Source organism: Dermacentor andersoni, chromosome 3, assembly GCF_023375885.2.
Source record: "Dermacentor andersoni chromosome 3, qqDerAnde1_hic_scaffold, whole genome shotgun sequence".
Classification (NCBI taxonomy): domain Eukaryota; kingdom Metazoa; phylum Arthropoda; class Arachnida; order Ixodida; family Ixodidae; genus Dermacentor; species Dermacentor andersoni.
In genome coordinates, this window is record NC_092816.1 from 58,178,734 (window position 1) to 58,300,629 (window position 121,896).

Below are 121,896 nucleotides of genomic sequence, written 5' to 3' on the forward strand. Positions count from 1 at the left end.
CTCTGTTTCCAAATCGCCGTGCCAGAGCATCTATGAGTTCGTTTGCAAGCTTTGCAATAGACGCAGGAGCGTCTCTATTAGTCTCAATATAATGTTTTACTTTTCTCGTCATTATCCTGGACAAAACAGTCGCGTTAGACAATGACACATTTGCTTCAGCAGAAATTTCTGCTGTTACATCATTAAATACTGACAAGACCTGAATAGCGTGGGCCAGTTCTGTTCATTCTCGTTCTTCTAACTGCTGTTTGTAACCAAGTAATGCCAGAGTTCAAACGAGTGGCTCTTTTGTTTCTGAGTAACCTCTCTAACATGTCAAAGGTGGAATTCCACCGAGTGGGAACACCTTGCTTTAATTTAACTTTATCTTTGTTCAGTGAAGCTTGCATCTCGCGAAGTTTCGCGAGTGCCGAGCTGGTTTGCTTGAAGTGGACTTGGATTTTTCAAGCTTTGCCCCAATGGATGCCGAAATGTCATGTGACCACCAAATTTAAAGCATGCACAAAACAACCCGGGTGTCGCAGATTTAATTCTGTGACGGCTGCTTTCATGTTAGCGGCATTGTCAGTGACAACTGCACAAATTTTATATCTGATAGCAAACCTTTCTAGAGCTTCGTTTATCCAGGCTGCTATATTGAGACTTGTGTGTCTGTCGGAAAATTCCGAGCATTCAATGAGAGACGATCGTAAGCAAGTAGCCTGATCAATGTCATGAGCAGTGATGGCATATAACCTAGTATTACTAATATTAGTCCATCCATCACACGTCTAGCAAACAGCTGGGGCATCGAGCAGAGCCGATTAAATTTTTTTCTAGGAGTTTGCTACGAACCGCGAGCAACAAACTATTTGTCAGTGTCTTGCGGCTCGGTAAGCTGTAATTTGGATATAAAATAATAATGAATTCTCGAAATTCCTTATCTTCAACCAGTAAAAACGGATGGTACTCATTGCAAATCATTTTCAGTAATTGAACATTACTCAACCCTTTTTTTTCTACGCTGACGCTGGTCTAACTGCATCGACATATCAACGACGACATATCATCGACAGTCAACGATGACTGCGAGAACTGGCCTGATCTAGGCCCAGGCATGCAGAACGGGGTTGACGAAGCCGTCGAAGTCGAAGCTGGTGACAGCAGACCACTTTCTGGTGCATCCGAATTGTCCGATAATTCGCTGTGGCTCCTTGAACTTGAAGAGCTTGGCAACGGCGCCGAGGAACGAGCAGCAGGGTCGTCAACGCTCTCGCCACTTGAGGAAGGCGATCGGGAGCGGCGGGGATCAACTCGGCCAAAGGGCACTGTGATGTGCTTCTTCGTCAAATGCCGTCGAAGATTTCCAGTCGAGCCAGATGACACAGAGAGAGCAGCTTGACAGTACCTGCATATCGCCTTGCCGTCCGGCAATCTTGCGAAGTGGTACCAAATTTCGCTGGTTATGCGATTTGATGGCATCATTAATCTAGGAATGAAATAGAAAGGGAGAACGCCGCATTAAAATTATGCATGAGTTGAAAAGGCGCATTGAAAAATATAACTGGGGGACGCTTAAGCTTAGCCTGTCTCACATCTCGACTCTACTTTCGGTATATCTACCTCATCGAGTGCGATGCTGGGGTCAAATCGCCCTCGATGAGCTACTGCAGGAGCGCGCTGCAAGCCGCACGCTCTGAGATAACTTTCGGTTCGATCGACGGCTTCTTGTAGTGCGTCTTGTTGCTTGCCAGTCGCACACGTTCTCGACTAGAGGGCGATATCATCCGCGTATATAGCGTGTTCTAAGTCATTTATTATCGCGTAGCTCTCTCGGTAGCCTATTGAATATTGAAAAATATTGAATATTGAAAAATATTAATATTGAAAACCAGGGGCGAGATGACAGAGCTTTGGGGAAAAGGGAGGGTGACCCTTTGTTCGATATCTCAAATTTCTCTGTGCGGTAACTGCCCACTTCTATGGTTGCTGTTCTGTTTGTCAGAACATTCTGAACATAACGAAATGCTCTTTTATCCCAGTCAGTGCATTGCAGAATTTGAAGGATGGCTTCATGCGACACATTGACAAAGGCCCCTTTCACATCAAGCGCTAGGATAGAATACTTGCTGTGTTTGTCAAGATGGTCTATTAGATCCTCCTTCAGTTGAAGGAGGACGTCTTGGGTGGATAGACGTTGTCGAAAGCCGAGAAAGATGTCTGGGATATATGCGTTGTCGTCTAGGTACGAAGTGAGGGCAAATTGCCCGAGCAATTCGCCCACGCGTGAGGTGAGAGAGATGGGACGGATATTCTCGATCCCTGCAGCGGCTGGTTTGGTTTGGCGATCATCATTTCCGCTTGTTTCCACGCCGCTGGGATCTCGCTTTTGTCCCATAAATCGTTCATGAAAGCGAGTAAATTTTCCATCGCTCCATTGTCAACAGCATTGTCAACATATGACAGCTGGAACGATCGCAGGAAGGGAGCGGGTATCACGAATGACGTCACGACGCATCCCCGTAAATGCTAGTATTGATGCGATCTCGACCGGGTGAGGTCTGTCTTCACCGCAAGAATCGGGAAACGACGACGAAGCCGGGCATTGTGATGATGAAAAAAAAAAAAACATAGAAAAGAATGCATTCACTTGATTGGTACATGGTTGTGACTCTTATCCGAGTCTCGAGCTGTTCTGATTTAGCACGGGGACCAGGATGGCCTTAAACAACTCCTCTTTCCATCGTTGAGGGAATCCACTGGCCAATCACAAACGCTGAATCGTTCATCAACACTGGTTGTCAGCGTGCTGCTCCTGGTGCTCATGTCTTCAACGAGCTACGTACGTAGTAGTACGTACGTACACTACGTACCTACGTACGTAGTGTACGTAGTGCACCTGTCTCGAACGTGTCCCAACAGGAGGCAACCACCGGCCTTCGATGCTTTCCCCCGGGAGTTCTCGACGAGGACCCTTTCATCGATAAGCGGTGACTTCGTGACGGTCAGGAGGGCGACGTTGCTGTCTTGAAGCGAAGCGAATGATGAGGCGTGAACGTCAACCGTGACAGCTGCGTGTTGCTGGTGGGGCATCTCCACGTCTCCGGATGTGGTAGTCGATGGCTTCTTGGAAAACTTAGGTCGATCGTAACAGTATACTGCTCGCCTCCGGGACGCACGCTCGCGTCTCGCGACCAAAAACTACACGCCAAGAGCGTCAAAGTTTCAGACCTTTCAAAGCCCCGAAACTTGTGTCCAGCGGCGAACGCGGAACGAGCGTGTCCGCGCGCGTAGAGCACCTATGCGCGGGTTCGTACCCCCTTACGCCGAAATCTTCTCCCTTCCCTCTCTACTGCACGCTGCGTGTGGGAGAGTGAGTGAAGTTCTGCGCTGGAAGGCAGCAGCGCGGCGGCAGTCCCTAGGAGTTCAGACACGACGACCTCCGACGTATTCCCTGCTGGTGTGTTCCCGGGGAGGGGGCAAAATAAAGGAGCCTCCGCCTTCCCTTCCCGAGCGACTCAAGCATACATTTGAAATCAACGAATCCCACAACGAAGACAAAAGAACAACGCGTGCCACGCACTCTCGCGAGCAGCGACTCGTTTTCCTTTCTCAAGGCGCGGGAAAGCGAATTTTTGTGCTAGCTCGTATATTGGACAGGGTCAACACTACATCCCTGGCATTGAGGAACACTCACGTAACAGTACCGAAACACATTCGTAGAAGCAGGCAACATAGTAAATTTCATATAACGCTATCACAATCGCCCACATACATATGCTCGTTCTAAAAAAAGGCCGAGTTGCAAGATATGCCAGTGTCTGTCATGCCGTTTGCGACGTCAGCGTAGCTATAACCACCACTGCTCTTGGTGTGCGCTTGGAAGAGAGACCGCCGAGTTGTCAATGGCTTACCTCTGTCGCGCAATAATTCAAGTGCGCGCATGGAGCGAGACAGCTATGGTGTCTGCGGAAGGAGATAGCCAGCCGAACATTGTAACGAAAAACACATTTCTTCTACGACTCTTGTCCGTTTTGGTGCTCTGCGTTTACAAGCATTCTGACAAAGGTTCATGTACTCGCTTTGTACGGTTCCACAACAATTTTTTTTTCGCGTTCCCCACTATATCATATCATGGTTTCGGCACGTAAAACCAAAGAATCTAAATCTTGATTCCGTTCTTTATTTTTATTCTGTATTTAGTGCATTACTTTTGGTGGTAGTTGTTTCACTCTTTCTATTTATTTCTCAGTACACCAGTATTCAGGCCTCGGTTTGTTCTTGGACATATATAATAAAAATGGAGTGATTGATTGCTCGATTATTATTATTATTATTGTTATTATTATTATTATTATTATTATTATTATTATTATTAAATAATTACACTCAAGTTCAATAGCTATTAGTAACAAATAACTTCACTGTGTGAGCAAACAAACGTTGTGGCCCTAGTAGTGCCCAAATTTGTTTTTAAATATAGCCGGCCGAAAGGTACCAGCGACTATTGCTTTCTCGAACCAAAGAACCCAAAGCGAGCTTTGGGTTCTTTGCGAACCGATGTTCCTTCGCGAATCGGAACGTAACAGCACTCAATTTCGTCAGTTATTTCTACAACTTCCAAATAGCCGCTCGAATCGCAAATACGGACAACGCAAAAATCACCGCGAACCGCGGGAAAGAGCGCAGGGCTGTGGGTGGGAGGGGTTGGGTGATGCGTTCGTCACAAGGGGAAGCATATCGGTGACTGCAACGAAATCCGTGCCGGCGAAAACCATCGTCGGCACACATAGAAGGACGAGTGCCAGCGAGTTCAAAAATGATACTCGCGGTCACTGCTCGCGCATAACTGCAAGATCGCGGCTGTCAGTACAGCGCATGCTCAGCGTGCAGAGAAAGAGAGCCACGATTCGACTGGCGACGTCGCGGCAAGCAGCGACCGACGGCTAACGTTCTTTAGGCGGCGCCCCGCTAAAATTAACCCTGGCCCACCCTAGATCCAAGACAGGCGACTACGTAACAGCGCGCGAAAAAAAATAATAATAAAACATAAAACAAGGGGAGGAGCTCAGCGGGGGGAGCTCGGCTTCGCGCGTTCAAGTTACCGCGGCGGTGTTGGGAATTACTACGACACCGCCCTGTCGGCAGTTCACTGCAGCGCCGTGAACGCTGCAGCCATGGCTCGTCCAATCGGGAACGAGGACTAGTTTAGACGATGTGTGTTCCTCCGCCGCCTTTCGTTAGCATTTTTCCCCCATTTCTCGCGCAATCGTCACGTTACAAATGCTCCAAAAATTCACAGCCAACTCGCGTGCGACCAAGAGGCTATCATCCTTTTAAATCGCATGCGTTACGGTGCGCAAACAAGGTACTACTTCTCCTCGCGCAGCAATAAGCGCGCTCGCATTGGGCTCGCGGTGAACGGAACTCGCGCGGAGCTGAGCCGGCGCTCCCCTACGCCCGAGGTCCCGCGCCCCTGGTCGGACACCGGCGCTGACGTCACAGGAGGTCCCAGTCACGTGACGGATCCTCCGGCGCGCGCGGTGGCTGCCGCTGTTTGTGATGCTGCGCGCGAGCATCCAAAAATGGAGCCCCGGGCCGAGCGATCGCTTTGCGCCGACACGCCCGCTCGCCAGTCGGGACTACCACGCGACGGGAGAGCGGTTCTCTCGGTGAACAAACCTCGGCCAGTCCGTCCGAAGCAGCGGTACAGGGATTTGCCGTCGTAGCCCCTCGTGAATCAACATGGTAAAGCTCCGATCTACTCTTTTCTATCCAATCGTCGTCCGTTCTTTTAGCTAACTTAGCGTTTAACGGAACCTTGTGTCTCCCTAAAGCCCAGCGAGTGCTCGCTTGCGTACGATAGGCCACCACAGCGTGCAATGTGTCTTGCAAAGAAAAAAAGAACGTACATTAAGAACTATAGGAAAGCTCGAGATGCTAAAGGAAGAGAAGCGAAAATAACCGCTGGAACTAAAATTTATCCTGCAGTATATCAGGGTTCAACTTATATAACGACGTTCTTAAGAATGTAGACGTTCTTCTATAATGAAGGAGATCTGCTCGGTTCCAGATCATAAGTAGGTTTTGCGGATGAACTAAACTTCTGTGCTGTTCCAAAGAGGGTGCGACGCAGCGAACTGTGATTCGTCAGGCTAACCGCAATCGCAGAACGAGTCATTTCAAAGGCGCGCGAAAGTCATATTAGCACCGCGTCTGTCTAGCTCTTCTATTTTTATAACGTCAACTTCAAACGTTTTCTTCCCGGCTCTTTCACCTTTCCGAACGCCGATCTTGCCGTCTCACGATGCTACTACAGCCGCATGCACGAAAAAGCAGTCGGTGTAATTCCACACCGTCGCACGCCTACGTAAGATTTAGTGCGTTCCTGAGCGTCATTGCAGTCTCACTTTTGAAATCTGAACGTCAGGACCAAACTATTTCGTGCAATCATATGTTCTGTGAGCGCGGTTGGGAGAATGCGTAAAGAACCGTAAGACCTTGCACGACCCCCAACTAGAGGCTGTTGTGCTTGCTAGTTTACTACCACTAGAACGAGAGCCGTTTAGCTTAAAAATGAAAGACCAGGTGCACAAAGCTGTTTAACCTACGTCAAATTAAGAGACATCGAAAAACAATAATATTCAAGAACTGTCGATTCACTGATGATGATGATAGCACTACCGGAACGCTGCGAGACTTCTTCTTGCTTTACCCTTTTCAAAGGAATACTTATATGAGAGCGAGTGATCAACGTCGCTACACAGACGTACTGTTTTGTAACTCATATACGACTTTCACATCGGAATTCCAGACGTGCATAATATGAGCTCGCAAGAGCAAAACGATCGCCCCTTACCGTCGACTGCCACTTACTTGGAGTGGTTGGCTTGCCCTGTAATCTTAGTGTTAGCTTGACACTTTAGATAATCCACTGAACAGTGAGTGCGTACTAAATTTTGTTCAATGTTGTCTACTTGGTTACAGGACGACCTGACGAAAGAGCAAGTGCAGAGTAAGTTTGAATTTTTTTCCTCCACCCGAACATACCTGCGTTTCCTCCTCTCACAGGGATGCTAGACAGCAACATAAAAGAAAGGCTACGCTAGTATGTCATTACTCTGGAAGCTCTCTCTTAATTTAATTGGCCGAAAACGTCGTTTGCGGAATTTTCCTCCTAAACTGCACCGCCTACGATGCCGACGACGTACGCCACAAATTCCGCGCTACTTCTTCAACTTGCGCATTTATTTATTTATTTATTGAAGAAGCTTCCTGGTTGAGTTGTTGTTTACTTTAGAATGAACTGAAGCCCCCTTTTCGCAAGATAAGCAATCGAACGAAGGTTGCCAAGTACCTACAACGTCACGACGACCTAATGCGGCAATTTCAACCGGACATCGCTATCATGCCTTCCATATTTTACGGCGTTTTGTGTCCTATAGCGAGTCTCCGCTTTTGGCGAGAGACACACATTGTTTCTTTCCGGAGGCGCAGTACACCGATCGTTTACACGGACAGTGCCTTTTTTTTTTCCTAAGTGACCCTTTAATGAACCTCTGTCTCGATAGATTTTTTCTCACGTGATACTTCACGAAGACTGCGTGTTACTTTAAAACAGACGCCTGCACTTGTAATGAGTGCTTTAGTGATACCAAAACTGATGACATGCTGAAACAACAGAGGCTGATGATAGCTGCAAAGTTTGCAGCACACAAACAATGATGACACCGTCAGGCTTGAATAACAGATAATTTTTTATGCTTGAATAGCAGATAATTTGTCTGTGTGTGTATCTGCAAACGATAAAAGCGCGCAGTCGCCAGAGTTACCGGGAAAATGAAGTTAATGAGAAATTTAAAAAAAAGTACAGAGACGAAAAAATAAGGATAAGTATCTACAAAATTGGCGTGAAGAAGTTTAATATTCGGTGTTAAATTAAGATACACGAACAAAGGGAACTATTGTTCTCGATGTTGAGTTACGATGTATGCAAATGCGATACCGTGCTAGAAGTAGCGCTTTCCCTAGACTGACCTTCGAGGAAACTGCGCAACGTCGAGTGAGAAACAAACTGACAACCTTAGACGAAAGCATCCAGGTTGCGCAGAAGTATGCACTGGTGGCGCACTTTGATTGCATGCGAAAACGGCTCCGTTGATAGGCGACCGAAATAAACACGCAGCCTTGAATTTGGCATCTCGCCAGGGCAAACAGTTCTTGTCCGCTGAACCAGATTTCTGTTTTTCTTTATTCTCTTTAAACTTAAACTCTGCTTGCTTACATTTCTCTTCGGGGCATTTTTACACGATAAAGAACGTTCAATGTACGCTTTTATGGAATAAGGAAATCAGATTTGTGCGATTGTGAGGTTGTTCTTTCTTTAGTTAGGCGCATTGTCTGGAAAGCGAGTTGCAAAGAGCTGCATTTTATAGGGCGTGCGTCAGATATGACCTTGACATGTGGTACCTCCGAGAGCGCGTTTGAAGTGCAGTTGTTGGAGATAATGAGAGCGACATATCCGAACCGGGCGTCGCGAAAAACACGCCAAACTAACAACCAAGCAGTCGCTGCGTTAGGAAATTTTCCTTTCAGTGTAGTGAGTTTTGATCACCTAATACGGCCGCATGCGTTGCCAGTACTTCCACAAGCACAGTAAATAAATCGCGGCACAACGTGTATTAGTCCACCAGCAACTGCCGCACACATACTGCACAGACGTCTGCAAAATCATCGGTCACTGGTGGCGCCACTAGCGGTAGCTTTGCATGGCGTGCGTAACTATGAAGGTGATTTCATGACCGAAAAAAGAAAAAAAAGGAAGGAAAAAGAAAAGAACAAAGTAATCATAAACCACTGAAATAGCCTGGATAAAAGTACGCAGTAGTCCAGTACGCAAGTACTTGTGTCCGTGTCTTCACGTTTATCCTTTCAGTAGAGTGAATGCTAACCAACTTGCACAACTTTAAGTTGTGCTAAGCAGTACTCTAGCTTGCGCTAGTAGCACATTCTGCCCAGTTCGCGCACCCAGCTTGTCCGCTTTTCTTTCTTTCTTTCTTTCTTTCTTTCTTTCTTTCTTTCTTTCTTTCTTTCTTTCTTTCTTCTTCGCGTTTCTACATAGTCATGCCAGCTGGGAGCGCGCCCGAAGGTGTGGCGTCCAGCTGGAAGTAGCCGCGGTAACTAAAGAAAAATAACAGCGAACAAAGTCCTTGCAGAGGCGCACCTACCGTGCCAATACATGCCGCATTGCTTCAGGGAATGTATACGCGCGTTCAACGTCCTCTTATTCAAACGCTTGCTCGCATTACACCCGCCATTGATATCGTTTGCGTAGGATAACCTTACGGAAGCAAACGCTCTAGCGCACCTTTCTTTTTTTTTTTATTATTATTAATTTTCTTTCTCGTCTCACGAATGCTCATAGGCTTAGATGCGCTCATAATGATTTAGTCACCATTAAGCAAGCATTTCGCCAACGTTCCATGTATTTTCATTTGTTGCCGCTCTGGAGGAACCTTGTCATACCGGCGCTCCAACTCACGCTCACAGGCACACTAGAACGCTTCACTGCAGTGCTAGATTGCTTGAGGCAAAGCACGCTCTTCAGAACATGCGAGCGAGGGAGCGAGCGAGGGACCGAACGAGTGAGTGAGTGAGTGAGTGAGTGAGTGAGTGAGTGAGTGAGTGAGTGAGTGAGTGAGTGAGTGAGTGAGTGAGTGAGTGAGTGAGTGAGTGAGTGAGTGAGTGAGTGACGGCCAAATACTGCGGCCAAAGTAGCTGTCAGAGCATGAGGCGACCATCAGAGTGAAAGAAGATAAGGTATCTCGTAAATGTAGTCGTTATGCTCACTTCCAGCCGGCGCATTTCGCACAAGGTGTCGCTGTAGAGGTCACCAGCACACTCCAAAGCATGCGGCTTGCACGTTATACGCACAAGTGTCTTGACTCCGTACGCAGTTATAGATAGTACGAACGTGTGCAGAACGGGACGAAGTTCGAGAACTCCTACATCATCCCAACGAATCGTCCCACTTCCTTAGATCAGTGACGCTAGAACGCCGGTTAGTTTTTAAAAAATGTGTCTTTTCTTTCGCGTATGGGTGCGAACTACTGATGGGAACATCAGGAAGCAGGTTTCGGGTCATAACAAGGACACATGGCGGCCAAGTCTGGTGGAATGGTGCTCTGAAGAGTATAATTTTTGCCGGCGTACAGGAATCGTGAGCTTACATTCGAATTGTTTCTTCAGCAGTTGTGGCTATGTCCTCGAGGATGACGAACGTGACATTGTGGGTCCTCTTTCAAATAATTCTCGCATTTCATTACCCGCACGACACGAGAAGTCGGTGATGTGCATATACGTACGTCTGTTGCTGCTACACTGGACTCTACTACAAAATGCCAGCTAGTACTAGGTGAAGCACGCTTTTCATGGGAAACATTGTCCCAACGCGCATCACGTAGAGAGAGAGATGTCGCTAAGAGATTGTTTGTTTGCTTCTACAAGCAGTACAGCCAGGTACCTCCTTTACGATTTGCTACAATTGCTAGTAGGGTTAGTTTAGGTGGAGTTGCAAGGATAGCTTGAATATCTCGGGATTGGGTAGAACGAGGCAGTAACACCACCGTCAGACTCCAGATGTATTTGGGATACACGGCTGGGATACTGACCGAATTTATCAGCTGGCATAGCGGTGACTGACAGATACGAACAATTCCTTTACAGCTCTCTTCTGTTAGTGCAATAGACATTAAACAATACACCCCCACCTCCAACACTAAAGGATAACATAAAATAACGAATAACAATTAAACCGATTCACATAGGCTTTTCTATTTCACGCCAACAACAGTATGGTACGACAAGTGAACAGAAGGCTTAGCTTGTGTCTCAAGGCTTGAAAGCATCGTACGTTTCATAAAAACGGTGCAGAAAACTGCTGTTGATTTATTTCGAAAAAAAAAAAAGAAGCGCTTCAGTATCGATGTCGTTGCGAAGCCGACGAGCCACACAAATCGAAATCCTGAGGTCACCTCTCGCGAAACGTCTCTCACTTCCTTTGAAGGGGCGGCTGCACGGCGAGAACACCGTGCCGAGTCGCTTGTTCAGAGAAAAGAAAAAAGAAAGACAGGAAAAGAAAAAGAGGGGGTCGAGAGCTCGCACTCTCGGCCCTTGCGTTTACGCCCGTACCGGCCGTCCCGAGTCCTCCAAGAATAACCGCCCGCAGGCATACCGCTCTTCTCGGTGGCCTGCGGATCCTCTTGCGGCGTTTGCGCGTCTCGCTCGCTCGCGCGGGATTCTTCGCCGCTCTGTCGACATCCGCCGGCCGCCCACGTGAGCTAGGCCTAGCGGGACGAAAAAAAGAAAGACACCGTCCGCGCTTCGCCCGAAATGTTCCCAGAGGCAGAGTATCCCTGTATATATATGTAGAGAGAGAGAGAGAGAGAGGGGGGGAGGGAGAGAGATACGAGGGCGCCATGCCTCCTGTCTATTTCGCTCCCTCTGGTCTTGCTCGTTTTCCCACCTGCCTAACGTGACTAATCAAGCAGCGCCGCTCGTATGGCCATTGGAATACGCTTAGCGAAAGATGCGTCAGCGTGCCTCGCCTCTTTCGGAGCGCAATGCGCGTAGCTGCGGCAGTGCAGGCGCCATGATGCTCCGGTAATGCTCGCCGGTTTCCCTGACTGACCTTGGGTGTCAGCCGTAGGCTACAGGCAGCAATGGTGCAGTCATGAGAAACTTCCGTTCCGTTCATATTTCTGACGATAGCAAGTAAATAACACGTATATAATGTGGGGGCCACAAGAAAGACTGGTTTCTCACATTCAGCGTGAAATGTCGCTGGCTTATAATGAGTTTCGGGGCGTTGCAGAGGTGTAAGTTACAGCCTGCGAAGCGAATCGCTGAGCAGTTGCGGTTGATCGAACACTAAGAGACAGTGCGTAAACATTGGTTAGAGGCAGTAAACGACGCCGTAGCAATAGGAGAAGGGCGCTCGCAGAGAAAGGGAGAGAAAGGAAGGAAGGAACCGCCAGCAAGCCGCACACTATATGCTTGCCCTATTCGACTGCTTGACCATATACGACGGTGATCAGGCAAGTGCTACCGAACCTTACGGCGCAGTTTTAACTCTCTCGCGGAGCAGCTCCAATACAAACCAATATCATATCCCATTCAATCCCTGAGATACCAATATACCGCCGTGCTACTTCATACGAGAGGCGTGTCGCGTCCCATTAAGAAAATAACATCACCGTGACCCCACACTTTTTTACCCAGGTGCACATATGCCCAACGTGTGATCGCATCTTAAGACAGACGTCTCACCTCAATTAATCAATCGAACAAAGGAAGACCACTTTTGTACTTTGGGAAGAAGGCGAAACACAAGCGCATTCATTATGTACACTTGGTATACAGAAAGGCAGGCATACAAAAAAAGAAAAGCGGACACAGGAAAGGAACTAAAAGCGCAACGCACTCATCGACTACACACCTTAATGTCGCATATTGTCGCGAAAAAAAAAACCAAGAAACTTAACATTTCTGCGCATACCTGTTTCGTGCGTACCTTGATTCATGTACAAGTTTCGACGAAAGGGTAAATGAAGTCGAAGGCACTTTCATTTCCCATCAATCAAAGAGCCTTCTTCTACGTGTCTGTTTCGTGCCTGGGCTGCACCGCACCCGGCGTTTTACCTGTCCGGAGACTTTTACTTGTCCAGATGGCCTGAATCTGCGTTACACTCACGCCTCGCCCTTTTTCTCTCTGTCGGTGCAGTGTTGCGCAAGGCGTTCGACATGTTCGACCGCGACAAGAAGGGCTACGTGCACACCAACATGGTGTCGGCGATCCTGCGTACGCTGGGTCAGACCTTCGAGGAGAAGGACCTGAAGGACCTCATCTCCGAGATTGACCAGGACGGTGAGCCTGCCTATATATGTGTATTCGTCGCTATATGTGCATACTCCTTCTGTCGGGTTCCACGCGATCTAACTGCCAAAGAAAGCTCCACGCTTTGGCCTCGCGAATTTCATTGGAAGGGCTTGCCTAGTGTGAACGAAAGATCTGGATAATGCGTGTATAGACAGTGGAAAATGCTTCATTGAATTTCTGTCAATAGCTTGAGGTGTATACAGACACAGGGTGTCCCCAACTATCATGCACCAAGATTTAAATATATGCAAATGCCACCTAGCTGGACAGAACCGAGGTAATTTTGTTTGCCGTTGCTTTGGCCATACTCAGATTATCTTTTGTTGCATTCTGCCTAATTTTACAATTACTCTTAATTAATTAATAGACCTATCGGATATTAAATTAGGTGAAAAGTGTCAGTGAGATCATTGTAGAGCAAGACGAAAAGCTCCCGATACAGCTTTGTGTTGCTCAATACGTACCACATAGAAGTGTTTTTCCGAGCGTGAAAAAAGCCCGCGAATACGCGCAAAGTGCCTCGAGCGGCCAGTAGCGCGGCAATAATAATGCGTTTTTCTAGCCATATTAGGAAATCGTTATTTTCAAATGACATTGACAGCCCTGTCACTGGTAGGGTAGTTCTGTTTGCTTAGAAGCTCATCAATAATTTTAAAGAACCAATAAGCGAAGTACCGAAGCAGAAACGGGCAGCTACTTTATGTGACGTCACGATGAGTCGACGAAGTCCGATCCCACACTAGCGTAATGTAAACACGCAGTACACGTGGTGCCAACGCCAGAACAGCGAAGCTGACTATGTCTTCTGACGACACGGGAAGCTCCTCCAGCTCTTTCGAATTATAGGGAGCAGCAATTCCAGCGACGATATGAGCGCCGAAGGATCGCCGTTTACTTTTGACGTGCCGTGCCAAACAGAAATGTTTCGCTAAAAAAAAAAACCGAGCGGTTGCCGGTTGTACAGAATGCGTTCAACGAGACGGGTCTCTCGTCCCCCTTCCCCTCCTCCGCGGCGCAGGCTCCGGCGAGCTGGAGTTCGAGGAGTTCGTGGCGCTGGCCGCGCGTTTCCTGGTGGAGGAGGACACGGAGGCCATGCAGGAGGAGCTGCGCGAGGCCTTCCGGCTGTACGACAAGGAGGGCAACGGCTACATCAACGTGTCCGACCTGCGCGAGATCCTGCGCGCCCTGGACGACGCGCTCACCGAGGACGAGCTGGACGAGATGATTGCCGAGATCGACACCGACGGCAGCGGCACCGTGGACTTCGACGGTACGCGCGAGCGTCGGGCCTCGCCCCGCTGCGACGCGGCCGTCGAACCGATTCGGAGACGTCGCGTGGGCGGGAAGGGCGCTTGAGCATTAGGGTGCGTAGCAGAACCCGTGGCTTGGAATCCGCCGTTTGGATTACCAGGGAAACTTGCCACAAGGACGCGCGGCCGCTGTAGGTTACCGCTATGGATGGCAAAATAGGCAAGGTGAGAAGGATTCATTCTAAAGCAGCACAGCCTAAAACAAGGACATGATAGAGAGAGAGAGAGAGAACAATATTTTTTTTAATGGACGGCAAAGGTGCATGGAAAGGTTAGAAAGAAGAAAGCCATGGTAACTGGGGTCTGACACGCTAGTAAACAATTCAACCGCGGACGGCGACATAACCCGCGTGTGGAGAGGAGTTGTAGAAGGACTCTGTTTCGAAGTAGTTGGCGTACTGCGCAAAAAAAAGAAGAAAAGGAAAGCAAGAAGAGAGAGAGAGAGAGTGAGCGTGGGGGGGAATGGACGAGAGACGAATGAACTCCTCGAGTGAGTATGTGACATGTACAAACCTCTGATGCCCGTCTTTCAATACGTCTCTTCACGGTGCTCAAGTGTTTCTCAGAAAGCACAAAGAAGCCAGTCGCATATCCGATTATTCTGGTTCCTCGATCCGCGATATTCGAGCGGGTCTTCTCTCTCGGTTTTGCTTTATCGAACGCATACAGCCAGAAAAAGCGTGCGTGGGACTACTGCCCTTATATGGAGGGTTATTATTGTCGTTCTCAAGTTCTGCCACATGTTGTCGATTTGTGCCACGTTGGCCTTTAGAGCCGACCAGTAGAGGGCGTAGCCGCCCTGTTTGAGCCAGCGGTCGAGCAATAACCAGATCCTAGACAACAAGGCGAATCGGCGAATTTGACAGTGCCCAGAGCAAGCGCCCGGAGTCAGCGCGCCTTTAGAGTATAACGTATGCCAGCTGAACGCACGATTCATTGTGGTGCTACTGCAGCCATCACAAATGCAGAGGACTGTGCCTCTTGCACTATGTACTATAAAGTAAAAACAGCTGCGAAAAGCGGGGCGACGCGCCATGCGTGTCTCTCTCTGTCTCTCTAGCTCGTGTCGAGTGACAGGGACTCGCTATAGGCCGGAAGAGCCTGCGAGCCACATGATACCGCCAAGGCCAACATCGGTCTCCCCGAAAGACAAAAGAAAAGCCCCACGCTTCGCGTTACACGAAGGAGCCAGAAGAGAGGCGTGGGCCGACATCCACTGACGACTGGCGCCTTCGGTGAGAGAGGGAGAGAGAGAGATTTGTATTCCGGAGTAACCGGAATCGCGTGCCTATCGCGCGCGCCCGCACGCCGCACCATACCTCGACGTTCTCGTGCACGCGAGCGTTCTTGCGAGTGTGGTCGTTCTTTCGCGCGTTCTTTCGTCCGCGTGTGAGAAAGCACTCCTCCTCTCGTATAACAGGCCGGTCGACCCCGACCCCGTTTCGTACGGTGGCGTCAACGTCGCGATGCGACGACGTCTTCGCCCGCCGCCCCCTTTCGGCGGCGCAACGTAAGCGGCGACCAGCAGGGTTTCTTTCTATCTTTTTTTTTCTTATTTTTTGTCGTCGGCGACCGGCGTGTTGGTAATGAGGTGGCCGCTTGTACAGCGCGTCGGTTTTAACGTGTCTTGCTATTCCGCCTCGAGAGGAATGAGAGGAAACGTTTGTCGCTCCATCTACCGGCGGGTGTGCGCCCGCTTCGTAGAAGCGCCTGTATACGGCTTCGCCTTTTGGGAAGAAGCGTTTTAGCTCGGTGCACACCACCGCTTTCGCTAGTTCGAGTGTACACGTGGAAGCCTTCGTTACAGGACGAGTTCGTATGGGACGAGTTGAACGAAATTGACTGCGTCAGAGAGAGATAAAGAGAAAATGTTAAATACCACCGACTGTTGAAAGCAAATAATCTTAATCGAAAAAAAAAATTGTGTCCTAATTTGTCAAGAAATGTCGGTCCGTGGTTCCGACGTGTACGCCATTTCTTGAGTATGCGAAGCCGCTGGAGTTCCGCTTAAGCTCTCGAATGTTTGACGCGTTCATGTACCAAGACGATGCAAAACGCTGAAACGAGCTAGCTTGTTGTTTTTGCTGAAAGTGAAAAAAATCGAAAAGTACGGGAGGTGGGTGTGGTAACCGGCTCACATTTCGCTGGACATCTGAGTTGTCCCGCGGCCAAGGGAAGGAGAAAGAGAAGGGCGAGCGCTGCGAACCTAATCCCAACAAAACAGCCACAAAGACTAAAATAATAGGATAAGAATATAAAAATGATAAAGAAACGGGGACGAGAAAATGAAACGCTATAGTTTTTCGATCCCACGAGTTGTATTTGTGTGTTTCTTTGTGTGTGCGTAGGGGGGGGGGGGGGGATCGCCCTGTCATCCGGATGTTGCGATTTAAAGCGTCATTCCTTTATTTTCCCCGTAATTTTTTCTTTTTTTTTTTTGACCGGACGTAGTACTTCTAATCTCTGACTTCCTTGACATTATGCATTTTTCGACCTCAACACTTTCGCTGAAATTTTGCAGAGTTCATGGAGATGATGACCGGCGACTAGACCAACAGTCCTGCTCCTGGAAGCGCCACATCAACGGAGACGACGTTCCGACGACGTCTCCGAATAAAAGAGAATGGGAACTTCACCACCTCCTTCGACCAGAAGCGCGGAAGCAACGAAATAAAGAGAGAGAAAAAAAACATGACAACACATAGCGTGAGCGAATGAAAGAGAGACAAATGTTCTTCGAAAAAAAAAAAGAAAAAGGTATTTAAAAAAGCTGTCCGTGAAAAACGGAAGCGAAACCGTGAATGTACAAGCCTTAGCGCTGACTTCACGATGACTTTGTTTTCAACTTTGTTTTCTCTGTTTGCTTTACTCTGTTAACTTTAGCCTTGGCTTCGCCAGTTAAGTTTGTGTTCGTTTCTTTGTAATTACTTTTAACTTTAAAGATATTGCGTCCCCGTGTCCCGTGACATGCGCTCATTGCTAGCCTCACGGTTAAAGGAACGAGTGGTCACGAAAAGAAAAAAAATAGAAATTTCGAATGGTGACACAGGGGCCGTAAGTGTACGTGTTGTGACATAGCTGGCCCTGTCGTCAAAGAATTAATTTGTGACCTGAGCTACAAACTAAGTATGGGCTCAGAGGCTGAGGAACGAACAATGATGTTCGGAAACGAACGACATGGAGGAATTATTCACTGGCTATGTCGAATAAAATATTCGTTTGTTTCTGTTCTTGGTCCCTGCTTGCTGTTCGTTCGTTTAACATTTTTTTGATTAACCGTTTCATGTTTGATCGACTCGCGACAGTGACTTTCTGTTCTTTTTTTTTTCTGCGTAGTTATGAAGTTGTCAGAATGCACTTGCATTGTTCTCACAAGGTGCAATTTCACGTTTATATATACACACTATATATTTATTGGCATCTTCATGTTTGATGAGCGAATGACAGTATTCTTTTTTCTCCTAATTATTTAATTTATCAAAATGATTTCACATTGCTTTAATAAGGTACACTTTCATGGCATTGATGGACACTAAAGAGAAACCAGGCCAGGCTTGTTGCAGCACTGGTAACAGTGGAGACCATCGTTGTTTTCCAGCCAGACCTTCTACTGAGTGGTATGGCCACGGCTACGTACGGGAGATGACGGGCACTATTTTACAAGTTTCCTATCACTCAATCGCGCTTTCGGCATTGTGGGCATGTTATATTATTCCAGATTTAAAAATACAAGAACGAAGCTTTGCGCTAGAACATCGATAGTGTCATATGATGCAAGTTTCACTCACTTTCGGTGACCTGCTGTCCTACTTGTTTGTAGAGATGTATGGAAGTAATTTGCCATCATGTTATTGTAGTCATCACGCGACGCATGTTGTCATTTGTTCACACACGGGAAGTGATGAGGTAGCCAGTCCAAAGCAGGGTTGCTTCCTGTTTAGAAGCCTTTGAGAAACTTACGGCATCCGTAGTTCGCAGTAAAATAAGGGCCAGATGCTCCGAGAGATTTTGAAAGCGTCGTGTCTCCTGACACCCGTCTATTCTGAATATTGCCGAGACGTTTAGTTTGGATTGGCTCTCTGCAGCAAACAGCACATATGTTACGACGGGGTATACGTGAGCCACAGCCAGGCATCTGGCCACGGCCCTCTAGTGTTGAGCGATAGGGCAGTGACGAGACTCTCCCTATGTCCATAATTATCCGCTAACTTCGTTCTTAATGCCTTTTGTGTGCATGCCCCCCTCCTCGTATGCACCATTCCACTCTACTTCTTGACATTCTTTTCCGTTAGTCACTGTCACACTCTTCAACATTCACTGGTTTATTGAATGGCGCGGCGGCCGCTAACATTCCCATATTGCTGTTTCTGCATGGACTTCGAGACCATTCTCATACCTGCCTTCCCACCTGTTTGCTGTGGCGGTCTCTTAGCTTCCCTGACTCAGCCCCCCCGTCCTTGATATATTTTGCCGTGCGCAAATCAGCTAGCATTCTTCTAAAGCGAAGCTAGATTTTTTTCTCGAAAGTTAGCCCGCCTCTAGGGTGGTCCAGAACATGTATATACATGGAAGGAGCGTTGCAGAGAGGAAAGAAGAAGCGAGAAACTCGTTGGGACCTTCGGACCCCGTCGAATATGCACAACGCCCTCTGGAGCTCCCTGGGCGTCGATCGCCACATAAACCTATTAACAGCTGTAATCATCCATGACCCCTCGCAAAACCACTGCAGAAATTGCAGCACTTAGCTTTCTACTATACTCAAGTCCAGACAGAAGCTAGATAGTATGGTAGAGAGGAGGGGGAGAGAGGAGGCAGAGAGTGGGTAGAACCGACACAGCTTTGCCACTCTTCGCTCGCAGTTCCCATACAAGGAGGGGGGGGATGGATAGGGAAAAAGCAACGGTATAAGCCGAAGGAACGCTACTACTATATAGACAGGACAGCGGTTGCCGGGGAAACTGGATAGATTTAAGTTCTGGGTACGGTGACATGAGAGAGAAAAAAGGTGGTTCAGTGTGAAGAGGAAAGGTTGGCGCTATCTTTTGCAGCCCTTGAATGCTTCAAACAAACACGTACCCCACGCAGAACAGACTACATCACTACATGACTGACCTATACAAAACATCATATTGCGAAAATTGCCATAGCACACTAGACGTACATCACTTGCTCTGGCCGTGTGGTCGGACCCACGCAAACAAGGATCAAGACTCCACCAGGCTACAAGAAGCATTACGCAGCACGGACCTGGCGGAGCAGCTCTGGGCCGTCCAGCGAGCCCACGATGCGGCCAGGGAGTTACAACTCCCGGTCCCAACGTGGGAGTAGCCCGCTCTATGGGACCTTGCGTCCAGTAGCTCGCAGGACCTTTCATTAAAGTTATTCAATCCAATTGAGGGAGCACGGCTAAGCGTCACATAACAACTCCTTTCTCCCCGTTCGGACTTCCCTTTCATCCATGTCGCTCTTTTGGAGCCCACGTCCTGAAACTTTCTGTTCCGTGGGAAAGGGGGGTGGGGACGGGTTACGTCAGAAAATTTCGGAGGGGGGGGGGGGTCGACCCCTCTCCTGGCTACGCCAATGGCTTGGGGCCATTTTTGTGCCCACAGCTGTGCCATATTTACCGCTAGTGTTCGCCTTCAAATTCAAAACCGTTCAGTTCTACAACTAGTTTTGTATATCTGTTACGATTTGGTTAGGAAAGGCAGCACACCAGCAATGCTCCAAGCATGGCCCAATCCTGGCAGAAATTTGTACCCATCTTCAACCAATGCTGGCATATTGGCAAAGTGCAACCCAATCCAATGCTGGCCCTGAGTTAAAGCCAAGATTGGACCAATGTTATGCCAATGCAGCAGCCATTGTGCTGCCAATGCAGGACCAGTGTTGAGCCATATCACTGCCATTATTAATGCCAGCTTTGACCCAATGCCCTTTGCATGACGAATATTGTAGATACGCTGGCTCTAGAGTACGCATCCATTCTTACCGCGAACCTTTTGCTAGCGGCATTTATTTGATAGCAATTGTCCCCATCCCGTCTTCCCCAATAATAGCTGAGCTAGCTCATTCACTTTTGTGACAGTTTATTTACGAATAAATTTGCACAAATAGGCATTTTCCGTGGACCTAGGTGGGTGACGCTCGGTTATGTTCAAACAGTTTATTTACAGGCAGGTCCCTCAGGATAGGAATTGGGCAAGGTGCCGAGGACGGTGGGCTGGCAAGGGATTTCAGGGCAGCGAGCTGATGTCGGTAGGCAGGTTGGTCAGTGATTGGATGAGGGCGGGCTGGTCAGGCCCCCGAGGACCATGATAACGCGGTGGTTTCGTTGAATTTTCTACCACTTCCCATAGCGACTTCACCATTACTTGGAGGAGATGCTTGCATTGTAAAATAAAAAGAAATATTGTCAGAGTCGTTGGTATGACAAATGTATGTGGCAATGTCTTCATGTTGAAAAATCGCCACACCGCAAGAATAGAAGTTTGAGCAGAAAGTTCGAAGGGGTGAATCAAGATATTTGTCAGGTAACACACTTTAATATTTCAACATATACGGCATATTTCGTAGAAGGTGTAAGAGAGAATATTTAGAACACGAACATAAAATTCGCAGGATCCGTCCGCCTTGTTTACACCCCCACTGAGCATTTTTCACGATAGGAGTGCGCTGACAAGAACGGACAAGACTGCAAGCACTCAGGTGGTGTTGCACCCGGTCGGTGTGCTAGCTGTGCATAGAAGGAAAGGGTGAATGAAGAAAACGGTGTAAACGCCCCACGTTCCCCCGCTGGACCTAGCCCGACCGCGTTCTTTGGGCGGCAGCGACGGAGGGATACAAGGACAACAGTGGCCACGCCGCATTCCCCCGTGCCTGCCTGAGCAGCCAATTCGACACAGCAGGAGGCGCTTGATCTTTAGCACTGACCAGGCTCACGTGGTGCGTGGGGGAGAGGGAGGTGGGGGTTGAAGGATCGAAAGCTAGGCCGAAAGAAAATCGGGGATGCGCCGTGCCAAAGATGGGCAGACCCGAGAGGGTGTTGACACGCACAAACTTTCAACTAATTTCGCTTTCTGTCAGGGGCATACGTACAAGGAGCTTACTTCACACGCACGAACAAACAAATCTATTGGAATGGGAGCATGACGATTATGCCCCCGCAACATGCCATGCATGCTAAACAAACAAAAAAAGAAGTTTCGCTAATACATATGCGCTCCATCTCGATGCAATATAAAATGGTTCCATCAGCTCTGTGGCACTGTAATTCTCGATTCTCCTCAGAATCCTGATCCTCCAAAGCCGCGGAGCGCACATGCAAAATATACAATGCGCAGGCAAATAAATGCGAAATACCGTTGCTTCTTATGGAAAGCTCATGTTCCCATGCACGATCAATAAAGCAGCGGCTAGTTTGCCCGTTACGCGGCTTCCCCTGCTTGCTACGTTGTACATTGGCTTTTCTCTTTAGGTGAAGACGAAGCGCAAGAACGGCCGCGTATACCATGCATGGAGTTGACATGGAAGAACCACAGGTTATTAGTACAAATCCTACGTCCCCCCCCACCACCACCCCACGACGCTCCTCATAATCACATTGTGGTTTAGGGACGTAAAACTCCATATTTTAAGCCAGCTTAGTAACCCATGTTGACAAATCCACACGAATCTCGGTCCAATATTTCCCGCCTTTTTTAATGGCAGTGCTAATAGGGCCAGCCTTGGATCTCTGTCACAGTGGTACAGACAATATTCGATTAACGCTGTTTATCTTAGGCCATCATTACGCGAGCAATCAGAATGGCACAGCCAATATTGGAACCACGCTGTTGACCTTAGGCCATCACTGGGCAAGGAACTGTCAATACGTATCGAACGTTGTCGCGAGCTGATGTGCCGCCTGGGGCATGTCTTTTGCTGCAACGTTCTGCAAGGGTCAAAGGGCCGCCATTCCGTCATCATGTGGCATGTTTGTGCAGCGCGAACTACCATCGTAAGCACGTTGCTCTTCCTTTATTTTGCGATCTCAATAAAACCTGACTGATCATGTGTTTTGGCTCCGCCCACAGCTAAAACTGTATAAGTAGAAACCCCATATGTTACCTAATGTACACACTATATATTTTATATTACACGAAGCCAACAGATAATGACAAATACAGTTTGGGGGAGAGAGGTCAGTGTGCTTGCGGCATGCCCCCTCCTCAACTCGAGAACTAGTTGGTATGTTGACTTGTATACTAGCTGATAAGCAGGCAGAACTAGAGCTCTGTCAGACACTAAGCTACAGTAGCGTTCCATTGCTGCTAAGAAAATATTAAGAAACATAAGCAAACCCGCGGGTCATCCAAACTATACTCCCCATTATCCACGCACCGCTTCAGAAACAATCATATAGGACACCCGCCACGCGTCCAGTTCCGGATATTCTAACAAGGACGTCCTAACGATATTGCATCAGGACCTTTTTTTCGGACCTCGCGCGTATGCGCCCCCCCCCCCCCCCCTCTCCGATGGCTCGGCCTTTCAATTTCATCGAATCGTTCGAATTTCACTTCGGAGCCATCATGTGTGCAGTTAATGTGCGCATCACATGCGCCCTCAGCTCAGAATGTGGGTACGTAGGGTGATGAAAAGCCGCAACCTTGGAAATCCCGCAATGAAATCCAGCGAGCTTTGGTTCAATCTATGTTCTGGGTGAAAAAATAAGTACAAATATAGCAAGGGCATGGATATGACTATTGGCAATTAGTTTAACCGTGCCAAGGGTGAACGCAATTTGGGAAGGGCGTGGAGTAGGTGGGGCGGGAAACAATTGTGGCAGCCATTGTCAAGCTACCAGAAAAGACGACCAAGACTACAACGCAGAGTTCAGCGGGTGAGAGTGTTTTTTGGCGCAGCAACAACAAAGTCCGATTTTCTTTTGAGATTGAGGAGAGCGCCACGGCGCTTGCCAGGGCGTTGCGCAGCGAACGGTTATTTAAAGATTAGTCGTGGGCGGCTAGAGAACCCGAAAACAAATTCAAATAGAAGACTGAATGAAACTACAGAAACACAGAGGAGGATAGTAGAAAGGGCTGCGCAGGTTCCCAGGACGAAGCGCTTGGTCACGCTAAAAATGCGCACGTTTGAATCAGAAGCGAAAGTCAGCTTTCACTGCTTTCGGTCACTGCTTTCACTTTTCGCCGCTAGGCAGTGGTGCCGTAGCGGTGCGCAGACGCTTGCGCAGTCGGCGCGTCTCGTGGTCGGTATCATGGCGGCCTCAAACCGTGAGATTTGGAGGTTCCGCTAAAAGTAAATTAAAGTTTGGGATAGTCGCACACTTTTTTTTTTTTAATTTGTGCATATCGCGGGTGCTCGTCAAACTTATACCAATGTTGAAGCAGTTGCAAATGGGACTTCGCGCCTTCCTCCTACTGGCTTCGAAAATATGGAGTTTTATATGTTATGTTGTTAGAAAACAGGTTCGAGCGGTGAGTACTGTTGGAGAGCTTGCCCAACGAATTTATTCATTCAAACGTCGCCAGCTGGTATTGCTGGCTTCCGTGCTTACTGTGTCACAGCTTGCGCTAGGAAGCGATTTGAGCGTTAATCGACCTGTTGACGCAAGGTCGTAAAGCAACCTTTGTGTCGCGGCGATACTGCTTGGGAGAGACAGTGGATTTCTGTGCATTGCCTTTCCGACTTTTCTATCCGCTGCTGCGACAAGAAAAAAGGACCCACGTTTTTTCGTGCATAAGTATTATTACGGCCTGGTAGAGTGCTGTTCATTTAGATTTGCTTTGTCTCAAGTCTCGAAAAACGTCCAAGCACCGCGCCGGAAAAAACGAACAAAGAAAGAAAGAAACCCTGCGCTTTTTTCTTTTCCCTTGATTTGCCGCGGTGTCCTTGCCATTGATTTCTCGTCTGAAAAGTGCCACCGATCGACTGTGACGCTCTCAGTATTGACTGGGTCGCACATTTCTTGCCTCCAACTGGTAGTAGTCTAGTATTTCGTATCTTACCCGGCATCGTTCGTCGCCTCTTGTAGTCGCTTGCATGGAAAGAGCTCTTCACTGCATGGAACTTCGGAAATTCTACGTTCGAAGTAATGGCAACCTACTGATATGGATGCTATATTGCAGCGCCCCGAGCACTGCTGGATTGATGTATCTGTGGTGACATAGAGAAACCGATGAAATCCGTATTTCAATGTTTGGCATTGCGTCCGATTTAGAGAGGCTTGGCCAGCTATGAACACGCTAGCTTCATGTTCGTGCGTCAGTGTGGCGGTTCAAAGTACTTGCCGCAAAGCACGGAATCATGAACACAGTGGAATCGTTTTTATGTTTTTTTTTAACGAATCCTTTCATCGCTTCTTTCGTGGATCGCTATCTGCCGGTAACAAAACTGATAGATTCAACTGAGGAGCATGAAGGAGTATGTCCCCACCGCTTCCCTCGTGAACCTCGTGTAATAATTTTGCGACTCTAATCGTTCTGACTTCGCTGCAGGTTGCGTTTCCAATTCCAAACGCATGAAATGCTTCTACGGGAGCTTAATAACAGAGAGGCAAGGTTTAAGTGAATGGTTTGTTTAAATGTACAGCTGGGCGCCATCGTTTTGAACTGATATGAGTAAAATAACGAAATTGTGGCAGTAAGTCTCTTTACCTTCCCTTACTTCTTCCCTGTTCCATAATAGCCTCAAATGGCCGTGCTCGCTCCGTCAAAAGTAATTTTTTTTAATTTGCACATGGTTTTGTCATATAGATAACTGTAAAATTGGCTATTCAGGTGCATTTATATCTAGCCTACACCGAAGCACTAATAACTTGCATAGTGCCATACAGCATTCGGGCACAATACCTTGTTATCTTGCCATTAGTGTTGTATACCAAAGAGTAAAGAACTTCCGGACTTGTTCAACATTGCTGTTGTCTGTTGTGCTTGGTAACGCTTTGTAGCTGTTGTGCCCGTGCTTACCGAAATTGAGACTCTCTTTGTCAGTCTGTAGAGATAGATATCTACATAGGTGATTCTAGTAAGGTTTTTGTTGAATTGGTTTGTGTGTAGCTTTGAATCGGAGTATGGAGAGAAGACAGTTCAACGAAAAGTGCTGTGTACAATGCGAGAAATTCTGTGTGACATACAGTTGCGAGTTGGCACTTTCCCTAATTTTGCGGCTTGTTCGCAGGGAGCATGCACTCTCTCCTCCGGAACACCCTGCTTCAGCACTACGTGCACCGAAACACGATCAGGGAAATGCATCATATGTAGCTAAATAGCTTTCAAAAAACTTCGTTCTGGTGCCTAACCATAGTGTCTTTGTTCTCTATTTCATCCAACTCTTGGACTGCGCTACTCAGGGGGCTAATGCGAAACCAAAGCAGTCCATCGTGCCGTCTCCGCGGGCTGTTTACGTCCCAACATTGAACAGCTGTCACAAGCAGCCTGTGCTCTCACAGCTGTGCAGCAGCCGTTCAGATGCACCCCTGAAATGTATGGAGCGTTTTGTTTTTTGTACTGCAATACTGACGCCCCGTACGTGCAGGATATAAAGCGAAAGATGAATTCCCAGAGCATGGTTTTCATGCAATACACCGGACTTTCATTGATTTCTTTTTTTTTTACATTTCTTTGTCACAATATATGGCTTAGTTGAATGCACTAGTGAATTTCTCATTTACATTCATTTAAGTTTTAACTGCTAGTTTGAAGTGGCAAGTGTTTGTGAAACACACAGTGATGCTATGACACTCATTACCTGTTTTATTTTTTGTTGCTTGCTACACTCTTTTGTGTTTCAACGCAGACTCTATTTCATTTTTCCGAGGTAGATTTTCGTTAGATGTCATTGAGTGGCATGTTTCTTTGTCTCATGAGTTTTGTGGGAGGAATTAAAGACATGAAAACGAACAATGATATTTGGACTTCAGGTGCATGCTAGAATTTCTCGGTGCAGGCTCCAAATGTGTGTGTGCATATTGCTATGCTACATCAAAGCTTTTTCAAGAATTCGATGACCAGTTGTATTCAGGTGAACAAACGAGTAGCCTAACCAAAACAAACCTTTGTAAACAGCGAGACTTATCTAAAGATAGCAAGAAAAAAGTGGAATACCTCAAGCAAATGACCTGCTTAAACATACCACTCGTCTAGATTAAAGTCATTAAATTTCTGTGCTTGTTATGAGAGACAGCTGAAGTTCTTAAGGAATGTGAAAGGCAGGCTTTCAGAGCTGTTAGTACTATTTATTACATTGTCATGATGAACAATGATGCAGTAATAACATTTTGGGAGCTCTTCCCATCTCTGATTGAAGGCTTCTGTCCAGGCTCGTTGGAAATTTAACTATGTGGAAAGACTTTTCAAAAAGAAAATATGATGCATGGCATGTGGATTTTTCCTGACTTCACTCGCACAACCATAAATCATCTATGTAGTAATCAGCAGACAAGAAAAGCAGTTGAACCATTTCATGTTTTGAGGAACATGTCTTGTTAATGCAAGAGCAAGTGTCATGCAAGTTCGATTAATTTTATAATGTTAATTTTGCTGACCTTTAGCTATGCTTTCTTCCTTCCACCTGCATGTAGCTACATTGTTTGGAACGCATAACCTCTTTGACCAGTTCGGGGATTTGTAATGCTTTGTTTTCGATAAAACACTTTCTGATTGTGTGCCAGCACTTGTATTTTCCTTTATGTTCCTGTTGTGCTTGTTCTAGAGTTGCACCATTTTGGTGCAACTTGTGAAAGGTTTCACAAGTGAGGTGGCCAAAGCAAAAGAACCCCTACATGCTTTGACAATCTAGAAAACCATGCTCTTTTGCAAACAGAACTCTTTGACGCTGGCCCGAGTTGAAATCATGCTGAGCAATCTCAAAAACATTGCTGTGTCATTAAATAGTTAGGATTTTCTCACAAAAGTGGAACTCTTCAACTGGCTTTAGACTTTGATATTGGGGAGTTTTAAAGATAGAGACCCAAAGTTACAGGATGCTATTTGCCACACCTACCAAGTAATGCAAAATAATATGAGAGTTCGGATTTTTGGGTATGCAAAACTGCTTAGGAACACTAGTATATCTAAAGCTCCTCATTGGAACAACGAACAATGGAATGAAAAAAAGACAGCCATGAGCCATGATGTCGAGGGACATGGAGGTGGCAGTGTGGGAAAGAGAGGAAATGCAGGTAGCTGTCATTCTATTGTAGTTGAGATAAGCAAGAAAAGAGTGATATTGGGCAGGCAACGTAACGCACGGAGCAGATAAGATAATGGATGGGTCTGCAAGAGTAACGCACTTGATGCCGAGGCAAGGAAAGTGCAGTTGTGTGTGGTGGAGGACTTGGGTGCTGCGGTGAGATCAGAAAATTTGTGGGCATTAGATAGAATTGGGTGGCACAGAATGGAGCTAACTGTAGATCGCCGGAGCAGGCCACCTTTGCTCTTCAGTGGAGTTAAACAGAATGACGGTGATGATGGTTAGGACTGTTATGCTTCCTGCTGACCAATTGTAGGTGCCCTTGCATTTCCACTGAACACGCTAGTGCTTGTGGACATGTACAGGGAGGCTGCTGAAAACACAACACGAACACTTGGCAATCTAGGCTAGGCAGGGTGCTCGCTTCATACGTCCTTGAGGATAAGCGATAAACCTTCGCAATTGCACGTCGGCACGTGCGCAGTGTCCTGCTTTGCGATAGCCCTTATTTGACGTTATTGCATTACTGATGAATATGTGGTTTGCTGATAAGATACTAACTTATCTGTGCTGCTGATGAGTGTGTACTGTGTATTGACAGTGCGCATTGTATTTGGGGCCTTGTATCACGCAAAACTAACATATTGTCTTCCTTGCCGTGTTATGGTCTTTAGAAATGAAGTACATGATCACCACAGCTGTTTCCATGCAAGAGGTGTGGATAATCAGGTGCTCTGAAGCAGTGTAACAACATTATTGCAGGCACTCCAGGACCGTTGAATTATGTTTGGTTCATGATCACGTGGGGCAGTAATTTCTAATAAAATAAATCTTGGCACAGTTAAGTAAGAAGTAGTGACTACAGCGAGATGAATATGCTTAAATGTTCACAGTAAGTATACTAAAAAGCTAGACTAAAGTATAGAACAAGTAAATGAAGCTATAGATTGTGATATCATAAACGATTTGGCCATGCAGGAGCTGAAACACCTTTTAGCTGGTCCCAGTTTTGATCTTTGTTTTTAGCCTCTTATTTATTTTTTTTAGATGATTGGTGGTGTGTGTCATGATTATCCTCAGTTTGAAATAAGCTTTATCGAAAATAAATAAATAAAAAGAATGACTCAGACTCAGCTGCTCCCAAGTCAATGACTCCGCTAAGCAGCTCCTTTGCAATGTACCCCTTCACACGACCTAGCAATCCCAGTCATACAACCGAGTGAATGTTTACATTAGCCATGCTCAAGATTGGTTTTCACTGTAACGCCACTGGGCACTGTTGTCACTTTGAGCCAACGGCGAGTGGCCAAATTCATCCTAAGCAAGCTTTATTTTCATTTCCAAGCGTTTCGGCACGAGGTTACAGGGATATTTTAATACCTGTAACTAGTAACTGCTTAGTTCAGTAAAGAACTAAGGCGATGACAGTGAAAAGCTTGTGTGATGAAAGGATAACGCAAATGTTCCTTGTGGTGGGACACTTTGGGGTAGCAGCATGCCTAATTGAATGTCCGTCCTTACTCCTTTCAGGTCATACAACACCAGACAATCAAGTATGACGTTCTACCCCTCTCTCCGCTTTCCAAGCATAGGCTAAGTGAGTAGTACCTCTACTTTTCAGCGGTCTCCGCCTGGAAACTGATATGGAGTGCTGTTTTGCTGCTGTACATCATTACTTGAGGTATATTAATGGCTAGCTAACTTATTCTGTGCTGCAGTAATTGAAAACCTAGGAGTGCAGCGAACACATCTCTGACAGAATGCGTAAGCGTGCATAAGCAGATTGTATCTGCTAACCTTTTCTTTCCATTTTCTTGCAATGCATATCTCTGCATCAATGCATAACTCGTGACTGTGAGAAATGTTTCTATATGGTGTGAGGGGTATAAGTTGGAAAGGTTACACAACAAAAAGGAAAGGTTACCCGGCGACACAATGACGACTTGCTGTAACAGAAGGGATGAATGTTTGAAGGCAGCAAACCCATTTTTGAGCTTTTAGCTGCCCTTTCAGCAAAATGAGACATGGAGGGATGAACTCGACTTTTGGTGATGCATCTGGGCAGCAATGTGCAACTACCACTATTGGCATTCAGCACGAGTGGCATTCTTAAAAAAAGATTTAAATTTTGCTGTGTAACAATTGCACTTCAAAGCCTACGTTACTCTAGAGTTTGCTAATCAGTGAAGCACTTCAGAACAAGATTTTTTTAATTTGCATCAGGTGGAAACTATGTGCAACAGTTTGGTTTAGCTTGCTACTTTGTTGTTGTTTTTTTTGCGTATTTTGTGTGCTAGTGATCTGTGCATCTGCTATATCTTTCATCAGTGATCTCCTAACTTTTCAAATCTAAAACCTGAGTCACTTGCCTTGATTAGCATCTAACACTATCTCCCGCCCTGTGTTCGCAGGCTTGGTGAAACGGAAGATCCTAGTCCTAGACTTGGACGAGACACTGATTCACTCGCATCATGATGGCGTCATCAGGCAAATGGTCAAGCCGGGGACGCCACCTGACTTTGTCCTAAAGGTTACTACATTTTTTTTTTTTCATATTCTCTTTTTCTAAGAGACGCAGCTCATGGCATCTGCTAATAGTTAAACCTCTCATGGCATTCACCAAATTGTTCATCTTGGCAATGTGTAATAGAAGGTGACCAAGGTAAATAGACATGCCTATACTTGCTATTTTCATGCACAACACTTGCCACTGATGTACCTGATTAGCATGCTCGCACGATTTCTTCTTTGTTGGAGATGGCACCTTCCTTTGCTGTACCATGACGTCTGTATTTGAGTTAACAAAATTTGAAAATTCTTTTGCCCTTACTGTCGCTTCCTTACTTGTCAAAATGCCCATGGGGATCACATCTTGAGGTCTGTTTCGTGCACTAGTGCAGGGAGCGGGCCTGACTCCATCGCCATTGCACTCAGATGGCCAAGCTTGACTCTTTCTCAACTGCTAGGTTCACGCTGGGCACTAGTTTCTTGTTTTGGCTGAACACTGAGGCGAGTTCTGAAGCTGAACGTGCTTATGAAACAGGCTGCAGAATGCTGTGTCTGTGCCTGATTTGAGTGCTAACAAGCCAGCAGCAAGAGCAAAAGAATTTTTGTATGCGGCTGAATGGCATCATGTTCTTAATACTGTTCTATTTCTTGTCTTTGATTGAAATGCTTCGCGTCGTTCTGGCCCCCCTTCCCCCCCCTTCTGAAAAATGCAGTACAGTCCTCACTGCGCCGCATAGTGGTGCCTGGGGCATTTGTAAACCTGCAGCGAGATGAAAGAATTTAAGCAGCTACGAGGTTGCTGAAAGTTGCGCAGATGTCCCTCCGAGTTCTTCAGTGGACAGATATTCACTGATCTGCACCTGGCTATAACTGTTGTGTTAAAGGGACCAACAGAAAAACAATGTGCAGACATACTATGGTGAAGGTAAACAAGAGTGTACCGTTTAATCTCGCACATTCTCTACAGGCTTTCTCCTTTTCTTTCTGCTTTTTCCTTTCAGTCTCCCTTGACGATTGATCTTTTCGCCTACTTCGTCGTGACTGATGGTGCAGACAAGCAGCAAATCGAAACGAGAACCAATAACACACAGTACACGCCCCGTAATGGTTAATGTTTGTGTTTGAGTCATTCACAGTGCGCATCTACAGTACTGTACCACTAATTGCATCTGTGCATGGAGTAAAGAAAAGACTTGGAAGGAATGAATGAAAAACTTTATTTTCACAAAGGAGGTAAGGAAACATGATGTTGGGGCTGTCAGCCTTCACAAAGCAACCATCTCTGATGCCGTTCTCTTCCTGCTTTCACTTGTCCAATGTGCACAGGGCATAGTGAATCTCACGAAAAGATTGCTGTACAGTGTTTTCAGACATATCACATTGTTTGGTCCGTGGTAGGTTTGAGTGCCTGCCGCCGCCGTGGTTGCTGCCTCTTTCCCCACCCTGTTCGAACTGCTTGCTACATTTGAGGCCTTTAGTTATTGGCCTCGACACCTGGAAACATTGTCGTCGTTGCAATGGCAGCACTTGCTCTACAGCTTCCCCATGAGTAACTGCGCATTGCAACTTTCGAGTGGCACAGCAGACAAGCAGGCAATGAACCCACCGCAGTCGCCTTGAGTGGCTAGAAATGACTGACCACTTGCCATCTCAGGAGCAATGATGTTCTTGGGTGCTTTTTCCATGAGCCCTTCATATTATTTAAAAAAATTTTTATAATTAAACTTTAAGATCATCACGTGATGCTCCCTCTGAAGTTTTTTCTTTTCTCCATGCCTGTGTGTCATTCTAGTCACAATGTTTAAATCACATTTCCCAGGATGCATTCTGTTTCTTTGGTTTACTTATCCTTACTGTGTATATAAGCATAATATGTGGCTAAAATGCTCACAATCATTACTTTGTGTGTTCCTCTGTGTCTTCATTTCATTATTGTGGCCTTGTTTAACTGTATTGCACAGGACCTGCCAAAATGTGCACACGACGTAAGCGTTTGAATTTTTGTTCGTATCTAGCCCTTTCCCAAGTTTTTACTAATCATTTAGTTTCATGCTTGCTTTGGTTTTAATGCTGAGCTAGGCACACTCGGTAGACTCAGAAATATTTGAATATAAGACTGTTGGACGTTGCTAACTAGGAAGTTTGAAAAGCGCAATTTTTAGGTGACTCTCAAAACAGGCTTGTGCGAGCATCTATGCAAATACTGTAAACTTCTATTAAAGGGCCCCTCACCAGGCCCCGTAGCAAATTTTGGTTATACACTGAAAGTTGTTACGTGTCCTCTAGGGAGCGTTCTGCAGCAAAAATTCTTCAAATTGGCTCATTAATAGCCGAGATAGAAATATTTCAGTGCCGCAAACTTATGATTTCAGGAGGCGAGCTCCATTGCAGAGCGAGACACTTTCTCCACTTGCCCCGTCCAGCCTCCGCAAGCGAAATTCCTTCCCTGCGTTCTCCCATACCGGACCTCGAGAAATGCGTGTCGCATACGTCACAGGCCTTCATGTGTTTTTTAATCACTTTTTTTTTTTTTTCGTCGCTGTGCACGAGCTGTTGTGATTGCTTGCTTTTGCTCAGCTCACAGTTTTGCGCACTGTCCACAAGGACACATGACTACGGGTATAATTCAGTGCCGCACGAATATTGAGGCAGAACAAGCGGATCGCAGAGCATGATCACGCGCTGGAACACGATAGAAAATGGCATAGTTTTAGTACTTGCGCACGTGACTGCACGACCGCGCGAACAAGCAGACAAAGTGGAAGTACATCGGAAGTAAAACAAAAAACACGCAGACATTCCATTTGTGTGCTTTATGGTTTCTCTAAACTTCAATTCGTCAATTCGAGCAACAGATCGCACAGATAACAGATGGAGCCTTGAATAATTCTCGGAAGTCACGTGTCACCATGAGCGGCGTCACACTGCAGACCCGAGTACCTAGACGCAGGGACGGGAGTACGCCAGCGGCCGCGAGGAGAAGGGATAATGGTGTTCGGATTGAAATGTCAGACCTTTCCGGGGTGCGTAGCGATGTAATTCTTTGCAAACTCGATCGTTGGTGCGCATTGTCTGCTCTGCGCTTGTCAGCTCAAAATGGCCAGACCTGGTGAGGGGCCCTCTAAGTCAAGCCTGACGGGACTGATGAAATTGTTCCAATTATCAGGCGGGCCGAATTAAAAAGAGGGGGCATAAAAAACTCAGAAACGCGCTGCTGATTCATTTGGCAGTATTTGCCTTGATCCTAACACGAACCCCAAATCAAACAAGCAACCACTTTTTAAGGGTTCAAAGCTCCTAAACAAAGTAGAAATCGGACATGCAGCTGATTTTTTACCAAGGCAAACATAGCATCCCTCTTGGGCATTCTAATATTCCTTAAATGGTATACGTTCATGCTATAACTGTCTGACGTCATTACTCAGAACTGGATGGGGCTGCATGAATTTTCAAGTGTTTCAAGAGCGCAAATAAGAGGGGAAAATTCATGTGCTGTGTCGTTCATACAGCTGCATTGTGGTTTGTGGGTGCCCAACATGCTAATGGTACTTTCACATTGCCAATGAGGCCACAATGCATTCTATTCATTTCCCCTGGCCGTTAAAACTTGACTTTTCCAAGCAACACCAGGAACAATATTCTGAGAAAATGCATGGTTTTGCAGCTATAATATAAGAATAAATAAATGAAGGAAAGCGTCATTCTTATACAAGCCCAAGACATGCACACTTTTTGCACATTACAGAAGGCGAACAAAATTTTCCTAAAGTGCTTGTATATCAACGCATATAAATTGCTTCTCGTGTCCTGGCTGCGCAAGCCAATGATGGCTTGGCTTATTTATGTGCAGTGAATTCCTTTTACACTTGGCACGCTCATTATTATTTTTTGTGTTTGTTTCCATTTTATTTTTTTTCTCTTTTCAGGTCACAATAGATCGTCATCCAGTTCGTTTCTTCGTTCACAAGCGCCCACATGTTGACTACTTCCTCGATGTTGTAAGTGTGAGCTGGGCTGATGGAACCTTGTTTTTTGCCTGGAGGTGCACTTACAAAAAAAATAAAGATTGAGAAGTTCATAGATGACTATTATATTAGGTTTAGAGACAAAACACAAAGGAGAAATAAAAAGGAAGCATGCTGGCAGCTGCCATGGGCAGGGGCATAGAGTTAGAGTGGCGAATGAATACTGCAGAAGTCTGCAAGGTGATGAAAAGGCTCCTGAAAGGCAAACATCTTCATCCACCGATCAGCAGCACAAAGCTACTGAAGAAAATTGTTACTAGTTTCTCAAATAGAAAGCTTTGCAGTTGAAGAAATGTCTGTCTTGGTCAGGCATAGAGCCTGAGACTAATGCCTTTGGTGGCATTGGGGCACCTTGCTCTATCACTTAAGCTAACCAGGAGGCTGGCAGATTACAAAATGAAGTCAAATAAAGTAGAACCTCGTTCATGCACTTTGAAAAACAACACAAACGAACAAAAATGTGAGAAGAAGCATACTAGCTGGGAAATGTAAGATATGAATTCACTCAAAATTTTGGCAGACTCAAATGTAATAGACATCTCCGCACCTCAAAAGTGTTGCAAGACACTGATGCGAAACAAGCTGGTAAGCCCCCGAGCGTCCCAAGATGGCACATTGTTGTTTTTGCAGCTTCAGCAAGCTTAGTTTGCGTTCCTTGAATACTATCGTACTTTGGTGATGTATGTACTGAACATTGTTGTCAAAACAGTTTTTTCTAACGAATCTATGAACAGGTAAAAAATAAACATAGCTGTGTCCGGTCACTTTTTGTGTTCTCAATCATGCGTATGCTGGCGCCAGGAAATCGTACATAACGAGATTGTAGCAATGAGGTCCTACTGTAATTTGACAACTCCAGGCATCGGGCTGGCTTTGCACTAAATACTGCTGCAGTTCAAATTACTCCAGGTTTAGCGTGCTTGCCCTCATTAAGATCCATTCAGGAAGCAAGAACTGAACTGTGGGAGCCAACCCCCTAGGGTGATGGATCAGTGGTTATGGCGTTCCGCAGCTGAGGATGAGGTAGTGGGTTTGATTTTCGACTGCGGTGCCTGCATTCCGAATAAGGCGTGATGCATAAAACAACTGTGTACTCTAGATTAAAGGGACGCTAAAGAGAAAAACGATTTGTGTTAATAACTTACCCTTCCACAATACCAAGAAAAGCGCTCTTACTGTGAAAAGACGCTTGGTAACAAAAAAGAAAAAGGCGCAAAACTGAGAAACTGGTGGCAACGCTGCCTTGAAATATCCTGCACCAGTTTGCCGTAACATGGATTTTGCTGCCATCCATTCGGACCTAGTTAAATTTCTGATGGTAAAAAAAAAATGGACCGCATCGTATTCTAAAAGTGCCAAGGACTGAACTGAAGCTTTCAAGGAATTTCAAGTAACCACAATGGCTAAAATGCAAAAATAAAATATACCTTGCAAACCATAACATCAAAATGACGTATCGCCCTGAGGCCTTGGAGCCAAATTCAAGAATGAAGCTTTCACCGTTACTGTCTCTTCTAATAATCAACCTAATACCGTGAAGTAAACTGAAAAGGAATTGTTTGAGAATACTTTATGAATCTAAACTGATTCAGTGTTTCGCTTCAGTGTCCCTTGAACACACGTGTCAGAAGTAACCCAAAGCTCCCCCCACCACTAAGGTATCTCTGTAGTCCCTGTGTTGCCTTGGGGCAATCAATGAATCAATCAATCAATGAGTGGGGGTCAGCCAAGGCATGGCTATAGATTCATGTACACGACCTAAAAAGAAATTAAAACTGAATATTTTTATTGGTAAACTTCAAAGTGAAACCAAACCACACTGTTTGAAAAGACAGTTGCCTTTAATATTACGTCAGCGACACCTTGCTTGAGTGGATGTATGTCAGGTGAAACTCTCATAAACACAGTGATAAGTCCAGCTGCAGTGAGGGGTGTTCACATGACTACTCGTCCCTTTGGCATGACATGCAGCGCATGTGGGCAGCATTTGCTGCAACTTCCGAGAGACACATACGCAGCCGCTGCCTTATTTAGAATGTTGTAGCTCAATCTTAGGTTTCTTTCCTTGGGGCTGAGCAAGCACAGAGATGCCAGTGCTTGAAGAATTGCTCATGTGATCTCAAGTAATTAATTACAACATTAAAAATGAGCTGTTATTAAAGCATTAATCAATTATTAAAGAAATAATGGATCAATCTCTATCCTGAGTATGTACAAAAGCCAAGGAGAGCATGAAGAACAAGAAGTATATACTTTCTTTCTCTTTTTTGTTTTGTATCAATGAAAGTGGTTGGGGTGTTGGGGATGAGGCGGCTTGACACATTTGAGGTCGGCCATGAAGTGGGTAGTTCTGGCAGTTGAAGTTTGATTGCAGGCCTCATTTTAGGGTCAGCAAAGCGTCCGTAAAGGCTGCTGCCTTGAATTTATGATAACTTTGAATTTATAGGAGCTCCAGCACATGCTTCTGGCATGTAAAAATGGTGAGACTCGGCGAGTGTGATGTTTGAAAGCCACTTCTAAAGTATCTTACTTTGATACTAAATGTTTGTCTCAAATTGCTTACCTGTCGTCATTGGCATTGTTGCAACATCACGACTTAAGTAAAATTTGCTGACTTCCCTCATAATGAAAAAAACTGAGAAGAGTGCTGAGCATGTGTCAGCTGCCTGGTATGCTGGCTCTCCCTAGAACAGAGCAAGCCAACATATCATAATGTCATAACACGTCCATCTCCTAAGTACCAAAACTGGTTTTGTGGAAACACTTATTACAGTTAAAAACCTAAGGTGCTCTGACAGCTGCCAGTATTGTTGCTGCGATTTAGAAGGCTTTTTAGAATCATTTGAGGTAATCATTTAGGTAATCATCAGGTAATCATTTAGAATCACTTGAGGTAAAATGATTGACCAAGTCGAAACTGCCATATTTTTTTATTGATTTATTCGATGAATTGTAAACGTTGACAGCTTTTCTAAAACTTGTCATGTCAATTCTCCTTTAAGCAACACATGAAATCTGCACTGGTGTTTAATTACATTAAGCCCCAGAGTGGGATCTTAAGCTGCACTGTGCTGTAACTGATGGTTGTAGCGTCTTCGATGCTCTAGGAATGTTTCCACATTGAATAGAGCTCCGAGGCTGTTGGGGCTACTGTGTTATGTTTTGTTATTTATTCTGTTAAGAGCACACAATCGCATAGTAAAAGGACCTTTAGGCCAATGTTTTAGTAGAGGTCTAGCTGGCTTTGCTTACTGTTGCTGGGTTCAGACTAATCCGGGGGGGTCATTGCATGCAATGCAGGTAAGCCAGTGGTACGAGCTGGTTGTGTTCACAGCCAGCATGGAGATCTACGGTGCTGCCGTGGCCGACAAGCTCGACAACAACCGGGGAATTCTCAGGAAGCGCTACTATCGACAAGTTAGTGCTTTGTCCATTCCTCTCTCTCTCTCTCCCTTTCTTTTCTTTCTTTTCTGCTATTGCTTATTGCCTACATGATGTGTAAAAATTGCAAGAAGGCCATGTAATGCAATTTTCACAGTCTAAATGGCAACATGCTTGCAAAGTTGTAAAAGTTTTTTTTTTTTGTAACTGTGTGCAAATTTTTAATCACTTTTGTTGCTGGTGTTTCTGCTGTTTCACTGGCCAGCTGCTGCATGCGATTTTTGTTGAAATATGAACGAATATCTGGTGGTCTTACAAAAAAGCGCAAAATCCACCACGGTGGTCAGTGGCTATGGCATTCTGCTGCCGAGTATAAAGTCGGTATGTTTGATTCTTGGATACCGCAGCCACATTCTGACAGGGCAGAATGTGAAAATGTTTATGTGCTTTGATTAGGTGCTCACCAAAGAGCCCCAGCTGACGAAAATTAATCAGTAGCTCTCCACTACAGCATCTCTCATAGCCCCAGTGTTGCTTTCTGACTTTGGATTTTCGACTAATCAATCAGTCAACTAGAAGCCCAGCATAACAGAAGTGTGCCGAGTCTATGAAAAAATAAATAAAGGTGGTTAAAGCTATCCAGCTTGTCTGAGGATTCATCTTAAGAGAGTGGGGCAGCACAGTTTAAGAAAGGCATGTGACCTGTGTGGTATCAAAGGGCATTGCCTCGCAAACCTTTTGAGGGAAAGAAATGCGGTGCGGTGCAGCATTGTGCACCTCACGGGGCCTCGGTGCAGGTCTCCATTCTGGTCCAGGAGGTGTGAATATTCTTATTAACAGTATAGAGAATGTGGTAAATGGGTAAAATGCTGTTTTGGTAGGCCACCGTGCAGCAGGCGCACGACATGGCGATGCAGGTGTCACCACTGTTGGTGGCCAGTGAATGCAGCAGCCAACACAACCACAAATGATACGAAAACCACCTTGGGTGAATACTGAAACAAGTGAAGCTTCTCATTATTCGGCTGTTTCCAAGCCGTCGAGCTGTCTCTCGGCTAAAGCAACTTCACATGCTGCTTCACTCTTCTCCGACCAATGGGCCATCTTATTTGGAGTGCTCTCTCTGGGGTTACACACGTCAGCCAACCCAGAGCACCAGTGGGGTGCATTTCTTCTGCTGCAACGGAGCGTAGGTGTGCATTAGCCACACAGGGGCTGAAATCAACGACACTACCAATTAATTAGCACCCTACTCAGCACTTAGTACCCTCTTTCTCATCCCTCCCACAGCTGCCTCTCCACAATCCACCGCGCTCCTTCCACATTGCCTGCTCCTCTCCACTTCCAATTACTGCAACACCAAACCATCCTACTCTGCAAAGAAACCTTCACTTTAAAAATGAAAACCACTCAGAACTGTAGAGCTAAAGTAATTAATTAAAGATTACATTCTGGAACTTCATTTGCCAAAATCACAATATGATATTGAGGCACTTGATGGTGGGGGATTCAGGATTAATTTTAGCCACCTGGGGTTCTATGTCATGCACCCCATGCGCAGTACACGGTTGTTTTTGCATTTCAACCCCATCGAAATGCAGCTGCCGGTGGCCAGGATTTGATCCCGTACCCTTGGGCTTAGCAATGCAACGCCAAAGCCACCGCACACGCCAAAAATAACCAAAAGCAACTTAGGCTCTCTTAACAGTGTGCTCCCTGCAATTGTTTTTATTGTATAAATGTGCTGTGCTGTTACGTGCACAATATTCATGCAGCTTTTAATTTCCTCTCTGGGAGCCATGCGGGGCTGAAAGGTAAACTTTTGAACCAACATGCCGGTTTTAGCTAAATTTGGCTTGAGGCTTTGTCTTCTTGTCGTTAGAACATGTAATGAATTTGATTGCCCTAGCACAAATAGGAAAAAAAGTTATGCATGTCACATTAAGCAAATGAGTGTATCCCCTTAGGAAAACTCATTTTAAATATTCTAATGCTAAATCAGTTTTTCTAAATACAGTCAAACCCGACTATATCGAACCCGTTTACATCGAATTATTCTATATATCGAACAGTTTCTGGGCACAGTATAGTTACATTGAGTATATATAGCAAAAATTACGCTTACATCAAACAAAAATAGCACCGATTCCCGATATATAGAACGTGAAGCGGCGGAAAGTGCTACCAGAAGTTAGCTTTCCCTTGTGGTGGTGGGAAAACCCGGCGGCGCGGCTCAATCTAATTACTCTAGACCCGGTGCCTGTGGCGCCCAACGCGTACACACAGCCGTGTACAAGTGGTTCATCTGAAGTTGCGTCCGCTGTGCCGACTTCCGCGTACTCAGTGATGAGTAAATTCTGATGAATGCGACGAAGCCGTTGCCGGTGTTGCCGAAGTTTGGAGTGAGCTGTCAGAATTTCCGGAAGCTGTTGATGAATCAATGGTGGACGAGTTTGTGAGCGCAAATGATAGTGTTGTGACCATGGGAAAGCCCGAAAACGAAGGCTACATTGCCGACATTGTACCGAGCACAAGTGAAAGTTGGCACAATGAGGAAAGCAACGACGGTCCTTGGCCCACATCCTCCGAAGTGATTGGTGCACTCGCACTAGCCCGGAGCTTCTGCGCGAATGTGAAATGTTGCAGCCTCAGCTGCTCCGACTCCTTAGACAATGTGGAAGAGTGTGTGCGTCGCAGGCAGCAAAATTGCTCAAGCAGAAAAAAATGGAGGAGTATTTCATGCGAAACTGAGCTAGTTTCATCCCTAAAGTGATTTTATAAATGGTATGTGCTTTTATGACATCCAATTATTTAGTAGGCTTATATCGAATTATGCTTTATATCGAACTGTTAGGCGTTTTTTTGCGAGTTCGATATAGCCGGGTTCGATTGTAAATATCGCCTGGATGCCCCATATCGCAGGATAGGAGCAGCTGCTTGCAATTTTACGCCTTCTTCTGTAGAAACCCATCACCTAAAAGCATTTTCCTTCCTTTCTTTCTTTTATTTTGATTCAGAAATTTGCACTTTTGTCTTGATAGGTGCAATTTAAAAATTCAGGATGTGCATTGTCTTGTTCCCCACAAATTTTAGCCTAGAAACAATCTATAGTTATCGCTTTGAGACTGCAAAGGCGAAAGCCTTTGCAGTCTCAGAGCGATAGTTTTCCTAAATGGGCAAATAGGCCAAAGAGTGCACTGAGTAAAATTGATCTGAAGATCTCAAAACATGCCAGAACACATACAACTGCAGGGGAAAGAATGCTAATTTCCTTTTCTTCTATCACTCGGGTAATAACCAAACTTGGCAAGGAGCTTCTCTATGTACCTAGAAATCCAAAACAAACAAAATTAGAAAGTGCGTATTTCTGGGAAAAATTGTGATTTTAGCCCTGCATGCCTCTGTAAGTGAACATGACAGATTAAAGGAGTACTGACATGCAATTTTTATGTCATGCTTCTTTAAAGACAGCTGTCGACTCGACAATTCCAGTACAAAGCCTCAATTCCTCATGAATGGCACAAATAATTAATTGCAGCATCTTTTATACAACCCGTTAAAAGTGCTTGTCTAGTGCAGTGCGGCTTTAGATGTGAAAGAGGAGACTCATCACGCAGGGGGCGGGACAGGGACTCCTGCGCTATTTTTTATACTGATGCCACATTGCGCCAGAAGTGGAAAAAAATTGCCGAAATTGCATCACACTGGGCTATAACAGCTTTGGTGGCAGCTGTCTCGAAAATGCCGTTGGGTATCATGGCCACCTTGTGATCACCAGCACAGCGCGGTGCTAGGCATTTTGTTTATAGTCATGGAAGTCGCATGAAATCACGGCCTCCATGGTAGCGTGCGCGGTCCTTTCTTTATGAGGCTGTTCAACTTGTAAGGAGAGTGTATACGAAGGAGTTCCTTCTCCCTCAGCTCGTTGCGCTCGCCACCGCTGGATTACCAGTGCAAAGTGTATGTGCTGGAAACACGAATCCAACAACCATCCAGTCCGTCTAACTGCTATCTACTCCACGAGCACATCTTAGAGCTAGGCAGAAAACAGCGGCTTGTGGTGCTTCTTCCATCATTACGACAAAATTATCTTAGGATAAATGTCTAATTCGGGGTATTAATTATGCTGAACCTTGTTAACTCTGCATGCAGATGAAATTTAACGTTGACTCGCAAGCATGCGCGCCTTCATCTGAGTAGTAGTGCTTTCCACAACCACACGCACGTCCCGATTATTTTGTCGCCGGCAAGCTGGCCGGCAGCTGATCGTCCATCATGACATATCTGGTAGGTTTGTTGCTAGTATGTGGCCTACTGTAGAATTGCTTTTCATCCTCGGCGGCTTTCCCACGATGCTTTATACTTTGCACGCCTCTCACAAAATGTTTTTCGTTTTAAAACGAAAGCACTGCTTGTCACAAACATTGCTCGTCGTAAACACTGCAAGTGAATCTGATCACGCAGGTCTGCTTATTCACATATGAGTCCTCTTGATGACTACGGTGATGTGGACTTCACCGCTCTATTTTGGATCGATGCCAGTGCTGCTTTTGCTCTTTCATGTTGCACATTTGTGGCGCTCGGCATACTTCGTGAGGCGTCGGAATGGATGAACTGTTGCGGGATCAAATATTTCTAAATTAGTGAGAGTTTGGTGCCATTGCTGGGATGAGAAGACATGTCTGGTTTATCCAGACATTAACATTTTGCTTATTATGCTGCCTGTAATCAGTTGTGTTCTGTCATGTATCTATGAATGTGCTGTGCTGTATTTAAATCTTTAAGATATAACAATCATGATGACTCTTTGTGCTGCAACGATAATAATCATGCACCATTAACTACCTTTATCTGCTACCGATCAGAATGTTGAACTGAAACGTTAAAAAAAAAAATTATTTCTTTTCTGTTCAATGAAAACTTCATTTCCTGTTCAACTCCAGAGTGAAAAAATAACTATTTGAACCAGCTTGAACTTGTTTCCCACCACTGGAGAGTTATCTTATGCTCACCAAATTCAAATGCTTGCAAATGTATTAAAATGCCTGCCTCTCAATGAGCCACATTGAAAACCGCAATAAAGGTGCTGCTACTTCTGGAGTGACAGCAAGCCCATGTGCATTTACAAATGAGGCAGCACAGTTCATCCGCAGGTGCAGGCAATGTATGGATGAAAAGCTCCAGAGGAAATGGCCAGCCTAATCTGAATTTTTTTTTTTTTCATTTCACAGTGAAAAAAGAAGAAAAGTAACTTTTCGGTTCACGCAAAATAAAGGTTTTTTTTTCATTCAGTTCTGGTTTGTGACACCCTGCTCTAAACTACTCCAAAATCAGAATTTGTCTGCCCCTAGGTACTTGCTCTAAAATTAAATTTTACCTGCTCCAGAAACTGCTGCAAACTGACTTAAGGCTCTTCCACCCCCTGATCACTTCAGTGAAAGTGGATTACCTGGTATCACAAACACCAGTCAGCCCAGGGCCATGATTGAAGGCCATACAATGATCGTGTCACCGAAAGCTGCCAAATTGTTCCTTCCATTTGGTCACTTCTCTAAAAAACGTGGAGAGACATGCTCTTCCCTCTTCCATTGAGTGCTGAACGGACTCGGATTTTGGCAGCACTGCAGTAGTGTGTGTCTGGATGTGTTTGTTGTGTCTGGTAGTACGAGACCACCACAACTCATTTTGATGATGTGATCAGTCTCCTTTTTCACGTACGAAGCCAGGCTGCACTTTGAGCACATATTTAACTGGTTGGATTAAAGGGTAGGGAAGTTAATTGTTTGTTGCGCTCTCAGGAAATTGAGGACCCATGGCCTAATTACAGCTTTAACAGTTCAGATACACAGTAAGCAATAGAAATGAGCCAAAAATTGTACTTCTTTAAAGTTACTTCTGAATCAAGTAGAACACTCTTAAATGTAAATGTCTTTATATTAATGTATACAAGATGCGACATAGTCACAACTGGAATGTTCTTTCAGTAAGCATAGTTGTCAGGAGTAGTTCCATACTCTGTAGTCTGGTGAAAAAATGGGGTGTCAGGGGTGTATCCCTTTTTGAACAGAGTAAGTCATTCGAGCCGTATGCTTTGTGATATTTTTGGAACAATGTGGGTCATTTTTTCCCCCCCCTTTGCTCTCTTCAGCACTGTACACTTGATTATGGGAGCTACACCAAAGATCTCTCCGCCATCACACAAGATCTGTCAAGCATTTTCATCTTGGACAACTCGCCTGGTGCCTATCGGTCCTATCCAGGTGGGCACCCCGTCGCCATTACTCCAGCGGGCTCTCTCTTATCCCTCAAAAGGCTGGGAAACGTACAAGCTTTGTCCACGCTGATGTTTCTCATGTGGAAGAAAATAGGCTTCATTCTAATATGCTTAATAGAAAAACCTGTACAAGACAGTAGTCTGTATTATACCATAACCTTGCACATAGCAACCTTTACAAAATATGTTGCATGTGTGCAACGTATTTTGTGAAGGTTGCTATTATTCACTGTTGTGCTACTGTGCATGATTACACGAAATGAATGAGACTTATAGGATTGTAACTGCAATCCTTAAAGAATGAACCAACTACTCCACCATTTTGAAGGAGACTTGCTGTGAAAAGGCACCTTCCTCTCAACACACGAGCAAGTTTAATTATCAAAAGACATGATGATGAAACAAGTATAAGCCGCACATTGCTAAGTATGAGTGGCTTAATTCAACTGCACACAGTGAAATGAACTTAGGAGTGCAGTTTGTTTGCATCAAGCAGTGCAAAAGAAAGTGCAGCCAACAGGATTCATCTTTGCCATTATTGGCAGAGCGTTTTGGGACGAGTACAGTTTTGGCTTGGTTATTGGAGGCTCGATATAGTTACGGTATCAGCTGTAGGAGCTCTTCCAGTTGGAATGGTGATGTCTTAATCATTAGACCATACTGCCAAAATTACTCATGTCAAAGGTGCTGGGTGCCCTCTCACGTAATGATCCTTTAATTTTTTTTTTTTAACGTATCATTGGCTGGCATAAATCACCAGTATAGGGGCCACTCGCTGTGATGGGTGATGAGAAGTGAATGGAATCGAAGGAAAATAATCCTTAAAGGATATGCTGCCATGTGTCGACAACTCTTAAATATCGTTTCAACGAAAAGCGACTGTTTGCATGGAAAAATACCTGTTTGTATTTTCATCCTGCCTTGTAGAAACATTCAACAGAAAACTTTCAAGAAGAACAGGAAACAACACTGGCAGGAAGCATGATTTGAGCAGTGTTTCTTGCAACAATGTTGAACTGCAAAAAGAAAGGCTAAGAATTACAAGCACTCATTTTGTGAAGTTGCACCAGCTACCATCGTTGGGCTTTGCCCACGACAGCCAAGTGAGAGAGAGGAAAGGTGCAACAGTGGGAAATGTGTCTACACTGCAGAATGCTGTTCAGATTTGAGAGAGAGAGAGAAACAAGCTTTAAATGTACACTAAAGGCAAATAATAATTCGACGGGGACTGTTTAAATACCGTTCCAGAAACCTCGCAACGCTTGTTTCGTGACAAGAAAAGACATAGTTTATGAGAAAATTGCACCTAAAGGATCTGAATACCTTATTGAAATTCAAATCTCCCGCCACGCAACCGGGGGAGTGGTGACATTGCTATCACCACCCTTTGTTACCGTTGGTGAGTAAAACGGCGCGTGCTGTGCACGAGGACATCTGACTAGGGGTGTAAGTCAATGCTACGTGAACGCTGAGGGAGAACAAGCGGATCACAAAGCATGATCATGTGCTGGACATGGTAGAAAATGGCATAGTTTCGGTGTCTGCGCGCGTGCCTGCACGACAAGAGAACATGCAGATGAAACGGAAGTACACATCTCTTGCTGCGGTGCGAAGTAAAACAAAAACCCACAGACATTCGGTTTGTGCGTTTTATTATTTCTCTAAACTTTATTTCATATATTCTAGCAATAGATTATACAAATAACAGGTGTTGCCTTGGAAAATTCTCGAAGTCACGTGTCACCACGAGCGACGTCACAGTGCGAACACGTGTACATAGGCGCACTGGCATGTGTACCTCATCCTCCGGCTAGGAGCATGGTGGCCACGAGAAGGGAAAACAGCGTTCGGTTTGAAATTTCATATCTGAAACATATTCAGTCTGTGCGAGTTTTGCAAGCCAGCAAAACCAGCGCAGCACTACGCGATAACGAAACTGCGAAACGCGAAAGCATGGGCTGCGCAGAGTCGAACAAAAATGAAACATTTCGACCGCCCACGTCGTTGTCGGGGGTAATTTTAATGCGTTCTTTCTTCTAAAAATGTGAAATAGAGCTGGATAAGTAGCATTTTATTTCGTCTTTTAATACAATTATATTTTTTGCAATGAGTGGTTGAGTACTCGTGACAGAATTTAAGTGAGGAGTGCTTTCGTCATCGGACAAGTGCTTGAATGTCCTGGGGGAGTCTCTAATCATGTCCTGCATTTACCACAGTTTCTCTATTATTAAGGCCCTGTTTGCGATAATACAATCGAACCTACTTATAACAATATTCAAGTGCCGCGAAAATTCCGTTGTTATAACCGGGTTGCATTAAAAAATTAAAATAGGGGGATGGCAGAGATGATACGAGAAAGCTATATAAGCAGGGAGGCCAGTGCCCCTCGCCACCACCTTCCTCCACCCGGCTGCTGATTGTGTTCACTCGTTTAACTGCTTCCTGGGCGCTCCGATCGCGTGTAACAAGCCGTGGCTGTCAGTGTTAAAGAATGGCACTGCTATAACAACTGCAAAGGAGTGTCACAGGTGACAAGTGATATGAAAGAAGGTTGCTGTGGCAGCCTGTCAGCTTGAGAAATCCAGAAGAAACGCTGAGGAGAGATCGCCACAAGCATCTCAGCACGTACTTCTCACTGGCTTGCACTAGAAAAGCGTATGTCAGTCAGGCATGCATGCTTTACGCGAAGCTTACCGACACCCAAGGCATCCAAGCGCTCCACGTAGTGCAGCGGAAGGTTCGTCGCGAAAAGGAAGCCCCAGAGAGACTGAATCATGCTGGGCCTCCTGTGAAGACACCGTTCAGGCAGCCTGCCCTACCGCGTCACTAGTGCCGTTGCCGCCGTCACTATCCGATGCAAGCACATTCGCTACGATCGTCTCATCGGTTAGAAGCACTTAGTTGTCAAATCTATAGCTGTGCGCTTTCCTTTCACTGGCAACGGCGTGCATTGCCGATGATAGTGGGCGGAGCAGCCATCTTCGGTTTCGGCGGCGAGTCAAGTGAGGTTGAGAAACCGCGTGGCCGGGAACGACTTGGACTCACCCAACAAAAACTAATGCGAGCGATTAAGCTGCTCGCAGAACTGCACTGAATGAGGAGCCAGCGAACATGATGATGATGATGATAGTGATCTAAAGAAATTAAAGACGCTTGATTCTGTAATCAGTGAGGGAGAACAACATGTGAGCGAAGTGGTTCTTGCAGAGGGGGGGGGGGGGGGGCAGAAAAGGCTGGCACTATAGTGTACTAGAATAATGTACATTAATCTAGTACACTTTAGCTGGCGCACTATCTTCTGCAACCTCTGTGGGAGCACACGAAACGTTCATTTGAGGGATCGCCAGCCGTTTCTGCGCAGGCTCGAGAGAGAAAATCTGGGGGATTTCGCTCTTCGAATATATGATTCTGCCTAGGTACTACGGAGGAGGATTCTTTAGCATGTGTTGTAGGCGTCTGTCCCTAGGCATGCCGGCATTGGATAGTGGGGTTGAGTTTGTTTACTCTCCAACGCTGGCTGCCGGTGCAGAAAATAGGTGAAGCAGCGGGCATTGACGCCTGATTTGGCGACTGCTGTGTCGGACAGACTGTCTCACACCTGCAGCACTCGTTCTAAGTTGTGGCGGACCATAGCTTGCGACCGTAGTAGAGCTCGAGCCACATATATTGAAAATCTATAAGGCCTTAGCAAGTCTGTCTGACTTACCTTCAGGGGCAAAATTTTGACTGGTGTTGCAGAAGTCGTGGGACGCCGTAGTGCTGAACTTAGCGTCTTAAGTTGGCGGCTGGGTGTAAATATATTTATTCAATCGTGTTTTTTTACTAACTGTAACAATATGTCATTATTTTGCATTATTGGTGGCACTTCCAGGACACCAAAGCTAAAACCCGGGTTGGTCCGCAGGTTGGGGCTCGGTGAGGCCGAAGCATGCCAGGGGTGTATAAGATCGGCTGTCCGCGATTGCAGACCGAAAATTTTTTTTTTAGTCGAAATGAGCACCACAAAATCGACTCGTCGTGAGATTATTATTATCAGCCTATCTTTATGTCCACTCCAGGACGAAGGCCTCTCCTTGAAATCTCCAATTACCCAAGGGACGCCCTCTATATGTATATTGCAGGTCTTAAATGCTATGCCTTTGCTGGCTAAAGGCACCAGATGCAAAGGCCGAAGCAGAATGCCTTTTTTTTTTTTTTTGCAAGCTTTCCCTGGCACACTTCAGCCTCTGCGGCTCCAACCCACGGGCCCCGCTGCTTCCAGCTTTGATCCCCCCCGCTACCCCTTGGACGCCCTGGAGATCCTGCGCCGCCTGCTTTATTATAACCTCAGGTGCTCTCCTGAGGCCTCCGTTTGCCGGTTACATGTGCCCTCCTAGAGCAGTGCTTGTAACGTATCCAATGTATCGTCATGACGAAAAAAGCGACCCGCTACTTATACAATACCAGTCAGAACCTTGCCCCTTCAGACGCAGCGATTACCAAATGAGGCGCCCGTGCCTACTGCCTCACCACGCGGGTAAGCAGCGGCGGGTAGCCAGCGGAGGGGCGTAAACAAACTCGACCGCACTCCACAATGCCGGCATGTCTAGGGGACAAACGCATACAACACGCGCTAAGAAACCTCTTGCGTAGTGCCTAGGCAGACTCATATATTCAAGGAGCGAAAGCCCCGAGATTTTCTGTCTCACGCCTGCGCATGCCACATGATGCGGGAGCATGGCCCAGTGCAATCTGCTTGTGGCGCAGTTGGCGCGGTCCATTTTTGTTTGGGAGGGTAGGGTGGCATAGAGCTATGGGCACAGCCCAATCGTGTTTGGAGGGATGGATGGGCGACGGGAGAGAGCCGCGCGGAGATGGCTGGAAAATTGGCATGCTGCGGCTGTTGGAGCAGCGGCCCATCGTGCAGCAGCTTGAATTTCTCGTTTTCTTTTTTGCTTTTCAAGGATATCGCATTTCACTACCTTTCGGCTCGGACACCCAGCAGCCAGACTTCATCATTATGACCGATAATGCGGCGTCAGGGTATTGTAGTAAGCTGGTTATTTCACTATTGAAAACATACAAAAGTCAACAGTGCAGCAGCTTCTCATTGTTATAACCGATATATTGTTAAAACCGGTGTCGTTATAATTGGGTTCAACTGTATTGACGCTTTAGAGATTCTCGAGCACTAATCTATCACTTTAGCTTGACTTAATATTTGCCTTTAGTGTCCCTTTAATGAGATGCTAGAGATGATTCAGATTTGATGCCGCTGCTTGTTTCCAGTGTTGATCCTTAGCTACCCATTGCGGTCATGGTTTTGATTCCTGGCCAAAGGAGGCTGCATTATGATGCGAGCAGCTTGCTAAACCTTTTTTGCACATGTACTTTGGGGCACGTAAGAGACCCCAGTTGATCAAAATTGGTTTGGAGCATCTTTCAAAGCCAAACTGCGATTATGAATCATAAAACCCTTTAAAATCAGTTTGGTTGGTTCGAGCTCCATTTCGGAAGTGTACTGTTAGGTCAGTTTACCTGTAGGTAACCAGTAGTTCTGGCCTGTGTATCATTATTTAAAGGGCCCCTCACCAGGTCTGGCCATTTTGAGCTGACAAGCACATTGCATACAATGCGTGATAAGGATCGTGTCTGCAAAGTATTACATCACTACACACCAAGAAAGATATGAAATTTCAAACCGAATGGCGTTTTCCCTTCTCGTGGCCGCCATGCTCCTAGCCGGAGGATGACGTACACATGCCAGTGTGCCTATGTACTCGTGTTTGCACTGTGACGTCACTCCTGGTGACACGTGACTTCGAGAATTTTTCAAGGCATCAACTGTTATTTGTATATATTGCTAGAATAGATGAAATAAAGTTTAGAGAAATAATAAAATGCACAAACCAAATGTCTGTGTGTTTTTGTTTTACTTCGCATCGCAGCAAGAGATATGTACTTCCGTTTCCTATGCTTGTTCCCACATCGTGCAGTCGTGCGCAAACACCGAAATTATGCCATTTTCTACCTTGTCCAGCGCATGATCATGCTTAGTGATCCACTTGTTCTGCCTCAGTGTTTACGTAGCACTGTCTTACACCGCCAGTCAGATGTCCTCGGGCACAGCACACAAAATCGTGTGCTGTGAGAAACAAGACAGTCGCAACAGCTTGTGCGCAATGCCGTCAGCGGAAGTGTGCCGTGCCGCAAGAAAGCGAAGAAGAGAAAAAAAATGTGAAGGCGGGGCCCGTGATGTATGCGACACGCATTTCTTGAGCTCTGGTATGGGAGAGTGCAGGGAAGGAATTTTGCTTGCAGAGGCTTAGATGGGCCAAGTGGAAAGAGTGTCTCGCTAGGCAGTAAAGCTCACCTCCCGAAATCATGGGTTTGCGGCATTGCAATATTTCTATCTCGGCTATTAATGAACAAATTTGAAAAATTTTTGTGGCAGAACGCTCCCTAGAAGGCACGTAATGACTTTCAGCGTATAACCTGAGTTAGCTGTGTGGCCTGGTGAGGGACCCTCTAAGGCCACAGCTGGTCAGTGGAGCAGCATGCCATCATCCTTGCGTGGTAGTTGGATCGTTGTCTGACCAAGCATCCCACTGATTGTCATCTTTAAGCAATCGGCACAAGCATCGCTAGTGACACTGTTATGTGAGCTCCCCCACTGGTACCTAGTGTCATACAGCCACAGCCGAGACGTGTGCCAGAAATCCCAGAAGTCATTGTGAGACCATCTGGTTTTGGCCTGCTCTCTGTGTATTCCCGTCTTACAGTGACAGTATGCTTTATTATTTTGTTCTCCCCATTTCTTGGTTGACCTGCAGACAATGCCATCCCCATCAAGTCATGGTTTTCGGACCCAAGGGACATGGCACTGCTCAACCTACTGCCCGTGTTGGACGCACTGCGCTTCACCAGTGATGTGCGCTCGGTGCTGAGCCGCAATCTGCACCTTCACAACATGTGGTAGCGTTTGCTGTGGACGCCTTGTCATTTCCTCCTCTTTCGGCCGCACCGCCCCTGCATCGCCGCCGTCGCCACCTGCGAGGCGGCGCCCGGTGCTCCCTCCTACCCTTCTCCACATCCAAGCCTCGGAGCCGAAACTTGACATTCGTCCAAGTCAGGTGGTGGCAGATGACGTGCAGACGTCCCTTCCTGTTGCCAAAACCTTTATCAAGCCAACAGCAAGCTTGACCCCAACCAATCCACCATGGGAGTCGCCGGCATCTTGATGGGACCTGCGCTTACGTCACCTCCTGCACGGTGGTGGCCTTGTTGCTGACTAATGTCGCTGGTAGACCTCGGCCCTTCGAGTCGAGTGGAGGAAAGGAGCTGCTTGACGCCTGTGCTCCTTGCTTCCTCCATAGCGACGAGCCACATTATGTTCCTGGTGGTCTCTGTTTCCACGAAAAAAAAAGCAAAAAGAAAAGAAAGAAAGGCCTTTAGACGAGCCCCACCACCACTGGACACGTTCAAGGTGTCTGCAGCAGCGTAACCGTTTTGACAGATGAAACTTTAAAGGGCCGCCTTGGCACCCTTCTCTGCAGCTCTCGTCGTCCGGCTTCCACCATGAGAGAATGTGGATGAAATGTGTGTGGCTGTGTTGTGTGTAAGCCACACTTGTGGAACATGGTGACACGATGATGTCCCGAAGTTTATTTGAGTGATGTGACTTAGCTTCGAAAATGACTTTTTGTTAAGCAAATGAATTCTTTCAAGATCGAGAAGAGCGGGCACCAGTGTTTTAGCTTAGGTATCGGGGGCCTGTTGCCGCACTTCAAATTTGCTAGATGCGACTCTAGACGACAGCACAATGTGCCATCATGCACGACTGGGCCTTGGTACAGCACTCGTTCTGCTGTTGTAGTTGATTCACTGACCTTAGCCCTAGGACAGTATATTTTTTCTCTTACCCTCAAAGGCAATAGAGGGATGGATAAAGTGTTGGTGTCGTTGACGTATGTTGTAATGGCAAAGGATGAGTGCTAGACAGCCTTGAGACTTGGAACTAGTACGCTGTTTTACATGTTGTGGGTCGAGCATTACACAGAACTGACCCACTAGCCCGAAGGCATCAAGCCTTTATCTGGACTCGCCTGGTTTGCATTGTACTTTCCTGGCATCATGCTCTATAAGGTGGTTCATTGTTTAAAATGAAAAACGGATGTGTTGCTGTAGTCCTGTTCTGTAAGCAGGGCGCAGGCACATTTTTTTCGTATGCTGCTGTGGTACAAATGCGTTCTCTTGCAGTGAAAATTTTGCAGTCACTGCTTGAAGTTCTTTCTTTCTTTTAATGTAAGCCTAATTGTAGGTGCAGCATTTCACATTATTTTCCTTCTTTCACACAACTTTTGCTTTTTACCCTATTGTCACCAGAAACTGTACTCTTGGTCGATCACATTTGAGGATACTTCTACTTTTGTGTAACATGGTATCTGGTGCGACGTCTAGCTAAAGAGATGGGCGATCTGCCCGCTGATTTAGTCACTCTGTGTTTGCTGAAAGTTATATCCCCAAAAGTGTTTGACCAGGAATAACACTCCAGGACTTGTCAACAAAATTCGGTTCTAAGTAAGTCATTTCATGCATAGTGCGTTTCAAGTGTATATGTGTCTGCCACACTGTTGTGTCAATTGTTTTCTTGATCCTTTCTATTGTGTTTAATGGAAACTGGTATCTCCTTCTTCTCTGCTTTTCTGAATGTTCTGAAAGCGGTGATTGTGGCTGAAGCCAAAGTCTGTGTGAAGCAACCTTCCTGCACTCCACTTAGGGCACGAGGTTGTCAGAGCGCAAAGACTTTGTGCTGCTGTGACTTGTCAAGTAGCGATTTTGCTTATATCAGCCGTTTAGACCAATTCATTTGTTCACTAGCTGGCCTAAACAGAATAACTTGGATGTGGCTTCTATGGCTCATTTCCCAGCTCACATTATTCTCATTGTCATGTTGGTCAACGCTAGAGGTCTTTATTGACAGAATTGATTTTACGTTCTATGTCATGCAAGGTTCTAATCACATCATTTCATTAGCAACCAGAGGTTGCCTGCTATGCGCCTCATTATTTTTAATTTACTGATATGCAAGTTGAGCAGATGGCAATGTTCTGTGTAGCAGCACGTTCTGTCTATTCTTTTTTTGACCTGGTGTTGCTGCCACATGACCTAAGTCACACTTAAGTTATTCTTAAAATGTATGCTAAAGGAAAGACATCCTTTTCTTGTTTCTTTTTTTTTGTCGAGGGGTTGGGTGCGATGGTATGTAGGTACAACCACCTCATCACTTGTTGAGTTTGTTTCTTTTTCCTGCTTTGTTGAAAGTGTTTCCTTCGCGTTATGCGCTGCTGTGATTGACTCCTCGAAAGCAATGTTACGTGTATGATTTTATTTGATGCGCCCCCCTCGGCATTACAATTGCGCATGCGGGGTCACGAGAATACTCGCGACCCGACTGTATATTCTGTACATAATGTACACTCATCACACACACACCACGTTAGATATATTCCGAAGGAGTTAAGTACAGCTCAAGCTTTTTCTTTGTTTTTGTACAAACGTCCTGTGATTGTACAAAAAAAAGAACGGAACGCAGAAAAGGACATCTGTGAATAAACTGAGCTAAGCTTTGATTGTTTCAAAGGCATTGTGCGAATTTCGTTTGCTGCGCACCAGCGTATTGATTCGGGCAGCGAGCGTGTTGGTTGTAAACAAGCTGCCGCTGCAGCGCAGAGAGATGCGCTCATGGATGCTCTTGAAGTTGCAGCGTGTCGGTGCCAATACGACTGCTGCAGCGGTGGCAAGTTGCTAGTGCGGTGCAGTGCCGCAGCTTTAACCACTTCACTACATATATGTATATTTTTTCCTCTCTATTCTTTTGCTGACCCGAACTGGGAGGAACATCGAAAGCACCACGTAGAACGAAAATGTACTGCTCTATCGGGCGTCGGTCTCGCATCTGATAAAAATAAAGGAAGAAAAAGAAAAAAAAAGAACTGCAATTCGGGCACGCGATTGGCTGGCAGCGTCCACATGGAAGCGCAAGGAACCAATCGCAGCGGCCGCTTCCTGCTGCACACGTTCTCGCAGCTCGCGAGAGAGGCGAGCCGAGCACAGGCACAGCCGCCGACGAAGTCTGCGACCCGTAGATTTTGTCTTCTTGGCCCGGGTACGTATTTTGCTCGCCCACGGCGATCGCTTGCGAGCTTCAGCACTCGCTGGCGGCTGAATATTTGCCCGGAGAACGTTCCCGTGCCGCACGCGAGCGTAATTTTGTCTTCCTTTTCTGCTCGCGGTCTTATTTTCGCAGCCAATTGGACAAGACAGGCTGGAGCGGCTAGCGTAACAGTTTCTTCACAGGACGGCCCTTCACGGATACAGTACGGTAAGGAAAGACACGTTCTCACTGCGCATTACTCGCGAGACATCGGTCTCGAGTGCCGTTTTTCGCGAGCGCCGCCGATCCACGACCTTTTATCAGCGCAAGCCCTTCGCTCGCGTGGTGTCATGTTGTCGTTTTCCCGGAGGGGTCCCCCCCACCCGCTCCGGCGAGTCGATGACACGTCGACGGATATTGGCGAATAGGCTTAGAACGGGTTGCTTCGCGTTAATTCGCTCGAGCACGGCCGCCCTGGCGCCTGTGACCCGTGTCACTGCGAAGGCAACGCCGTGCCGAGTGCGATTGTTCTGCCAGTCCTTGGGCTGCAGTGCCGTGGCCACGTTGGCACCAGCGGCGCTGCGTTGTCGCCCGCTGCCCCTCTCTATGGCTCGGAGGCATGTTGCAGATCCGGTCAACGGGAGATTTCGGCGAGTGTCTCCCCTACATTTGGAATTCCTCACAGGATTTCCACTGCTCGTTTTCTTTATGGTGTTCTTTTTGATGAGGGTTAGAGGAAAGAAGAAAGTTGAAGTGCACGGCCTGTCGCGAGAGCGCGTGTTATTGGTGCACTACGTGCGCCCGCGAGCATCGCCTCGCGCTGCACGCAGTAGTGGCGTGCTTGGCCGTGCCAGCGCGAGGCAGGCCGGTTGACCGACCCGACCGCCCCGTGTGGGGCGAGGGAAGAAAGCATGCCGCCAGCATCTCGTGGCTGGGACGGTCCTCGCTTCTCTCGAACGCGTATACTGCTGGAGTGTTCCGCTGTCGCGATTAGCTCGCGCTATCTTTTGCGATCGTTGATTGGAATCTCCGGATAATTTTTTTCACAAGTTCTTGAGCTTACGCACATGCCCGCCTCTCGTGTGGTGGGAATAGCTGTGATCTTTTTTTTTTTTTTTTTCGCTAATGAGGGCACGCCGTCTTACCACAGATGATCTGTGCTGTTAGGAAGAGGCGCAGTTGCGTTATCTGTGCAGCGGGCAAGAGTCCACGTTGTCACATATGTTGCGTGTGTCGCTTTTCCGCGAGTATGCCTCATGGCGTACAAATCTCGCTACGTTCGTGGCGTCTAGTGATGTTTGCACAGAGCGCTTGAAACACAGAAGTTCGGTTTCCGATGGTGATTGCCCCCCCCTCCCCCCTTTACCAACAACGTTGTACGCGTAGGGTGAAGGCAGCCTTTCAACTGACAAGACGCTGCTCGCTTGTGCCGCGCCGCGTGGCGACCAGGCGTAATGTCTCGTAAAGCCTCGCATGGTGCCTTTCGAGTGGTCAGGGTTCTTGGTTTCGCATAATTTTAATTGTAATGTCAAATGATACAGGAATTAATGTACGACCAGTATTTGAGGCTATTGAGGGCTAGGAAGTTGCCACACCGATGTTACTTATGCTTAAAATGTGCCTGTTGTCCTCCTTGTGAGGCTCAGTAGCATCTGTTCATACAGTGCACATTGCTACATTTGTCAGTGTCGTCACTGTTGAAACCGAAAAACACTACAGTAATATCAAATGGTGTCCCTTAATTGAACATTCTCATGTGACTGCATTGGTTCCAGGCTCGTGCTGTTTGCAAGGATCTGTTCATCAGTTAATGTAATCAAGGTTGCGTTTTGTTTGGACCAAGGTGTAGGACATTCTGTGTGCTTATGTTCCTGTAGCTCGATTGTCTGTAAATGTAATTGTAGCCTCATATATATATAGTGTACAGCATTGTTTTGCAAACTGTCTCAAGCAACCTCCGGTATTATAAATAGGTGCCTACTGTTCCAAGTCTGCATGCATTAGAATAGCACTTACATTGGCATGTGCTTACATCTGATAAAAGGTTTTGCGCAAACTAGGTTGTCTGAATGATACTCCTGGCAATAAGTGCCTATTCATGCACACAGAACCTGCTGTTAGAGTAAAGCCCATTATCCTTTACACATAATAGTTCTGCGGAAACCCTCAAGGTGGAGAGAAGTCATTAATAAAGGGAAAATCACTCTCCTGTTTGTAGCAATTGCTACAAGAAAAACCCATACGGATTCCTCGAGAAAGAAAAGGACCAGAACGAATTTTTCTTCAACTGCGAGGCTTTTCTTTCGAGGAACCTGTATGGGTTTCCTTTGTAGCAATTTGTATGAACCGGTGGGTGTCTATTATTCCCCTTATTATCCTTTACACAATGCTTCATGTTACGTGCCTCACCAATTTGCGAGTACATTCTTGCTGGTAACATATCTACTCTAGGGGCTCTGAATGTTACGGGTGCCATGTATGAGGTATACATGCACTGCTCCGAAAACATGCACTTCTGCTACCTTGTGCAAAATTGCTTTAGCTGAACATTAAAAGAATGTTTTATTAAAATAAAACATTATTCGTACCTCTACAAGCATGCCTGCAAATAATAGTCATTGCAGTTTGCACCAAGACAAGGTAGATAGTTTTGCTTGGTTCCTTCCCCTGTAGCTTGCATTTTTTTTGCGATGGCTATTTCACACCTGTTTAACACGTACAATTTGTATGTTTTGGCTCACACTACCATTTCTTTATTATACACCCTATGTGGTGGTGCACGACTGATGGTTTGCCCTGTAATATTAACAGTGGTGTTCATTGCATTACTTATCAGTTAACACAAGGCTGCGTGGTTGGCACTTCGTTGGAGAAACGTGTAGGAAATTCCAATTGACCAGACGGGTCTGCAAAGTATCGTAAAGCCTTGCATTGTGCCCTTTTGAGCGATCAGCATATTGTTTGTCCAGAATTTTCATTGTGGTGTCAAAACAATGAAGCCATGGGACTGGGGGCAGGTGTGTCAAAGTGGTTGCAGCTGGTATATGCACGTGCAAGAAAGTGTACTGAGTGGGGACATGTGGCAAAATCTGGAGTCTTGTATAGTATGAACTCGCAGACAAATTTCTGTGGCTAAGAAGGGAAAGCTACGGGGGTGGAGCTTCTGCACGTGTTACCGTGCCAAGTAGTCCGCCAGTGTGACACTGCTTTTGGTTGTTTGGAGCAGACGCTGAATCAACACAGTTTCCATGTGCGATGGTTACACGTTTGCGGAAGGAAAAAAAACGTAAAATAAGTAAACTTTTACATTCGCTGGTGTGTTTTGTCTTATTTAACTGTTGCTGATAAGATGTTTACGTTTTCTCTTCCCCAGCTTAAACTAACATTGATGAAAACGTGGACTCTTTTCAGAAGCACTCTCACTTGTGCATGCTTTGCCTTTGTAGCTTTCCCTTCATAGCCACAGAAAGTTGTTTGTGAGTATAGTACTGCTGAAGTCCAAAATGTGCCTGTTGGCATTGCTGGCAGTAGCAGGTTGTGGTGATTGGTGGAAGCATTGCTTTTGACATGGTGGCCATTACCCACAGGTTTCCGTGCCTTCACTGAAGGGCCCCGCTACTGCAGGATCAAGTGCTATTTCCTAGAGAACAGCTGCTACTCAAATTTTGGACATCGTAAGAAGCTTAGTCTTAGCGTAGACATCAAGCAGCTTCCACACGAAATTTAACATTTGAAATAAGAGTAGATTTGGCACGAAAAGCTATCAAAAATAGATGTTTTGGATATTGAAAATGAAGAAAGTGAGATGTGTCGTCACCGTGCACCGGAAATGACGCAGTACTGAAAACGTTGAGAACCGGCGTAGATCCTTGGCATGACATTAGTCTAGATTAGACGGCACCCCCAGCACGCTGAAAAATCTCAAGGGCTGTGGTCCGAGATTTGCGCATTATCCATTAAACACCAGGTAGACATGCTATCTGCTTTACTGCTATTTAAAGGCTGTTATTAAAATATTCGGACAATTACTGGTCCTGCAGGATTGTTATGATTGCCTCAGTAGTGTATGCGCTGCTCGCATATTACCAATTTAGCCAGTGCAAAAGTTTTGTTGCGTTTGGCTTGCCAGTACTGCAAAATTTTATGAAGTGCCAAGTGACACCAGAAAACAGTACACTTAGCGAAGACAATGAGCTCCAGGGATCCTCTTTTATCTGTGCTGTTTTATGTTGCCACTTGGGCTTTAAGGAATGCAGAATATAATTGAAAGCAGACTAGTCGCAGAGCTGGTAGAGACGCGGTATAGCCGATTTGTGTGTAAAGTGCATCTTTGAAGTAGTGTGTACTTGGAGGTAAGGTGTGCACATGTAGTTTCATGCATCCATCTCCTTTGGGTAGATGAGCTGTGCCATCACCTGTTTTCCTGCTAAAGCATCGCTCTTGAATGTTATTTATTGTGTTGACTTTAAAGCATGGGCATAATGTCAATCTATCACGTGCATTCATTTCACATGGTCAAGTTAATACTAGTACTATCACGTTCATGCAGCACTAAATTTTGTTATCAAGAATTTGTACTAGGATGCAGTATTTCATGTGACATTGTATTAATACTGTTTAGAAGCCAATGTCAGATGGTCAAGCAAAACCTTGACAAATCGGGGAATGTAAGAATGCTAGTCAACCTTTTTTCTTGGTGCATGGAGTGCTTATGTAGAGTTATTTGCATGTGTGCAAAATAGTTTTTTTATATGAAACCTGGCTAGGTTTGCCTGATAGTTTGCCTAGCAAGCTAATTCATATATTGTGACAAAGAAATGAAACGACGCGCACAGGAAAGTTCTCGGTTGATGTTTGAGGTCATTGTATGGCAGGAACGTTGAAAGCTTCTTATAAGTGGGACACACTGGGGCTACCGAGTCATGTTATGCATCACAGCTCAAAGTGCAATTTTGCTGCTGTCCAGCACTCCGCTAGCTGTCAGCACGATGTACTGACAGTAAAGATAGAAATTTTGTGCCTGAAAAAGGAAGTCACGTCATTCTTTTGCAACCATATCTGGTGAGCCACAATTTTAGTTTCCATGGAACAACACTGACTATGGTTGTTTAGGTTGTGTTCAGTGAAGTTTTCTTTGTGGCATCGATTGTGGTGCGTTTGCCTGCAAGCATCTGTAGGGTCAATCGCAGTGGCGGAGTAGGGTTTTAGGGCACGTTTGTTGCTCATATATGCTGCACGAGGAAGAAATATCACTCTGCATCGCTTCTTGTGTTGGCACAGTTTCCTCTTGTTGGTTCACGAAAGCTTTGCCTAAACAGGTTCCCACGGTGCATGATATCTGCATGAATTTTTTTTTTTTTTCAGCCAGTCAACGCAGTTTTCTGTGGTTAGATGACAATCTGTTCTGAAATTGTGACCAAGGTGGCAGCGGCCTTTGCCTACCTGGGCAAAGAAAACTGTGCTTTGGAATCTTGTCTCCTGCTGTTCTGTTCTAATGCACTGTTTCTTCGCTTATGTGCCAACTGGCTCAAATTAGCCTGCTGTTTATATTTTCCTCCCCTGCCAACATCGCCCCATGCTATATTTGTCTGCACTTTAAGACATTGGTTCTTTGCAACTCCCACATTCTTGTTCTATCGTAGTTCTGATATGTTAAAACCTCGGGTACATTGCTTGAAGTATTAACTTTTACCATGTTGCTTGACATATGTGAGCAAACAATATAAAAGTTATTGTGAAATATTTCTTAAGGGAGTGATTGCACATATTTTCGAACTTGTAGAAATTCCACCACGCTTTGCACTTAAACGGTCGACACTTGAAAAGTGTGAAGCTTGGGAAACACTTGTGTGCTATCCTAATTTGATACCAATGTTGGTTAAAAGAGGTTGGACCTGGCATTGACATTACTGGGACATGGCACAAAGCAATAATTGACGAAATTGTGTAGCTGACATTGTGGGAAACATGCTTATGGGGCGAAGGTATGACAACGCAGTAGTGCAAACAATCATAAGGGCTTTTTTGCACCTTCTGTACACCAATCTAGCCAGCTGAATTACTGCGAATAGAACATGCCGGTGGGCATTGGCGTACTGGGGAAGTCGGACTTACCGCGGCAGGGTATCTAGTGAATATTTTTGCCCCAGCACCTAATTGTTTGGGTGTACCGAAATGCAATTGGTGACACATTCTAAGGATCATGGTTGTCCATCCCGGTTCCCCGCTAAAGCCTTTCTTTATTTAAGGATCACTACCATCATGCATAGCCATATTGCTACACAGATTTTTCTCTGTCATGTTTTCTCAATAATGTCAATGACACCAGGTCTGGCATATTGAGGCCAAATTTAGTATCAAATTAAGGTAAAATGTTTCCCAACGTTTGTGCTTGCTAAGTGGGATAACCTTAATACCCGAGAAGCATGTGGTGGTAATGTTTCTGGCATTTGATCGACAATGGGTCAGTACTCCTATAAAGAACACTATGTAGCCAAAATTATTAATACCCCTCTATTCAAGGGGATATGACATATTTTCAAGCTTGCATTGTGTGTTGCACGGTAAACCATATTTGATCATTCGATAGAGTAAAAAAATTTTATAAGAATTATTTTGTATTGCAGTTAAACCGTACAATAGTCTGGTCATGCTGGCAGGCGACGAAATGTAGTGCATTCTCTGTGATCGGTGTGTGCAGTATACGTGTGGTTTCATTTTCCGCACTTGTATTTTGGTGGTCACCGCTAGAATCATTCTGTGGGCATTCTCTGCTATATGGTCTTTTTCTTGGGCGAGTGAGATAATTGTGGGCGCAGTGCAATGGCAATGTCCTTGCTGCGCCATATGGTGCCACAGACTGCGGAGCAAGGAGTGTTTCGCACTGCGCGCACATCGTGTCGGAGCAGAAGACTTGGCGGTGGCTGTGCACTTCTTGACATGGCACAAGCCATGCCAAAGTGGCAGTCACTGTCTGTGTAAGTGGCCTAGAGGCAGCAATTTCAAGTTAAAATTTCTGGTTAAAATGTGCCCCAAGAGCCAAGTTTTGTATGCATAACCATAATTTAGGGCGTCCCTCATCTCAGTATTGCTTTGGGAGAATAAACCCCATGAATCGATAGCAGCTCAGCTAACATACTCTGTCCTACTTGCAGCTGTACTGTCTGACTTTGGACAAGTCCCTGCCATAGGATGAACGCGGACTTGCAGCAGCAGCCTGCCGAAGGGGCGGCGGGACCATCCTCGTCGACGGCGCCGGCCGCATCTGGCGGCTTCAGCTATGATGAGGTGTTCCCCGCCCTCCCCGAGAAGGAGGCGCCTGTGGAGGCAGGCAGCGCGGGCGGCGCCGGGAGCGGGGGTGGTGGCGCCCTGGGCCAGTGGAACCAAAAGATGCACGTCAAGTCTTCCGTCATCACCCAGATCTTCCACGTGCCGAGCGAGGAGCGCCGTTTCCGGGAGACTAGCTCGCAGCGGTTTGGGGAGCTGGGGGAGCAGGCCAAGATCTGTGCGGACATCATGCGTGACACCCAGACCACCATTGAAGTGAGCTCGTCCCGCGACCACTCGCTGACTGTGCTGGTGACGGGACGGGAGCGCAACGTGGCCCTTGCCCGGGCACAGGTGCTCCGTGCCCTTCAGACACAGGTGAGGAGGGTGTGGCTGCTCGGCCTGGGACGACAGTGGGGACCCGACGGGTGTTGACTGGTTGCTAAGCATCGATTTTAAACTTTTACCCAAATTTACCCAAAATTGTAGTTGTTTAATTAGCTAATTAATTAGATTGGTGGGTTTACATATCCGAGCTAAATACCGATATTGTTTTTGTGCATTAACTTAAAGAAGTTCATCAGCCTGTTACACTCCTGTGCACGACATAACGAGCCGCAGTGTGAAGTACACGTGTTGCACTTTAGGTCGACCGCCTCAACGACACTTGCGAGCACTTAATGCACTATCTCAAGGTGCAGCATGATCGTCGCCAGTAAGTGTTAAAATTGTGTAACACAAGCCGAACACAATTACGCTGCATCCTCTCGGCAGGGGAAAGCAGCACTCGTGGTCGAACGCCTTGCTCCTGCCGCTTTGCATCTTGTTTCTCGCTTGGCGAGCATCCCCGGCCGTAGCATGCTTTCAAGGCCTACTGCTCAATCCGCCAGGCCCCAAGTGAGCATCCTCCACCACCGCCTCTCTCGCTTTGCAGTCAATTGTCGCCACAACCGCCGCGTGACGTCAGCGACTCGGCATGTCTTTCTTTCTCCGCATGCTGTTCGTTCCCCTCCACCCATTGTGCACTCGGGGAAGGTCACATGGTTTTTCGTACCGCTCGACTAGACGCCGCATTTTTTTTCGAGGTGATCGTGCAACGAGCCACTGAAGGCTTTCACCTTAACATTGTTATTTGAATGGGCAATTGCTTTTAAAATCATGCCAGCGACACCTTACTTGAGTGGCCATAAATCAAGCCTAGTAAAACACAGATGCAATCCCAGTGAGGTTATTCACTTGACCACTTGTCTTGCTGCCTTGAGATGCAGTGTGCATGGGCGGCATTTGCTCCGACACCCAAGAGTCATGTGCAGGTGCCGCTTTAGTTGTGACATTTTTGCTCAAACTGTGGTTCTCTTCCTTGCTATTGAGTAATCGAAGAAAGGATACTGTTGCCGATGCTCATCTGTTTGCTCATGTGACCTCAACCACTAGTGATAATGAATTATGACTAAACCATTAATCGAATAATCAGAAGGACATTAATCGAAAGGTTATTAAGAAACAATTGGAAAGTTAGGTCAGCCCTAGTGCTGATTTAATTGGGATTAACTTTCTGAACATGGGTGTAATTATAGCTCAGAACTTGGAAAGCAGTTATCTTTTTCTTTCATGGCATGTTTTATGCTATAAATGCGCTTTCTGCAATAAAGTTCGATAAAAGGTGCACTAGGAGTAGGATAGAGAGACGGGGGACCTGCTGCTGTAGGTAGGTGCTTCGATTTCGTTTTCACTTTGACCTCCGTGTTGTTACATCATCTCATACCAGCAAACAGTTAAGTGCAGTACTTGCTGAAAGGGTGTGCAAATGGTTTGTTGCTTCAGAAAAATTAGCTGGTTGTGCGTAATATGTCCGCTCACCACATTGTTAGTGTGTACATTGGTCTCTTCATTTTAGGACATTTGCCACATTCTGTAGGTAAACGTGTCGAATATTGTTGCCGGGGGATGCAGGCTCAGGGTACCATCCAGATCCCCAAGGAACACCATCGCTTCATCCTTGGCAAAAATGGCAAGAAGTTGGCTGAATTGGAACAGAACACCGCCACGAAGATCACGGTACCAAGGACAGATGACAACTCCGACGTCATCACGATCAGTGGCACCAAGGAGGCCATCGACCGGGCACGCGATCAGATACAGAAGATCTCAGAGGAAAAGGTAAGAGCTTGCTGCACGCCGCAAAATTTTTCGGCACTGTAAGTTGCTGACAAACAGTGCTTGCAACGAGACTTAAAGCAGGTGATTAACAAAAGTGCTTCGTTTGTCATCTGCTTTATGTCCTCTTGCGAGCGCTGTTTGTACATCCAAGCATACACCAACTGCCTTAAATTAGCACCTTATTGTAGCATTTGATTTTTGCACAGTGCACGTTGCCCAGTGATTAGATAGCAAAGGAGAGAGGATTTGCAGTACAACTGTTTGTGTTAAGTGTACCAGTCCAGCTTTTCCAGCAGCAATTAGCTATCATTTGGTTTACTGCAATGATTTCCACACAAAAGGCAACAGAAGGAAAGACAAGGACGAAACAGCATGGTAGAATGAGTAATGTCTGTCAAACTGGGACCCATTAGAAGCCTTAGTGATTGACTGCTAATTTGTCAGCTAGATTTGATACCTAAAGCTTCTTTATAATGAAGTCGTATCTAACATAAAAATGCCTTTGTTATATCATGTTTATTATAAGCACATACACTGATATCGGTGAAGAAAAGTGAACAAGCTTTGGATTAATTTTTTTATACCCACATCATCTAGCCAGTAGTCTTGTCTTGTATTGAATCAATGAAATTACTTGGAACCTTGCGTAATCTTGAAAGCCTTCGAGCTGTGAACGGTGGGGCACTTTCGTCAACAGTGGGTTAACGTTAACGCAGTAAACAACGTGTTTGGTGAAAAAGAATAGCAAGAAACGACTTACCTTTTAAAAGATTTCTCTTGCAGCAACAATTGCCAGTTGCATGTGAAATACAAGGCTCTCTAGCCCATGAGAAGTGCCTGACACTGCTATTACTTTGACTTTAAGAATTACACACATTGAAAAAGGGTCCTGTGAAGTGTAGATCCTTTAAGGTGGGTGTGCTGTGTGTGTTAATGGTCAGCACATAGTGCTGCCGGAAGTGTTAATGATGGTCCGTCTGGTACTTGAACCCTTACGCAGTCAAAACACGGTGTGGAGGAGCTGAAGATCCCCCGCATGTACCACCCATTCATTGCTGGTCCGTATGGCAACAGTGTGAAAGCTCTGGAGCAGGAGACGGGCACTCGCATCCGCCTCGACCGGGAAGAGGATAAGGTGACCATCACTGGCGACAAAGAGAATGTGGCCAAGGCCAAGGACTCGCTCATGGCCACCTACGAGGACCGTAAGGTCCACTGCCAGAGTGTTGGTGTTGAGGTACGCTGTCATTCGAATCTTTCTGGTTTTGGGGCTCTCGAGAAATAGATTTTTCTTCTCTTTTTCGGGTAACATTTTGTTATTGGTTACGAGGACCTACGACGGTAGCTTAGCTGCTGTGGCATTCTGCTGAGCATAGTCCAGCAGTACATGTTGATGGGCTAGCTGGTTCATATTGCTCAGTAGACCATAGCTATTTATGATCGCTTAGCACAAACAAGGAAGGGAACAAGGGAAGCGCCGACTTTTGACTTGTTTTGAAGTGCTGAGCACGAGTTTGTGCATTTGACTCCTGGCTGCCGTGGTCACCTTCAGATAGGGGAAGAATACGAGAATGGGCTTGCCAAAATCTCAGGTGGTTGGAATTAATACTGATCACTTCACTACAGTGTTCGTCGAGTAACCTGTGTGCCACTTTGCTGTGCTAAACCCCATAATTTGAATTTGATTTCTTTTTTCAAACAGCCCTGTGCAAAGTGCTCAATTGTGGTTGAACAAGAGATGTTGCTGAAGCCAACCTCTCGACAAGAGCACTTGTCTTCATCGGGGCCGACAAGTCTCCTGTCGCAACGTTTGCTCCAACAACTTTTGTTCTACCACTGTTGATTGCTTCCCGACTCGCCATCTTCTTATTAGCCTCGGTCTTATGTGGATTGCTATGCAAAAAACTAAGTATATTCCAGCACAAGCTTCTTTTGTTGTGCAGGTTAAGAAGTCGCAGCACAAGTACGTGCATGGCTACCGGGGCCAGACCCTGCAGGACCTGTTCGAGCAGACGGGCGTCTGGGTGGAGGTGCCGCCCATGGAGAGCGACGTGGAGACTATCGTCCTGCGGGGCAACCCCCAGGACTTGGGCCACGCCCTCTCGCTCGTCTACGAGAAGGCCAACAGCTATCAGATAGTCGAAGTCCCAGCCAAGAGCTGGATGCACAAGTACATAATTGGCAAGAAGGGTGAGAACATTAAGCGCATCACGGCCGACTACCACAAGACGCACGTGGACTTCTGCGAGGACGAGAATGTGATCCGCATCGAGGGCCCCAAGGAGGAGCTCGAGGCAGTCAAGACGGCGCTGGAGGAGAAGGTGCACGAGATCCAGTCCACCATGGATTCTGTTGAGATCAAGGTTGACCCCCTGTACCACAGACACATCATCGGAAAGGCTGGTTCCAACGGTAAAGTTTCAGTTGCCATGTTTTTCTTCTTTTATTCTCTCAGTACCCCTTGGCCCCCGTGTGAGCATAATAGAAGAATCCTCTATATGGGTCTAAAATTGGTGCATACTTAATAAAGGATATTTCCCTATCATGCAGCCAAAAATACATAGAGCAATTGAGCAAGTGCCTCCTAAAGCATAAACAAAAAATGCATAAAGAAGGGGAGGGTGGGGGGGGGCGCTTTTTAGTGTTACATTGTTCTGAATATGAATGTTGTCTCCATTTTGAATATGCCAGTGGTGGGAAGACGTTAATAATCAAACCAGCATTGTAATGGTGGCCGCGGCGAGTGCAAAGCAGGGGACCGTTAGTAAGCCTTATTTGGCTCTTTCACATGTGGTGCGCCTACTCGGGTTGTAACTAAGGTTTGCAGGTGACTTCAGTCTTGCTGGCAAAGTCACTTCAGCTTGAAGAAAGTAACGGATTTCTGTCAAAAGTAACTGGAAGGTCGAAACTGATGTGCCACAAATACGGTATGCACTCATGTAAGGGCCGCGCTTCTTTTCAATTTTGACAGGGTGTGGTCCTTAGACGGGACCGAACCTTTTGGTCAAAATGGTGCCGGTGCAGCGGGCGACTTGTGCACAACCCAGATCCTTGGGTGTACCATTGCATCTGAGGCCAATGGCAGCTCTTGCTATCTAGTAGTGGCATGCTGAAGTAAGCAGCATGTGAAAATTCGCTGATGCGCGCATGCTGCCTCGGGGCACTGAACGTGATTGCTTCTCTGTTGCAAATTTATTTCCAAACTTTGGGCTGCCAAGATGGAAGTGTGGCCCTCATACAGGTGTGTCTCTTGCAGGAGACTATACAGTGAAAATGATTTCAGTGTGTGCACTGTTCTCGCAGCAAGTTCTGTGTATAGGCAGCCAATCGGTTTTTCAGGTTTTTTGAGACGTAACATTGTTGTACGACTCTGGGTGTTACCCAGAGTCGTATGTTGGAGAAGCCATGAAAGCTTCGCCTACACTGACAACCACAGTGCGTCTGACACATTTTTTCTTCTGGCTTTTATTGTAACGCAAGGCACCTGTAAAAAATTATTTGATAGGTATGGCATCAAACGGTAAAAGTGGTTGCTGACTCATTACTTTTTCGTTATTGAAATCAGTTTCTTTTGACTGCCTGATAACTTGAGCATATTTTCTGGCCCATTCTGTTCAAAAACTAACAATTGCTTTAGCGGCTGCACTTTAAGTTTAATTTCAATAATACTGCAACAAAGTGAAGTGCTGATTTACCAACTTCATTATATTAAGGTTGTGGTCTCCTCACGGCGCGCACGTTCAGATTCCACGCGCGCCGGACTACCACCGCGGGTTCGAGCACTCCGAGCCGCCATGCGTGCAGGGCACCGCGTCCGCGCCTGCTCTGGTCCGCTCCGTGGTCCGACGCGCAGCTGCGCGCGTACGCGCCCCGCCGGCCCCAGCTTAGGGGAAGGCGAGACCGCGCGCGCAGCAAGGGAGACCCTAGGCAAAGCTCTCGAGAACCCACAAATAATATTTATTAAGGTTGGACGCAATGCAGACACACGTTTTAACATCACGTCCGAATCTGAAGCTAATTAATACACAAAACATGGCCAAATGGTCGCCGGTGGCCGCTAACGGCGCACCGCGACAGAGAGAGAACAAAGAACCCCAGCAGTAAGAGGCTGCCTATCCTTCGGTCAGCGCCTGCCATCGCGCGCCCCCACAGCAGAGAAAATGGAAATGGAAAGAAACGACAGACGAACAGCCGGGGGCACGATCGGAAGGCGCTGCCTCAGGACATCGAGACGACTGAAGAGTGCGCGCGCTCGCCGAGGCCGGGACCCCGACGAGCCGAAGTAACCATCGGCCGGCGGCGGTCAAAGGGGGCCGCCGGCAGAGAGGAACACGTACGCACCTTCAGACGCCCCGATGTGGTCTCCCCGGGCCCCGTCATGCACGTGCTTACCCGGAGTGCACGCAAGCAGGACCCGAATCCCGCCAAAATGTCAGCCAATGGGGAAAGCCTGTTGACCTTCCCGTGGGCAGTATGACAGCAAAGCGACAGTGTTTTATGACCCGCTGCCACCCCGTCCAGGCAAGGAGGAGAGGGACACGGAGACCCCCCCCTTCCCGGCAACACAACTCAGTGGCTCCACACAACCACCGCGAGAGCCCGAAACCCCACAAGGTTTAAGTGTATTAGATAGAAGCAAACATAAAACATGTCTGCTCCCAATTGGCCAGCAGTGAAGTCTATTTGTTTAAAACGTTTGAAAAGTTTCAAATACATAGTTTTAATATCAAATACGAATACTAAGAATATGATCTTTAATGGTGTTTAAAATTTAAATATTTCCATGCTCCTAACGAAATAAAAAGCTGCATGTAAGATGGTTGGTCACTGCAGTAATATTGCTGTGTCCACTCTGTGCCGCAAAGTGGCACCACCAGCCCAGCGGCTTGTCTGTCTCTAGTAACTTGGCACTCCGTGATGGGTACGCAGCCAGGCTAAAGCTGTCTGTCGTAGTGTAGAATGGCATCAAAACTTGCAGTCACTTGCTTTTGCACAAGGGTGTGGGGCTCTACAGTGGACCCTCTTTAAACGGAACCTCAAGGGACCAGAGAAATTGGCTCCGTTTGTCAGGAGTTCCATTTACTGAGAGACAAAGCTGAATACAACTGCATGAGTAGAAAACCAGCCAACCATGAGGATGGTGTTCTGTTTAAGCGAGTTCCCTTTATAGAGATTCCGCTGTATTTGCAAGATTGTGCAGCATTTCCTCTTCTTGTAATCATCGTCATGCAAATCATCATATTACCCTATCAAGCCTAATGCACATCCGAGTTTCATGTTTGGAGAAACATTCTGACGTGTTGCTATTTTTCTCACAGTGAACAGGTTGAAGCAGGAGCTTGGTGTGACGGTGCACGTGCCAGCAGACGAGGAGAGGTCACCGGTGGTGAGGTTGGAGGGCCCACCCGAGGGGGTGGCCCAGGCAAAGGCGGAGCTGCTCGAGATGGCCCACAAACTTCAAAACGAGGTGACCCGCGAGCTGTGCGTGGAGCAGCGCTTCCACCGGACACTCATTGGAGCCAAGGGAGAGGCAATCCAGGATGTCCGCAGGCGCTTCAACCAGGTGGGCACGGATGAGGGCGTGGTTTGTGCTCGGAATTCAATTTTATGGGCAGTGCGAAATTTAGACCTAAGGAACAAACTGCACTAGTGCTTGTGTTGCTTGTTCCATGGAATTTCATAAGCGATGTGCGCCACTTGTATGGGCACTTCAGGTAGCATGGTAATGATGGTTAGTATGTAACCACGCATTTGTACTAACTGTTTAACTAGCCCTATTGCCAGGTTTTGTACACAAAAGCACATTATAGTAGCTCAGAATATGTTATAACATTGCGTTATAACTATTGAGTTTAATGATGTTTGTGCGAAAATGCCACTGGCAAAATGTGCGCTATGAAAAGTGACAAGTGGCCTCGTTTCCTTGCGGCTTGTCAGCTCGGTTCCTGATCTATTTTTCACTGCTTGCTCTGTGGCGCCAACAGAGGAGATCAATGAAAAGTGATCCTTCCAGTCTACATTAGGTGCAGCTTAGGCGTTGTGTATAATTATCGCCCTCTCGCAACCTTGCCAGGAATACTTACTGAGAATAGCAAAGCAAGTTGCTCAAGTATCTTTGAAGATATTGCGTGATTGGAACAGCGGGAGAAACAGACTAGTGTGGCCATGCTGGCATCGGTGCGTCCTGATACAAGGGGTTTCTTTCATATGTTTTTTGTTTGTATGTCTACAATTGTGCTTCCTATGGTGAGAAATTGCAGCTTAGTGAACTGCCAAATAAAAAAAAAGCTTGCTTGCCAAAACTTGCCAAAAATCTACATCCCCTCTTACATTAAGATCTAAGTACCCCCCTTTGCCGACGTGCCAAATGTTTCTGTGGCCACTTCTGTAATAAATGTTTTTGTTTATTAGCTAGCTGCAGCCTGTATTGAATATGTCTATGAATCTGTGCCTGCAGGTGAATGTTACGTTTCCGGAGCCTGGATCACGCAATGACAAGGTCCTAATCCGGGGTCCTAAGGAGGATGTGGAGGCATGCCACCGGCATTTGAGCCAGATATGCCAGGAGCTGCAGGCCTCAAGCCATCGTGTGGACCTTGTGCTCTTCAAGCAGTTCCTCAAGCATCTTCAGGTATGCAAGGACGGAACTACCCGTCATTACTTGCATAATAATCACACTTGCGTAATGATCGCACTCCTGAATTTCGTCGTCAAAATTCATTTTTTTTCTTGTGTAATGATCGCGCCCCAAACTTGCAGCAGCGATATGTCGTGTACCAAGTCTAGCTAATGATTGTCGTGCTTACCATCTGTAGAATGCTGTTAAATGCTATGTGAACGACTTTTCAAGACATACCAAGAGGTCTACACACACCAAACATTCTTAAGCAGCACTACCGTTTAGTACATACTCTTTCCGAGCTCCCGCCAACTACGGTTTAAGGGGGGACATGGGGATCAAAGCAAACTTTTTTATTTACCAGCCGATTTTGATGAAATTTTGCACAGGTGTTAATAATATCACATAAACAAAACTGTGAAAATATGGCTGCAATATCCGAAGTACTTTTTTGTTTACAAAATTTTTCTGCTTTTATTTTTGCAATATGCCTGCACACCTGTATATTGATGGTAGGAGTTCAAGCAAACATTGATAGCACTCCTATATGTATCCTCCACACAGTGACATTCCTGTAATTTTTTTAGCCTACCAGATTTTTTTTTTTATTTTCATTCCTAGTTAGCTACTTCAGTTGCATGAAAATCTCGACTGTGAAAACAAAAGATAACAAATTATTGAAGCAACTATTTTGAAAACAAAACATGTCACTGTGTGCAGTGGTGCACAATGAGTGTAACAAAACAAACGGTGTAAAAATATTCATAACAGTGGCTGAGATATTGGCTTTGCAAGTTGACCTTGGTGGCAGAAAAAAGTTTTGAGAAAAAGGTGTTCGAAGTTTTGAGCCATGTTTATTCGAGTAGAAACCACCGGCCTTGTAGGTGCAGGTATCAGGTTCATCTCTTGGCTTCTTGGATCTTTTATGCTTGCTTTCATGTGCTTTTTGTGCCCTCTTATTGCTCAAGGCATCTTTCTCAGCCGCTCGACTCGCTTGAGTCCGTCACCACCGAGCATGCTCCTCCCGCCGTAAACCCTATCTTCCGTTCGGTTGCCGGCACAGAACCAAGTGACGCGCGGACAGTGGCGGCGGTCATATTCAACACCTCCGACAAGATGAATTGTGACTCGAGATGCGAATGTATGGTGCGACCGTTGCTGATGCACGGTTCGTTTTCACGGCCGGCAGACGCACGCGCTTGGACCGCACTTTCGTCGTTCATCTCGGTGACGGCGGTGGCACAATCGGGGTACGTTGCGGAGTATTTACGGGACGTCGCAGGCCCGGAAGCATCGAAAACGGCCGTTATTAGTTGGGTATCATCACCATTGGAGCTCAAGGCTGCAACAGCCTGCGAACTGCCCGGCAATGCGTCGACAGTCTCTCTTGCAAGCTAGCGCGCGGACACATCTCTGCTAGGACTACTTATCGTTCGGATGTTCGGCGGCTTGCGCTTGCGGCTGCCGAAGCGGTGCTTGGTCGCGTATTTCGTCGTCCACGTCCGCCCAGTCATGCTCGAAACCACAAAATGAAATAGAAAACTCAAATCGGAATAAAGCGATGAAGCGGCGGTGTACCTCGAATATCTAACACGTAAACAAAGGCGCAGCAGCCAACGCGCGACGAAACGGGAGAAGCAGACGCCGCAGCAGCTCGCTTCCAGACCCGGCCAATGGGGGGCGGCTCATAGAACGCACGTGACGGAGCAAGCCAATCGGCGGCCGTAACAAGCAGCTCCGCGACCTTCAGACTTTTTATGTTTTTATGCTTGCTCTTCTCTCTATCAGGAAATGAAAGAGGGGCGTCAAAAGGCGAAGAGGCGCGCTTTTCAACGGTACCAGCATGGCCGCGCCGCGTACTGCCGTTCCGGAGCTAGGGGCGCTCGAAAACCGCGACTTTTCGACCGATTTTCACGAAATTTTCGCTGTATTGCCTGGTGTATATATTTATTTATGGTACTTAGCAGTCGTTTTCAGCGGAAGTACTTGGAAAACTTATAGAAAAGGGGTCAAAGATTCGGAATCTGCAACTTTCTAAAAAGCGATTTTTGGGTCGTTTTTCCATAGTTGATCCCCGCGTCCCCCCTTAAGGGGGTTTTGAGGTTTCACTGTATTTCAGACATCTTGCGGTGCACTGCTGGATATTAGGGCTCCACCTGCACTACCACGTGCCAGTGTCGCCACGGAAATGAGAAAAAATTGCCTTGTTTTGGTTTTTAATAAGTCGTTGGCCATGCTGCCGGGTCCTCCTAGCAAAACTAGCGAAGCCTAGTTTGATCCAGTAGTCGCCAAATGTCCCCAAACTGCAGGACAAGCCAAGTGGAGCTGCCAAGTATTGAAAGGCTCCATTTGTTGTTTGTCGATTGAGTATGGTGTGTCCAGAGTTTTTCATTTTCATGTTAAATGGCGAAACGATCCCGGCGACTTGTTCAAGCAGTTTCAAGCGGCGCCAACTCCACGCTTGATGTCTGCACCAATTAGGGCGGTGGTTACGTAAGGGAAGTGCAGGACCACGACTGTTGCAAGAAACCTGTGATCGCTCGGCTATCGCAACTCTGTCAACTTCAGTTATGTTGCCATGGGATGAAGATTCGGTGCATGCATTGACTATACTTTCGTCTATAACAAAAGCATGACAGTCATCAAAACACGGACTGACCATGTCGTAAGCAAGCGTATGTGCGTGCAGCAATGCGTTGAAATTTGCGCGCCATATTCTTGAATGGTCACTTGTAAAGGTATTATCAGTTTTCTTTAGAATGGGTGCAAGAATGCATCTCGGCACACCACTTCCAGATTCCATGTTATTTTGTCCCTGCCTGTACATTCCACACTTGGGCATGTTGGTCCAGAAGCTAAGTGTTCAGACTTTCTTTCTTTCTTTTTTTTGCTGCATCCATTGCCTTTGCAGGGCAAGGGCCGGCCGCTGGTGCGGCGAATCCAGCAGGAGACGGAGGCACGGATCGACCTGCCCCTCGAGTCGAGCAACTCAGACGTGGTCATGATCACGGGCAAGAAGGAGAGCGTTGCTGCCGCCAAGGATAAGCTGCTGGAGGCCCAGCGGGAGCAGGCCGATGTCATAGAGGTGCACCTGATGATCCCCTGCAACCTGCACAATGCCATCATCGGAGCCAAGGGCCGCCTCATTCACTCCATCATGGAGGACTGCGGCCGCGTCCAGATCACGTTCCCCCAGCAGGACTCCAAGAGCGACCGTGTCACCCTCAGCGGACCCAAGGATGACGTCGACAAGGCCAAGAAGCAGCTGCTCAACCTGTCCAACGAAAAGGTGTGTGTCTGTTCCCTCAACTCATTGTGTGCAAGTTATCATTGCTGTCTACTTGGCTGATAATAAAAATAGTATTGAAGGAATAGAGCTGTTACAAAATAAAGCCCCTGTGTTTGCGTTGCAGCTAAACCTAAAGTAATTTTATGCCGCCTGCGCATCGGACACACACACCTAACATATAACTTTCTACTGACAAAACAAAACAAACCCTTATGTGAGAAATGTGGAGATGCACTCACTGTAAATCACATTTTATTCTCGTGCACACAACTCGAACGGCTAAGGAAGAAATATTTTACTGTATTTTACAATGAACGCATTCCCTTTCATCCCAGTCTGCTTTTAGGAGATAACCCACTAGTAGAAACTTCATCTGTTTTTAGTTTTTTGAAAGACGCAGCGATCCTAAACGAAATATAATATATCACAGAACTACTGATTCTAAAAATTATTACCCAGTTTTTTCAAGCATCTTATGATGCACCTCACCCATTTTCTCAGTCCTGAGAAGAAGGCTGAGGTCTTCATTTGGTTTGTTGGGCTCCTCAGAGTCCTTGTCCGGACAAGGACCTTCGCTGAGGATACCCAATTTTGAAATAAATTATACCATGTGTTTGGCGCATGATAGCCTGAGTTGCTTATGCGCCATAAAACCCAATACAATACAATACAATAAATGCGATCAAGTATAAATCTAAATAGTTCTGCGACAACATCATGGTTGATAGTTCAGGTCAATGTTGTGCCAGTTGAGACAGAGTGATGTAGGTCGCTCTGGCAACGTAGATGCGATCGGTGCAAAGGCAGCTTGAGACTTTTGGGACAAAGACAAGACTTGGGGCAGAGGCTTTCGAAAAATTCGTATCAGGCGTGATCATATCACCAAAATTATGCTATAATGAAACAGAATGTGTGCAGGGGCGTACAGCACAATGGCGGGTGTGACAAAGGGGCTCCCATTTTTTTGGTTCATAATTATTTCTTTTCTTCAGGGATTTTGTATTCTTTTTTCTTTCGGAGCACACATACTGTAGCCGGATGTAGTTGTTATAACCGATAATGTGGTATGGGAGCATTGTAGCAAGTGGTTTTACCATAGAACACATGCAAAAGTTGACGGTGCATCAGCTGCTTTTTGTTACATCTGATATATTGGTAAAACCAGTATCCTTATAAGTGGGTTGGGCTGTATATGCTTACAGCAAATATTGGATATAATAAAAGTATTTTCGTGTTGATTATGACATACAGGATCCTGCATATTTCGCTTCGCCTGTTCAAAAAAAGGTTTTGCTCTCACCGCTACACTGTTCTTGCTCAAATTTTGCTGAATGATTGCATTTTGGAGTCTACGTCATTTAGTATAACTTTTTCTAACAGGCGCAGCAAGATATGCAAGACCCTGTATAATTGATGTTTGGCTGTACATACCGTATAATGCGGAATACAGGTCGAGGCGGAATATAGGTCGACCCCCTTACATTGAAGCAAAGAAGTCAACATAAAAATTGTAAGGGACAAAACTTTGTTTTATTTAGTGGTGCCGCCAGACTCATCACCTGCTCATTCGTCTGAGCTGTCTGAACTCTCGCCCGAAGATGACTGCTTTTCGCTGGCTGCGTCCCACAACATGTCATCCTCGGTGCCGTCCAAGGAGTTGTTAATGCAACACTTCTTGAATGCCCGCACCACCATATCGTCGGGCAGCGAGCGCCAAGCCTGCGACACCCATGTGGCCACAGTGGCGAGAGGCGGCCTGCACAGCCGGCCGGTTGGGGTCGCCGGGTTGTCGCCGGCTATCCACTGATTATATTGTTAACGGACACAGTCTTTAAAAGGCTTGTTGAGCACGACGTCCAGTGGTTGAAGTGTTGAGGTCATGCCTCCCGGAATGACGGCGAGTTCCGTCCTCCCGTCGCGGAGTGCCTGCGTCACACCTGCGGTCAAGTGCCTGCGAAAGGCATCCAAGACGAGCATGCTCGGACACCGCAGGAGTGCGCCGGGTCGCCGATTCCAGATGGTCTTAATCCAATTGAGCATGAGGACCTCGTCCATATAGCCCCTTTCATTCACGCGAACAACATCGCGCGGGAAAGCCTCTTTCGGCAGCATCATCCTCTTGAAGATTATGTATGGGGGCAGCTTTCTGCCGTTTGCAGTACACGTGAGCATCACCGTGAAGCGCGAATGCTCGTTCCCCGTAGAAAGAAGCTTGACTTTTGCGCCGCGTTCGCACACTGTGGTGGGCGACGGCATGTCGAACCACACCGGCGTTTCATCAGCGTTGCCGATCTGTCCCAACATGTAGCCATGCTGCTGCCGGAGACGGATAACATAGCGCTGGAATTCAACCAGCTTGTCCTCGTATGCCTCTGGCAGCTTCTGGCAGATTGATGTGTGCCGTCGAACTACGAATCCCTTGCGTCGCATGAAGCAACGAACCCAATAAATGGAGTCCTTGAATTGTTCCTTGGGCAGTCCGGATTCTCGGGCGATCTCAATAGCTTTGATGCGGATGAGTTCCGCTGTCACTGGCAAAGATCTGGCACGATGCTCGCGGATGAAATCCGCCACCTTGTCTTCGAGCTCCGGGTGCACCGCGCGGCGCCCGCGAAAGAACGTCGTCCGCGCGCTGCAGGCAGACAGCTTGACTTTCTGCCTTCGCCAGTACCGGACGCTTTTTTCCGAGACGCCAAATTGCCGCTGTGCAGACATGTTCCCATGCATTTCAGCATATTCGATGACTTTCTTTTTAAACGCTGCGGTGAACTGACGTCGAGTACTCGTACTCATATTGCGGGTTATCGGGAAATTAGCAATGCCAGGAACGATCGCTGCACAAGAAGGGAAGATGGCGTCCGTCCAACTGCGTAGGCCGCGTTAACGTTGGGCCGCGTCGGTCACCAAGGAGGCGATAACGATGCGGATGCCGAAAGGTCTGCGCTCCTACACGTTGCCAGACGACTATTCATGTTGTGCCAAGGGCCCGTATATAAGTCCAGGGGTGACCTTTTAGTAATATTTTTTGGAAAAAACCTCGACCTATATTCCACACTATACGATAGATACAAGAAATTTTAGATCGCATTTGCATTTGTATTTTACCCTGGCTTGCATTTGAGTGTGCATCGTGAGGGTGTAAATGCTAATCTTCGTGTGCAAGTCTGATTTTGTTATGAAGGTTAAATAAAATGAATATACAGTGAAATCTTGGTATAACAAACTTCAATGTAACAAAATTCTCGATATAACAAAGTATTTAATTTTTAATACGTCTTGTCCATAGAGCACTATGTATTAGAACTTCAATATAACGAAGTGTGTTTATATGTAACATCAATATAACGAAATTTCACTGCCATTGCAAAGGAATACCAAGACAATAAATGGAAACTTCCGAAGACATTTCAGACAAACTTCCCAAGCATGGGCTGTGTATGCAGCCCATGCCCTGTTTTAGAGGTAATCTGATGGCTGTGCAAAGAGCGGGCCTGTTGAGAGGGGATGGCATCGTGTGCTGTCTTCCTGCACTGTTGGTACTGCATTTTGTGCAATACTGAGGTTTGGATACGCGTTGAAGCGAGAGGCAGATGTAACATATGCTCCCTGCTGCAGGGCGCTTTTCATGGTAATGTCGTTTCACTGCTAGCGTCACTAAGCTGCGGGGGCGGAGCTGATGCGAAAGCGTGACTTCGCCTCGTACCGCTGATCTGAAGGTATCATAAACACGGCACAAGACCATTTCTTTTGTTCCCGACTCTCCGTCAACAAAATGAATTTTTTTGTCCCTCAAATTTGCTTATTCCGATTGCCCGACAACTCTGAAAACATTACGGAACCTTCAGTGCAAGAAAAGTCCATTTGCGACTTTCTTATTCGCATAAAAGGGAGAATTTTCATATAACGAAGCAAATTGCCGATTTTACCAACTTCGTTATATCGAGGTTTAACTGTAGTTCTTTCAACTTTTGCGTTGCCATAACGTGACAAGAAGTGAACAGTGGGTGAACAGGGATAGCTTCAGGCTGGAACCAATTCTTTTTCACCCTTTATCACTCTTTTGTCTGGTTTGGATCATGTGAAGGCAAGGTTCCTCCACGGTGGGCGGCAATGGAAATGCTGCCTGCAGCTCCAGTTTCCTTGGGTGCTTATCACGCGGGGAAATATTAGAAAGGATAGTAATGTGGAAGTTCAGAAAATCTTGCTTTTTTAGTGCGCTGTTGACACAATTTGGGTAGCAAATTGGGCGTCGGGAGGTGCTGTCGCACTGCGGGACGTGCGCCAAGCACACCTTTTCATTGATGGCAAGGCTGCCATTCTGGAACCATCAGAAAGAGGAGAGATCCAAGTTTGAGATAGCCACAACACCATGTTTCGCCATGCAGAAATAAAAGCCGAAGCAGCAAACGAAAAAGTTCGTTTAATCTGGAAGGTGAAGCATTGATTGCGATAGAAATTTATTAGACGGCTATATGGAGTAAAGTTAGTAGTTCTATCGACTATGTGAAGCATGAAGCACTGCAAACATTCGCCTACTAAATTAACTAGCGTGGTGTCGCGTTCGAAAACATCTCAATGGCCGCATATACTCGCTGTCGGAACGCTAGTGTGATGAACAGCAGTGGCAATGGCTAGAGAATTCCCCTTCATGCTGCCTCTCGCTTCAACGTGAACTAGGCGCTGGAGAACACAGCGCACACGACGCCATCAGCTATATCAGGTCGCCTCGTCTTTGAACCCACCGCAGATTGCCTCCAAGATAGGACGCATGTGCCCGCGGCATGGGTACCCAGCCACGGGCACATGCACGTCGCCCTGCTTTCCCCTTGCATGCGTGAGAAGTCACCGCTGCACCAGGCCACCATCCTTCTCGGTTCACCCTCGCATGCTTTCTCTCGCACCTACAGCATACGGCGCGCGGCAGCAATATTATCACACTTGAACGTTATACTTAACCTCGTGGCGATGCCGACAGTGGAAATTTGCCTGGAGTGTCCATATAATTGCTACTGCAACGAAATTTTTTTAGAAAACTAGTGGCATGGTTAATTTGCGTGGCCATGCCGGCACAGGAAGCACTCCTATTGGCCGATACGGATTTGAATCACGCCTGTGTGTTTTGCTCTCATTTTGACAGTGTTGAGCTGGCCATCCCTTTGTCACGGCAAAGATTGGCAATCACGGCAGGATGCTTTGCTGGCTCGCGTTACTTTTGAATATGTCCAAAAAGCAAAATTGGCAAAATTACAATTCAAAATTGTGGAATCTCGTATCGAGAAAAGAGAGAGAGAGAGGCTTAAATGTATCTGTAACACACAGCCCTCCCTCGATAACAGGACGTCTACCTTTCAAACATTACTTGGGAGAACCCTTTGTGCAGGCATTCTAGCACTCCTAATAACTTTCTATGCTTTCCTAGTCATCAGCATCTAAGGTGTAAGCCAGATGTAGCAGACATGTAAAGACTGAGGAAGCGCTAACATATTTTTTTCTTTCATTTCAGCAATTGTCCAGCTACACAGAGGAAGTTCGGGCGCAACCAAAACACCACCGTTTCTTGATTGGCAAAAATGGTTCCAACATTCGCAAGGTAGGTCCTCCTGAGCTGACCATCATGTGCTCTGCTTTCGGTGTACAAAAGAAAAAAAAAAAAGCATGTTTGTGCAACATTTTCTCTACTTGGATCAGGTTTATCTATCCTGATCTGTTTGCATAGTTACTTGCCCAATTGTAAAATTATCTGAATACGTGCAGGTGAGGGAGAAGACGGGTGCAAGGATCATCTTCCCATTAGAACGGGACGAGAACCAGGACACAATCGTCATCATTGGCAAGAAGGAGGCTGTGCTGGACGCAAAGAAGCAGCTTGAAGAAATGATCGAAAGCCTGGTCAGTGGCTTTTTTTTGAGCACGTGTCTATTTGCGTTCGCTGTGCGTGTGCTTGAGAAAGTGGAAAGCTTGAAAACCTGAGGGGCCATATTCTGGCTTGAGGGCTTTTGGATAATAATTTCACTATAGCGTGGCGTAGCGATTGTGCGCTGCCAGGTTTGAAGTGACGTGCGTCCCGAGAACACGCTCGCCAACTGTGCTGCATCAAATTGGTTCCGATACGAGATGCAGCATCCTGTACGTCGCACCCGCTTTTGCTAGGTAAGAGAGTTTATGCATGCTGTGAAAGTGATGGACCAATAATATGGCCCCTTATGTGCAGTGGCCCAAAGCGTGAGCGTGGAACAGGGGCTGTATTCTGGAACGTTCTCCTTTTCGCAATAGTGTCGCCGCCGCGATAGCCACGTTCAATAAATCAAGCAGCTGCTTACCCGTGACGTCAGCGTGCACTACCAACATGCGCTCTCGAACGCTTCGCGTCGCATGAGAGACCGTGCGACTGCAGAGTGGCTCGGGTGTGTTGTTTTCGAGTGTAGTGGCCGCAGTACGGGTTCTGCGCACTGACTACGGTTGGCTACGGCCGCTTTAGGTAGAATAAATCGAAAAAGGAAATGGGAAATGTTTTATTTTAATTGAATCGACAAATATTGCTGCGAAACAACGCGTGTAAGACGCCACCAAGGAGACTACTATAAACTACCACCCACCTACCACCTCTCACATCTACTACACTGCACCACCAACCAAATGCCGAAGATGTGTTCGTCTATTCAATACATGTCGAGAGCACCCATCCACACCATGAAGTTGAAATGACGTAGGCCGGAACTACTAGATGGCGCTATTTATTTTGCAGTTTTGCTGAAATGGCCAATCCGCGCATGCCATTGGCGGAAGGCGTGGCCAAGGCGATAGTTTCGCAGAAGGTGAACGTTTTAGAATACGAGCCCAGGTCACTGACTCATGGCAAACTGGTGTAGATTAACCTTTGTCCTGGTCAGTGGTATGGTTGAAAGTAAATTCCACATCTGGCTACCATGGTCATGAGTGAAACTGATTAGAACTCTTAGGGCTAAGTTTAGTATAGCATACACAAAATACCCAAGAACGTTTATTGAGGGACAGCCACCATTGGCAGAGCATTGCACGCATCATACAGAGGTTGTGGGTTTGGCTCTCAATGCCAGCAAGCTGTCTTCCCATCCCCTTTCATTTCCCTTTTCTGCTCGTTAGGAATATTAACCTTAGTTAAAATGTAATGCTCTTTCGTAATTCAAATAAAATGTAATTTAAAGAAAGCAAAGTTTCTTTCTATGCTGGTCTTGGTTTCATTTTCTATTGACTTCCAGCCAGTGTTGGAAGTTATGAGCCAAGCAGACCCACCATTCCCCCCTCTCTTTCTCTGCCTGTCCCTCAAAACAGGAGAAAGTTGTGGAGGAGGAGATGCACATTGACCCCAAGTACCACCGCCACTTTGTGGCGCGGCGTGGCGAGGAGCTGCAGCACATCGCCAACGAGTTTGGCGGTGTGCAAGTGAGCTTCCCGCGCAGCGGTGACCACAGTGACGTCGTCACTCTCAAGGGGGCCAAGGAGTGTGTAGAGGGCGCTCGCAAGCGCATTCTTGAGATTGTCCAGGACCTTGAGGCCCGGGTCACCATCGAGTGCGTCATCCCGCAGCAGCATCACCGTACCATCATGGGCGCCAAAGGCCACAAGGTTAGTGCCCATCTAATCTGACACTGTCTAACTGTAGCTTCAAGATTGCTTTGACCTTCCTCATCTCGTAGCATTATCTGCGAGTTTTGTGTGGGCCCAGCTGTAATAAGCAAAGTGTGGGTTTGTGCTATCTGCTGCCTTATGGCACTAGGTTAACAGTGAGTGCAATGGGTTCATCTGTGCCACGTTACTGCGGCTCTTGTCTCATGCAAGAGGGATTTGTGGAAGAACCAATGTCTATTGAAGAAAGTCTATGATGGCTTGTGGAGCTTTTGAAGCACAATGTAAACAGGACAGTACTCATCCTTCACTTTTCGCTCATAGTGTTAATCTTTCACCATGTTATAAGCAGCGATGGAATTGATAAAAATGGAGTACAGTGATGTGTAGCAAATTGTCACATAGGGAGGGAAGCCATAATGCCTTTCTGTCGAGATCAAGAATGTCATTTATGTACCTTGTTGCAGCGGATAGATTTCAACGGGCGATATGAAAAAGTTGCCCTCAAGGCTGGGCTTTCAGTTTGCATTTTGAGAGAGATGCTAGAAGATAAAAAGTGATGTGAAAGCAAAGTGATTCACAGAAATCATAGGGAGCAATACTAATTTGTGCAAGGATGTTCTCCTGGGTCTTAACCTTTGCTGCATCCCATTTGCTCGTTCTCCTAGGTTCAACGCATCAACCAGGAGTTCAACGTGCACATCAAGTTCCCCGAGCGCGACTTCCGTGATCGGGAGACGCTGGAGAATGGAGACGTGGCGGTGAACGGTGATGCGGCCACTGAGGAAGAGCCAAGCAAGCCGCGCAAGGAAGACCTGATCCTCATCACGGGCAAGCAAGAGGACTGTGATAAGGCACGCGAAGCCCTGCTTGCTCTGGTGCCCGTCACCGAAGAGGTGTGTGCTCTCTCTGCTCTTGATGTTGAATGCAGCAGGATTTACAAAAGCACAGCTCTTATGCAGTGTTTGTTCCGAGTTTTGCACCGCTGTGCTGGAACACCCTCCTTAATTGCCTGATTTATCCTCCTGCGGGTTTTTGTTCCCCAAATGAAAACTAGCGTTCCAGGGGCAGCATTTCAGGGATGTTAAGACAATTGAAAAGATAAACAAAGCTGTTGGCTCTTAACAGAACTGTACTTCTAAGGGTGCTTCAAACAATGCAAGGGGTGGCATCAGTGTATTGAGACTAATGGGAGAAGAATTTGGAGGTAACCGCATTGATGTGTCTGAAAGTTTGGGAAGTAATTGTTTTTAAATGTACCGCACAGTCTTTTAGAAAAGACCTGACATTGCTCAATTTTTCTCACCTCTTTGCTGGTTTGTGGCTTCTTCATGCACCGTGCCACGTTGAGGACAGCAATGCACTTCATTCCTTAATAGGGCAAAGCAAAGCTGGGTGGAGGGAAAACAGCTATTGTCAGAGAAAGAGAATGCATGGCGACAAGCTTGAGTCTGATGGTGCAGTCATGTATTTGGATCTGATGTTGACTCGCTCAAACACACACATGGTCTACACTCTTGGAAGTGCCTGACAAGTGCCTGAAAGCTCATATGAAACAGTTCTGGGCCATCATGTTGCACATTGACCTTAGCGTCACAGACCACAACCAGACCAAAGCTCAGGCCTGCAACAAATGAGAGAATGTGATCCAGACGAGCCGACCTCATGGTCAAACGGGACTAGGGCTGAGGAAGAAAGAGTTGGTTCTTCAGTGGTTCTAGCTGTTGCTTTCATTCACTGCTTCAAAGTTTGGGAAAGACTGACTACAATTCAATTTTTTGTCTGGTTCACTGTGTAGTTGTTTCTCTTGAGCTGACCCTCTGGTCGCATTGTGTGCAGGTGGAGGTTCCGTTCAAGCTGCACCGCTTCATCATCGGCCAGAAGGGGGCTGGGGTGCGACGGCTCATGGAGGACCACGACGTGAACATCACGGTGCCCCCACAGGCCGACGAGAGTGACACCCTGGTGATCTCTGGCCTGGCTGACAATGTGGCCTCTGCCAAGGAAGCTCTGCTTGAGCGTGTCAACCAGATCCTCGAGGAGGAAGAGGACAGGGTGAGGAATGGCTGCTTGTGTTTGCCTTGTGGTTCTTTAAACCATCCTTGCCAAATTAAACTGCGCAGTCTTGTTCAGTTTCTGTGCAGATTATTTTTATAATTGTCTAATTAGTTCCAAAGTTCATAAAAAATAGATTACCATATATTGCCATTGCTTGCAGGAACAATAGAACAATGAAACTCCCCAAAATATTCTTTAGACACATAGCTGGGCACACTGAATCTTGATGATACAAAGCTCTCAGGACTATGCGAAAATTTGTGTCACCCAAGAACATAAGAAAATCTGGAAATTAAGGGAAGATGCAGCAATGAAACACAGTAAAAGCTTGTTAATTCGAATTCTGCGGGGATGTTACGAAAATTCGAATTATACAAAATTCGAACCAATGAAAGTCAGAGAAAAAAAATTGCGTATATAGCCCGACGTGGCGTGAGCATTCGCAAGGCCACGCTACGTCATGTTGGCATGAACATCATCTATACTTCGAAGCACTGGCGCAGCCAACGTAACCGGACGTGGGCAACGCGGTCCGATGTGCCCGACGTTGAGATGGCTCTTGCTCCATCCTCGCATTCGTTGCGCTGACTGGCACGGAGAAAAAAACAATGTCCCAGTTTTGCCCGAAAAGCGAAACATCGATTGCAATAGCGATTAGTAGATAGCTATACGAAGGAAGGATAGTAGTGTTATCGGCCATATTAACTTGTAAACATTCGCTTACTAACTTAATTAACAAGCACGGTGTCACATGCGCACAGGTAAGCATGAACACATCTCGCTCGATGTCCGCGGAAACTCACTGAAAAAGGCTGGAGTAAGGAAATGCGGCAGTAGCAGCGAGCGAATTGACCTTCGTACAGCTCTCGCTTCAACGCGAACGAAACATAGAAAGCACATTGCTTATGAAGCTACCGGCACTACACGCACTCTACAAACGTCGCAGATCGCTTTCACAATGAGGCCCACGTGGGCACCCACTTTGGCCAAGTTGCAGATAACTTTCAAGATACGGCGCCTGCATGGACGCGCCGTAAGCAGCAGCCGCCGGAGGAGAATGTCCCGTACTAGCTCCCTCGCCTCACCCCCATACCTCGCATGCGACAGGAGAGGGCGCACTCCGCCCTACCTTCCTCGCTTGGGCATGCGAGATTGAGCAGTGTTCGCCAACGTGCTCCCGCGCACTAGCTCTCCCCCCATCCACGATTGCACGAAGTTCGAATTATCGGTGGCGGTGCGGATTTCAGTATGAATTAGCTGGATGTGTTGCATATTGCTTTCACCGTATTTACTCACATAATGATCGCACTTCCTTGTCAAAAAATATTGATGCAAATTCAGAGGTGCGATCATTACGCGGGTTAAATTTCCCACGAAAAGAAGCATTTTCTTTTTTCATCCCGCATCCCGCTAACCTAAGCTACAGTTTATCTAAGCACACATACTACAACACTTAAAGCTACGGCAGCTAGGCTCGAAGCGCATGCGAGGTGGCCATTTTGAAATGTCAGTGGCAATACGGTAACGCAGAGTTAGGGTCGTACTAGATTCTAACGCACAGGCTATTTTTGGACCCGTTTTATTGGGGGAAAAGTGCACGTTAAATTCGAGTAAGTACGGTAACTTGCACGCTTGACAGGGGGATAATTTGACATGGACTGTTTATATGCCATTCCAGAAAGCTCGCACCACTTGTTTTGTGCCAAGAAAAGACTTAGTTTACGAGAAAATTGCATCTTAAGGGTCCAAATACCTTTTTCGAAATTCACATCTCTCGCCACCCAATAGGGGGAGTGGTGACGTTGCATACGCCATCACCACCCTTTGCTGCCAAAACAGTGCCTGAAAGACGGCGGTACAAAGCCAAGACAAGTGGATTTGCCACTGCAGCTGCTTTTCGGTCAAGGGGCTTAGGCCATTCGGGCATCCCGCGACATCACATGGAAGTTGAATTCTCTGCTACAGTCGACTCCCATTAATACGAAGTTCGCGGGGACCGCAAAAAACTTCTAATTAAACGAACTTCCAATTAAGCACAAAACACAAAAACAGCACTTTATTAGTAGCGAAATCGAATATTTTCTCTTAAGAAAAATAGTCGGTCATCTTGCTCTGCTTCTTGCCGAATCGCGCTGCTGAAAGCAAGTTTTGCAGGCTGTAGATGTGGCGGAACGCTTCTTCCGCGTTACCTTCAGCGGCAAAGAAGCGCTCTGCTAGAGCAAGGCATAACGCTAGTGAAATGAAGAGCGCTGTCAGAATGACAGCGAGTGTCTGTGGTATGTTCGTGTTTGCCTTTGTCTACATCACAATGTGCTTGTTAATTTAGTTAGTAAGCAAATGTCTACAGCAGTTTAGGCAGCTGATAAAATGACTAACCTTACTTGGTATAGCTATCTAATAATTCGATATTGCAATCAATGCTTCTCCTGTCAGACGAAACTGTGACATTTAGCACGATAGCAAATATGTGGACATTCCAAACGCATTTCCGCCATCGCCATCAGGTTCTGTATAAAGTCCAAGCGTGATAACACCGTCACCATGCGGCCTACACTGTATGTGCGAGTCAAAGCATGCGAAAGTAGCTGACAGTCGAAGCTCAATCTCACCCACGCGAAGGAGACAAAACATTGCAAGGCACTGGGGGAGGGGAGAGAGGGGAGCGGCGTTCTGCAGCGGTGCATGTGGTAACTATGCACGGTTGCACGGACGTATCTTGAGAGCGATCTGCATTGGGGGCAGTCTAACTGCGTCGGTGGCTCGTTGCTTTGTGCATGCTGTGTATTCACGGCACTCACTTTGCATTGAAGCAATAGACAGCATCAATGTCACTTTGCTCGACGCTGCCGCCGTGTTTCGTCACGCCAACATTTTGACGAGTTTCCACGGCCATTAAGTCTGTTTGCTCGTGCACACGTGACGCCATGCCTGTTAATTAGTGTGCCTGTGTTGACAAATTTGTGCGGCCGATAAAACCACTATCCTTACTTTGTATAGCTGTCGATCAATTTGCTATCACAATTGACGCTTTACCTTTCGGGTGAAACTACAACTTCTTTTTTCTTTTATGCTTTCTTTGCTTTTCTTTTACCTTCTTTATATTTTTTTGCCTGTTTTAACTGTGCGGTTACATTTCCTTGGTTGTGCAGAAGCTGCGCAGCTTCCATCTGGAAGTCGAGGTGGACCCCAAGTACCACCCCAAGATAATAGGCTGGCGGGGGGCAGTCGTCACTAAGATCCGCAAAGACCATAATGTACAAGTGCAGTTCCCCGAGAAGGGCGAAAACATCATCACCATCATCGGCTACGAGAAGAATGCCTGCACTGCGCGGGATGAGATTCTGCGCATTGTCAAGGAGTGGGTGAGTATACATTGATGCGTAAATGCGAGTTGTCAGAATTTGCTCTGCGCGGGCGTGTTGTGTGCGAGTTTCAATGAAACGGTCCCATGCTGTATTCACTGGAACACCAGAGTTTTGTACACCTCCTTGAAATCCTGGGAAACCCTTGAATGTGGAAAACGAGATTCACGGGCCCTTAAAACTCGTTCAAAATAAATGTGCTCCTTGAATTCCTTGGAAACTGGGGTAGGGGGGACTTTCGAACCTTCAACATAACGGCCTTCCAGAAAAGTTGACTCATCTCCCCCCTCCACCGCCTCACCATTTTCATAAAATTGTTTATTTTTTTCTCAGGAGGACATGGTGACAAAGGAGATAGAGATAGATCACCGAGTGCACTCCCGGCTGATTGGGGCCAAAGGGCGCAACATTCGGCGCCTGATGGAGCAACACAAAGTGGAGATAAAGTTCCCACGGCCCGAGGACCCCAACAAGGACCTGGTGCAGGTCACAGGTGCGGAGGAAGACGTCGAGGATGCCCTCGACTACCTGAAGCAGTTCGAGGACGAACACGTGAGTATCGTTGTACTACAGCTCAGACCACATACAGTGTAACCGCTTGTTGTGCGGGACTGGATATAAGGCAGTCTTTTCCCACTCCCGTTTAACTTCCTATAGAACTGGATGTGTACACATATTTGTGTGTAAGGTACGTTCTCACTTGCACCTCCTGTACCATTTCACGAAGTGCTGCATCCTTCCATTCGTTTCAGTAGTGCAGCAATGGTGCCCTCTGAAACATACCATTTGTTTCAAAACATACAGAAAAGGTGCAGTACTGGTTCAGTATTTTGCTGCACCCTCTGGTGCCGACTTGGTGCAGAGGTACAGGTGCAAAGCAGTAGCCTAGCAAATGCAGCACACTGTGGGGTCTCAAATGTGCTCTTGGGGTAAAGGAACAACAATCCAGTACAGTGAACAACCGGTTTTTCGGACATGCCTGATAATTCGGATGCCTTCGTGGCACTGCCACATACCCCATAGTCAATGTGTAAGAACTAGGAGTGTACGAATATCAAAATTTTCGAATACAAATGGAATACAAATATTTAGCTTCAAATATCAAGTTGAATGTTGAATAATGATATGCACATGCATTTATTAGCAAAGTGGTCTATTTTAATATGTTGGAACATTGCGATTACATCGTCATTGGTAAAAAAATTAAACTTATTTAAGCCATTATGCTAAAAGGTAGTGTACAGTCGAACCCACTTGTAAGAGTATTCAAGTGCCACGAGAATTATAAACGATAATTGTTATAACCGGGTTGCTTGAAGAAATGAGCATGGGGGGATGGCAGAGCTCATATGAGCAAACTTTAATGGCAGGGAGACCAGTGCCCCTTCCCACCAGCTTCCTCCATCCAGCTGCTGATTGTGTCCACTCGTTTAACTTCTTCCTGTTGAAGGATCAGCTTCTCATTGTTATAATCGATATATTGTTAAAAGTGGTATTGTTATAAGTGGGTTCGACTGTATTTGGCTCATGTTAGCTTTGGAAAATTGAGTAATTTCCGCTAGTTGTCCGTTCTCGCCAACCTATGCGTTATTATACCGCATCAGTTTACCATAAACTCGGAGGCATTTGACCTTGTACCAGCCGTCACTCATCACATTTGCTATCAAGCAATAAGCTCAGGATTGGGTGTGGAACCTGCAAATGCAAAAGAGTGCACCCTCGCTGTTCGCAAACCCGTGCCCCTCGCTACTGAGGGGCTGGCTTTCCTGCAAGTCATAGGCGTGCCGTGGCTAAGCGTGTTTTCCAGGCGACATTTCGCCAGCAACATGAAATTATCAAAAGATTCAGCACAAAATCAGACACGCTTTCTTAGATTAGATAGAAATAAACGCTAATAACCATGTTAGCTCCTGCACAGCCAGCAATATGTTCTATTTGTATCGAGTATGTGTATCCAATCGAAATTCGAAAATTGTCGAATACCTAGTTTTTGTATCAAATACAGATATTAAAAATATAGATAACTTAGGGAAAAATGAGACATCCACCCAATCGTAGCAATTGCTTCAAAGGAAATCCATACAGGTTCCTCAAAAGAAAAGCCTCGCAGTTGGAAAAAAAAAATTTTTCGAAAATAGTCAAAATTTTCCACTATTCGCACACACCTAGTAAGAACGTCTGACATTTCCGACGCAGAAACGTTTCGCCGTCTGTTTTCCCGGACATATTGCCGGGACAGCAGGTCCCAAACGGCATTAATCGAAGCCGCCACCACCGCCGCCATTTTGATAATCTCTCCGCCTCAAACTGGTGCTATAGCACGCAGATCTGCTGGCAGCCGTAGTCACCATCACGGCAACGCTGGGCCTAGCTGCTTCGACATTCACTATCCAGTTTCTTGTTGTTCGGTGCCGTGTTCATTATTGGAACAATTCGCCACTGTAAGCAATAGCGCCGCGCCGACTTTGCCTTTGTAATCCTTGCCAATGTCTTCGGAGCTCGGAAAGCACAGCGCGTCGCATAATGCCGGTACCCAAAAGTCCGCTTCGCCTCAATACACCTGTTACGCTGTGAAGCGTACCAAGAGTGGGAGGGGCAATTGTCACCTGTATGCATTTCCTTAATTTACACGCGTGCACCCACCTTTTCTTATCACAGTATGAGCACCGATATACCTCATAAGTGTACTGGCAGACCTTCAGAGCTTTTTTTGGACATGCCTGTTGCGATTTGAGCCCTTGGGTGCAGTAAAAAGCATGCATTCATTTTTTCGGACTGCCCGAGATTTTGTACGTTTTTGCGGCCCCTAGAGAGTCTGAAAAATTGGACGTTGACTGAAGTGCAAACAACACAAAGGCATTTATTGCACCTTTCATACAATGCCTGCTAGCCGAATCAACAAATCATGCGACAAATCAAGGAAGTCTGGCTCGCCACGACCAGATAGCGAGCAAATACGTTCGCTCCCATGCTGCACACCAATGCCTATTCATTCGCGTTTGCAGTCACACAAACGGTGTTACATTCGAACGATTGTGTTCGTCCATTCCGATGTCCTGCTTCCAAGCCTTTTGCAGGACTATCTGCGAACGGTGGGCGAGCATACGAAATATTCGCACCGCTCAAACCCCAAGCCATAGAAGAAGATAGTGCTCCCTTTCACGCCCCAGTAACTCTTCCTCTAGGCGACATTAGCAACGCAATACCCGTGCAATCTCTCATAATATGCTGCAACCACACTGACTCCCGCCGGCGCTTAGCTATGCGTAGAAGCCGGATTACAGGAGACGCGTGAGCCATGCGGGGAAAGCATCAGTAGACATATGGGTCGAGCATCCCCACAATGCATGCGCAAGCGCAGTTAAAACCACACTTCTGTGCATCTGCCGTGTCTGCACAAGGGCTGGTGTATTAACGCCTCATAAGCTGATCATGCCAGTAGTTCAGGACCTTTCAAACTTATGTACTCTGTGTGTGTGTGCGTTAGTCAGACAAAACATAACGACTGCACTGCGTCTGAACTTTGGCTTTTATTTCGAGGGTTGCACAGTGCCTGCACCAGAGAAATTGAGTTCCACAGTTTCACGTTCGCCCATCACGACGCACGTCATTGTGAAGTGCAGATATCATACGTGTGACCATCCGCGGTTCAGCGACGCTGTCAGTTTAAACTGTGTTCGGCAAATTGATTGGTTCAGAACATTATTCACACGCAATCTTTGATCATCCTACCAGTATGTGCATATATGTGTTCACGTAATTGCTGCTTGATCACACGACCCCACTTCACGTGCACTACCGTCAGTGCGTAGCCTGTTGGTGTCATATCGCACCAGATCTTCGTGTATTCGTCTACAGGTACGAGCATATATCAAGGGCAAGCTTTCTGTGATGGCATGCCGCCTGACACCCCCACTGGCTAGGACTAACTAGCGCTGCCTTCTCAGGAGTTGGCGGACAAAGTTGCGGTTTGGTGCAAAGTCAACAAAAGGCTTCACAGGGGCTGCGCTGCGCTTGAAAAGCAGAGGAAACACCTCAACAACAAAAATGCAACTTGCACGTCCCGGTCGTACGCTTCAACTCCCGGACACATGCAGCTACTACTTGGTCTACGTGTTTTGCACGTGCACAGCCTTTTAAAAATGTTTTGCTTGTAGTGCGGTACCACTTAGTGTGGATATTTGAGACTCTGGCAACTTGTGTAATTACTCTGTGCTGTAGTATTCGTGTCCAGCAATACTTTGCACTGTAAGCAGCTTGGTGCTAGCTTTCTGCTGCTTGAGCATATGGTTGCAGGTTTGATTCTCGGCCACTGTGGTTTAACTCCAATAGCCACCATAGAGGCATTGTGGCTATGGAATTCTGCTGCTGAATGCAAAGATGCTGGTTCAATACTTGGCCACGGCCGCATTGCAGTGAGTCGGAGAAAGAAGTAACCTTGTGCGCTCACATGTGCACCAAAATCCAATTGCCCCAGATGGTCCAAAATAATAATGAACCGTGCACGACACTGCGAGTTATTACATCCTGCAAAACGGAAATCAAATAGTGCATTGATCTTGTAACAAGTATCTAAGAAGTACAGTGAAACCTGGTTAAACCGTAGTTGGCCGGAGCTTGGAAAAAGTATGTACTAAACGGTGGCACTGCTTAAGGGGAAGCTTTAGCTCGGACCCAACTCCGACGCGGCCTATTCAAATACATGTAAAACGCAAAAACGTTTTTATGAGATAACCCCTGGACCGATTTTAATTAAATTTGTTGCATTTGAGAGAGAAAGCTAAATTCTAGTGACTGTTGGAAGCAGAATTCTGATTTTGGTCCTGCATTTTGTTACAAGGATTTTCAAAATTGTGGAAGTTCGAAAAAAATAGAAACATGAAGTTTACAAATTCATCATCAAGAACAGATATCACGGTGCTGTAAATGGCGTCTATTAGACCATTGATAGCGGACAAATTCGATATGTCATTTTACATCTTATGTGAATTTGTTACGTTGTTTACAGGGGTTCTGCAAAAGCTGTATTTGTGTATTAAAAAATTTTTTTGAGATTCCTGTGTAACATATCAATTTTGTCCGCTTTAGATCCACTATTAGATGAAATTCACAGAATTGTATTATCATATTTCGTTGCTGAATTACTGAGTTGTAAACTTGATAGTTTCGTTCTCTGAAAATTTTCAACTTTTGTCAATTATTAATAAAAAAGCGACGACCTAAATAAAAAATTCAGAACCAACAGTCACTAAATTTTGAGCTTTCCTTTTAAATGCAACGAATCTCTTCAAATTTCGTGCAGTGGTTGCCGAGAAAAACGAATTCTCCTTTTACATGTATTTACATAGGAGCACCCGAGCTAAAGTTTCCTCTTAACCAAAATAGTGTGAGGTAGCACACTTACCTGTCAAAAACGGAACTGCAAGAGAGTACGATGAAAGGGCAGAAAACGTGCAGTATTTATTCACTTTGCGGGACAAAAGTCTGTTATTTCCATTTGATGCCGCGGCGAGCTAACAGTGACATTGGCGGCCTCAAACTGACTTAAGCTACGAGTCAGCTTTTCCACTTGCCCCCATTTATCAGCGAACGCCCACATGAGGCTCGCGTAATGCACAGCATCTGCCACTGTTGGGCCTGAATCACCTGTACCTTTGCTTTTCGTATCGTCCTCATAATTGTCATGAAGCAACACTTCGGAAATAACCAAAGCAACGATGTCGAAAAGTCGAACCTTGAAAAATTGAACCTCGTAGCCGACGTATTTTTGTGGTCGCAGCAGCACTGCCGAGCAGCTCCTTCGCATTCCAAATGCCACACATCGTAGTCAACGGTAGATCCCTCTCGCATGTCGGCACAGATTTCTTCGTGCCACGTTCGATCACACGAACAATGTCTTTTTTCTTCTATGCTGAGCACCCAGTTTTTGTCCTAGCTTGCATGAAGCGACAACACTCTGACCCTGGCACGGTGCTGAAATGATGTTGCTGTTGATGCGGCTTCACCTTTCCAAGAGCCCTCTGTGTTTGCGCTCGGAGGCTGTTCTGATCTCTGAGGCTCGTTCTGCTGGACCGACGTACTGCCACGATTTCGCGATGAAAAGTGGAAACGCTGTGTGTTAACCGATACGTACGCAATAAGCTGCTACGGTTTATACGTATACAAAACCCATTATGTTCAATGGCCACTGAGCCTGAGATTTGACTTTGCTAGTTTTAAAACGGAAACTACTGTTTAAGCGGGTACGATTTAATGAGGTTTTACTGTATACAAGTGATGTTCTTGCGGACAGTTTGCAGGTACAGTAAAATGTTGATATAATGAATCTCACGGTACCGTTGAAATTTATCTTGAAATATGGTCGTTTTGAATACACGCAAATTGGGGCTAAACACTAAATTCAACATGAGATATCTCCTGCATTTGCAAGCACCACATCACAGATGGTTTATGCCGATCACAGACAGAGGTCACATGATAGGAGTCGGAACGCACGTTTATGTGATGTCACCTTCGCCTAATGCACACTCATGTTCTACTGGCTTCGGATCTGTTAGCACTACGTGAGTGTGGGCCAGGCCTTATGTGCGCATGCTGTACTGACAGTCACCAGCAGCGAGATTATGCGCAACAGTTTCGAGCATGTTCCATGTTGGGGAAGATGAAATGCGATGCGGCAGCGAGGCAACGATCATGACGCGTTAATCCTTGAGCGTGCACTGGCTGTCGCACATGAACCATGCAACAGTGCATTTCTTAAGAATGTAGATAACACATTTTGAACTGGCACGCCCATTATGAACAAGATTGTTGGTAACACCAGTGGCTGTCAGTAAAAGCGTGCAGCGAGTGGTTACATTGTTTGCATATCCATGACCTGGGCTTGCCACTGCACATCGTCACCAAATATTACCAAAGCCTAGAAGCATCCAAGAATTTTATTGCTTTCCGCCTGTTATTCTCCGACTTCCTGATTGAGCTCTCCGTCACGGTCAGTAGATAACAATATGTGATCCTTAAAGCCATGGGCTATGTCTGTGTCTGATAATTCTTATTTCTTGAACGGATTTGTAGGCATTATGAAGGAAATAGTGGCTATGTTTCGACGAGCTACTGCGTGTAATTTTTCTCTGGAAAGCTTTCTTGATAAAAACGGATCATTGTCATCGTGTGCCTACAGAGAAATATTTTCTGTCGCCATTTTATGACAACAATGGCATTGATCTAGGCTGTGACTGTAGACTGCTAGTTCAGCGAAGAGTTTTTATATTCTAAGTGAAGAGTTTTGATAGTCTATCCAGTTGCAGCATGCAGAAATATTTAGTCTGGGTGTGTGTGAATATCCATTTTGAAGTATGAATCGAGTGCAAGTACTGAAGTATGAATATTAATTCGAATATTGAATAATGATATGCACATGCAATTAGCAAGTTTGGTTACTTTAACACGTTGGAACATTGCAGTTATGTTGTCATTGAGGCCATTACAGTAAAGGCTTGTTTATTTGGTCTATGGTCTTGCCAGCCTGTGCATTACATATACCATCAAATGCCTGGAAACTCTCGAGTCATTCGGCAAATTGCACATTTGATTACTTTTAGCAAAATATTGGTTATATAAGTGCAACGATCGGCAATGTCTATGCATGTGTGCAGAAACCTGTTCCCTTCACTAGAAAAATATTAATTGCATTGAAGTTTAATAAGATCAAGCATAATAAATCCACAAGAGCATATGATGCCACAAGCACAAAGGTTAGACAAATCCATATATGTAGTACCATTATAGCTGAATGATCGCAGTGCCAGAGCTTGGTATGGTAATTCTGGTAAGAGCTTCAAGTAAACAGTTAGTCGTGAACTTTGTTGCTGCTTCCACCTAATTTCCTTATCTTTCTTCCTTGTTTTTTGACCGCTTCTAGCTGGAAGACATTGTGGACCAAGAGAGCTACCACCACATGTCCCGCCAGAGCCAGAACAGCGGCAGCGGTGGTGGTGGCGGCGGCAGCGGTGGCAACAACTCTCAGGGATGGACCGAGACGTCCCCCTCGAGCGAGGGATTCGTTGTGCGCGGTGGGCCCTGGGAGCAGCGGGCGCCCGACACCACGAGCACGCAGGAGTTCCCCTCGTTCGGCGGCGGACCGCCTCTCGACTCTGTGCCGGCCAAGCCTGTGCCCTGGGGGCCCTCGCGCCGCTAGGCAAACAGCCACGGGGCCTTCCTCCTCTTTTCATTCGTGGCAGCCAGCCTCCTCTCGGGAGTGCAACTCTCCACTCCACCTGCCCCGCTCTCTTCGCCCCCTTTTTCGTTTCCACGACACTGGCCCCTTAATCCACTCCACTCCATTCCTTCCTTCCTTAAACACTGTGCTCCGTTGTTTGTCTGCGTCGCAAGAGAAAAAAACAAATTGGGTCTTCCTTTTTCGCCACTTGCTTGTACTGTTAGCTGTGTGCACGGTATGGGAGGAGAGCTGCTCCGGACCAGACGTATGAAAGAACTGTCCCTTGAAGCCAAGGTTTTCTTCTTCCTCATTTCTCTCCTTGTTTTTGTAAAGGCGTCCCTATCTTTCTTTTTTTCAACTGATGTGCCTGCCTTCATATCCCGGTCCTACCCCCACATTCTTTATTTTTTTTTTTGTGCATCTGTTGGCTGCATTGCAGCGAGTGCCTACAATCTGCCCTTCTGGACAGCAGTCATCCAGCAGTCATCTTGCTTCGACTGAAAGCCCTTCTCTTGTAGCTTTCACGAAGTCTTTCCTTACTTTGTTCTCTTTGTATGTGTGTTGCGATGTAATGTAAATGTGTGCCTGAACTGTGATTGTTGTGTGTGACAGGCCTTTTCTTCTTTTTTTTCTTCTCTGCACTCGTGGTGAAAGGTAGCTACTACATTGTAGGCCTATTATTTTTGCCTGGCCTTGCCCCCACCCCTAATACATTTTTTTTAAAACTTAGTTACCAATTAAGCTGCCGAAATTGCTGTGTTGTGTTCTTGGAGAAAATTGGCTGCCAGTACAAGTAAGTCATTGGTTTTCAAGCCCCCTTCTTTCCCTGTTCTGTCATAATACACCCTCTGTCCTTGTTTACTTGAATCCATGCCAGCTCATTTCTGCCTAAGGCAGACACTGTCGTCATGGTAAAAACTGTTTCATTTCTCTGCTGTTCACTAAACCGGCTTGGACGCTACTGCAGCTTTTCGTGCTCTCGACTTGTTTGGTTGTGGATTAAATCCAAACGGCTGCCTCTGATGTTGTCTTGCAGCTGTTCAGGAACTGTTAGTTTGCTCACCACCGCTGACAGGAATTCCTTTGTTTGTTGTGAGAGAGTGTGCCGTTCACATGTTGTGTACACGCATGGTTGCAAGTGTAGCAAGGTGCCGTCTTCTCATGTGACTGCTGTGGTTACATTTTTCCTGTAGTGTTTTCTGTGGTTGCGCTTTGTTTTTCAAGAAACTGAACCACGTTTGTGCTTCCGGTGCTGACAAACTCTCTTCTTTTCTAATAATTGCATATCTGTACGGGTGCTTCTTCAAATCGCCGGACAAAACAAAGATCAACATTTTCCTCTAGTGCTCGGGTGTGGGGGGGGATTTAGTTTTCTCTTTTTTTTATATATATAGGGAAAGCCTGCATTTGAAAAGGGAACCTTAGTTCATATATTTACACTGGCCTCACGCATGGAACTACTGTCTTGCCTTGATTTTGTTTTTTTATTTCCAGTTCAATTTTTTTCACTGGGCTTCAGATTAAATTTCATTACACTGCACCTTGCACACATGAACTCTGCTGGTAGGAATCTAATTTTGATTACACATACACACAAAAACAGCAAGCGTTGCTGCAAACAACTTTGACTGTCACAAAGGTTATTTTGTGTAGGGTTTGTTGTTCTTTCCAGCAGCTTGTAGTACATTAGCTGTGGCAAAAGAAAACAAAAATGAGCAGTTACTGTCTTCGACATTTTGGTGAGAAAAATACTTGTTGCCTCCCCCCCACCAATTATCCTTGTGTTGTTTTTGTTTTTGTGATGCAACTGTTTGATGAACTGCATATGTTTTTTTTGTCTCAATTAGTAGTATACAGTGTGCTACTGCTACTGTTAAATGGTTTTACTGTTGCTTTGTGCAGTTGCTGGAAATCTGGCATGTACAAAAAAAAAAGACTGCTTTCCTTACAAAAACTATCGAGCCTTCCACAGCTACTTGTGTGCTTGTATACCTAAAACATATAAACCGTCGTTATTTTTTTAGTCTCTTCTTCTCCTCCTTCTTTTCTTTCTTTTGTTGTATGGTGTGAGTGTCCTCCACAAACAAGCACAAGTTGTGTAAGGCAATGCTCAAGTTTTTCTGGCTGCAAAAGAGGAAACGTAAGCTCTGATGTTCCCCCGAGACCCCATATTTTTGTTGTGCAGTCTTTTTGTTCACCACTGTACAGAAGAAAAAGCCTGGTAGAATTTGTCCCCTCTCTATACACATTCTCTTAAAAGCCTTCACCTTAAAGTTTCTTCTTTCTTCTTTTTTTTTTTTTACGGGAGGCAAATTTTTGCTTGTTCAACTGAGCATGTTGGAGCCATGCTCGGGCTCAGGCTTGGGCCCAGTGTGTCGATAACTTTTATTTTTCTTTGTTTGCTTCACATTGTGTGCAATGTTTGCAACTCCGATCAAGTTGTACAAGTTGTGCTGGGCCTAGCACTTGTCTCACCCCCTCGCCTTGTCCCATTCTTTCAACCCTCTTCAAACTTATTTTTGTGGAGAACTTTGGAATGTGTAGTCACAAGCATTTTAGCAAAAAATGCAGGATTAAGTGCGGCGGTCTGAAACCTTTATCTCTCTTGGGGGCAGTGAACCACAATGTTGCTGTGTGCAGAATGGTGATAAAAGCAAGAAGAGTGTCGGAGAATGTCCCTGATGCCTCCCAATGTGGTGGCTTGGGTTGAGGGTCCTAGTTGGGGGCAAGTTTCTATGCAGTCTTTTGTGCCAGTCGTTGTATATTCTAAAGAGGTATATTGATCTATAAAAGGGGAATAAAAAAATGTTACAAAAGTTGTCCCTTCTTTTGAAACATTGCGTGGAACAGTGGTTGCAGTCCTGGCGTGCACCACGTACAATTGCTTTGAACTATTAACAAAGTGATGTCGCTCCCCCAGAAATGTCTGCTTTGCCAAATCTTGCTACTACCTGCTCTGGTAAGTGTATTAGCATAGTGGTTGCCCCCAGTGCAGCTTCAACATCCCGCAGCAGCAGCTGCTTTTCTGTACACCTTATCGGAGGAATGGAGGACCATCCCAGAGGAATGGCTGCAGCAGGGTTTGTAAAATCTAGTGTACAGCTGTGCAGAGTAAGAAGTTATTGCAGGATCAGTATGTGGAAGTATGGTGAAAAGCGCTGCAGCATTGGAGACAACCGGACAGAGTGGTTGGAAAAAGTGCCGATGCCTCCATCCCTTCTGTTGCATCCCTCGTTTTAGTGGCCGGTTTTTTTTTTTTTTTTTCCCACCATGGGGTACAGAACCGTTTGAACTAATGTCGCAGGTCGTACAGCTAACGAAAAGTTCATTCTGCAAACTTCTCGGACATTTTCCGAGGTGATCCCGTGCGCGCTTCGGCCATGTGTAGTGGGTAGTGCGGGTTAACGAAGCGAAAGTGTATCTTTGTAGCCCTGTTTTATTATTAGGCAATCCCTGGCGCCCCGCCGATCCAAATATGGCAACCAAAGTGAAGCCACATGGAATTAGCGGGCCGTTTTCCTGTTGCCCACAACGGCTAGCTGGATTGATCTGCTAGCCAAACTGGTGCAAGCGACTGGCTGCTGCTATTTTTACCGACGACCGACCCCAACGCGAACGAAACTACTTGTGCGGGGGTTGCCGCAAAAGGGCCACAGACGTCGCGTCGGTCGCTTTATTTTTATTTGTTCGCGGTTATGGCAGACGACATTTCGGAGGATATTTGCGACGACTGGGAGGATATGGTGGAAAATGGCGTAAGTCCCCTCGCTGGTCGCTGTGTGCCTAGCGTACGCGGCCCCGTTAACGTTAATAGCAAGTGCAGCGCACGTCGTTCTGCGTGCCTTCGAAGCGAACGAGCTTTTCGTGCATGAAGGCAATAGGCCTAACGTTAGGCTTACGCTTCTCCACTGAGCCGAGCTTTCCCTGTTTTGATTCATTTGAGCTCGGACCCCTTTTTTTTTCTCCTCGCAGGAGAGAAACAAATTTCCTTTTGGATCTGCCTGCGCGTTTGGTGCCCGCGTTTGTGCCTTGTGTGTGTTTTCGGATCACTAACGTGCGCTGTCATGTCCAATCAGGTGCTGGAGAAGAAGTTGGAAAGGTTAAAGGTGAAAACAAACTCCGCAAACAGGTCAGTTTACTTGACGTTTCTTCCCATCGCGCTAGCACTCGTTCCAGCTAACGTTCTTGCACCCTTTTGTATTAATCGATTGCCCGAGATTTTATTTTTGAAAGCAACAGCTTGCAAACGCGCCTAGTTTACGTGTACAGAGTTTATTTGGTGCTGACAATCAACCAGCCTACCAAATTCTCTTCCGTGGAGCCTGGCCCGCAGGGCAGTTTAGGCAGTGTAGTGTATTTTACTAATGTATTTGGACGGCTCTTTTTCTTTTTTCATCGCGATAAGGCTATCTCAGCTGCGATTTTGTTTCGTCTGAATCCACAATCGTCGGTGAGATAGTCGCACTGCTTCGAACTCGCAGCGTTCTCTTTATGTCCGCGAGCACGATCAGTTTGGCCTCCTTGAAACGCCTTCCGATGCTCCGTCAGTGTATGCTCGGTTCGGCAGACAGCCCTACCTAGCAGCGTCGCGTGACGATCTCATTTCATTGCACATCTTTTTTTTTTTTTTTCTTCTCTCGCTTCAGTAACAACGCGAATCCTCCAGCGAGCGGCGTCGGCGGGGCTGGTGTCGGCGAAGTGGCAGTGATGCCGCGTGTTCTGCTGGAAGACAGTGTTCGGACGCAGTACACGCCGGCCGTGAAGATTCTGAAACGGCCCCCAGACGCGATCCGGTCCGGTGGGAGCGTCAACGGCACCGGTTCTGAGAAGTCGCCCAACCGGCAGCCTGTCAAGAGCCTACAACAGCGCGAAGCCGAGTACGCCGAGGCGAGGCTGCGGATACTGGGTTCAGCTCGCAGCGAAGATGACGGCCAGAAAGAAAAGTGAGGAATGCGTTGAGTGCTTTGACGTTGTGGAGTCTGTGCCGTTGCTTCGCCGATCCGAGCAAGCTCATCCGTGTGACTGCTGTTCGTGGCTGTTTGTCACTGGCAGCTTTGCAATGCAGGCCGTCGGAATTTCCTTTACTAACTGTAGCAAGGGTTGTTGAGCGCACAGACATATTCGTGCGATAAACGCGACTCTTTGGGTACACCGTATGGCCGTGCTCTACGGCATGTAAAATGGTCCAGATAAATTCAGCATGTGTGGTTAGTTCGTGTGCTTGTCGGAGTTGGAAAAGTGCGCTGTTATAGCTGCTCACAGCAACATGAAACACTGTCCAAGTGCTCATTGCAAGCTCACAGATGACATGCTGGAAATCGCCATGCATGACAATGGATGGTCTTTGAATTGGCAGACACAAGGCACGTGACAACCCAAAGGCCTTCATTCTCTTAATCAGTGCAGACAGCCTGCGCAGAATTTCACTTGGCCATTTCTAAAACTTCTTAGTCATATGACATGACTCCACTTTAGCGGAACACATTGCTTGGTATCAGCTCATGCTTGACAGTCTTTCATCAGTTAGTACTACTCTTCTGATTCGCCTCCTGGCAGGGAAGTCATTCCTACTGGATCATGTTTGACTTGGTGGTTCCTGCCACATGCATGTATGTCATCCCTGCACCACCTAGTGTTCCGTACCTGAAGACATGTTCTTGGTGCGTGAATCAGTCCCTGCTTTTCAATGGTTGTAGCATTACATTGCTATTCACGAGGTTGAATGTTTGATTCCCAGCTGACGTGGACACATTCCTATGGGTCCCTCAGAGGCAACTTCATTGAAGTCCTGGTAAATGTTGCATAGAGTTCCTCAGAAGCAACTTCATTGACGTCTTGGTACATGTTGCATACAGAAGGCAACCTTGGGGCCCTTTTTGTGTGGCTTCAGGATGCTAATTATTGTTGCACTTCCTGGTATCAGCAGGCCTGCTCATGCTCTTCACCAATCAGTAAAAATTAAACCCATCAGTTAGGTTAGCAAATACCAGGTTTGTTGAAGGTAACGCAGCAACTGGTTGTAAATAATTGTCTGCAAGGCAAATATGGGGTCACAAGAAAATAATATTGCTTTTCTTTGTTTTGTTTTTTTTGGAGCTGCTTGTTCTCAGTTAATGATATTAGTCATATGCACAGGTGTTATTGTTTCATATGGCTTTTCACTAGAACGAAACTAAAGCATGCATGTCATCCTTGCATGAGGTGCATTCTGCACCTGAATACATTTTTGTGGTGCATAAATCGTGCTGTGCTCATCAAACATTGCATTTGTGCATTGCATTCTATTGCTGGCATTTTAACATGAAGGGCCAAATCTGCAATATATGGTAAACAGGAGAGCGCTGTCCAAATAAATTTTCCAGTCGCTTCCTGATCGTCAGACTTATATCACGCCCCTAGGCAACCTTAAGTTGACCCTAATTCACCAGTTCCCGTTTCTGTTCTTTGACTGATTGATAAGTCTTGGTTGGCTGTTCAACAGAATGTCTTCTAGAATTTGTTCAGCCATTAACTCTACCAGTGTGCCTAAATTACAGAATAGTTGTGGTGTGTATGTCATAATTAACTGGCCCCACAACAAGTGTAAGTGAATGTTTCTACAGTTTCTTTCTCAACTGCTAACCATTCAGTGGCAGTGCATTGTTTCTGATGACAGTCGGAAAGCGGTGCCAACTTTACAGGTGGTACAATAGTGCCTTCTGTTCAATGACAGTGCAATTACCAGTCCACATGCAGGAAACAATATTGAAAATTTTGATGGCGCTTCGTTGCCCATTAAGACATCTGCATCTGTTTTTGAGCACATTACAAGCATTGCACTGTACAGGCCCTGTTGTTCAAATAATTGTTTCAGTTGAACATAGATGGAAAACTGGGATAGTGGAGCTGTTAATGCAAAGCAATCTTTGCCTCATTCTTGGCAATTTGTGGTAGTTAGGTAGGTTGGTAGATTCCTGTCTCACCTCACTTTAGCAAAAAGGAAATAATGTGTGACCAATGGTGGAAGCGAACCTCTGCCGTCAAGCACAGCAGCCAGTTGCTTTAACCATTAGGTCATGATCACACACATGCTTGTTCCAAAGCAAGCCAGCTCTTTTAAGTGCTTGGAATGTGCGTCCCATGCCACTTCGATTTCTTTACTTGCGACAGCTTGTGGTCCGAGGTACTGTGTTAGACTACACTATCTCTAGGACTGGCCCACATTCCTCGGAACTTACCTTTTAGCACACTACTTAGGAAGTGTGTGACGTTGTACTGACTTTGTGACTGCCTAAGTTAATCATGCTTTAACATTTCTTCGCTGGAGTGCTCATGTCATCGTCGTCATACTTACTCCTCATGACATAGCTGTACAACTGCATAACACGTAGGCGCAGAGGACTTCACAGTCTATGTTTCTCTCATTTACAGTCATCCACTGCCTATGCAAAAAAGCAACAATTGCCGTGTAAGCTCTTGTTGAATGGCTGGCATAGAAATCATGCCCTTGCCACCATACGATCATCTTCAGCGTGCTCATTGGCATGCTGCTGTTGTCACAGGCATGTACGCTCACAATCCACACACACAACTACTCAATTTATACCAACACATTAGTCCACCTGGTATCACTTTGCAGCACCCCAAAGAAGGCTAGAAAGCCAGGTACCTGCAAAAGGCTTTGCATAATGTCAATTCCCACAGTGTGTGGGAGGAGGAGGAATAAACTTTATTAGTAGAAATGAGCCGACGGTAAAATCGTCCGAGGCGGGCGGCGTCCCTAGTCCAGGATGCCGTGGGCCTGAGCCGATAGCTTGGCCCTGCTCACCAGGCGATGCTGGTCTTCAGGGCTTGAGCTTGTCAGCTGGGCCTCCCACTGCTCGACGGTTGGTCCGGTGATGGGCGGTGTCGATGGGTTTTGTTCCACCCCTATCCACCCCCGCATACCCCTACCCATACCATGTGGTAGGGGTATTGGGCGTAGAGCAGAAGACGCATTTGTGAGTATAGCTCGTAGGATACATGGCGTGTAGCAGGGTGCCATGCGGGAATGTGCCGGTCTGTAGTTTTCGGAAGATCACCGCCTCTTCTCTTGTCAGCTTGGGATGCGGGGGTGGATAGTTCCTCCTACCCAGTCTGTAGTGGCTCAGGATATCGGCGTATCTTTTCGGGACGCTATCTTGTTGGTCTACCGGTGCTCGTGAACTTGGTGGGATAGCCCGGAGAATGTGATCTCGGGCAGCGGCATTTGCCGCTACATTACCCGCCAGGAACTCGTGTCCCGGGGCCCAGACAATGTACAGTTCTGGAAAATTGTCTCGTTTTTCGAGGATGCTCAGGGCTTGTTTGGAAATGCGGCCCTTTTGGTAATTTCTACATGCTGTTTGTGAGACGGTGATGATTGTGATTTGATCTTCCTCTCACTGGCCCGTAGTGGCCGCCAGGGCTATCGCCGTTTCTTCCGTGCAGTTGATGTCTGGAGTGCTTACCGAGGCCGCTGCTACCTCTTGTCCTTGGCCGTTGATCACGCTGATAGCGTGGGCCGCTCTGTTCTTGTACTTTGCCGCGTCGGTGTATCGGACTTCTCCTTGTTTTGGTCCTTCGTAGGCCTTACGTAGAACTTTCACTCTCGCTCGCCTCCTTTCTCTGTGGTATTCAGGGTGCATGTTTCTCAGGATGCTGGCCACCGTGATCTTCTCTCTCAGGGGTAGAGGAACCCGCTGTTTTGTGGACTCGTATTCGACTGGGTAGCCCAGTCTTATTAGCGTGTCCCTACCCGTGCTGGTGAGCTTGAGTCGCTCTATCTGGCTTGTCTTTTGGGCCTCTACTAGTTCCTTCCAAGTATTGTGGATGCCCAGGCTGAGTAGCTTCTCCGTTGACGTCGTCGGTGGAAGCCCCAGTGCCAGCTTGTAGGTCTTTCGTATTAGGGTGTTCAATTTGTCTCTCTCGCTGTTCTTGAGACCCAGGTACGGGGTGCCGTAAGTGACTCTGCTGATTATCAGGGCTTGTATTAATCTGATTGTGTCCTGCTCTTTCAGGCTGTGCTTTTTGTTTGTCACTCTTCACACCAAGTGCGCGACTTGGGTAATTGTCGCTTGCAGTTTTTTGATGGCGGCGAGACCGGCACCGTCCTTCTGGAAAGTGAGGCCCAGAATACAGAGTGTCGCAGCCAGTCATTCACCCGGAGTACGAAGGGGAACCCAATCTGGATTTAGACCAACCTTTCACCAAGTCGGAGAGTGTGGCAGCCTTAAGAAACCTCACAAGAAACATGATGCTCGGCAGGGATAAAATTAACAAGACCCTCCGTAACCTGGACGACGGGGCGATGGAGAGTTTACTAAAGTATATCAATGAAAGCTGGGAGACCGGCAGTATACCGGCTTCCTGGAAGCATGTGTACGTAACGATGATCCCGAAACCCGTCAAGCCCATCAACCTACAGAACCTGCGTCCGATCTCTCTCACGTCATGCGCGGGAAAACTCTTTCGAGTGTGTGGGATCTGCAGTTTTTTTGTAGAACTGCTTGTATTGTTCATCTAAATGCCCTGTTGCTCTGAAAGCAATTTCTGTTCATGCAGAGTACTAAAGGCACTAATTAGCAGTGATGGGTACTTAGTCTGCAAATGTTACTGGCTTCATAGAAAAATTTGCCAGTTAATCACAGTGACTAGCTGTGAGGAAAGGGACACTAAAGGCAAATATTAAGTCAAGCTAATGATAGACCAATGCTCGAGGAACTCTAAGGCGTCAATATTGTTACGGGGATGTTGGAAGTACAGACAGACTGTATCCTCCCATAACACTATTATCGTGAACGCAGCTTTCGTAATCGTGAAGTTGAGGAAAATGCAGGGCACGATTAGAGACCCCCCGGAATATTTGAGTACTTGCCCAAAGACGAAGGCACTTCTCATTTAAATTCTGTCACTAGTGCTCAACCACTCCTTATAATAACATATTTGTGTTGAATTATAGGATGAAAAAAAATTGTATTTGTCCAGTTCTACTTCATTTTTAGAAGAAAAAAAGAAAAGATATCCATTACCCTTGACAACGACGGCAGATTTCGTTTTCGCTGAACTCTGCGCCAACTTCGCCTTTGTGTTTTGGTAGTTTCATTATAACTTAGTGCTGCACTGGTTTTCCTGGCTTGCAAAACTCGCACAAACTGCAAGTAGGAGAGCATTCCACTTCCATGTGATGTCGCGGGATGCCCGAACCGTTCACGCCACTTGACCAACAGCAGCTGCAGCAGCAATTCCACCACTCTGTCGTGGCTCGGTTTCTCCATGGCCAGGAAACCCCGTACACTGTCTCTTGGGCACCGTTTTACTCACCAACGGCCGCAAAAGGCAGTAATGGCATATGCAACATCAGCACTTCCTGGTTGGGTGGCGGGAGACTTGGATTGCGATAGAGGTATTCGGCCCCTTCAGATACAGTTTTCGCATAAACTAAATCTTTTCTTGGCATGAAACGAGCGTTGTGACGTTTCTGGAATAATATTTAAACAGTCCAAGGCGAGTTAGTATTTATTTGCCTTTAATGTCTCTTTAAGGAATGACATTGCTGTTTTTTCTTTAGGTCTGTGCCATTTTGTTCACATGTTTATCTTGTGCAGCCACTTTCCTTTTCTCTGTTACACTTGCTAGGTCTTTTTTTTTTTTGTTTGTTTGTTAGGAGCATTCATACCTGTTGTGTCATTCATAGTTCACACTGACAACTTTTCCAGTTTTCTTGTGCCACTAAGTCTTGAGCTTAGTGCCATATAAACTGGTTGCATTTATTTGCAAAAACCTTGATGTCAAGTATCGACACAATTCGTATTGATAATGTGGTATTGAAGGAAATGGAACTCGGCCTCCTCCTGCATGGATTATTTGTTACATTGCTGGGGTACAGTGGCTGGTAGTTATAAGGATCTGTGTGAAGCCTTTAGCACCGTTGTCTTTGCATTTGTGTTTACAAAACAAGTGGCCATGGCCTGTGGGGTCTCAACGTACTCTCGGGACAAAGGAATAACAACACAATAGTGCAAACAATCACAAAGGCAGTTATTGCACCTTTCCTACACAAATCTAGTCAGTGTAATTATTACCGCTAGAACACGCTGATGGGTGTGCAGCACGTTAAAGAACCCCAGGTGGCCAAAATTGCCGGAGTCCTCCACGACGGCGTGCCTCATAATCAGAAAGTGGTTTTGGCACGTAAAACCCCATATTTAATTTTTTTTTTAATGGTTGTGCAATAAATTTAGAAAGGCTGACTCACCACGACCAGGTGGCGAGCAAAGATGTTTGCCCCCATGTTGAACACCAACACATAATCGTTTGTGTGAAAAGTGGCGCATTCGAATGATCGTGCTTGTCCATTCCGGTGTCCTGCTTCTAAGCCTTTTGCAGGATAGTCCCGTAAACCAACATTTATAGATACTTTTTCAGTTTTGCAACTCCTCCTCTAAAGTCGGGCTTGACTCTTGATCCTGAGAGCTGTGAAGGGGCTGTGGTCGAGCTTTGCTCGACCGCAGTGCTGCTTTCTTTGCAAGTGAGCAGTGTTGCTCTGCTGGCATGTGTAGGCTGGTTGCCGGTGTTTGCACTGCTTCTTGGGCTGGTAGCTGATTTTATTTTCTCACTGTGTGCCTTGTCATTGTCCTCATGCACGTGGCTGGCATTCGAGGCATTTTGCATCCAGTCCTAGTTCCGCACTCACGGAGACACAATTACCTGCGACGTGTGGGTCACTGAGTGTTGATATTGCGCGCACACTTTGGTTTTTAGGCTCACTTCTCTTTTGTCTCCCGAGATAAACCTTACTCCTGGTGCCATATTTTATGTCATGGTATGGAAGTTCACGACAACATGCCGATGTGTTTCATGTCTGTTTCCGCCAGCAGGTACAGGAAAGCTCCTACAAAGGGCACCTAATTGCCCCTGTCATGTCCACATTGTTACTGTGGGATTGGCAAAGAGCCATTTCCTGTGTGGAGAAAGGTTTGGGGGAAACCATGCAATGTATCTGATGTACAGTTTGAGCATGGTGACATAATCAAGTCGCGTGTTACATGTCGCATGCCATATACGGCGAGGTCGTCGAAAGTGAGCATGGTGCATGGGAATGCATAAAGCTCACAGTTCCTTGCTTGTTTCCAAGCGTTCGTCTGCTTTTGCTCCCACCAAAAACATCAAAGGTCGTCGAGTCAAAGAGAACTTGCGCATGAGCAAGTAGTACACTCACGTTGTAGCCTGTTCGAAAAATGACCGCAAGAGTCTGCCCGTCCTTCAGACGTCCACCTTCAGCTATGCTGCCTAGAATATTATATTTCAGCTTGAACAACAAGAGAAATTTGTCGCAAAGGTACGACTTGCATACAACCTGCAGACATGATAGCATCGAATTGTAGTTCAAATGTGCAAGAAAACATAATTCTGTTGCGCAGAAACTCAAACACAAACCCCTTTTCCAGCTGCCCTGTTTTGGGTGAACACGCCACAAAAAATACTGACCAACTAGAGGCTGGCAGCTTTGCTGTAAAAGTTTCCCGCCGAAGTGTTTAGCACCGAAACAGACTTTTTGTCATGAACTGCCAAAAACTCAGTGTTGCAAGTAGCACTCGGTTTTTCACATGATCTTGGTGCACAATCACAATGGTGGGAAATGTGGCCTCAGATTATTTGAAGACGGTTTTTGTGCCACCCAAGGCAAGTTGTGTGCATTGGCAGCAGGCTCTTAAAATTGAGCACAGAGACATAACCTCGATCTAATGGAGACACATGCACATTTGCGAAATTTCTGGAAGAGCCATATTTACCCGCAGCACAAAGTCGAGGAATTACGGCAGTAGCATTGCTGACACTTGCATTTCTCGAACTGAGTTTGTCGTTTTTCTTGATGTCGGCCATGTCCTGCAAAACATTGATTCCTGCAGGATTCATTGGACCAGAAACACGTGTGCATCGTGTTTTGAGCACATGTATGGCACCTCGAGGTGCCGGGTGCGCAATTGTGCGCACCAGGCTAGTTGCATCAAAAGTGAAAGTGCTGACAAAAATAACTACATTTCATGTGGCTGGATAGGTGCTTTCCAGGTACGCTAGACATGAAAAAGTTCATGTTCTTATATCTTGCACATTCCTAGTGAGAGCTGTTGCATGGAGTCCACGGTGTAAATTTGACAAAACTTGCTGAAGAATTGAAAATTCTGACTCCATTCTGCAGCCGTACGCAAAGGTGCAGTAAAAATGTAGTGAAACTAAATTCTCTATAGACAGTACTTTAAAAAGTCTTAGCCGGGTGATATGACTGAGCTGTTGAACCCTTATCATAGTCAATTGTTTCGTGCTTAAAAGTGCTACAGAAGAAACGGGAGGCAAATGCTTGTTTTCTACCTCGTACTTTCAATCTGTTTTTCTTTTTTGTGAACTCTATGTACAACGAGGGAGTAAAGGCCTTGTTATGATCGGTATGTTTTACTGCAGCAGAGTGCTGCTTGTGCTGTCTCTGTGTGACACGTAGTGTTAAAAGGCCCCTCACCAGGCCACATAGCAAATTCTGGTTAAATGTTGGAAGTTGTTATGTGCCCTTTAGAGAGCGTTTTACCACAAGAATTTTTCATATCGGTTCACTAATAGCCGTGGTACAAATGTTTCATTGCTGCAAACCCATCATTTCAGGAGGCAAGCACTTACTGCGAACATACACTCTCTCCACTTGCCCCGCCTAGCCTGTGTAAGCTAAATTCCTTCCCTGTGTTCTCCCGTAATGGAACAGGAGGATCGCGTGACACTTACATCACAGCAGGCTGCCTTCTTCCTTTTTTTTTTTTTTTCCTCGCATTTTTTGCTGCACGGTGCACTTCCACTGACGGTCTCACATGCGAGCTGTTGCGTTTGTCTCGTTTTGCGCAGCGCACGATTTTTCGCGCTGTGCACGAGAACATACGACTAGCGTTATAGGTAAGTCACTGCTACATAAATACTGAGGGAGCCACCAGCAGATCACAGCGTGACCGTTCTCTGTGTGTGCGACTGCAGAACGTGGGGACAAGCAGACAAAATGAAAATGAATCTCTCTTGCTATGGTATGAAGTAAGACAAGGACATGCAGACATTTGGTTTGTATTCTTTATTATTTCTCTAAACTTTAATTAATCTATGTAAGCAACAGTTCAAACAAATAACTGCTGTTGCCTTGAGTAATTCTCAATCACTATGAGAAGACCTCGCAACACTGCCATGTAAGTAGGCGCACTTGCATGATATACGTTGACTCTTTGGCTGGAAGTGCGTCACCCCTGAAAAGAAGGGCAAACAGTGTTTCGTTTAAAATTTAAGCTCTTTCCGCAGTGCATAGGAATGTAATACTTAGCAGACACAATCGTCGGTGTGCATTGCATGCACTGCGCTTGTCAGCTCAAAATGGCCACACCTGATGAGGGGCCCTTTAAAAGTGCCTTAGTGTGCGTTACTTTAGTTCACGTGACCCTGCATCTCGGGTTGTAACGCAAACATTTGTGTGCAATGAAGCCATGCAAAATGCCAAACACATCCATATGACTGTGGTAATGCTTGAAACTTTGATACTATAATCCTTTAGCCATACAATCAGTCCTCCCATTCCAATTTGTGTCGCCTGTGTGGATCATAATGTAACACTGCCATTCCAATTCTTTAAGCCTCGTTCTTGCTGGAACAGTTCTGTTGCTTCTTCCTTTTTTTTTTTCCACGGACAGTGATTTCTCTTTTTTTTTTTTGCAATAAAGACTTGCCCTTAAGGCATAATTCTTGATGCGTATATGTGTATTATATGTGTGCTGTGAGGCCTGTGTTGTGTATGAATTGAAGCAGTGTTTTGTGGAATCTGTTGTCATGTATCCAGCGGTCATAGCTGGTTGTCACACTGTAGCGGAGGCCGGCTTGCAGTAGGAGACGCGAGCGTTCCAATTTTAAACCAGTACATGTCCATATTAGGTGGTATGCATCTGCTTCCATCACAGGAACGGAGCAGTATGGACTCGTAGCACCCAGTGGTAAATGCGACCAGTTCCACCTTGAGATAACAGCCGGTGTAAGGGCCACCCCGGCCCGAAGCCTCCTAAGCACAACTTCCTCCGCCCTAGGAAGGTGAAGGGGGAGGGAGCAGACACACGGTGGGATAAGAGCGCGTGTGTCCTGCTGGAGAAAGTTTTTTACGGGCTCGGAGCGAGTTAAGGGGTTGAGGTGGGAGGGGAATAGGCGGAAGATCAGGATTAGGAGGGCAGTGTGCCTGCTGGTCAGCAGCAATGTTGTGAAGGTTCGCTGAATGGCCTTGAATCCAGTGTACCTTGATGCAAGTAGCTGTCTTACTATTAATAGTGTGTATTGTCTCGCAGATTTCCATCGCCTTATCAACCTTCTTGAGTTCCTGAATAGCCGCTAAAGAATCAGTGAAGATATCTAGTTGCTTGATGGTAGGCAGCTTAGATGTCGCATCTTGCACAGCGTCGTGGATGGCTTGAAGTTCCATTACTAGAGCGCTGGCTTTTGTAGATAAATAGCACTGGTGGCCGCTGCAATGATGTCCTCAGCAATGATGTCCTTCCACCGTCTGGGAGAATGGCAGCATCCATATAGACTTTGCAGGTGTTAACGCATGATGCATCGACGATATTGTGTTCGTCAATAATACCTGTTGTAGCACTGCGTCGTAACTTCGTTGGCTTATTAGTTGTGATGCTGGTGAATTCCCAGGGAGGCATTGGATAAGGCTGATTGTCAATCCGAGAGCCGCGGTGAAAATGAGCATGCAACGCAGCGACAGCCGGAATAAGTTGCTTTTTTATTTCACGTGCTTTTTCTCGTTGCAAAATTAGCTCTGCAATTGTGTTGAGCTGGGCATGTTCCTGTAAGTGAATACGTGGAATATTAACAGAAGGTTGATTTCACACAGTCTTGAGGTACTGTTTGTGTTCCTGTATTTTATCATTTTGCCCTTGTAATCTTATTTTGGTATTGTCTTTCTTGCTTTAACTTTAGTGCCCACAACTTTTATGATGAGACTACAATCTTTTATCAGCTTTCTATAAAACAAGAAACAGTGTGTTCCTATTTGCTGTACCACGATGTCACTGCTACAAGTACAAGTATTGGCTGGTAGCTAACTTTACTGCTGTGTATGTTTACCCGATGCAGGTCATCCGGCGTAAGTGTCTTGAACCACGTAGTGACCGACCAGCAGCAGGTTCCCATCCGTCAACCACGAGGCCCCGACCAGGGATCCAACGGCTTCCAACAGCCACGGAGGTAGCCCTGGCTTTGGACGCTGCCGTTAGATCCTCCAGCGTGTGACCCTCGCCTCCTCCTATCACCAGCTTGCTGACATTGGGTGCGCTTCACGCTTGCTGCTGCTTATGGACCTTATGTTCACAACGTGGGAACCCAGAAAATGAAGAGAAAAAAAAAGAGAGAATGACGCGGTCCCCCTTCTTTTACGTCTTTTGCTATCATTAATTTTTTTCTTTTTTTTTCGTGACATGCGTGCATCACAGATATCATCGTGTCCCCGAGTAGCTTGAGGTATTAAGCGAGTTCACTGGTGCAGCATGGCCAGCATTGTGACTCGGTAACGAGAGCAGGTGCAAGTTACTCGGTGCCGTCGCTGTATTAAGATGCTTCTGCATGCCACATTGGCAGTCAAACCTTCTTGACACTACTGGTGAGAGGCTTAACGGTGTAAAGATATTGGAGAAAATCGTTACTGCTATTGATAAAGGAATTTTTGAAGAATGGCGAACGTTTGATGTGTGAGGCAGCCCTCAGTTTTGCCACAGCTACCCAGTGGCACCGACGGATGCTGAATGTCTTCCAAGCAGCCTGCTGTGCTTGCAATCAATGGTTGCCATCCACCGACGCTGCCAGACTGTGCTGCTACACACCGCTGTTGTCCTGTAGCAGGGCTGGTGTGGGTCGGTGGGTGGTGGCTTGGCGCATGTAGCTTTCAGAAGAGAAGTGTGCCCTGGCTTGACGAAAGTGCTTCTCGCATGCATAACAATTTTTTTTTTCCTTTTTCGCCTCCTAGCACAAGGCATTTTTGAATGAGCAAATGCACAGTTATTGTATTTGTTTTTCTACCCTTCTCCAGGCCACCGCGGCAAACAGGCGAGTGTGGTGGCTGTGTCGACATCAGTGAATGTATAAAAGAATCACGAGCTTTGCAGCAAAAATTGATTGCGTCCTGGCCTTTAGTATTGTGTGTTTATGTGTTGGGTGTTGGTCTGGCTTGCTTCATTGCAATAGTCTGTCAGACTGCCAAACAGTATCACTCTCTGAATGCATGCTATAAGGGCCTTGTTTCTTTTGCTACCTCCCATATTTTTTCTTTATTTTTTGTCTTCTCATGTAGTGGTGTAGTCTGTTTCTGTAATGCCTCTCGGTGTTGTTCTTGGTTGGAGCATTTCATTTGGTTTGTGTATTGCTTTTTTTTCCTTCCCGTTTCATTTACTTGAGGGCTGTGAAGACGGAAGTGTTGCATCACACTGCGTGCCAGCAGCATCATATTTAAGTTATTTGTCGAGGATTTGTCTTAAATTAGAGCAACACATAGAAAGCGAGAAATGAAAGACAAGTTGTGGAAAATACAGAAGGAAGGTAGGGCTGCGTTGGGGTATGATTTTGTAGCGATGCCTATTTCCGATGCTGTTATCTTTCACGCTTTTCACGCTTTGTCAGTGGTCTGAGCGACACTCTGTCCGCATTATAATTGGGATTAGCCGGCCGTGAACAGTGCATGATGAACGTGGCATGGAATCAATTAGAAGACATCGTTGCAGAATTGCCGCTTTGCTGTCCTTTTGTCTCTTGTCTCTTGATTGTGCTGCTCTAATCGTGTGCATGCCAGCAGTGTGGCCTTCAGTATTGGTGCTTGCACTGTGAAAAAAATTTAGAAAACCTTCGCAGCTTACTTTTGCCGCGGAACAATACTTGACATCAATATTGTGTGCATGCACTTTGTGTAAAGCATTGCATCCTCTAATTTTCTGTCAGGAATGTTTGGCATGCCGAGACGGGTGTGATGATCTTGGCTGGAAACTAAACGAAATGTGGCAGGGAAACTCTGAGTAGAACACTTTGTATAGGCAATTACTCGCGAGAGTACGATGTTGTGTCGCTACAAATCTGGTCACTAAACGTGATGCAGACTTTCATCTGAGTGTGTGAGCCAGCATTATGATGCTGTAATGTGAACTGTGGACCGTGGAAACGGAAGCCTGCGCATTATTTTGCTTTAAATTGACATGTTTCGTTCCATAAGCACTGTGCAGGTTTTGCAGTGATAAAAGAAAATGCATGCAGGATTGGTGACGATTGCAGGGCAAAATTGAACCCCAAGTCACGTACAGTTTCAAGGGTATAGAGAGTTGAAGTACTGCCACAGAGAAAACGGCTAATGGCATTAAATGTCTAAATGTCTAGCATATTTAGCCGTTTAACGCCATTATTTTTGAAGTGAGTGGCTCATGCACATTTTATAGCTGCAAAGTGTGAAAAACATGTGGATACGAGGTAAAAAAAAGGACAGGACGAGCACTGACAAGACATTGTCGTTCTGTCCTGTCACCTCGTGTCCACGTTTTTTTCACGCTGTGCAGCTAATGTCATACAAATTTTCCTAAGCCTCAGTGCATCTCAACATGCGCGCAGTTAATGCTATTGAACGGCACATATGGCACCTGCAGTTTGTGCTGCAAGTTATTTTGCAATTGCGATTGTTGAAAGAAAACAAGATCTGTACACTGCTGAGGCACGAAAGTTGGGAACAAGAGTACACATCCAATGGCACACTGCTTTGTGTGAACTAAACACCTTTAATTGCATCGTGCTTTGTTGTAATTAAATTTACCCCTACGGCAAGGTGTAAACAGTGTATGAAGTTTAAGCACAAAGCACTTGATGCCAGGAATTTTGTGTGTAGGCCAGACAAAATTAGCGTCCACCTTGTGCAGCTGGTGCAACTGAGCAATGTTTGTGGGCTTGGCACCTGGTGAAAACGGAGACCTCATGTGAATTTGCTGGTTCCTTTAGTGGTTTGGGGTGCCACCTCTCTGTGAAGGCTTGCCAACGTGTTGCTTGATGTTTGTCATTACACAGATTTGGGTCGCCTCTCTAGGTATGTGTTGAAAGCCTTTTCACAGAATTAAAAGGTCGATGATGAATCGATTGCAGTATTTCCAAACCAGTGTGCAGATTAACCAGCTGTTTACACATTCGAAATGGTGTCAATATGAAGAGAATACAAACTGCAAGCAAAAAAAAAACAAGGGTTGATCAAGGAACACAGTCTGCTTGCAGCAGTTCAAACTGTTCATTGAAAACTCCGGTGTATTTAAACAAGTTTTGGTCTTCTGTATTTTTAAAGGTTAGCCATCTGGCCCAAACGATTCATTTAGACTATAATATAATGCAGCTGAAACTGCCTAATGAAAGGACATTTGTAGCCACGAATTGTCAGCGCACACCCAAGTTTGATGTTGACTTTGCTGTGTATATTGACAAGTGCCGCAGACATGTGGATTTCGCTGACATCCCTTATTGTCTTTGTCACCATTTGTCACCTATTGTCACCACACTAATGAGGGACATGTTTCTCTCTTTTCTGTTCTTTTTTGTGCATCTGTTCCTTACGAAAAATCGAGCTTGGTTTAAATCTTGCATGTAGTCGAATTTACATGGGGATTGGGGTACCTACAAATTGTACAACATAATACACAGAAGATATATATATATATATATACACATATATTATATACACATATGTATGTTTACATGTATATGTACATATATACAAAAATGAATCTTGTTTCAAGCTGCCTGCCCTTGCATTGCGTAAAATATGTGTATGTGTACATATTCATAGGTAAGTGTACATACTTCTAACAGTTTATTCTTTATGGTGGTGTGTGAAGAGAGGGCAGCGTGTGTGTTATTTGTTTGCATTTCTTGTGAGCATACCTGCAGAGCATAGTTCACCCTGTCTCCTTACCTATATTATTTTTCTTGCTAGCATGGTATTTCAGAATTGCTCTCACTCCCCCCCCCCCCCATATTTCTTTTTTCTTAGATGAAGAAAGAAAGGCTTCGTAGTAGGAAATTCTACTTACAAACTGCACTAACTAGTGTGTGATAGTTTGTTTTCAAGCTTTCTTTGATGCCTGCCACTTGTCCCAGCGCTTGGTTGCAGTGCGAGCATATCGCACGAGCCACAGCTGACGTAGAAGCCCCCAGCCACCATAAGAACTGTGTAGCCAAGCTTGGCATGGTCACAAAATTGGTGCATGCAGACGGGGACTTGTTACAATTGAAAAACATGTTCAGCATTCTGACTGCAGTGCCAGGCTGCTTTTGCGTGCCGTGGTATTGTTTAAACTGATTTAAAACAAAATATTTGCTTGGAGAACAATGTGCAAGGATCTGCTGCTCTGCGATTGCACTGCGCCGATAGCGTGTTCAGCTCTGCAGAGTTATTGCACTGTGATTAAGGGGGAGCGGGCACTGTAAGCGCTATAAAACTGTGCATCCCTACTACATATTGTGTTGTGTACAGTGAGGAGATCAAAGACATGTTTACGTGCAAGGTGTTTGTTGTAGAGGATGTGCACTTGTGTGACATTTGTATAAAGGCTTTCTTTTTGCTCACGTGTATGTTTTGACCTTCATTCAAGAAAAAATTTATTTGGTGGTTTCACATATTCTTGTGCAATTCCTCTATGGTCAATTCTAATAACCACATCAAACTTTCACATTGGTGAATATGGCTGTTGAATAATACCTAGAACATTGGTATTGCACTTTACCTCACCTGCAGTACTTCTCGGTGTTGCAAACTCGTGTTGAATCTTGTGTGAGAATTTAAAACTACTGACTGGCAGTGCCTTTGACTGGTTGCTCTCAAGCTTGTTGAAATCAAGTGCTGGGAACACATTCACTTGGTTCATTAAGAGCAACCTGCTCCAGCTTGTAGCGCTGACGCACTCTCCCTTTTGTGCGGTAAGTGCGAATGAGATCTGAGTTCCTGTCTCGCGAAGCTGCAGCAACTTCTTTTCTGCAGGAAGCTCTGTGGTTCTTTCGAGTGGCTGAATGTTCATCTTGGGCAGACTTGGTCTGGTGCAGATCACGTCTGGCTTTGCATTGTTACAATCGCAGTCAGAAAATGGCAAGAATCGGTTGAATGTACTATTACTTGGTTGCCTTAAGGCAGCAGTCATAGGTGTAAAGTTTTAATCTTCCCACAGGGGTGGGGGGGGATGTCCTAGCTAACTTTAGCCAGCGTTTAAAAATATGCAAATGCCACATAGCTGGACAAAGTAAAGGGAGTTTTGTTTGTCGTCGCTCGGAGATACTCAAACTATTTTGTTTCATTCCGCATAATTAGCTAATTAGTCTTAATTGATAAACTTCTCAAATATAATTAGGTGAAAAATGTCAATGAGAAAATTGTAGAGCGACACTAGTTGCCATGACCCCCCCCCCCCCTTTGTCGGCGCTCATGGCAGCCGTGACACAAATCTTTTAATGCGAAGCATTCATTGGCTTATCCCAGGCACTTTGCATCTCGCCCGATTTCGGGCCTCTTCAATAAAAAAATTCGCTGCTCCGCCCGAAAGGCGAAGCACAGATTGTGATAGCAAATTAGTATATAGCTGTGTGAAGTAAGGATAGTAGTTTTATCGGCCGTATGAACTTGTAAACATTCGCTTACTAAATAAACAATGGTAAAATATGTAAGCGTGACTCAGCGAGGACATAGAAACAAAGCAGTGTCCTTTTGTGTCTGCTTCTTTCTACGACCTTGGTCATTTGCGCTTACACCTTCTATCGGTGGGTTCTTGTGAGACACATTCTACCTTTACAAGTGCTGATGCTGACGACCCAACGGAACTTGAATTCCGCGCAATAGTCTGGGCATTAGATAGAGTTTCAAGCACCACGCAAGCAAAACACATCGATATATACACAGACTCTCAGTATGCGCTGCATGCCTGCAAGTCGCGCCACATATCATCGGAAGTACTACTCGTCAAGCAGGCCTTCAGGCGTGCGGAAGCCCACGGGGTCACTGCAACACTTCATTGGATCCCTGGTCACCAGGGCATCGAGGGAAATAAGAGAGCCCACGAGGCGGCGCGCGCCCTTCTTTCCAACCGCGTCGTCTCCCGGGATCCTTCAGAAGCCCTCACAACCAGCACAAGCAACACGACAAATGGAGCCCCGTATGACCCAGACAGAGCTCTGAGAGCAGCAGCCAACCGACGCAAGAGGGAACTCCGGGCGAGTGAGCCCTCAGACCCAGACCCACTTCCAGCGGGTCTTCCCAGGTCGGGGCAGGTGCTGCTGCATAGGCTCCGTACCGGCTTCGTCCTCACACCGGATGTGCTGGAACGGTGGCGACAGTACCGGCCACGCCGGGAAAGACGCCCTCCATCTCCGTCTCCCAACTCCCTTCCATCGCAGGAACCCGGCCATCCCACAGCCTCCGCGGACCAAGAAGCGCTCCAGACGCCACACAGGTGCCCTGACTGCGACATGGCTACGCGGCCATCCGCAGCCCATCTGTTTTGGGAGTGCCAGCGACACGCTCAACAGCGGGACCACCACCTTAGGGCGGTGCGAGTGTCGTCCTACGAGGAGTGGATTAGACCGGCAACTGGCTCGATGGATTCTGACAGGGCCATTCTGGACTCGCTCTTGGCTTTCGCCAAGGACGCGCAGCTTCTAGGACGGCTCTGAATACGCCTCCCCCCTCCTCTTCCTATTCCCCATTATAGGCCTTCGCGCCATCCTTTAATAAATACATTTTGTCATCATCATCGTGGATTAAAACCAATTAGCCTGCCAACGTGTTTTAATTAAATTAACCAGCACAGTGTCACGCGCACACAGGTAAACATGAACACATCTCGCTCGATGAGCGCGGAAACTCGCGGTGAAAATTCTGAAGTGAGGAATCGCGGAAGCAGCAAGCGAATTGACCTCTATGCATGTCTCGCTTCAGCGCGAGCAAAGCGTCGAAAGCACAGCGCATACGAAGCTACCGGCACTACGCGTACTCTGCAAACATTGCAGATCGCTTTGAAAACGGCCCGCGCGGGCGCGCACATTAGCCACGTCGCACATCGCTTTCAAGTCACACGAGCGCCGGCACCGCGTCCCTATGGCGTCCGCCAAAGCGTCTACTACGGCGTCCGCGATTTGCGTGGCCAACGCCGTAGTAAACGCCGTGGTTGTCTCAACTCTGTACGGAGCGGCGGGCGAGGCATCGTAGCAGCCGCCGGAGAAGAACGCCCCTCCTCCCTCGCCTCACCCTGCCTAGTGCGCCACAGGAGAGGGCACGCATCCGGGCCGCGTTCCTCGCTCGTGCGCGCGAGGTTGAACCGCGTTCACCAGCCCATCCTCAGACGCTGTCACTCATACGGAACCTCACGGCGACGGCAGGAATGCGCCTGGAGTGTCCGTGCACTTGCTATTGCAATAAAGAATTTCGAAGTGCGCGATGGAGGGATCGATCCTCTGATTACAAGCACAGCAGCCCAGTGCTCAACTATTGTACCTCGATCGCAGACGTGCTTCCCTAACGTGATCGCCAGCTAGCTCTTTGAGACGACTAACCTGTGCGTCGCTTGGCACGAGCACGTGCGTGCACACCAGCTTCCATGTTTTTCGTGTGTCACAAGCGGGAGTGTGCAGACGGCACTGCCTTTGAGATCGACCCACATTCCCCAGCGCTTTCGTCGTAGCAGATAGCGCAACGAAGATGCTGCACTACATTGTTACCATCTTCGGGATCGGCCGTGGTCGTAATGGAGTAGGTTGCAACTGTTCTTCACCGGCGTAGAAACAACTGTTGTCAGGGCGTCGCTGTCACATTATCGTATTCATCTTGGTTTTGTCATCGCACACAGGCTCAATTTAAATACACGCACAATTGGTTTACATAAGTACGTTGCTCCATCTTTTAACTTTTAAGAACCCACCCCCCCTCCACCTAAAGATGATAGATAGCCAGACCAGCTAAATGCTTCAGTTAAAATTAATTCCCCCCGTGCATGGAATCTCAGTAATGTTTTAGTTATTGGATAGATGACGGCCCAGCACTCGCGCTATGGAGCCTCAATTCTCAAAACCTCAACAAAAAAGCTGCAGTTGTCGCCCGTAAGGCGAAGCATCGATTGCGATAGCAAATTAGCAGACAGCTGTACGAAGGATAGTAGCTTTATCGGCCGTATAAACTTGTAAACATAGGCATACTAACTAAATTAACGAGCATGGTGTCACGCGCGCACAAGCAAACATGAACACTTCTCACTCGATAACCGTGAAAACACACTGTCAAAACGCTGCATTGAGGAAACGCGGCAGCTGCAGCGAGCGAATTGTCCTTCGTGTCGCCGCTGTATCCGTCACATGCGGCTTTCAAGATACAGCGGCTTGGCCGGGCGCGCTCGGCCGCCCTGAGTAGAACGCCCACCCTCCCTCCGCAGCCTTGGGCGCGACGGAAGGCGGCGCGTTTCGTCCCCACTTTTCTCCGTTGCGTGCGCGAGATACAGCATAGTGCCCGCGGCGACAATGCTATCGACCTTGTACTTTACACGGAACATCACGACAATGGCAGAAATGCGCTTGAATTTTTCATATAATTGCTATCGCAATAGCAATTACATCATCTTTTAATGAAACCAGTTCAAAGCGTGTTCGAAGTGCAGTGTGGATTCAGACATTAGGCTTTCCGTCACGTCGCCAAAACATGTTGTGGCGATCTGGTGTTCATGGAGGAAAGAAAGACTTCATGCTTGTGGTACCAGATACCACTGACGCACGCACACACACTATCCGTTGAGCATTCGAGAGGGAAGAGATATTTACAAAAGAAAAGCGCACAATTCAGCTATTTGGAAGGAACAGTGGCGTAGCCAGAGGGGGGGGGGGGGAGGTGGCAGGGCTGCGGCCCTCCCCGAAATATTTCCGGCCGGTGCCCCGCTCCCTTTTGTGAATGGTACCAGGATGGTACACGCCTTCAGGCAGACTTTTGATCGACGACATATAGATCCGGATTGCGCCACTTTTGAAGGGGCTTTCAATGGCAAGCGTATACGTGCGTGTAATCTGGACTGGCCTAATTTCGGAGGTCAAGCTGAGGAGCCGCGTGTTCCTTTTTTGCGATAGCAGTTATATGGACACTCCAAGCGCACTTCTGCCGTCTCTGTCGGCGTCCCCGCGATGCTCCGTATGAGGGAAAGAGTGTGAGGGTGAGCCGGCGAACGAAAAGGCGAACGCGGTTTAATCTCGCGCGCGCGAGTAATAGCGCCCTCTTCCTCTTCACAATTCCACACTCTCACGCGAGCGAGCGAGGAACGCGGCCCGGTTGCGTGCCCTCTCCTGTCGCGCGCGAGGTAAGGGGCAGGGAGGTAAGACGAGCGAGGAGGGGCGTTCTTCTCCTGCGGCTGCTAGGGTGCCTCGGTGTCCTGCTCGCCCTAAAGCTCGCCCGCCGCTTCCTATATAGAGTGGAGACAATCGCGACGTCTACTACGGCGTTGACCACGCGAATCGCGGACGCCGCGGGGTTTTGTTTGGTTCAGTGGAACCCTGAGCCGGAAGCGGTCGTGGCGCATCCTCATGTGGTCGCGCTGCTCCACGGATGGCTTTGGGTGTTCTCCGTGGTTGTATGCCTTGACCTCTTTTGTGTCAAGGCAGTCCGAGGGTCTGTCAGGCTCATGTCCTGTAAGACCTACATAGCTGGTTGTGTGTTGAATGCAGTAACACAGTTGCGCTGCGCCACAGCAGCCCCCTTGTCCGGGAAGGACCGTCGACCCGAACAAAAGCCCCCCCCCCCCCCAGTCAACCCGGGTAAAGGGGGAGCGCCGGGGTCAATGTACCCAATGATGTTGGGTTGATAAGTACATGTATGCTCTGGGACGCGGCACCTCCAGGTGCCAAGTCCTCTTTCAATCTGACAACGGCGCCGTATAGGGATTCGTTGCCGGCGCTCGTGTGTCTTGAAAGCGATCTGCGACGTGGCCAAAGTGCGCGCCCGCACGGGCCTCATCTTCAACGCGATCTGCGATGTTTGCAGAGTGCGCGTAGTGCCGGTAGCTTCGTATGCGCTGTGCTTTCGACGTTTCGTTCGCGTTGAAGCGAGAGATGTGCGATGGTAAATTCGCTTGCTGCTGCCGCGATTCCTCACTCAAGAATTTTGAAAGCGAGTTCCCGCGCTCATCGAGCGAGATGTGTTCATGTTTACCTGTGCGCACGTGACACCGTGCTAGTTAATTTAGTTAAAATACGTTGGCGGGCCAGTTGGTTTGAATCCATGGTAGAATGTGTAAGGACGTATAAGGACGAATGTGTAAGGACGTATAGAAAGAAGCAGACACACAAAGACAGCGCTGACTCTGTGTAGCTGTTTCTTTCTTCGTCCTCGTTGAGTCACGCTGATACGTTCTATGATTGTTAATTCAGTTAGTGAGCGAATGTTTACAAGTTCATAGGGCCGATAAAGGTACTATCCTTACTTCGAACAGTTATCTACTAATTTGCTATCGCAATCGGTGCTTCGCATTTCGGGCGGAACTGCGAATTTCTTTTATGCGTCACTTCTGGCGAGTGGCAATGCAGGTCGTTTTTTTTTTTTCAGTTATAGCATAAAAAACGGCTATTTCAGCGAGCTTTTCGTCACGCTGTCGCTCGTGTTTCAAACGTCAAATTTCGCACCGAGGCTCTTTTATTACTACACTATTAAACTAACCGGCATAATGTAGCGCGAATACACAATTACATAGGAGAGACACAGAAAACGTCACAGGCACTACTAACAACGTTATTTGAAAGACAGCGAGAAGAGCATATATACTGTTCCCTTCACACAGGCGCACCTACCGCTACCGAGGTCGATTATCAGGGCTGGCAAGATCACGTGGTAGATCGAAAAAAAAGTGAGCTCAGCGTTGTACAAAACAACGCAAGTCTGTGTTCTGTGTCTCTTCTTTGGAATTGTGTCTTCGCGCTGCATTATGTCGGTAAGCAAACACAAACTAGCCCAACAACAATTCCTTCTACAGTCTATTAAACTAGGCTTTAAACAAGGTCCAAAATGTTGTTGCAGCCAATTGGCTTTTAATGTCCGTAACCGCCACTCCCGGATGCACTTTATCTCTACATGTGGACCACGTACGCGCGACATGTCCTCAATGCTGTCCACTGTGTTCGATATTGCGAATTTTTCTTTAACGACACCGCGACCGTCACGAACGTGATGGGGTCCCACACCTATAGACTAATAAGCACTTCGCCAGTTTTTCATGCGACGCAAGATTCCGATAAGCCGAAAACATGTGACGGACGCAGCTTTGTTGCCGCTAGCTTATAACGCAAACTAACCTCTTTTCAACGAGCTTCTTTAATGAAAGCGACGCGAAAACATGTTCTGTTACTGCCGCCATCTTGTAATGGCAACGGTGATGAAGCTGGGCTGCGAACGCGGTTTCAGTTTCGTGTCCTATTGTAACACATGTGCAATCTTCGGAACCATTTTTCTTGGGAAGAAAAGTTGTCTTTGCTTGAAACTATGTCGAA

General features: G+C 46.4%; 4 protein-coding genes across 5 annotated transcripts; all 4 read left to right on the forward strand.

Moving 5' to 3' along the window:
* Positions 1–5,593: 5,593 nt before the first annotated feature.
* LOC126547394 (troponin C) lies at positions 5,594–17,456 on the forward strand. 2 transcript variants are annotated; one of them, XM_050195389.3, is made up of 5 exons: positions 5,594–5,727; positions 6,967–6,994; positions 12,761–12,904; positions 13,935–14,186; positions 16,748–17,456. In XM_050195389.3, the coding sequence occupies exons 1-5, from the start codon at positions 5,725–5,727 to the stop codon at positions 16,774–16,776; spliced, it is 456 nt and encodes a 151-aa protein (XP_050051346.1). In that variant the 5' UTR covers positions 5,594–5,724; the 3' UTR covers positions 16,777–17,456. The 2 variants fall into 2 exon arrangements, with proteins under 2 accessions (XP_050051346.1, XP_050051337.1); XM_050195380.1 differs by lacking the exon at positions 5,594–5,727 and having other exon boundaries at positions 6,931–6,994.
* A 6,004-nt stretch (positions 17,457–23,460) lies between these two features.
* Positions 23,461–53,226, forward strand: Dd (CTD nuclear envelope phosphatase 1-like protein dullard). The gene is made up of 7 exons (XM_050195307.3): positions 23,461–23,702; positions 28,948–29,014; positions 29,829–29,947; positions 33,852–33,923; positions 37,251–37,367; positions 43,480–43,591; positions 50,418–53,226. The coding sequence occupies exons 1-7, from the start codon at positions 23,604–23,606 to the stop codon at positions 50,561–50,563; spliced, it is 732 nt and encodes a 243-aa protein (XP_050051264.1). The 5' UTR covers positions 23,461–23,603; the 3' UTR covers positions 50,564–53,226.
* Positions 53,227–53,322: 96 nt separating this feature from the next.
* Dp1 (satellite-binding protein 1 Dp1) lies at positions 53,323–97,137 on the forward strand. The gene is made up of 17 exons (XM_050195168.3): positions 53,323–53,752; positions 53,894–53,968; positions 60,895–61,384; positions 62,960–63,166; positions 64,167–64,403; positions 65,110–65,578; positions 68,485–68,729; positions 69,624–69,797; positions 72,697–73,074; positions 78,578–78,664; positions 78,829–78,963; positions 80,386–80,679; positions 81,348–81,575; positions 82,519–82,734; positions 85,887–86,099; positions 86,433–86,651; positions 94,021–97,137. Exons 3-17 carry the CDS (start codon positions 60,932–60,934, stop codon positions 94,294–94,296), a joined length of 3,831 nt encoding a protein of 1,276 aa, XP_050051125.1. The 5' UTR covers positions 53,323–53,752; positions 53,894–53,968; positions 60,895–60,931; the 3' UTR covers positions 94,297–97,137.
* A 96-nt stretch (positions 97,138–97,233) lies between these two features.
* Positions 97,234–114,966, forward strand: LOC126547376 (SUZ RNA-binding domain-containing-like). Its single transcript, XM_050195356.3, has 4 exons — positions 97,234–98,072; positions 98,394–98,446; positions 98,964–99,260; positions 110,467–114,966. The coding sequence occupies exons 1-4, from the start codon at positions 98,013–98,015 to the stop codon at positions 110,579–110,581; spliced, it is 525 nt and encodes a 174-aa protein (XP_050051313.1). The 5' UTR covers positions 97,234–98,012; the 3' UTR covers positions 110,582–114,966.
* The last annotated feature ends 6,930 nt before the right edge of the window (positions 114,967–121,896 follow it).

What these genes read in the sequence shown, in the direction of transcription:
- LOC126547394 (XM_050195380.1), top strand. Translation starts at nt 6,946, where the DNA reads ATGTTGTCTACTTGGTTACAGGACGACCTGACGAAAGAGCAAGTGCAG. An exon ending in GACGAAAGAGCAAGTGCAGA is followed by an intron (nt 6,995 to 12,760) that starts GTAAGTTTGAAT and finishes CTGTCGGTGCAG; the next exon opens with TGTTGCGCAAGGCGTTCGAC. An exon ending in CGGCACCGTGGACTTCGACG is followed by an intron (nt 14,187 to 16,747) that starts GTACGCGCGAGC and finishes GAAATTTTGCAG; the next exon opens with AGTTCATGGAGATGATGACC.
- Dd (XM_050195307.3), top strand. Translation starts at nt 23,604, where the DNA reads ATGTTGAAGCAGTTGCAAATGGGACTTCGCGCCTTCCTCCTACTGGCT. An exon ending in TTAGAAAACAGGTTCGAGCG is followed by an intron (nt 23,703 to 28,947) that starts GTGAGTACTGTT and finishes TACTCCTTTCAG; the next exon opens with GTCATACAACACCAGACAAT. An exon ending in GGAAGCGCTACTATCGACAA is followed by an intron (nt 37,368 to 43,479) that starts GTTAGTGCTTTG and finishes TGCTCTCTTCAG; the next exon opens with CACTGTACACTTGATTATGG.
- Dp1 (XM_050195168.3), top strand. Translation starts at nt 60,932, where the DNA reads ATGAACGCGGACTTGCAGCAGCAGCCTGCCGAAGGGGCGGCGGGACCA. An exon ending in TGGTGCCCGTCACCGAAGAG is followed by an intron (nt 81,576 to 82,518) that starts GTGTGTGCTCTC and finishes CATTGTGTGCAG; the next exon opens with GTGGAGGTTCCGTTCAAGCT. An exon ending in AGCAGTTCGAGGACGAACAC is followed by an intron (nt 86,652 to 94,020) that starts GTGAGTATCGTT and finishes GACCGCTTCTAG; the next exon opens with CTGGAAGACATTGTGGACCA.
- LOC126547376 (XM_050195356.3), top strand. Translation starts at nt 98,013, where the DNA reads ATGGCAGACGACATTTCGGAGGATATTTGCGACGACTGGGAGGATATG. An exon ending in AGGATATGGTGGAAAATGGC is followed by an intron (nt 98,073 to 98,393) that starts GTAAGTCCCCTC and finishes ATGTCCAATCAG; the next exon opens with GTGCTGGAGAAGAAGTTGGA. An exon ending in GATGACGGCCAGAAAGAAAA is followed by an intron (nt 99,261 to 110,466) that starts GTGAGGAATGCG and finishes TACCCGATGCAG; the next exon opens with GTCATCCGGCGTAAGTGTCT.